The sequence below is a fragment of the Pseudopipra pipra genome, chromosome 1, assembly GCF_036250125.1.
Source record: "Pseudopipra pipra isolate bDixPip1 chromosome 1, bDixPip1.hap1, whole genome shotgun sequence".
In the NCBI taxonomy this organism is placed as follows: Eukaryota; Metazoa; Chordata; class Aves; order Passeriformes; family Pipridae; genus Pseudopipra; species Pseudopipra pipra.
The window spans coordinates 84243072-84383466 of NC_087549.1; the positions used below are offsets into that span (position 1 = coordinate 84243072).

Genomic DNA, 140395 nt, shown 5'->3' on the forward strand with positions numbered 1-140395 from the left:
GGGGAAATTAGTTTAATTTATTGCCAATCAAATCAGAGTATGATAATAAGAAATAAAATCAAATCTTAAAAACACTTTCCCCCCAATCCTTCCCTTATTCCCAGGCTCAACTTCATTCCTAATTTTCTTTACCTTCTCCTGCCTGAGCAGCACAGAGGGACAGGGAATGGAAGTTGTAGTCAGTTCATCACATGCCTCTTTCGCTCCTTGCTAGTCAGGGGGAGGATTCCTCACACTCTTTCTCTGCTCCAGCATGGGGTCTTCGTCCCACAGGAGACAGTTCTCCAATGTGGATCCTTCCTGGGAGCTGGAGTTCTTCAGTATCTCCAGTGTGGGTCCCTTACATGGGGTGAAGTCCTTCAGAGACAGGCTGCTCCAGTGTGAGTCTCCCAGGGCGTCACAAATTTTTCCAGCAAACCACGTGGGCTCCTCTCTCCATGGGTTTGCCGGTCCTGACAGGAGCCTGGCCTGCCTGGGCATGGGCCTCCTTTGTGCATCAACCTGCTCTGACATGGTGTCCTTCATGGTCTGCAGGTGGATCTCCGCTCCACCATGGATCTCCGCTCCACCATGGATCTCCATGGGCTGCAGGAGGACAGCCTGCCTCACCATGGTGTTCACTATGGACTCAAGGAGAATCTCTGCTCCAGTGCCTGGAGTGCCTCCTTCCCCTCCTCCTTCACTGACCTTGGTGTCTGCAGGGCTGTTTCTCTCACTTATTCTCACTCCTCTCTCCAGCTGCAATTGTGCAGTTTCCTCCCCACTCCTTCTTAGCTATGTTATCCCAGAGGTGCTGCCACTGTTGCTCATGGGCTCAGCCTTGGCCAACAGTGGATCCATCCTGGAGTCAGCTAGCATTGACTGTAATGGACATGGGGGAAGCTTCTGGCAACTTCTCACAGAAGCACCCCTGTAGCCCCCCTGCTACCAAAACTTCGCCATGGAAATCCAATACAAGGGGCTAAAGCCTGTTTGTGCCATTCTAACTAGATGATGCTGGATCATGTGTCATTTATCCCCCTACAGCCCCTTAGCATGGTGTGTGGCTACTTTGACAGCAATGGCATCAGGTGTCTCTCCACCTCGGTGGTCTAGCAATGCAGACAACTCCATGGTACTTATGATCACAGTAGCATAGCCTGAGATATGTACATTGGACATTATTGTTAATAATCCACTAGCAGTATCATCCACCTTACCTAAGGGTCTTCTGCGTTGCCAAAGGGTGAGAAGATTAAAATTCTGGAAGTCACAGGTAGGAAAGGAGAAAGTTTACTTACTGGATATATAAAGGATTGGCAGACTTTTTACAGCGGGAGTGTACAGGCAGGGAGAGATTTAAACTCGCACAAAACTCCAAGTGAACTCAAAACGATCATTAACTAGGGTATTGGACAGCATCTCTGACCACACAGGCAGGTAAGTGCCTGTAGCTTATCAGGTGGATTAAGAAAGGGAAGGAGGCTCTTTTTCCATCTCATCTCCCCCGATAAATAGATTGGCTACCTTTTGTCTCTGTCACTTGTGGCTTTATAAAGCTTTGCATCAGTACTGTCTGCCCCAGATGCACACTTTTAGCTGTATGCCCAGGACCTTGTTTGAGTGCAAATTTGAGAGCTTCCCATTATTGTGGTTGTGCTTGTAACAGGAGTTCTGGAGGACACATGCAGAAGATAAGCACTGACGCATTTCTCCAGGATATCCAAGAAGCAACTCAGTACATTGAAAATGAGTTGCACAGAACAGGTATCCCCACTGGAGAGGAAGGCAGTGAACTACAGTCTATGATGGGATGCTTCAAGAGCTGCTTTGTTTTTTGTCCATCTGTGCAAGTCAGGTTCTTGCAGTGCAAGACTACATAGTCTTTTGGCCTGAGTAAAATGTCCTCAGAGGCAGTTCTTGATACCAAAAAGTTAGTTACAAGCAGAAGCTCCTCAGGGTCAGGTGTTGTGTGAAACTTAAATGCTATGCAGTTGGTAACCAACCATTCATACTGGAATAAATTTCACTCTTTACCACTTGTAGACTCCCATTAAATATTTAATAAGTGAGGAGGATAAAAGCAGGAGCTATAGGTGTTTCAGGACGGAGAAGTTGCTGCCACAGAAGAATGACAGCACACTGCTAAGTTGTGCAGCTTCAGTGGAGACTTACAGTGTTTGAAACCCCTTGGGAATGTTTTGAGAAGAGAGCTTTCTGGTTTTGGCCCAGAAAAACTTCTTTTAAGGATGCTTTTACCTAATTTTCAGATAGCCAACCCCCACCTTAGTTATAAGATAATTTTGTCTTTACCCAGACCTCTTCTGTTCTACCCATCTGTTCACTGTGCTTGGTCCCAGTGGTAAGGTAAGCATTTAATCATGTCTACTAGCCTGTTAGCTTTTTAGAAAGCTTTTCTGACTGGGCAGAAAGAGGAGAATCACAGAACTAATTACCTGTTTCTGCTGAACTCCCTAAGGAAACTTAATCCCATCTTCCTTTGTTAGGTTTTAGGTAGGAAGAAAGGCAATGGTGGGGCTGCTTTCCCCCAAATCCTTGTCTTCTTTTTTCAGTCTCACAAAATAATGGGACAGGGAAATGGTGGTACTTGCAGTACTGCAAAGTGGTTTATTTTCTGCCTTGCAAAGGATTTAGTAACCTTGCTCTCTGCTGGACAGTTAAATCCCAGCGTCCAAAGGACAGAGTCTACGTGTTGTATTCTGTTGCTTCTTCTTTCTGTTTCAGGCTGACTTCCTCTACCTTCTCTGTCTTCATGGACACAGACAGAGGGTTAGATGTTTTGCACACATGCCTGAATTGTCCTTGAAGGGCATTAAGCTAGTAATTTCAGGCACTCAGAAAAGGTGCATCCATGACAGCAGAGTGCACACATTTGCCTACAAAACCCACTGAAGAAGATGCGTAAATTCTTAGGGCAGTTAAATAGTCCTTACCTGAGTGCATTTAGCTATGTTCTACCTGAATTAAAGCCACAGAAGAGGCAACTGATGTGACTTAAGGGCCAGTTACCATGAACCGTGAAGAAGCATGTGGTGGGGGGGAAACAGTTTTCCCCCTAATACCTAAACACTTCCTGAAAACCAATCATAATTGTAGGAAACCTTCAGCAATAACAAAAATACTTGTTTTCTCCTGTTTAAACTTGCTAATGCGCATTTCCAGCTCCTGTCTACCAGAATGAAAAGGAGTTTTAGCAAATGAATAGAAAAGCCTTGCTGCACTTTCCACAAGACATCAAATGTACAGGAGAGCAAAACGGGTGACACTGTGCTTGGGTCCCAAAGCGCAGGGTACACCTGTGGACTGTATTTCACAAAGCAGCAGCTAATCAAAGCTGGGTTATTGCACCTTGTTGCACAGAGCTCTTTGAAGAAAGCTGGTGAGTACTGGCCACTACTGAGCAGAATACGTGAACTGAACTATCAGGAGGGAAACATTACGTTTCATTTATAGGATTACAGTCAAATGCTTGAGTATTTTTTTAATCAACAAATCCTAAACAATGCAAATGCAAAACAAGTATCTCACAGTGTGCTTTTATTATATTTCACAATATAAACTAGACAGACATAGAAAGTTTAATGGCAGCATGTTCTGATAACATTTGAAAGACAAAGAACAACATAATCATATTGAATGATGATAAACTGACAAACTACATTACCATACATACATCTCCAAAGATACTGGATAAACAATATCTGCTTATGTACATTTATGCTGGTGATAATTAAAATTCAAATATGCAGAAAAAAAAAAGAAAAAATACGCTATTTAAATTATAAAAATATACAGTTTTTGTGTGGAACTCTTAATGCTGTACTACTTTTGGAAGATAATTTTGTTGTGTCATGAAGCTGCATTAACTTAGTATAGAAGTGTGATTTAAACCAAATACAGATTAAATTAGCTCTTTTGTCTTCCTTGTATTTAGCTTTGTTGGAAAGAGAGATAGGAATGAAAAACAAAGCTAGGCTTTTGCAATGAGAAATAATTTTTATAGTCATAAATTAAAAGATGTATAAATTTTCATATAGTACTGAGCCTTAAACTCATTATACAAATGAATCATTTTCCTAGTTTATTCAGAGATAGAGACAGGAAAAATAAGAAAGGCTTTAAACATGCTACTTTAGTATACTTTTAATCAATAGGACCTCTAGGTTTGTGGAGTGCAGGTGCACAGCCAAGCAGTGTCGTGCCTCAGGGTCAAAGCATGCAGTCCAGACTCACCGCCTCAGCTGGGGAGACTGTGTGCATGCAAGGATTGGGGGTACTGGATCTGTGTTCTTTGAACTGCATCACCTTCATGTTGCCTTTGCACATTAGGTTTCAGACATTTCTTCATAATTGTTCCTTATTAGTGCAAACCTACTCAGGCTACATAATCCCCAATCACAACAGCAGATTGATGAACTTTTATAGACTGGATAATTTTATAATAATTTACAAATAATTTTGTAACTGAAAATTTTTAGCAATTGTAGCCACGTAGTGCACACATTTGTAGCTGCTTTTAGTCAAAAGTAATTTTCAGACTGTCTTGGGTGAACTCCTGCAACACATGAAACTAAAGATTTTCTTACATAACAATGACATTCGCCATATCTTCCAGCCCCCTTCCTTATCTGTATATTCTCTGTTACCTCGACAGCCCCATTAGTCCTTTGGTGGATCCAGTGCTTGTTCCATTAAGAAATGTACTCTGTGTCAGCTCTGGTTTAAGAATGCTTTGCTACCAGAATTTTTTTTCTTGTTTTTCCATAGTTTCTTAAGTTAATGATCTACAACAGATCTTAGATGATCTCATAGATTATTCTTTTCAGAAGCAAAATATTTTTCTTCATTATTTTCTTAATAAATGGAGTGAAAAAGAATTAAGGACACATAAGCTGAATACAGCAAAATCAAGTATTTCTTCTCAATGCCTAGAGATTTGCTGTTTTGCAAAAGACTGCCTTCAGCATTAACAAAGTTCTGCAGAGAACTGTGGGGTCTCTGTAAGCTTTTTCTCTGCCCTTATATCATCCTTTTTCAGTGGAAAGGATAAAAGATAAACAAATGCCAGGTAGAATCATGTTTAACCAAGAAGGTCTTTCAGTGATCTGTTTCCCTCCACTTCTTGACCTTTTTTTTTTTTTTTTGCTTTTACAATTTGGATATGCCAGGAGTGGTCAGCTATCTGTGCATACATAGTGGCAGAGGATGGGTTTTCACTGAAGCCACTGAAGCGTAGTCTTTGAGTGTGGAGGTCTATAAGGCATTTTGTGGGGAAAAAAATCTTACATGAGAGTGTAATGAAGAGTAGGAAAGACAAGAATGATTGCAAAAGAAATGCAAGAGTGAAAGGAGAGGATTTTATTTAAGAAGTTCAAGCTTTTATATACATTCAATGTTTCTAATATGTTTCTTAATAAATGTATTATCAACTATCATTATACCTAATGCAGCCACAATACTGTACTATTCTGCAGTCAGGATGGGAAAACTCCATTGGCTCTTTAATAAAATAAAATCATCAACAGTCATCATGACTCTTCTTTTTGCCAGGTATTAACTGATACACTGGGAAGTCCAGTGAGTAGACACAACAGAACACAAAATCGTCAGTACTTATTTAAATGTGTATCATGTGTCATCTTCATATTATTTCTAAAGCAGCTTTAAAAAAACTTTAGCCATTGGAAGGTATTAAAAACTAAAACCCATTCAAATTATCCTGGCAGTATAGCAGCACTGGAATTGATACTTTTACTACTTTTGACAATGTAAACCTTTAATAAAATAAACAATATTGAAACAATTTGAGGTCTAATAGTTAATAAACTTTAATGGGCAGATGGGCACAAATTGAAACAAAGACTAGATTGTGAAATGAAACATTAGCTTGATACCAGCCAATTCCAGTTGTGCAATTGGCTGCAGACAAATTCAGCTTGGAAGCTGAAAGAAAAAACAAAGCCCACACTCAATTCACAATATTCAGTTCCTCTGATTTCAAATATTTTTCATACAAATCATATATGAGCATCCCCACTTCTGACAGAAGCACTCTGAAAGCATTGCAGGTACTTTTTGTTTGATGGTGGGATTTTTCCTTTTTCTTTAATCAAGCATAGTTCACATTTTTGCGTTCTTAAAAATATTTCCTTTCTAAGTTTCTATAAAATTAAGTAATTTCAAATTTGAAATGTAAGCTTGCTCCATCTTATCTTTGCTCATACAAAGTGTAGGTGCCATGACTAAATAGCAGTAAAAATGCTGAGATGTACAACTCTTAAAAAAAACAACCAAACATAAAAGCAGCTTTGAAGACTCAACATCAACTACAGCCTTAACATTGAACATATTACATTCCCGAGTTACAGGAGATATTTTGCATATAATGCCACAAAGTTATTCAACTGAAATCTTGAGGTTGGAGCTACAGTTTATTCACTGTATGTTTTTCACCTTTTGAGCACTTATGTACTGTATGGTACATTTTATCGAGAGCTTTGCAATCTTTCCTTTTCTATCTGGATGTTCATTTACCCAAAAATCCCAGATTTCAAAAGTTTCATAGAAAAAATAGAAGCGCAGGACTTAAAACATTTGAAGCTGGACATTTCCATGCTTCAGAACAGCCCCTGGGACACGCTTCAGAGTCTTCAGTTTCTAGGGGACTCCCGGCCCCCTTCGAGCTCACAGAAAGCCCTGCTTTAAAAGGCATTGACACATCTGGTTTCAGAACACAGGTCTGTTTATAAAACTGTATTATGTACTCTGCATTAATTTTACTTGCGTTGCATTTTGTAACATGAGCAGATGACTTCACACCTCCCACTTCCCCTTTTCCTTCACCCTATTTTCACTTGAGATGACAGTAGGCACCTGCCTGATCGAGGTGTCAGAGAGTCTCTGTCCAGAAAGAGGATTTTGAGTTTCTTCATTATCTTTTCTTCTGCAGACAGTCTTAGGAAATAATTGGCATGAAATAATTTTTAGGGTGAGGGGTGGGATGATAAATCTCACTTTCTTTTCCTGTTATGAAAACGAACTTGATTTTGGTGTCCAGTTTGATAAACAAGGATAGTCAGAGCTAATCTGTAACTTAGCTGAGGTCTGCTTCTTGCCAAATAAAATTAAGATCTTTTTCAACTTTCAGGGATTTAGAGACCATATCTAATTGGTTTCAAACCCCTGGAGGAACTCTGTAAGTAAGCAGGATTAGTTGCAGATATGAGCCCACTAAAGTGGGACACAGGTCAGGTCTTCAGACTCTAGCTCTGCTCTGTTGAAGCAGGCACTTAAGGTCTCCTGATGTTTCTGTGTCAGTAGCCACAAAAAACATTTTACTGCTGAGAAAATCATTGGAACAGCAATTTCCTGCGAGCCCCAAAGATTTAACTTCACACTTATTAAAAAAAAGGTTGACATGTATTGTGTGGGTATTGTGATTATGATGGGATGGCACAACTGGTAACTGGAAAACACCTGTTTAAAAGGCATAGACAATCATATTTCCAACTGTTGTCCTGTAGGGATAGCCGAGTGGTCCTTCAAGAAGTCTCCATCTTGACTCCACATATGTACCATGTTGAATTGTTTACTACATCAGTTCTTGCCAGCAGGACAGGGTGAGAACTTTGTTCATGCTGACCTTGTCTTTCAGATCCCTCCTGGAAAATGCAAGGAGAATCAACACAATTTCGCAGGCTTTAGCAGCTCAAGTAACTGCCCTCGTAAGTGTAAGCAGGTAGGTCTTTGTCAGTATATTTGCTCTTCAGAGATAAAATAATCCAGCCAGTGGCATTAATTAAAAAAAAAACAACCAAACCTAAAATACTCTGGGGCTCATTAAAATTAAGAATAACAATACGATGCGATGACAGATACAACTTGCTGAGGTTCTGAAAATAGCAGGTAAAAATGTAAATATCTTTTAATAAATAATTTTCCGGCAATGTAAAAATAAATGATATTTCCTTTGGCAGTAATAGCTGATTTAATCTTTCGCTGGGAAGTTGCTTTGCTCATAAAATATCATTGTGCTAGAGAAAAAAAAATATTATTTTGTTGTTTTGAAAGACTTTTGTAATCCACAATAAACTGGGTGACTCTACTTATGTCCGAGATAAGCGCCAAGAGTGATGCAAGCTCCCACCAGAACCAGACTCAGGATAGTCTTCAGAGAGATCCAGGAGAAATCGAACAAAGGCCTCATACTGTTGCCATACAGCTCCACAAAGGCATCCTAAAAACGAAAGTAATCAGAAAGTGAATATCAGAATTGCAGTAACTTTTTTGGAGGGGGTGGGGGAAGCAACTTGTTCACCCTCCATGGTCATCCAACAATCCTGCTGGCATAAGAAAACCACACAAACCTATTAAAATAGTGATTCGTGAGCTCTGTTTTTCGTGCAGTTCTCCTTTTCAGCGAAAAGTTCTCCTGCCTATTTCTTTACAAATATTGCTGTAATTACTTACAGCCATGACTTCTGCTTTAGGCATGCCCAGTCTAACAGAAAATACAGGAGCAGCATTTTAAAATACAAGTTATCATTATTTCGGGTCCTGAATGTTGTCTATACAAACATATATGAAGGAGGTAAATGGACTTTCATTCTCCAAATCTTTCATTTCCACTGGACTTGGGCACCTATACTGCTGGCCAGCTTCACTGAAAATAAGGCAGTATTTGTCTGATTCCCTTGGTATGGTTCAGAGACTATGTGTAGCAGCCACAGATGTTTCTTCCATATGAACTGAAGCTGTTAAAGTTGTGTTACACCTATGATGGTCTTTCACAACTGTCACCAAGGGTGATGCCGTAGTCCTGGGCTCCAGGAAAATCTGGTGCACGTAGGCACCAAATGGAAGGGCTGTTTAAGCAGCAAAGATAAAGTTTTTGTGACTCATAAATACAATGGGATTTGACTGGGCTAGTAATTGGACTGGTGATATTCTGCACGTAATGCCTTTCTTTCAGGCTGCAATTCCTAACAAGCATGAAGCTTCAGAGCATTCCTGAGAGACAGATAAATCATACTGTATGGCATGAAAGCAGTAAATAGCTGAGCTGAATGACTTTAAAAATGTGACAAACCTGATAGCATCATTTATGGCAACTCTTTTACTGTGCACTCAGCTAAGGTCTGCTCCGAAACTACTGAGATAAACCCATGAAACAGCTATCTAACATGGACGTTTCTGTCTCTACTTTTATTACTCTAGAGTTCCCATTTTTGGTGGAAGTTAACATTCTCTAACAATGTTACAGCGCGTTTAACTGTTTTGCCACGTTACTATGCTAGGAGATAACCTGCCTTCTAAAAATGCATATATGTTATGGTTTACAGCAGAAGTTGAGGAGAGAAAGGTCTCCTTATTAATGTAAACCTTCCATCCAAGTTAATTTTCTGCAAATTATGTAGTTAAATTAGATTCCTTCATTAGCTATCTCTAGTTATTGTCAGAGTGTTTGTGGTTCCACCACAAGAGGGCGTGTAAGGTTTTTTAATATTTTGACTTCACTAGACACTGAGCGGGATTCAAATAAATAGTAGATATTTACTTCCAAAATATGTAATTACATTAAGTAATGTTGGTGAATGTTGTACATTACAGTGGATGTAAATAGGTAAGATTTGGTAACAGAACAGCCATAGGCTTTGGCCAACATAGCGACGTGAAAACACATCTGCCTCTTGCTATTTCTCAATGCTTGTTCCTCTAGGCAATGATCTTCCAACTTGGGTTTCCAAAGGTATATTCTTAAGTGAAAGCAGCTTAACCTTTTGCAGGGAGGATGGAATGTTTTAATGCAAGCTCTTCGCTCCAGAGGGAAATTGGCAAGTTTTGCTTAACTGCCTGTTTTTTGACACAGACATTTGCAAACTCTGGCCTTAATATTCTGCTGTGCTGTTGCTGAGCTGAAAAAGCACACTCAGTTTGCTGTGCAGCTCTTTGGAAAGCTGCTTTTATTTCTCCTTAAGGCTATGAAGTAACACAATATCCTAAAATGTTACAGACTGGGCTAAATCCTGTTGTCGCCAGTAGAGACTCACTGACTTCCACAGGAGCCTTGTCTATATAGGGAGTTCAAGATCAGGCCTTATAAAAATACAAGGGTAAAGTTCAACACTTGGTGATATTATTATGGGTGAAACAGGGAGGAAATGAAAAAAAAACCGAAAAAAACCCTCATGGAAATGCAAGTCCTGTGAAAAGATTTTAACGTTAAGGTTTTTGTGGTCTCTGCCTGTGGGGAAGGTCTCACTTCTGTATATTCATGACAGTCGATGCATACACAGTATCAATATCGAAATGAGCATAATTTGTGCCTCTCTTCAATCCCAGTTTGGGAACATTCCTTCCAGTTTTAATGTGCAACCATTTCCAATGTTTCAGTGAAGCTCCTGGTATTGGGTATGAAGATAGACGGTAACAAGTAAAACTTGGATACAAGGCAAAAGTATGGCATAACCTATGGCTCAAAAATGTGCAGCATGCAGTACTTTTTTGTCCGAGATTATTATAACAATAACACAAACCCAACCTAATGGTGTCTGCACTATATATTACAAGTAGCTCTTTATGATCGTTCCCCCTCTCCTTCTCAAACATCCTGATTAGGCCTATTTCCGAAGCTTGTTTGAACAGCCTGTCACTATTTGTTTAAGTTTCAAACCTGTTTTAAATAAACACATGTCCATTTTATGTACTAAAACAAGGGAGGTGGGGGAAGGGACTTATGACCCATTGCTGAAAACTATTTTAGCACAAAGAGAACCCTAAACAGAATCTTAACTTTCTCATAAGGTTTGTCTCCTGTAAACCCGTGTATCTGTCACTGGATTTTTGTCACCTAAACTGCTCTGTTTAAAAGAAGAGAATCTCAGCTAAAATAAATAAGATTAGGAAAATTGTTTGAAACACTTAATGTCCTTGGAAAAGCACTCTTTATAATGAAAGCAAGGGTCCCCTTGGCAAAATAGACTGAGGCAAGTTCTGGCTTGGTCAACCTTTCTGGAAGTTTTACACAATTGGAAAGAAAATCCTTACAGGCCTTGCTTTTAAGACCTTCAAAATTTAATAGGAAGTTATATCCTGGATGTAAAATTATATCAAGGCAGTTAAAAATTATATGGAAAAGAACTCTTCATTCAGCTCTGTAAGTTTTGAAAAAGTCATTTCTTAAGAAGCTTTCATTAAGTCAAATCAGTCTGTTGCTGATTTACTGTGCAACTTCACATTGACTGTTTCTGTGAAGTGAGAAAGGTGGTGGTGGGGAAGGGAAAGATGTTCTGCCTAAGCTCCTCTTAGGCATGAGAGCACCTGAGATGCCTGCTTCAACCTACCAGGGCTTGATTGGCAGGCCAGGAAGATTGCCCCAAGAGCACCCCTTGCCTGCTGGACTATACACAGGGAGGACAGAGCATGTCCCTGGCTGAAGTTCCTGGCATTTGCAGGGAGTCCAGGACAGAAGTGGAGTTTGTCACCCTGGGAGGATTAGGAGGCGTAATAGTGCGCTGAGTCAGGGCAGTCTCAAAACAAAGAGATCACACTATCCCATTCTTCCGCTGGCCCAAATTCGGCAGCTCTGATCCAAGAAACAAATGTCATCTTTAATTACACGGGCATTCTTTGCTTGCGGAATGAGTAGAGTCCGTTCAGCCTTGGTCCTTTTACAGCTCAGCCTTCACTCCAGCCTGAGAGGCAAAGCACAGCTTCTCAGCTGCGGAAAACGACATACTGCCCATAGGCTGAGCGACGGCTCCTTACTGAAAATGCAGAGGGAGAAGGCAGTTTCTGCCTAGCATTTCTGACCAAGGGGGCGGTGGGGAGAGCAAACATGAGGAAGTAAAGGCTTCCTTTTTCTACCTGAATCAAACAGCTGGTGAGGAAGTGACTTTATTTCCCTCGTTATCACTGGGCTGGCAGGATATCCTCTCGAGCCACATTGTATTGAATGAAGAGCCTGTGAGACTTCCATTTTACTGAACGGGAATTGCCTTGTGGCTATTTTACGCTGCCCTCTCTGTGACTCCAAAACAAACAAACAAACACACACTAGCTCTGGCTTTTGAAGAAACCTGCACAGGTCTGAACAAGGCAGCTTTGCAACACAGCACGGGGCAGGAGAGGGAATGGCATATGCTTCGATGCCAAGGTTTAGCAGCTAGATGACTTTTCCCTCACCCCTGCCTCCAAATGAATGACATAAATTCTCATAAAAGCTTTCATTCCTGTATGGTAACTCATTTCAGAAAGAGTTTGGGGAGGGAGGGGGTGGACAGAACTGGTTAAATCGTCCCATGTTTTCTATGCAGTGAAACCTCATTAAAATGTCATCTTGAAGCTAACAAGAAAAGTTCTTGGAACACAAATAATAGACAAATGTGTAGCTGTTCTTTTCCCAAAGAGTTTATGGGTCTTTTATGCAAGCCTATGTGGTGAGTAAATGCAAATAAGGACAGCTCAGACTTTGGCTGTGTTGTGCCAAGGTGTGGCGTTTCACAAGGTCAGTATCTTTAGAGATGCCGATATCTTTTTACACCTGGGAGTGCCGACATGCTGGTAGTCCTGCCAGGTGCACATTATCAAATTATAATGGTAAGAAAAAGAAGGTGTCACCACACAAGCCCTGCTGATCATGGAAAAAGAACCTGCCAGGTGTGTGGCTTTGGCATGTGAACCCCCGAACAAATTCCCACCTGGCTTTTTTTCTTTCTCCCCTTCACCTTTGCTTGTGGTAGAAAGGGGTCTATTCTGGGGACATGGTTTAGTGATGAACATGGCGGTGCTAGGTTAGTGGTTGGACTCGATGATGTTAGAGGTCTTCTCCAATCTTCTATGATTCCATGATTCTATTTTGAATCCCCTGTTTCCACAATGCCTGACATAGTCATAGGTCTGCAGCTGATGTGTTAATTGCTGGCTGCATACCCTTTTGTTTCTCCAATGGTCCCTGAGGTTTCTGACTTTGGACAAAACCGGTTTCATCACAGTAGTTTTGCTTAACTTCTTTGTTCCTTGTCCTTGCTATCTATTTGTATAAATTCTTGCATCGATGAGCCTGTGATCTTGGGGATGCGTCTTCCATGTCCTAGTCTTGCCAGGCACTCACTGTAAGGTTGTGTGAATTGAAATCGGTGGAAATATTATTTGCATAAGACTGGTTAAATGTGGCACTCAGATGGAAACATCTAAGTAGCAAGGACTAATTGTGGTTAGGTTTTCATATGAAAAGTGATGCATATGCTTAGAAATATATAAATGTGAGTGGTTATAGTAAAGGAGATAATTAGTCCTCCTGTCAATGCTCATAGAGAGAGACCCTGCTGGAAGGCAGATTTCCTCCAGACCCCTGAGAGATGAAGAATAAACCTAGGCTTTTAGGAATGGTCAAGCTACCTCTAAACACAGGATTTGTAAGGAGCTGAACATTCAGCTTGGATAGAAACCCATCCTGTATTCAGACTAGGCCACATTCTTGTTAAACCAAGTCAGCATGAGAAATCAGTAATTTAGTCTTGGCGTCTCTACTTAATTCAGTTAGACGTGGCTCTGCAATATGCAAAAGCCCAGACCTAGTGCAGGCTGCATCATTCTCCTATTCCTGGAAAGGCCCACACTATAAAATGAGGTATTTCTGGCATCAGCATAACAACTGTAATGTCACTACAGCAGCTAGCTGGTGGTATTTAATGGGTGCCACTTCTGAGGGAGCACTATTAGCAATTATGAGTAAAAGAAGGTGAGAAGGCCTTCTGGACAAAATACTCTATGTTCAACGACATGGTCAGAGCTGCTCTACTTGATCCTTCACAATTTTCTTTTCAGATCTTTTGTAGGTTAATAATCCTATTCAAATATTCTGCTGTTTTATTTAGTTTTATTTTCTGCTTAGGTAGAGTGCTAGAAACTGCGTGCGACTCGTACCCAGAAAACAAATGTGTCCCTGCATGTGAATATCAGTTGCACTGAGACCTGTTCAGTTTTAGGCCACATTCTTCTCCAATTTATCAAACCTGTTCTAGAGAGTTTATATTCACATACAACAGTAAATTTAGCAATCCACTCATTTGTGGATTTGTGAATCACTTTGAAGGAGAGAGCAAATGTCACAGAGCTGCTGGGGAGACTCACCTCATCCCACAACATCAGTCTTACGCCTGCTTCCTCTGAAAAGAGGCCAGATGTATTAGGACCCCTGACAAATCTTCAGAATGACTTTAAAATAAAAATGACAAAATGGGCTTGAATGACAACGTAGGCCTGTTTTTCTCTAAATCTTGCTTAAATTCTCTGTCTTGCTTGTAACTAGTTTTCAATATGAGTGCTCTTACACTGCAAATAGCCTACCTAATTTAAAAGCCCAACTCTGAAGATTTGTCTGCAGCAGGTGCTGCATTGACAGCAGAGGGACACATGAACACATCCCCTGCTATATTCCCTGGCTGCTCCAGCTGCCTGTGCCGCTCCCGGGCTGCCGCAGAAGAGTTAAATCATGTAACCGCCTGGGAAATGGGAAACGAAAGTAGCTGCTTGTAGAAGTGCTCGAAGTGCTGTGGCACAGTGCTTGTCATCATCACGGCCATGGAGGTTTCATTTAACAAGCACATCCAGCGGTGCCGGGCTCAAGGCACAGGTATGAGCAGAGGCAGAGAGGGGAGAGCAAGGCAGCGAGGCTGTCAGCCTGGTGAGAGACCCGGCTCGGGGGGGCCTTGGCCAGAAAAGGCCAAGTGCACATGTGAACCAGATGGGTGACATCGAACCGGTCCGAGCAGGTTGCCCCATCAACCACACTACGAGGGACCAGTCACGCATTTCTCTGCTGCTTGTTTTAACATCCCTCAGGGACACACTCCATCCCGTGTTTGTTGTTTCAACACTCAGTTCTGATCCAAACTCCTTGGCTTGACTAACTCACACTCAGCATTGAGCAAGAGTAGCACAGAGCTGGAGTGGTGGCCTGGGCGTTCCTTGGCGCTCCATGGTGCTCCAGCGGCAACAGGCCATGTGAAACCATCAGCACCTTCTGCAGAAGTGCCACCTGTTCCTCATGTGACTTCAAGCAGGCACTTGGTTTTTTTCTAAATCTTGTGACAAGCAACTGATTTACAGGGCTAGTGAGACAACACAGCTACCACTACGATAAAGTAACCTCACAATAAATCTACAATTTAATGAATAAGTGCAAAAAAAAGCCTATGCTGTAGATTTCAATGGGCAGTTACATTTCTACCACCAGCCACCTGGAAAATATGAATATGCCCGTGTGTTTTCTTTGGCAGCCTATACTCATTAGCAGCTCAGACCATTTCTGCTCACCTGTAAAAGCCTTATTTGAGACAGAGAAGAGGCAGCATTTTTTGGTCATTGCTGTCTCTTGTCATTTCCTAAGCTAGCCCTCCCACCAGGAACTGTGGAGGAGGCAGACAGGACTTGGCAGTCATGCAGTCTGGTGGAACGAGCTGCAAGTGCTCACTTTCCAACATGGTGCATGTGAGAATGGAGGCCTTTTGGTGGCTTACTCCATGTTCCCATCATTTCACATCTAAGTGATAATGGGAAATTAAAATAAGGGGAAGTTCCAGGTTTGCATCTGCTCAGAAGAGACTAGTTTTAGTTGGGTGTCTCTCGTCCTCCTTCTTGTCCTTTCTGTCTTATTCACCATTTGTGCAAAAGCACAAGACCTGGGAGACAAATGGAGGGTGAAGGAGAAGGGAAATGAATTAATAGAGCCTGTGTAGACTGAGGCAAGTAGGAATTTAGACAAAATGAACTGTCTAAATAGGGCAGGTGAAAACCATCTGTTGTAAAAAGAGCTGGACCTTTCTTTTAAGCAAAGACAGCTTTACTCATTGCCTTGCCTTATGGGGGAGGGGACGGATCATAGCTTAGGGTTGGCTGGTAAATCTTCAATTTTTGGGTTCATCCAGAAAGTGCTTTGGCAAATGTTATCAGGCAAGACCTAACAGGGACCATATGAAAAAAACAAGGAACAGTAAGAGAGTAAGAATACAATTCACAAAGAGACTAAAATAAAGGACTTTGTTTTGTTATTCAAAACAGCTCAAATTCATTTGCATATGCAGTTGTAATCATTAGCTATGACCATTAGATTTATTCAAATGCCACCCCGCAAAAACAAAATATGAACACCTAATAAAAGGCAAACTACCTCTGCCCATTCACCTCCCAAACCAACACCAAAACAAACAACAGGCATCCTACAGGAGAACTGGGATTTTTGTCCCATCCCATCACACTGGGATGTGGGAAAGTGACACACCTCCTACCTATATATATTTTAATTCTTCTATAACAAGAAATAATGTCCTGATGATACAAGGAAGGGAACAAATTCTCTGTGTTTCCTTTTAGCAGGAAACTTTAAAACTGAAAAATGTTAGACACTAGTAGCAGGAGAAAAAGAGTTATTCTGTACTTCAGAGGCTTTGCTGGTGTCACTGTTCTGGCCATATTCCTGAATGGAAACATCGCTTATACCAGCTGTAGGAGTCTGCCAGCATGGTTGAACTACCTCCCAAACAACGTGAGTTATACTGGCAAAAGGACTCCTCTCTAGTGTAAGTCTACATAATGGGGAAGGGAATGAGGCCAAAATAGTTATCTTCGTAGCCTAGGGATGTGATTTTTTCCCCATGAGATAGTTATGCTGGCCAGACTTTGTCATGTAGACCCTAGGAGCTTTTATTTGCAAAATAAGACTGTAATTTATTTTAACCAGATGTTCAGCACTGATCTGTGTCTGTGCATTCACAGCACTCTCCAAGTAGTTTTTACTGTGAAAGACATATACCTTGGACACTGGTAAGATTTTAAAAATATAATGCTGAAACTTTAGGGCTGTGGTGGGCTTGTCTTTCCCTTTGGTGGTAATGAGTAGCTCCCATAAAGTAAGCCGGTGTTCTGGGTATTGAGTTTTGTTCCTATCAGTCAGATCCCCTACAGGTCCTGTAAGGCAAAAGTCTCAGCTCTCCTAGGAATCAGAAATTCACATCAATTGTTAGAGCAAGTCATGCAGTTCCTTACAACCTAATGGTTGCTGGGAGCATAGGGTGAGAGCTGAAATGACCTAGGATCTCTCTTTTCTCAGTAGAAAGCAGGAGGTACAAGTGCCAGTCCTCTGAATAAACAGATCTCTCTTTGTTTTCTTTCATGCCTGGTGTTCTTGAGAGGAGGCAGGGGCTGGTTCTGCTACAGGACAGTGATCATCAGAGTGGTCACGTAGCTGTCACTGGAGCCTGATGTACCTATCACTATCAACAAGTTACACATACACATCCTTGGGAACAGCTGAAATACAGCTTAGCCTGCATTCCTATGGCCAGTCATTCAAAACAGAAACTAAAGGATTTGGCTAACTGCTGCCTTTTTTTTTTTCATAAGCCTGCATGTCCTTGCAGATCATTCACAAAGGGCTGCACATTTACATTTCCTGTTGACATCCTTCAGAAGGGAGAATGCCAATGGAAATTGGATCTTTTAATCAACAATTTCTGCAGACAGCAAGTCAGATGAAAATTCATGAAGGATTTAGATCTATCATTGTGACCTTGAACTAAGAGCACAAGGAAGGAGAAGGCAGGAAAGATTGGTTATTACTTCATGTGTTGGTGTTTCCAAGTGAGTAGAAATCTCACGCAAAATTTCAAAGGAAAGTATAAAAAACAAAATCAGGCCTGTCAGCCAAGGACTAAAAAAAGAAGCATTACCTATGAAATCATTCTTGAAAGCTTCCCCACTTTCTAAAATAAATAAGACCCCACAGATCAGAAACTGCAGATCTAAATTTATATAAGGTCCTTCATAAACATCATATCTTTTTTTTTAATACTTCTAAGTGCATGTGGGTGCACACAGCAGATCACAGTTCTACAGAGAGGAAGAGAGAGCTGACCTTGCACCGATCAAGCCACCTTGGGGGCAGGTACAGGGGTGCAAGCACTACAGACATATTAGAATCATACTCCAGGCAGGCTTGCTACTCCTGCTGTGAAACTAGTATAACCACTGTTTAGAGGCAGCTCCAGAATCCCTGTGCAGCCCTGCGCTCTGCCGTGTAGATGTGCCCTGAGGCACTACCAGAGAAAAAAATGATGGATCCTGCTCCTGCTGCGCACAGAGAGCTCTATGGTACCGCCTTCCCTGTATGGCAATGTGAGCTGTGACTCCTGTGCCAGCAGCTGCTGCTGAAAGGCTAGTCTCTTTTGCCCAGTCACTTCAAAGTACCCTCAAGTATTTCATTAACACATTAACCTGCAATTAAAAAGCTGCCCTTGCTTAAGAGCCAGAGGAAGTGATTACATGAGCTGAGGAATTCACGTGTGGTAGAAGGAGAGGCACTAGATCTTGAAGTAGGTAACAGCAATCATCTAGAGGGTGATCACACGTAACTCTTATGTGCAAACACCTCCCACATCTGTGCCTCTTTGGGTGATGACCTGTGCACATCTAGATGCTCTTTTCCTTGGAGTTCTGCCATTGCTATCAAAGGGCTTCTTCTTCCCCTAGGTCTTCCATCAATGATACCTTGCTGCTCCTACCTCTAAGTGGGAAGGCACAAGGATGGTTTCCATCAGCTTTGCATCAATAAGGGCTTCCTGCCACAACTGTAACTCTCAGCTGGCAATTTATGGCTGGAACCTAATGTATATGTGACATAAACCCACCCAGGAGCTGCCTTCAGAACCTCCTATAATTAACTGTTGCTGCTATAAGTTTAGACAAACCCAGGAAATCACGTGCAAAATTCTGTCTGATTTGCTATCTAATCTTCTTCTATCTAGGTTCATATACCGCACACATTGCTGTGGTATCTGAGCATCTTGGTGCCTGGATGCAATTCAGCTAAAGCCTCTTCAAGTTAGCAGCCTAAGCTTCAGTCCTGGCACTTCTATATGCAGCCAACTCTTTTGCTATAAGCAAACTGCAAAGAAGCTTCTTCATAGATTCCCTGAATGTACCAGCTTCTCCTGTCTTCCAGATAATGTAAGATTGGGAAATTTGCCAAGCATCACACTAGACATTCAAATTGCAGTGAGTACATGAGCCAAGGGAACCCAGCCCACCAGAATGTTATTGTAGCGTTCTCAAGAAGTTCTCAGCACTAAGACTTCATTTTGTTGTGTGCCTGTCTGTCTTGTTTCGGAGATGCTCCACTGGAGACCAGAAAGTCATTACATCCTCAATATTATCAGCCAGCTACAACCCATTTGTTAGCTTCAAACTTTTGAGTAGGTTTTGTTTCTTTTTAAGATTGGAGGTGTTTGATCCTGTGGTTACTGTCACTTGAAACAGAACTTCTGCTTTCAAGAAGATTTTAGATATACCCTTTTCTGATGACCGTACAATTGAAGCAAGAACACAGACAGGGACCAGCAGTCAAAAACGAGATGAAAAGAAGCTGTATTATTTCTGGATGAGAAATACTATATATGGGTTTGATTGATTTAAGAACAAGTAAGGAAAGAAAAAACTTAAGAGCTTATCTACACTTTTAACAGTAAAGAAGCAATCCTCCCCCCAGGAGGAACCATTTATAGTGATATCAAAGTGTATTCTGACTCATTAACTGAAATACGTTGTGCTGGTGCAAGACAGTTATATCAGCAAGATTTTGTCTACAGAAGGGTTTGCACCGGTATAATTTATATCCATAAAGAAAGTCAGATGCATAAACAACATGGGCCTACAGTAGAGTGCAAACAAGGCATGAAGCATGGGGTGAACTTTGCAGGCCAATGTTTTGGGCTATTTCACAAATCTGTGTTGTAAAGTTCCTGTGTGTCTATAATGAGAGGGGTTAAAATACAAAGACCCTCAACAATCAAGAGCAATACAAGCAATCAAGAAACTAAAAGAAAACCAAAGCACCTTCCTTTCATTCCCACAGCTTTAGCCATAGAGTTGGGGGGGAGGGAAAGAAGATGAACTGAGCTGGTAATCATGGCATTAAGTTGATTTGGCTATTAGAAAACTTTAATTTCAATGTTCGCCATGAGGTTTCTGGTATTTATTTCCTTATTGACTTCTTGAACCTATTTAATACTTTGACCTGAAGAAGAATTTGCACAAACAAGAGGTTTCAAAGGTTCAAACTAGTTAAAGATGAAAGAAATCTATTGATTCGCTAAAGGCCGGTGTTCTCAGTGTCACCAGCAATACTATTGTAAACTAAACTGTTAATATGCTTGAGATAAAGAAAAAAGACATTTTCAGTACAAGTTACAGATGGCTTTTGACTGGGAAAAAATACACTGCTTCTTTACATCCTTTTTGCCTAACCTTTTCTGTCCCATCTAAATGGCCTTTCTATGTATGTAACAACCATGTGAGGATCAGTGAGTCTCTTTTCATGCTTACCTGACCCTGTATGTTGGTTTCAGCCTAATTTTGTCATCTGTATTCAATCCCAAATTGCATCTCTTAACTCACACTTCCTTCATTCATTGGGTTTTTTTTTCATGCTTCGTTCGTGTACTTACTGTCCTAGTTAGAACAGCTGGGACCAGTTCATCACTGTATGGGTGTAACCCAAAACTGTGTATTCTATAGCCTTCCATGCTATTTCCCAGAAACTGTTATCAATAGACCATTTACACCCTCTGCCCAGAGCAGGCCTGACTCCTCAGGCTATAAACTAGGTGTTAAGAGGCCTGCGAGATAGGAGGGTGCTCCTGTCCTCACATCCATTGTGGAACTCCCCGTCCTGAGGGAGGTACTGGGCATTCCTGCCTGAACTGGAGGATATATAATCTTGGGGTTTTGGGACTTTTTTAACCACTCATGGGATCCAGAGGAAGACTGCAGACTACTACTCTCAGCCAGACTGCAACCACCACTCTTGACCGGACTGCAATCACCACTCTTGACCAGACTGCACACCAGCACTCTCACCAACAGGTTTTCCCCTCTCCTTTTACTTTGGACTCAGGGAGCCCAACGAACACCACTCTGTTCATGCCCCAGGGTGCTGGGTTATACATTTGGGTTTTGTGGGTTATAACCAATGGTTTGTCTGTATAATCGTACTTATTGTATTATTTTATTAAATTGTTATTCTGACTTATAATCTCTCTTTTGAGTTGGGTTCATTTCCCCTGCTGGTTTACCTTTAAACCAGCACACTCCCTTTCCTTCTGGTGCATGTTTCTTCAGCTATTTCTTATGTGATTCCTTCTTCCTACGGCTGTGTAACCTTCCTTCCTTCATTACTTCTGTTTTCACTATTCATTTTCAGGCATTCAGAACTGACTTGCACAGTTTCAACAAAGCATTTGTCTGTACACAAGTTATGCCTTTCCTTGATGGTATATTGCTTATTCCTGTCTATGGAGCTGAAGTTAGTGGAGACAAATACATGATTGTCATCGTGCCAGCTAATCATGCTTGAGCTGTGGTCCCAGCAGGTTTTAACTGCAGCTGGCTGCCATAACGCTGAGTGGAGCCTAGGTGGATGTAACTGCCAAGTCACTGCAGGCATTGTGCCAAAGACACTCTTCAAGGTTGTGTTGTGACACAGCGGTAGCTTGCAGTGAAGACTAGCCCTGCCTAGTACTCGGTGATAGTCCAACACTCAGTTTGCATCTTGAATAAACCTAAGTTGAGGTGGTGTTCCTCTAGAAGCAAGCAGAGTTGGGTAGGAATGTTTGAAACAAGGCTTAGAACAAACACCAGTTGTGTCTGGTTTGCTGTGAAGTCAACACAAAACGATGCTCAGGAAGCAGGGATACCTGTGCACTGTACAGCTACAGACCTGTACACTGAGCCCTGCTCAGTGAAAACTAATGTGTGGAAGGGGAAGCACGCCTTGTATGTTTTATCAAGAAGCTGGTAGCCCCTGAGCCATACGAGAAGCTCTCTGAAGGCTTTCACACTCCTGGGACGGGGAGCAGCTCATAAAACTGTGTTTATTACATCACCTCTGGCTATAATTTAAGAGTAGATTTAGGAGGAGGAAAATGAAGTTGCTCTTTGTTGAACTTTTTAGATTTTAAAATACATACTTACGTCACAGTTTTTAAAGAGGACAAAAGAGCATCACCTCGAAGAGATGAAAGTTTGATCCCTGAACATAGGAGCTGCTATACCAAATTAGCCTTCTGGTCCACCTAAACCTTAGTACTTAATGAGTCACCTACAATCAGTCCGTGATTAATACCCTAGTTAAGACTAGTTTCTTCCTTCTGCCTGTCACTTTTCCAAGATACTGTTGCGTCAAGTGTTAAGAAAATCGCTTTTCTAACTTGTGTGCCTCCTGATCTATTTGGCCAAGCTTAAGGGAGTAGCCCAAGTCCCTATTACCACAATTTTGTTAACAATTCCTTTGAGTTCAACAATGCTCACTCTGTTTCCTTTTCTTAAGCTGGATATTAGCAACAAAGACCTGCTAATGTCTTTACTTTCCAAAAGTTGTTGAAATGCTTTGGAATTCCTAGTTTAGCATTTATTTATTTCTCTTCAGAGATTCAGTTGCATAGCCCTTCCCACTTAAAGTTCAGCTAAATAATGTTCATGTTATCCTTCTATACGGCAGTATTTCCTCTGCCACTGTGGCCCAGTCCTTCTTTCCTGAGCAGTTTGTAGGCAGATAATTATGTTCCACTATATTTCCCTACCACCCATTGCTATTGAAATCATCCTCCACGGCAAAATACTCTGATTGTTCTGTTGCTTTTAAGGTTGTTACATTTGTCTAAATAGTTACGCTTCTTCAACTCCTTTTTCTGATACCTTCCCAGTTTTACTGAATTCCCCGTTTATGCATTTACCAAAATTACGACTCTCCGATGGTCATAATTGGCATCGTGTTCTCTGAATTCACAAGATTTTGCCATATATACAGATGTCTTTAATAGACATATCTGACTAATATATTCCCCAGATCCTCGTAACTTCTGCCTTATTTGCAGGATCTACTTCTGTTCTGGTCCTCTCCATTTTCTAGGCTCTCCTTTCCTCAGAGGGTTACTGTACTCTCTGTCTAACAACTAAAAAGCCTTCCTGCACAGTCCGTTCTGGCCACACTGAAAACTGGCATAGATCTTGCTGCCTCATCAGACTTGCATATGAAACTGGAACAGCTGAGTCAAAGCCATTTGCCCTGTCTCAGACCCAGAGTTTTCTATCTAGCCAAACAATGTTCCTTCCCAGTCTCTCTTACTTACTGGTAAGAAAAGCTCATCCAGTGTTTCAAGATATCCACTCTTTTGGCTGAAATTAAGAAGGTCGCTGAGCTCATGTTCCTCTGACTGCATTCCTGGGACAACTGGGGGAGTTTGTCTTGCCAGTCTCATTTTGACTGCTGGCAAAAGGCATCTTTGGTTGCAAAGAATCACACTGTCTGCCAGAGAAGGGTGATCTTACCCTCCACTCTGTAGCCAAGCTTCTCTTCCATCAGGAGATTGGCTTCTTAAAATAATACACTAGCCAGCTCGTGCCTGAGAGCCACCCTTACCCTCCCAGACGACCTTTCAGCTTTTCAGCTTCCTCAATTTGTCACAATCATTTGTGGGACTTCAGAATATTTGAAAGTAAAGAAGCAGAAGCTGTGTCAGATCAAGGGTCCTTAACAAAAGGTAAGATATTTTAACTAGTTCCATAGTCAAAATAGGAGTTACTGTCTTTTTATCTACTTGCTTAAATGTTAATGAGATGTTGGACTTTCGGCAGGGCAAATAAGTGTCGGTACTGTATTGCCCAAGAGAGTCCTTTTTCATTGTCACTGTAATGTACCCCACTTCCCTAACTCTTCCAAAAATATGTTTTCAGGTTAGATTCCTAAACACATGAGTAGACACCTAAGTGAGTAGACTGAGTTTCACAGTGGGGACCTTTTGTCTTGGTTGTCTGAAGTTAGGCAGCTGCCAAGCATTGAAAGTTTTGGGTCAAGAAATACATTACAATGCTACAGTTTGAAAAGGAACAGAAGAAAGCAGTTAAATTCCTGATCCTATTTCTAAAATTTTAATATTATGCATTAATAATCATTGCATTGATAAAAATTTAATTAAAGTTTTTTAGATTTAAGGAATCTTTTCTGAAAATTGTGTTTGAATTTTCTGCACTATTTATTATACAGGGATCAGAGTAGAGAATGAGACTACAAGAACAGAAAAACCTTTCAATAGAGAGGGCACTGGAACAAGCCATATATAAGTATGTAACCAACTAATTGAACATGGAGTGAATAAGTGACAAGGAGAGAGAATGTACGGGTGGAGATTCAGTGCTCCTGGTCCTCATCATGCAAGAAGTAGAGGGATTTCAATTTCATAAGGAAAGACAGGAAATTGAAAGCTGGTAAGAGGACATACTTTTGCATGCCATCCTCAATTAGACCATTTTATTATATAAAGTATTTAAATTAGATAATTGCTACAGAATGCTGAGAAGTGGGTTTAGCAAGCTTCAAAGAATAATTAAATATCTCTACAGTAAACAAAAGCCATTAACAATTAGTCCAAAATAATAGTAATAGTAGTAGTAATAATAATGGTGGCAATAATAATAGTAATAACAATAATAACAGTAATAATAATAATAATAATAATAATAATGGAAGGCTTTTGTTTGAGGAATTAAATAAATCTGATTTTTGGGATTAGTATGAGGTCTTCAAAGGGACTATGTAGGACATGGGGAAGGATGGGAGATGAGATTATCCTAAATCCACCTCTTGTGGCATTTCTTTGCCTTCATCCAAAGCAGGTGGTGCTCAGCACAGCCACAGCCACAGTCTGTGCTGGATGCATCATGACTTTGATAAAGAAGGGCAATTTTTAGTAATTGTGTACTAGATAAGCAGGGCAGTTTTCTGTCCTTCCGCATTTATAAAGATTTCCTTCTAAACTTTTTCGTGTTCATCTAACAAAAAGACTTTGATTGAGACAAAACTATGGATTCCTAAAATAAGATTTGTATAGCAAATTTAAAAAAATGAATAACATAGTACCTTCAACTTTAAAAAAAATACAGTATGTCTTTCTATCCGGAAAATTAATGAGACTATTAAGTATTAAAAAAAAAAAAGCTGTAAATTAAATGGTAGTCATAATACAAGGTTAAGAAAAGAAGTTCAAGACAGATTTTTTTAAATGGGCAAATTCTTTAAAGGCACATTTTCATAAAATATTTAATGAAAACTAAAAAGTAAAGAGAACAAAAATTAGATTTTGTGTATGTGCTTTATCCAAATGGAAGGAATAGTAATTAAACATATAATGACAGCAGCATAAAGAGAAGAGGCTGTATTAAAAAAAAAATAGCTGTGTTCCTTACTTAACTGAAAGTAAAGCTAAACAACCTGCTAACAATACCAAATTTAACCACGTGCCAGGGTATAAAATGCTACTGTTTACATAGGGCTACCTTCACTCCTTTGTCCAGCTACAGGTGACAGCTAAGTCATGGTTTTTTGATTGAATTAATCATGGTGGGGAAGCAGGCTCTCCCAGGCTGCTCTGAGGACCATCCCTGCATTCCTGCTCTGTTTGAGGCTGGAGTGAATGAGGTCATAGAGGAATGGATGGCACTGGGGCAGATGAGGCTTCACTACGCCTCAGATGGGGAACTGGATCTTGCAGCCAGGGGCAGAGGGGCACCCTGTGTACAGGTGTTCTCATGGAAGGCCACCCGTAGGATCTGGGACCAGACTATCTCCCTGCATGTGGTGGTGCTACAGAAGACAGCAAAGCCACATCAGTCTGCAAGACTCTATCGGTCTTCGCTTCTTCTCTACTCTCCCTAGAGGAGTCCTTGGTTTATTTTTATTTTTCAGCCTTCCTTGAATCTCTTTCATTTCCTCCCCTACCTTAATTACGCAGCACTGCATTATATAATTTTAGATAGAACTACGTGAGCATTTTTAATTACATCAAGTCTTTTAAAACTGATTCACAGAAGAGAATACAGCTTATACACTTGTAGTGTGCCACGGGGTAATGTAGTAGTGTCTTTCTCACAGTCAGCCGTGCTTCCCAAATTCCCCTCCCCCCCACCCACTTTCACTCACCCCTTTTCAGACCACTAAGCAACCACTGTCAATCACCCTTCACACCTCATCCCACCACTTTCACTCTCAGTCATTTGCCCACTGCCTGTGACTCTGTCAGGATGCACCTCACCAAACCATCACAGACACCTACCCCGTCTTACTCACCTCCTGAAGCCTTTCATGCGGGCAAGGATACTCAACAGTAGCTCAGATAGAGCTCTCAGAATTGTAGTAAATACAGAAAATTCAGAGACAGAGAGGAGACAACCAAGTAATACAGGCACTAGGTGGGAAATTCCTCAGAAGTTTTAGCAGGTAGGAGTGTCTCAGAGGAGTTGGGGAGTGCAGGAAACTCATCTGCTTGAAGCACTTCTGCAATGCAACAACTACACCCAGAGGCAGGTCCCCTTAGGTTCAGTAGATGCAATGATTGAGAAAGAAACTCTTCCAGGTGATTCAGAGAAGCAGACACCTAATGTGGCTATCCCCACGATGCCCTCTGAAAAAACCTCTCTCCCCCTCTATTGAGCATATAGGGAAAGTCCTTGCCTGCCTACCTAAACCAGAATCCCTCATTTAATCTCTGTATCTGAGTGCATCATGTGTGGATGTTGGTAACTGAGTACTTGTCTGGGGCACACAGAGGAGTGTTCCTGGAAGGTGAGTGCTACAGAAGCTGCAGAGGATCACCCATGGTGGGAAATGACAAGTGGTTCTGCACGTGCACAGAGCTGGGAAGTCCCCACAAAGAGGTAGTCCATGCCTGCTGAGATCAAGCACACATACTCTTCTCTCTGTTTTTCTTGTAAAATGGGTCACGGTATTTCCCTCTGGGAATTGTGTATCATGGCAAGTCAGTTTTTAGCTGTGTTTATCTTAAGTAGTTTTATATTCCTGCATTAGTTTGCTGTGGTAAAAAAAATTGCCATTTGCATATTTCCTCAGTTTTTGAGTAGAAAATGATAACAAGAAAAAGAAATTTCTCAACAACTCTTCAACCTGAACATTGCTTATCTTTTCTTTCAGCCTACTATTGAATGAAGTATCATTTTGAGCTAAGGGAGGCACTATTTGACAGAACAATAGATACCTCTCCATGCCTGTCAAGTTAAAGAGTAGCTGAAAGGTACTATATTAAGATTTATTATCTTACAGAAGTATTACACAGAATTCAAAGATAGTTTTCTCTAAATAAATCTAAAGGCTAAATATTGGAGATAGACGTATATGCATATTACATATATGTGCATGTATACAACAACATGTGTGTACTTATAATGCTGAATGGTCTGAACAACTAAGCAAAAAATCAAGACTCATGTAAAGAAATTGAATTCTGTTTGTATTCTGTTACTGTTTTCCCAGCTAATAACCATTCTTTTAAATAGTCTGGTTCATTAGCAGAGTTCACCACTGAGTGGTTACAGATGCATCTATCTTAGACACCGGAAAAGTTGAGTATTAGAGCCTGCACTTCCCATAAGCATCAGTTTCATCCACAGCCTTGAGGTCAGCAGAAGGAGTTCTCATGTTTTTATTTGACTTCAATCAGGTCCTCGATATCCTAAACTGAACCCTCCCACAGTTCAAAGAAAGAACCTCCCAACTGCAAAAAGGACTACAGAGCTCAGCTTGTTGTTTTACCAGGGGCATGAGGGCAGTATCTGCTTAGAGACCACGCAGACCCTGGAAGAGAACGGTCTGGACCGTGCACTGAGGGTTTCAATTACAAGGTTCATTTAACCCAGAAAGCCTGCTGCAGCAGAAGGCCACAGATGTTTCGTTACTCTTCCTTGGTTCTTCCTATCTTGACAGACATCACAGAAACACCGTGCATAATAAGGGTTTATTCGAGCTTTCCGCTCAGGACTGTGACCTGACCCCAGAACCACTGAAGAGCCGATCTCCAGCTAGCAGATGCCTGTGTGAGATCTTAGAGTTTTTGTCCTTCACAAATACTTCTTAGTCCCATCTACTGCCAATTAAATCTCCCTCTTGTGATGCAAAGAATGATAGCAGCATTTTCTATGTCCACACATTGCCTAAACTGATAAAATGCTCAGTATATATTAAGAATATAAGTGTGCTCAGTCCATTCACAACACACAATAAGTGCACAATTCAATTAACTAATGCAATTCATATTTCATTAGGACAGAAGCTGTTTGTGACCTTAAACGGACAACAATTTCATGACGGCATTGCAGAATTTTAATTAGATAGGAAAATAACAAAGACAAATGAAAACAGAGGGAAAACGCGCTGCCTGGCAGAATTGTTCCAAAGAACTTAAAAACAAAAGATGCAGTTGTTCTGCTAAGTTCTTCTTGTTCCCCCTCACTAATGATGCAGAGAACAAAACATTATTGCCTGCCTTTGCCTCTGATAAACCATTTGTAGAGAAGGCTATGTCAGCATTGGTGGTATGAACCTGGTATGGTACTGAAAGGTGCAGAGAAGGAAAGTCTAAGGCCCTGGTTTAGCTTTTGTTTACGGGTACCTAAGTGAAGAGCAGCTCCTCTAAAAGGAATAATTTTTATTCCACTTTTTCAAAGGCACAAATATTGGGCCCTAAAATCATTTGTGAAGGAAAGTGGCAAACCAACCAACAACAGACGTGATTAGCAAAATTGCTACTAATATTAGGACAAAATAACACACAAAATCACAGTACATAAAGGACTGTGATTAAAGGAGAGAAGGATTCTAATGTTAAGCTGTGATTGCTGTAATATTTCTTTTTAAGATACTCTTAAGAAAATGAGAAGAGATTAGCAAGGTTAGTTATTACGGTCTGTAGCAATTTCATCCTTAATCCAAAGTATTACCATGTATGCTGACCCCATGTGAGAAAAATGGCTCCCTACAATCTGTAATTCAGTTTCATTATTTTACTACATAGTGCCAAAACTGTGTCTTGTCCTACAAAAACATAAAAGGATAAGATCCTTCCATTTTTAGATAGTACATTTAAAGAGATGGCAGAAGGATGAAACTACCAGATCAGAGTTCACGGTCTGCACAACAGGCTCCCCCCCCTGCTCCTTCCCAGACTATGACTTACGTTTTGAAGATAAAATCAGTAAATAAATTTTGTACAAAGCTGGCTAGATTTGGTATTAAAGGCAAGATGCTGTATAGGAAGCAGTTGGATGTGTAGCAAGATGTGTCTGTTTAATCAGGATATTTGTTGATCTGGGTCAGTAACAGGATGGTTATTTGTCCCTGGCCAGTGGGTGGCAATGGCAGCAAATGGCTTATAGTAGACAAGGATTGATTTTGATAAACATGTCCAGATGGGTATGATTTAAATCAGTAAATATATTGCTTTGTATAAAGAGATATTTTAAAATTAATTTTAAACCAATGTTTGCATCTATGAGTCACTAGATCCTACATATAGACTCTTAAAATAATATTTGAATGAGAGAATAATCAGTAAAGAGAGAAAATAGCTTTGCCTTCTCTGATCGTAACACCTCTGATGTTTTTCTTTTTCATGATATATTAGATCAAAGCCCTGTTGTCTGTATATTAATATTATTTAGTAGTGCTTTTCTCAAACTTGCTGTGATCTGAAGCTAATTTTACTGGAACAGATGAAGTTAATTTATTGTCAGTCTTTTCAAACAAGTTTTTAATGCAATGAAAGTATCATAACAGTACAGCTGCTAAACAAGAGAGACCATAAAAAGGGAGTTTCCAGAACTCACTGATATTAGCTACTCACCCATACATTCCCTTCCTCTCAAGTTTCAAGATGAGATTATTATAAAAAACAGGCTGATTTGTCAAAAAAAAAAAAAAAAAGAAAAAGAAACTGTATGAACAAATCTGCAAATAAACCAGCTTGGGGGAATTCCCACGTCTGTGTCTGACCTCCATGATCAAAATAAGGCATCTTCAACCCGACAGAAGATTCTGTTATTTTTTAGTACTTAACTTTTCCACTGATGGGGTATCTGACCATCGCAGCTCATCCTTCAGGAAAGTTGTGCTTTAAGTGTGGTCGACCCAGCCTGTGCCAGACGTCTGGCAGGCCAGAGGGGTGACTGGGCAGGGGTGAGCAGTGTTGTGGAAACCAGGGCGGTAGCCGTCGCTGGTCACAGGGGCTGTGTCTCGCCTGGCCCCTGAGCACTGTGCTGAGTCCCCACACCACAGAGAAGCCGGGCCCGGGCTATATCTGTAATGAGTAAAGCCAATTGTGCAGCCAAATTGCTTTGTACGGTTTCCTTTTTATTTTTTTCCTGTTAAGTTTTTGGCTTGGCTGATGGAGGATGGAGAGGAAATGCATCCCAGCAAAACTGCCTCTCTTGGACTTGCAGGGGCCTTGTTCCAGTCTGCTTGCTGGCCTTGGGCTGACTGTGTGCTGTGATTGTTTTATTTTTTTTTAGCCTTTTTTATACTTAAATTTACAAATTTGATGACAGATTTTTTTCTTTCTCTTACAGTACCGCAAAACTGGAATTACCCCACAGCCACGCTGGGATCTGCTCTGCACTGCCAGAGATGCCACCAACAGGTTTTAGATAGGAGGAAGCTGAGGCTAAAGATCAGAGACTATTTCTTGCCCTACATTGTTCTTGAGGACTATTTCTGGCACGCAGGAAGGTCTCACAAAATCACCATCAAACTTATTTTAGCTAATTCCATACGTGACTTGAAGTACTCCAGAGGTATGTGTCAAGGCTCAGAGAACTGATGGCAAATTTCACTCCCCGATTAGACATGGAAATAAATGTAGGACATTCTAGAGGCTGCCTGGAAGTGCTTTCGTATAAACAGTGCAGTAAACAGCCTTCAAACGATACATGAGAATATTAACAGGAGTGGGTCCAAATATTGTATTCTAAAATGAACACTTTGATAATCATAACAATGTGGTTTGAAAAGCATCACTTTAAAAGGTCAGCTATACCACCTTCTGACTGCACATTGAAAGCACAGCGGATATATTGAGTCATACATATTGTTCATTGTCATTTGCATTTGGTGAAATCCCTGCATTTTACCCAATTTAGTAAGCAAGCACCGCCTTGGACTCCCTTGGCAATACCTCTAAATGCAGCTACTGTTTGTTGGGCTAAAACAACATCTTGTCCCATCCCGCACCAGTAAATCACTCTTCGGTCTTTTGATCAATGTTTGCCTTTTCAAGACTGTGAGTCATTTTGAATTAATGGGAAGAGAGGGAGTGACACATGAGAGCAATGTGGGTATTTTGAGCTGCACTTCTGGGATACTTTTGTTCACGTTGTTCTGAACAAAACTACCATCTGTATCAGTTTGCTGACAGCCATTAGTGCATCATAAGATCTAACTTCATGTCCGTGTGGATAAAATCCATCTTAATTCTACGAAGACCATGTAGCATCATCAGGCGACATGTCATGAAAAGGCATCCTAGCCTCCTTTTAAAATTGTTCTCAAGATGTGACCCTATGGCCTTTTCCTTGTTTTTTTGCACATCACCTATCACTGGTAGGGACTGTTTGACTTCCCAATAGTCATGTCAGTGATGTTTCCAATCAGAATAGGGCGGAAGCTGTCCTCACCCTTCCGGGGGCTACACCTGAAGAGTAAGCAAATTTTGTGGGTGTTTAAGCCTTTTTTAATTTTCTATGAGCTATGTAAAAATGACTCATTTGTGCTTTGGCTGGAATATATAGTTGGTAAACACTGGTGGGGAGCAATGATATTTCTAAATTTGTAAACATAAACAGTCCATACGCCACCAACTCTTTGGTCCTGTTGCTGATATGAGTTTTTTGTGGGAAGGGCAGGGGCTCAGCCCCCACAGTGAGGCAGGTTTGGTAGCTACAGCTACCAGCAACTGGCAGGGGAACCAAGAAGTGTCCAGCCACAAGGAGACCAGGAGGAGGTGGAGGAGAGGAACAGAGGCACCTTCCTATTATAGCACTGATACAGGCTTTAAAACAATTTTTAATAAATAAATAGATAAATAAATAAATAAATAAATAAAATCCCCCTCACAGAGATGCATGGATACACAAAGCAGCATGGACCCTAATCCAAAGATCACTGAAGGCAAAGGAAGAACCCAGTCATGGATGTTCTGGATGGAGCTCTGCAGGGAGGAGTGTGAAAAAACATGCCTCTGCCACACAGAAACTACTTTAAAACTAGTCGGTTTGCTGACTGAAGGAGTTTTTAGACTGATTGTGTAAAAGCACATATATACTGTGCAGAAACTGCTCAGGAAAGAAGTCACCTCAAAGTGCATATATGAAACCCAACACTTTTACAGTGCTTTCAAAATCATAATGTTGTTAATAAGGATTTTTGCTAGGATTCAGTGAATACTCTCCACACAAGAAGGTATGCAAGCGTCTCCTTCTCCCTGATATGGACAAAAGACCGACACTCAGAGGGTTTCATTTGGACCCCTAACATAACCTGTAAAAGCAATTCAGAGGGAAAATCCGGAACCTACCCACTTGTTCTCTCTCCCCATCAGCAACCAGAAGGAGCACACAGGAGTCCTACTGGTGCAAAATGCTGAGTCTAATTTGTACATCTCCCCATTTCCTACTCTTGTTGGACTGGGCTGCCATGGCCAGCTCTCTGGCCCCCACAGTTATTTCCCTGCTGAAGATGCAACTCACACAGCTCCGCATTGCTTCCCTGACGCTGGGCCACGGAAAGTTTCTTTGAGATTCAGCACATCCCTCCAGTGATGCCTGTTTGGAGTTACCCGCTGATGAGTAATGGTGTGTAAAAGTCAATTACATTCATATTCATAGCGCCTGCTACTTAAAATGTTAACGATGAGGAAACTTGCCCTACAGGAATGAGGATGGGGGCAAACTTTTATTAGCCCCACATGGGCTTTTATCTGTTTTCAATGTTACATGGTCCCAGGGAAAGAAGTGCCATTGTTAACAGCATTGCAGCTGCACTCAATTTAAAATTAAAAGGGCAAGAAAAAATAAATGAAAAGGAAAAAAAAGGGGTCTGCTTGACGCACTGTAGTATGGCAGGCTATGGTAACTTGCCCCAGAAACTTTTTATTGAATCCAGCCTTTCAGTACAAAAGAATTCATTAACCACTTCATGATGTAAAGTCTGCTAAAGACATTAAACTCATTGGCCAGTGTGAGGCTGTTTCTATATGCTGTGAGCATTGCCTTTACTGATCAGTATTGAGCCCAAGGTCACATCTATGAGTCAATGTTATCCAACATGTGCACAAATAGTATATCCATATAGTATTCCAGCTTGAGATTACTCCTCATCTCTGCCCACTGTAGCACTGCTGAAGTCAGGTCTGGCAGAGCTCAGGTCGGGAAAAGGCATAGGCTTCCCAGCCTATGTGTGAAGTGTGAAGTTGGTGTTTAAATCAGCTGGTTTCTGGGCTCCCATGGGCTGAACTTCCTCCCCTCTCCACACAGGGACTACCAGTGGTGCAAAAGACCCCTTCTCCTGCCTTCCCCAGCAGATTGCCTGTGCCACACACGTGGAACATGGATGGCACAGAAACCAGTGTGCCAACCACCAGCCCAATGCCATATGGCTGGGTACACCTACCCTTGGGGCAGTGCAGGATCTACTCTAATAAAGTTATCCCAGTGTAAAAACTAGCAGAACCATAAGTCTTCTGCACAAAAAATAATGCTACATGAATGTAATCTCTGTTACTCAGGGAACTCCACCTTTGAAAATGTTCTTTTATGGGGCTTAAAAAGGCTGGGGGAAGAGAAGACTCTGGAAACTGCTAGAATCTTCACATCAATTTAAGATTTCCATTCACTATCATCCAGTTTGCACTTCACTGACTCACGTGGTGCTGAAAGAGATGCACTAGTGGATGTTTGTTATATTTATTGACCAGGTGGCCCTAACTGCCCAAATTACACTCACTGCCTTCCATTCATCACACTGCCTTAATGAACAGACAGGCTGGCGGATGTCAAACAACCAGCCAGAAGAAACAAAAGAGAAGCCAGGCCCACTGTGACCCGGATTGAACCAGCCCACTGCTACCTTTCACAAGGCTGTATCCATTCAGCTTCCATGCAATCCTTGTGTGAATGAAACACAGCACTGCAGAGCAAACAGATAAGAGTCTGGAGGAAGTGATCAATATATTTAGATAAGGTGTAACAAGAATACGTAGCAACCTGCCCCTTTTTCCATGCTTGGATAAAGAGGAGAGGAAAATAAAAATCCCTGTATTGGCTGCTTCAGGCTGAATTATTCTTTGACACTATGGTTAATCGACACCACTGTAACCATGGAGTTACTCTAAGTTCAGGATAACACAGTGGCTTTATTAAGAAACTCAAGCACAGAAAGACAGTTGGAAAGTCCTAGTTCTCCTCGGCAAATTAATCTTTTGAACTCAGCTCAGCCACCTGCACCTTCACGTTCACTGTTTTTACAGAGAAGATGTTGGAAGTGTAAAAATAATTCAATGTTAGTCATGCTTGAAATGGTCAAATGAAGATTAGAGAAAAGCTGCAAAAAACCCCCCAACAGCTTAACAGAATGTGAAGTGACATTAAAGTGTATGTAAATATTTTTCTGTAATTTTATAGCAGTATGCTATATATTGTACTTTTTTTGCTCACACACTGATTCCAGTGCTCATTAATTGGAATTTCTTCAACTCTGAAAAGAACCTTTATGGGATTGAGAAAAGAAAAACTAGGACAGCTCTGAATATGAACGAGCTTTTGAGACAAGAGCCACTTATGTGACCAAGATTGTATTAATTGCCTTTGCTGTTTTCTTGCAGAGAAGCAGTTGAGCAGTTTTAAATAATGGAAGAAAAGAGTTTGTTTATAGAAAAAACTGGAAATGAGACTCTACCTGCAGAGGCTGAGCACACAGCCAAAGTCTTCCTCTGGCTTCACTTTAGTTTGAGTTTATTACAAAGCTAAAGAAGGTATAGTTTATCTTTTTCTTCTCTATATATGTAGACACACACAGGACAGAAAGAGCAAGTCTGTCTATATGAAATTCCCTCTATCTTTAGCTGAAAATTTTTCTGCTGTGTCAAATTCAGAATACATTGCAAAACCTAAATCTAGAGAAGGGTATTTTGAGAGCTGTTTAGTTTTCAGGGGATTTTTTCCCTATAAATAAAATTAAGACTATGAGCTTACCTGCCTCTTGTGTAAGACTCTTTTACCCTTCTTTGATGATATGTTTGTAGGACAAGGTGTTTGGCATAGGAAATTCACCAATTACACAGAATGTTGCTAATAAAATTTTACATGAAAACTTAACAAATTGCTTATGGGAAATCCCCCCCCTCCATTAACATTGTGTAGCATCTGTGTTTGTCCAAATGTATTTTCTGTAAGCACACACTGTTATTATCTACCAGGAAAAAAACCCAACCAAGCTGCATCCTAACACTGAAGTGCAAGGCATATGGATAGGTCTCTCCCTTGGCTCCATTCCTTTAAAAACTATTTCTCCTCAGTTTACTCAGGTACTTTATTTATAGCCTGGCCCAAAGTTTCATCTGTGGTTTTAGCTTCAGTTTTCATCCTCCAAAAGTCCAGTAGATTTCAACTGCTGTTTTGGCCTGTGAAGTGTCTCGCGTCCATCCCTTAGGAAGGATTATCGCTTGGCAGATAGCAATGAGGAACCCTTCAGTGCCAACAGCATACAGACAGGCCTACGAAGTGATTCCTAACTTAAGCTGTCATTTTAGGCATGCCAGTCCCAAATTTAGACAAACCCTCTCAGTCGCTGTGAGCATTGATGTAATATTTTTTAGGTCTCCAGGTGTTGGCTGCCTATCTGACTTTGCTCTGGCTTGATCTGGTATGCATCCACACAGATCACCAAGATCACCGTCAAGATCAGGCCTTACAAAAAAAGGACTTGTGTAATCCTTGTGCTACTACTTCCCTTTTTGGGAGAATCAAGGTTTGTTCCCTCCCTTGCTCAATACAAGGACTATACAATGACCTACAGGACTATTCTATAAAAGAGCACCTATTTTCAAGTGTCTCTCCCCTATTGTAGGTCTTCCATTTTGTTTTAAGTATTTAAAATTAGTCTCTGGAAGATGATGAATCCCATGTCTTCTGTCTGGGCCAGCGTGAGTCTGCAGAGTCAGTCTGTCATGGTGTTATTGCAAGCAAAACAAAACAATATCAAGAGGAGGTGACACAGATAAGAGCTTACTACATAATTCAGGGCCATGGGAAGATTCCTCAGGAATGGCCACTGCAGCCCTCAACAATTTCTTTGTGAAGACCAGACCAATATATGTTGGTTATGCTTCCAGATTGCAGCATGCAAAATTCACAGTAATTATAACCCTAGCATTTGGACTTGTATGAGAAAGAAGCAGCTCATTGCCAAGTGCAATTGTAAATACCACTTACAATTCTGCAAAGCCTAAGCCAACAGATAGATCCCTACAATCCAGAAAATGCTGAGCTACAATGTTCCTGATTTGCCTGCTAGAGCCAGGGATGCTGTAATAATCACGATGTTAAATTGCAACCATGCACTTTCCCCCCCTGAACATTTACTTTAAAGAATCCTAAATTATCTGCAGACATAATGAAGAAACCAGTTGTCTTGTGATCACCTAAGACAGGCACATTATCACCTGTCTGAGCTAACAGTGTGCACAGGGTTGTTTTTTTTAGCCTGAGGTCAAAAAGAAAGTCTAGCAGAAAGTACTGTAGAATGACCAACAGCTGTGACAGGAGTCGTTGCAACACTGTCTAGTTAGCAAAGACTAACACTCAGCCTGAGAAGCACTATTTCCAGTGAGGTGGAGATCTGTGGGGCAATTCCCACAGTGACTGAGATACCAGCTCCTTAGGAAAAAGTAACATCACACTAGTGAGATGTAAGAGACGTACAAGAGCGAAGGTCTTGTAGAAAGGACAAAGTGAACCACTAGCCCCTCTGCCTCCGAGCCACTTGAAATCCTGAGAATGGATATCCCCCAACACCTGTTTCCCAGGACAAACACTTGAGGGAAAAAAAAAAAGAACAAGAGCCTGGGAACAACCTTATCTGCGTCTTCAGAGGCAGAGGGGGATAACCTATGCAGAGACCCTGAGAGCAGCATGCCTTGTGCAGGTGCAAAATGCCCCTGTCCCCTGCCCATGCTGCAGAGTCATTTTCAGCAGGGCTGCCCAGGTGGTCATGTGTTACTACTTGCAGATAAAGAATACCATGCTAAAGTGTGTCTTAACTGGATAGCCAAAATGCTCTACATCTGTTCAGCTTGGATGAGTTCAGTGGTTCAGTTAATGCAAGCTCAGGCTAGTCTGAACCTGTTAAGTGCTCCATTAAGCCTGATTCACTGCACCTCTTTATTTTCTGTGTAGCTGGATTCTGTTTTTTCCATGACACAAGCATTTCCCTAGTCTTTTGGAAAAGGCATTTAGCTGAAAAGCACGGAGTAGTAGGAAGTTGTTTGCTCTTGGTATGCTATGACGGAAATAAAGTCAACATGATAGATTAGTACTGAGCGAGTGGAAGTTATTTTTCCCAAGAATGTCACACTTGTGCTTCAGAAATGATTGATCTTGAGCGTCAAATAAAGCACCAGCAAACCCATCAAAATATACAGCATTTATAGCAAAACAAATGCCATAAAGAAATGTGCTATAATCTCTTGTTGAGCCATACAAAGCCCAATAAACATTTGCTTGTCACAGCACAGAGCAATAGTTACAGCATGCAAAGGAAATTAAGTCTACACCACATGACCGTGTGTCTGGACTTAAAACTAGTTGAATGGATCAGATCTTCATCTGGTGTAAGTCAGAAAAGCTACAGAGATTTCAGTCAGGTTTTAGATAATTATTGCTAATGAGCTCTTATTCCATGAGGTCTGCAGAGACACTTGGTTTACAAGACCTTGGCTTTGAAAATTCATAATCTTCCTTTTAGGCTTCTCCATCAGGAATTCCTTATACAGATTTGTTGTTTGATCCTCCACAGAAGGAAAAAACCTGAATAACTCCCATCTCATTTGCCTATCTCTGACAAATTGACACAGGCATTGAAATTAAAACTCTGCTCAATTCAATTTGGGAATGAAAGAAGAACCTGCTCAGGGGTTGGGGGGTCAGGTTAAAAAATAAAGTCCACACAGCAGATTGCCTCCAGCAGCTCTCACAGGTCCTATGAGCTCTTATGGCACAGACAAACTGTGCCTCCCGAAGCAGGGATGACAGGGAGTTTCCCTTGAGGGCTGTAGCTGCAGTTTATGAACATGCAACTTCATTAGCATCCGGTGACCCCATTAGACAGGGCTCTTAATTTCTTGGCTCAGACAAAACTCTCCAGGGACCATCACAGCTGTATGCCACGCATAGAGGTCTCACTGCTGGGGCAAGGAAGATGGCTTTCAAAGTCACCTTGAGGAAAGGCTCAGTAATTCAAAGATCATCCTTTGGATTTGCAGAAAATAAAGCATTTTCTTTCAAGTTCTGCTGAATCAAACTGCTGTAACTTGCAGGAAATTCACTCAAACTCTCACATGAGGAGCTGACACTGAAAATCGCATGTAGCCTAACAAGGCTCTTCATTCTATAATTAGGGGAAAATGATGAGACTATTTATTTCTAACATTACTTCATACTGTGGAGTTTTTTAAGAAAAAAAACCTGAAAAATAAAAGGAAAGCTCATAAGCAGCCAATGACCTGATCCATGTAGACAAGTTACAGAGGATCAACTGTGCTCTTCACAAAGGACTTTTGATGTAGACAACAGATAGATTTAAGATGGGCTGGGTTTGCGGCATGGTGATGGCAGGGGACATTTGCGGCAGGCCTGAACTCTTTTGCCAATTAGCTCAAACCACAACAAACCTCAGAGCTCTGCTCTCTGGGGAAGAGGGTGTTTGGGAAGCCCATGATGGTGTCTGGCTTTCTTGGGGATGCTACTGAGTCCTGAGAGTGCCTTCTCATCCCTTTACAAAACAGAGGAGAGGGAATAAATGACACTGCAACTAGTGGTCCTAGTGGGATGAATGAATGGATGGATGGATGGATGGATCAAATTAGGTGTATCAGGCACTAAGACTAGGAAGACAGTAGAGATTCAGACATCTACTGAGAAGAAAGAAGCTATGAGAACAGTGCGGAAGGAAAGGTCATTCTGAATGTCATGTTTTTCACTATTCAAATTTGTCAGGTCACAGATGTTTTCAAACAGCCTATAATGCTTAAAGTTGGATTGCTGAATTAAGCACTGCTTAAAGCTTTGACCTGAGTTTAAATTCTGACTGGAGACATAAGCAACAGCAGCAGTATTAAGCAAAAGCCTGCAGTAATAAGATGATGTGGTGAATGTTGTACTAACAGAGTTTAAACTGAGTGCTCTGGATGTTCCTGTAAGGTCGTCACATGTATTTTGGGGAAAAAGGGGATATATATGTTGTCATTAGTATATGCCATATCAACTGCTGTTCCTAATGCATTTGTCTGGCATGATTTTCTGTTCCTTTCCTTAAAATCTCCTTTTATGGCTGCCATGCAGTAGATCTGTTATTTTTAAACTACTGCATTTTTTTTCTCTTAATACTCATCTGATTGTTCAAAGCCTGACCATGGATTCTCAAAATACACATCTGCATTCTTCCACAGTTTCATGCCAAGTTCATTCTAGATTTTATCAGAAGAAGGATTTCAGCCTGGGAGGTTTCATGGCTTCGGCCGCAGTGGCTACAGGTGGGAAGTGTTGATTCATGAGCGAGCAAGTTCGAAGGCTGCAAAACAACCTCCTGCCACTGAGGCTGAGCAATGAGCTATCTGATGTACTGGAGTTTCCAATGAAAGGCATTTTTCAAGATGTATCAGCAGTTTTGAACCGCTGGTATGAGTGAAGGGTAGTTTTTCAAACTGTCCTAAACTCTCCCCTCTTCCCACTTTTGTGCTGTTGTTCTGCTCTGGAAACTTCTTTGTGTTGTTGGTTTCTTAATGCCTACGCTTTCATTTAAGAGAGCTGCTCTTCAAGGCAGCACTGTGGCTCATGTGAAGTGGCTCAGCTCCGCTGACTTTTCACTGGAGTTGTGCCAGCTTGCACCACCTGAGACAGAGCCCTCCCTGCATTTTCAGAATCAGATCTGCTGTATTTAGAAGTAAAAATCAATTTCAACAGTTTCTTAATCTTGTTAGATCTATAAAATCATGCAGCAGGGCAGGGAATGGCAGCTGGCAGGCATCTGTTACAGAACAAATTTTACCAGTGAATGGAACATCTCCTCAACCATCTGTCTCTAATATGTAGAGAGAGGAATTACCATCATTGGTGACTTCAGCCTCAGAGATATTTGCTGGAGATCTCATGTGGTCATTCAAAAAATACCTTAGACGGTCATGCACCCAGCACACTTAAGATGAGTACTGACCTCATTCAGACAGACAAAAAATAAAAAAACTTTACAGATTTAAGAATTAGCAGGTGGTTGTGCATAACGATGACCATATTAGGATCAAGTAGAATAAAACATCAGCCAAGGAAACGTATGATGGAAATTTAAATGCGCCAGTATCCCCAAACTTCATGTATTAGCAGTCCTGAGGGGCAACAAAAATTAACAACAGAAATAATCGACAAACACATGGTTTTATAAAAAGATATCCACAACTCCACAGGCAAGTTCATGACAAAAAAGCCTAAAACTATTAGTCTAGACAGGAGGACATTTCCTCTAAAAACACACAGAAGCAATGATAACACATACAAGGACAAAAGATGGGGGAAAACCAAACAGACATATACTCAGTTAGTAAGAGATTTAAAATCATCACAGGAACCTAGTATGAAAAGCCAAATGCCTTTTTCCATGTTCCCAAAGCAGTGAAAGCGTGTGAGGCTTATCCAAGGGGAAGCACCACATTTGGGAGCCACACGTGAGACTGTTGGGGGTAACACAGCATGGTGCAATATTGTGTTTGTCCTGATTTGCTCTTGTGCTTCCAGACCCATAGCTAGCTTGGAGCCTGCACATCACTGCCCCACATAGTAGTGGCAAGGCATCGTTTGAAAAGGTTCCACAGTTTGGAGACACATGGGAAAACTCAAGAGAGAATCAAAAATGATACAGGAGACAAGCCTTCCACTGTGATCTATCACCTGCTCCAATCATCTGGACTACATTTTTGGGCCCACTTGGCGACGCTTCATTTTCCCTTCCCTTCATGGCTCCAAACGCTGCAATATAAAATCATTCAAGCTTAGCAGATGAACATGTGGGCGAAACCTATGCATGACACATGGGCAAGTAGGCTAGATGAGTTCAAAGCCACTGTGTCCCTAATCTCTACAAATCCAAGGAGAATCTTAGTCTTTCCCACAGGTCAGAAACAAGTTTAACCACCCTCCAGCAAGCTCTTTCCCTGTCAGGTTGCAGGTGGCAACATAAGACCTGCTCTTCAGCTCAAGGCAGAAGGCATGCAAAGCTGAACCATGGTTGGTCCTGTGGCAAAGGAACTGCGCCAGCCCTAATAAAGGCAAGCTGGAAGGTATTTAGATACAACTGCAGGTATCATATCATAAACAGATAACTTTTACTTGGATGTTTTGCAAAAACAAAGTTCAGTATTTACAAAGCTCTTTGTGAAGGCACATGAGCACTCCAAGGCTTTGCTGACTCACTGAGCCTTTGCAGTGAAAGGAGACCACAAGTTCTTAAGGAGCAGCGTACGCATGGCAGGCGAGCTCTTGCGACAGCTGATGAGGATGTTTATAACCGTCAGAGCTTTTGTCATTAGAGCTGAGCCCCTTTCCACCCAAAGGAAAAAAATCAAGGGCAAGACAGTTCAGCCACTGACTGTCAAGAGTGACAGTTCTCCAAGGAGGAAGAGCCTGATGGGGGCTAGAGGAGGAAGGGTACTCCCACTGCGTTGCTGTAATCTTAGGGTGGGAAGAGTCATGTATTTTAGTATCTGAAGGCTGGAAGGCTTTGCAATAAACTCTAAGGTTCACCATCTGTAGACAAGGCATGCACTGGGCCTGCAGCTAGAAAAACAAAGACCTGGGGCATGGGGATCTTGAGAAACATTTCTTCCAGCTAAGGACATCTTCATATATCCAAGCAGAGGGTGCCAAAGACACAGGCACTACACATGCCCCTAGCACTACACATGCCTACCAACCTTGCCTTGGGAAAACTTTACCCATCACAGCCTCAAGTCTTGCAAACAGCTCACCTTTAAGGTTGAGTCCAGCCAAACCCACATGTGGTACTGGGGCTTCCCTGCTTGGAGCAGAGGGAGTTTTAAACATTTAAGAAAGGACTTAGTGGAAATCAGCTGGCTGAGTGATGAGCTAACTCAGAGAAAATGTGGGAGACAAACCATGCCCTCACCCCAAGGCCAAAGTGTGGGTTAACTCAGGATTGCAGAGCAATGCCTCCATCCTCAGGGAGTTCAGACACTTACATTTGGAAGCACTTACTTTCCTTCAAAGAAAAAATATAACCCAGAGGCCTGTACATTCCTCTTCCTTCCAAAATTACTTCTCTGACCTAATCTGGGGGGGGGTCTGGGCTCACCCTACTCTGCAGGGATATGGGAAGATCTGGGATGATTCCTCTCCCAGCCCAAAGGGATTGTGGCCCACTATTTCCCTTTGTTTCACACCCAACATTGTGGCTTATCCCGAGGAGAAAATGTAGCAAGCCCCTCCTGCTGTACTGTTTTCAGAGCTCACAACTAATTTATTGAGATGAGGGGAGGAACAATCCCTGTGATGGAGCAGCAGATGCCCTCACCCAGGAAAAACTGAGATCCAGCACATATGACAACAAAGAACGGCAGTATGCCCAAAAGTGCATCTGTTCCCTGCCACCATCCAGTGGAGCAGCAACGTTATAAAGATACCACTGCTGCTTGCAAACCCTGGCTCCCCGTCACCAGTCACCGGGGGAAGCAGCAAACTGCAGATCTCCACACTCCCCACGTGGTACCTTGGGCCATAGAAATGCTATCTTATCACTAGAGCAGTCCCTTTAGAGGTGTGCATACTGTGCTTTCCTTCTTTCATTCAAAAATCAGCAGGAACATTTAAAGGAAAATAATTCCTTTATCCTTTGCTTTTGGAAGTAGTATTTACCTTGTGTAGCTAAAATTTCCTGCAGAACATCAAGAAGGGAATGTAAAGGAACTATAGGGTTTGAAATCATCTTGAAAAATTTATTAATTTTTATGTGTCTTTGAGAAAGATCATTTTATATGTTTGTTTCTTTATGCAATCACAAATACCTTACAAGCCAGTAGATACAGACAACAGGATTTATGTAATTATTTTTTTTTAAACAGTTGTTCTGGATTTGTTAGGTGTCTTGCTCTATACCTCCTACCACTTCACTTGGCTTAAAATTGGTACCATTGCTCTTTGACCTAGGACTGATTAGATTTTTAGACTCTTGCCCTAGATGTTCGTAATACAACAACCCAGGTTATCCAATATCTAATTAAACACAGGTGGAGCTTGAATTTCTTACAGGAAGACAGCAGAATCCATTTTGAGCACTCTGATAGGGAAAGGAGTGCATTGGCAGGGAAGTGAAGATAAGATGGTGGGGAAAGGAGATCATCTCTGCATTAAAGTATGTCTTCCAGAGTGATCCCCAGTAGATTAACTTTGTCTGCTACTAGCAAATACATTCATAAATAATCAATCTGTATGTGAAATTTCAGGTGGGTTTTGCTAGTATCTGTTGTGTTGATTATTTCATTACGGGTGAATGTTTTATTGGTAACGTAAAAGCATCCCATAGCCCTCACTTAAAAGATATAGCTCGCTCATCCTCACCTACCCCTGTTTTTTAATGTGCTTTGATGTATTTTGTATTAGGTTACTGCTCCCTGCAAAAAACATTTTATTTCCCACCTTCTCCTGCAACTTCACAAAGAAAATTTTTAGGCTTATGCTATAGAAAATAGAAAAGCAATGAGTTCTTTGAGTTCCACTTACATATGCGGCTACTTCTAAATAAGAAGAGCTGTCTTAACAAGTCTGCCCCATATCAACCATACTCTGGTTCCAAAAGTGCCACAAACTCTGTCACTGCAACCTCATCTCAGAAAGCTGCACTCCAAAAAAGATCTCAAACTGCACTCCAGATTACTGCCTTGGGCCTCAGTTCTGCCCCCAGCTCTTGTAATTTTTGCATCTTTTACACATGGAATCACAGAATCATACCATAGTTTAGGGTTGGAAGAGACCTTAAAGACCACCTAGTTCCAACCCCACTGCCACAGGCAGGGATACCTTCCACTAGACCAGGTTGCTCAAAGCCACATCCAACCTGCCTTAGAACTCTTCCAGGGACGGAGTGTCCACAACTGCTCCGGGCAACCTGTTCCAGTGCCCCACCACCCTCACAGAATTTCTTCCTAATATTTAACATAAACCCACTCTCTTTCAGCTTAAAGCCATTCCCCCTTGTCTTATCCCTACAGGTGCATGCAAAAAGTCTCTCTCCAGCTCTTTTGCAGGCCCCCTTTAGGTACTGGAAGGCTGCTATAAGGTCTCCTTGGAGCCTTCTCTTCTCCAGGTGGAACAAGCCCAGCTCTCTCAGCCTGTCTTCATAGAAGAGCAACATATATGTAACAGCCTTAAAGACCATTGATTAAAGAGGTCATGCTTTCCCTGACGCTGGAGTATGGAGGTGGACATCAAATGGGCAATTCCAGCATTATGTTGTGAGACATCTTCCCTGCTTCCTCATCCAAACAGCACTGGGGTGTTGGATTTATAGAGAGATTACCGTCACAGGTAAGCAAGGCAAGTGAACACCCATGTCTCTTGGCTGCCAGTGGGCAGTGCGTGCCTGACACCCCTCAAGTCCCTTGACAGTGTTATCCCAATTACAGGCACACACTTGCTGGTGGTAAAAAATTGAAACCCCTTTGTGCCATCTTTGCTGGGATTGCCTCCTCAGCATTCTCCTTTAGAGCACAAGGAAACAGCAAGAGGCAGAAGGGCTATGGAGCCACATGGGTGAAGGCACTACTGGTGGCGAGTCTTTAGCCAGCTGATGACTGTGAGGGTGATGTGTGAGATGAGCTGGGGGGATGGAGCTCACAGCCTCACTGTCAAGTGTCTCCAGCACAGGTGGTTTCAGGACACCACCCAGTCAGTGCCATCAAGACAGGGAGAGACCAGAGCGATGCCGGCCTTCTTATGGTAGCGGGATGCTTGTGTGTGAGCCTCTGCAGGATCACTGTAATTTGCTATTGTGTTGGGAACATGGAAAACACTGGTGACGCCAGTCTGTATTTCTATAAGGAGGCAGCTGTTCAACACCCAGAGGCATGGGTACGAGCACCAAGTATGGACATAAAGCTTGCCCACGTTACATTGCCAGTGGCCTCAAGACATGAAGTTCCTATTAAAAAATATCACCGCAGCTCCAGTCATCAATCCTTTGGGACCTTCCCTGCTCCAGGGGCTGGCCACAACACAGGGATGCCTGCCTGGCTCTGAGGGCACCAGCAGCACCACCACTGCTTGGGGCACAGAGGCGAGGGCGCACCCCTTCTGCAGTCAGGGGCAAGGTCACCGTTGCTGCAGAGGTTCTTCCTTCCACGATCTCCTCTGTCTGCAGGAAGCCTCTCTGATGTGATGGGGTGATGCGGTGCAGCAGCAGCCCGCGCCTCCCCCACTTCTGAGAACCCCAGCTTTCACCACTACCGGCTTTCCGTGAGGCCGAGTGCCACAGCTGGCGCAGCACAGCACCGCACGACACCCGCCTGCTCTTTTCACTGGAATCCCCGGCTTTTGGCTATTTACATCCTTTTCTTAGAGAGAGACAGGAAGCCAAATGAATCAGAGCCATCTATGGTTACCTCTGCCCCAGCCGTTACCGGGCTCTCAGTGGCGCCCTGTGCCTTGACGGAGATACCTCCATTTGGGTTCGTGCTCTGCCCACCACTGAGATGGGGCAGGAGGGGACCAGAAGCACCCCAGCTTGTGTCATCCCTCCTAGGGCAATGGGAAGGGACCAGGAATCACACTGGCTCTGGTTGACAGGGAAGGAAACAGGGGCATCTCCAGCCCTGCTAACTGCAATGGCCCTGCCCGCATTTCCCACGGGAGGCAAAAATGGAGCTCTCCTCCAAAAGGCACCTGCAGAAAGCAGAGACAGGGTAGGTACCAGGGCAAAAAGCCAAAGCCCTAATCCCGGGTGTGCAGGGGTGTACCCCAGAGGAAGGGAGGAAGGATGCAGGTGAAACATTTCATGGTAAAAACTAGTTCCACATAAAACTAAAAAGCAAGTTGTTCCTCTGAATGAGCACACGGTGTACAAAAACACCCCACCAGAGGAAGTAAGGTATATCCTTTGCTCTTCTCTTGCAATACCTGGCTGACACACAGGGTTAAACACTAGCAAGCTCTGCTGTGCATCTTCTGCGGAAAGGTTTTCTTCCCTCTGAAACCTTGAAGAATAGGCGAAGTGCAAGGCAGCAGCTTAACCAGATGCTTCCCCAGCAAGGAAACAAACCCTACGAGCGAGGATGGGGCCCTTCCCTTCTGTGAGTGAATCGCAGTTACAATCTCTTTTGCCCATCAGATGTAGGAGGCTGCCTCTGAACTCAAGTGATACATCTGTGCACTCACCATTGCCTGATTTTAAAGGATACCTTTTGCTTCAGGGAATCATTTTGGCTGCCAGAAAACAACTGCAAGGAGAAAACGAACATAGTATTTGGACCATCTTTGTCCAATCCTCCCATCTTAGGCCTTATTAGCTGAGGGTCAATGCTGTGAAGCAGCTCAACCCCCATCACCCCAAGCACAACTGTGCACAGCTGCTTGGATCCCCCTGGACCTGATGGGACACCACAAAGCTACCAGAATTCCTGGCCACAAGGCAGGTTTCCCACCAACTCATAAACTCACTTGGGAACTATGCCTGGGATCCGGGACACTAAATCAGAGCCAGGCATCTTCCCGACAGCTTTAGAGCCAGAGCTTGGCAGCATCATGCTTGGTACTGCAGCACGTGAGGTGAATCAGGGAGCTTGCTGAGGGTACACAGAGTACTGCAGAAAAGTCAGATGCCTGTGAATAGCACTTACAGAGCCTCAAATATTTCCTATAGAGCTCTATCCAATACCTAACAAGCAGCAGTGTTCAGTTGAGAGGGGAAGCAATGCTGGGAAGCTCTCCTGCCACTCCAGAAAATTCTCTGTTCCGCAGGTTGCCAGCTCGTGCTCGCTCTGCCGGCCACAGCTCCCAGACTTTGTGCTGGCTCATGCTGCAGGCCTCGAAAAACTAGAAAACTAGAAGTGTTCAGGACTTCTGAGATCCAGGTCCTTTTTGCCAGTATAAAAAATTTACCAGCATGCTGAGAGGGTCAGAACAACTCACTCTTTGTGTCTCAGCTTAATCTGCAAAACAAAGCGTATGTCTTCTCTTTTCCTCTTCTTTTCATTAAGGGAAAAAAATGATCCATAAGTTATAGCAACAGGACAACCAAAAAAACCCTCTCAAACCAAACAAACCCTAAACTTGCAAAGGCAAATCCTCGAAAGGTCAGTAATGCCAGAACTGAGACCGCCTGCTCAACACCAGAAGCAGTGATTGAAATAAAGGATACACGTCCTGCCCCTTTCATGGAGGGAGGACTGCATTCTCTGGCCACATTGCACTGCCATAAAGTACCTGGAGAGAACAAATGGAAATATTTTCTTAAGCGGCAGAAGAGTGACAGAGAGGCAAAGCCAAGCAGCTTCGAGCCAGGGAGCTTCAGCCTGGCTGCCGTCCCTCCTGCACCCAAGCTCCATCCCAGTGCGGGACCCAGCAGAGACAAAACAAAGTTCCGAGTCTGATTCAATATCACCTTGTTTCAGTTTTACACCAGTTCAACACCCATTATTTGAGAACAAACAAGCCTTTAGCTAAAAAAGTCAGATTGCTTTTCTTTTTAAGGAAGAGAAAGAGGGAAAGAGAAGAGAATAAAGGACCCTCTACCGATAATCCATTATACAGAGGCATTTCATGGGAGTCGCATTGCACAAAACCCAGCAACAAAGCAGTGGTTTTGGTCTTTCCTGAACAGATAGTGCAGATGATGCTTTTTATCAGCATCATAAATATCAAGCTATACTTTTTGGAACTTCTACTCGTATATATTTCTGCACTGTGGATGTATTCATAACAGCTCAGGTTGTCAACTACTCAGGCCCTATACTAATTCTGAAACTAAACATCTGTGCTTATAAACAAGCACCACAAAATATTCAGGCAGCCCGAACTCACAGAACTATACAGAATGCACACCCTTTATTTTCTTAATCTAGCCTGCCTCCCACTACTTCACTAAAAAGGCACTTTTTTTTGGACATTCAGGCAAACTCTAGAATCCATATACATGCCACAGGAAAGGGTTTGTTTCAAAGTTTCATTTGCTCTGTAGTTCCAGTAATTTGGTTTATCAGAGGGTGTAATTTATTAGAAAAATAGAAACAGTGAACAGAAATTAAAAATCCAGTGACCTTTCACTGCAAGGAACAGTAGTTTCACAATGCATTCCTGATTAGAAAAGAACATCAAATTACCCACATGCTGGTAGCTGAGCAACTGCAAAGCTGACGCTTTGCTATCTGCAAAATCATGGGATTTTTCAAGTTTTTCTTTAAAAAACATAAACAGTCAGTGTTCATGTTCCCAAGTGGAAAAAGTGTCTGAGGACCTTATTTACAGACTTGGAAGGACAGTCTAATCCCTTGTCCTTGTAGCCAGTTTTAGGAACTTGCAGGTTTTTCTTGGCAAACACTCAAATGCAACACTGCTGTCTTTCTTAAGAGTAGCTTTAGTCAATATGATTTCTGTTAAACTCACCTGCAGCGTGAATCAGGCAATTGTTTGGCCTTATTACTACCAAACATCTATTTTAAAGAGTAATCCTTACAGTTAACGAAATGACAGCGGAGGCCTTGGCTTAGATATGCACCAGGAAGAGAGCATTTTCTTAGAAAAGCATAGTTCTCAGTAAATGATAAACCACAGAGCTACTGCTGTGCACATTAAACCACAAAGCTATATTTATGTTGAATTAAGGGGCTTAAATCCCACCTCCACCCCCACTCCTCAGCTTCTGCCATACAAAAGAAAGGATTTTCAGATGCACAACTAGCCTTTTGACTCCTAACACAACCTCCTGATCCACACTATTAGGCATCCACATTATAGCCATGGGGAACACAAAGTCCTTTTCCACATGACTGTTTGATTTAAGGCATCTGAAATGTCTCCACCATTTATTATTATTGATCTTCTGGGTTATGGTGATGCCAAGAAGCCCTATGATGCCAGCTTCTCAGCAAACTAAGAGTCCCTCCCTTGCAGAACTGCAGTCCAAAGAGACCACAGAGACACCAGAAGTCACAGGAAACAAGTGCTCTGATCCCAAACACGTACAGGAGGAAATAAATCAGTCTCCAAAACAAGCAAGCATCCCGACTCAGAAACACAGTTAAAAAATGCCCACACTTAACCCTTGGCAGGGACATGTGGGACTAGTGAACTCCATAAGATACTGCTTGCCTGGGTTTTATAATGTGTCCCAGGCTCAACCAGTGCTGCCACCAGCAGCCAGGTTGGCAAGGACACCTCAGACTCACTTGATTTTTCCAGTGGAGAAGCACAAACAGCCTTTACAGTGTGCTGGTAACCAAAGCTGGTATCCATAGCTGTGCAGCTACAAAAAGTATTTGGCAAAGCAGCTTCTGTCCTGAAGGAGAGGAGGGCATGGCTCATGGAACGGGACAACAAAACAGACCATGGAGATGTTTTCCTATTACTGAACATGGCCTGATCATGGAGCAGATTCTCCTGGAAACTATGCTAAGGCACATGGAAAACAAAGAGGTGACTGAAAACAGCCAATATGGCTTTACAAAAGCAAAATCACACCTGACAAAGTCGATGCCCTTCATGACGGGGCTACAGTATCGGTGGATGGGGCAGAGCAACTGACATGTCAAATGCAAAGCATTTGACATTGTCCTACATGACATCCTTGTCTCCAAATCGGGGTTTGATGGATGGACTACTGTGTAGATAAAGAACTGTCTGGATGGCTGCACACAAAGAGTTGTGGTGAATGGCTCATTGTCCACATGGAGACCAGGGACAAGTGGCGTCCCTCAGGCATCAGTACTGGAGCCGATACTGTTCAACACTTTTGTCAGTGACATGAACAGTGGGATTGAGTGCACCCTCAGCAAATCTGCCAACAACACCAAGCTGTGTGGCACAGTTGACAAGCTGGAGGGAAGGATGCCATCCAGAGGGACCTTGACAAGCTTGAGAGGTGTGCCAATGCAAATCTCATGAAGTTCAACAAAGCAAAGTGCAAGGTCGTACACCTGGGACGGGGCAGTCCCAGATACACCTACAGGTTGGGTGGCGAAGTGATTGAGAGCAGCCCTGCCGAGACAGACTTGAGGGTGGTGGTTGACAAAAAACTCAACCTGAGCCAGCAGTGTGTGCTCATAGCCCAGAAAGCCAAATGGGATCCTGGACTGCATCAAAAGGAGTGTGGCCAGCAGGTTGAAGGAGGTGATTCTCTCCCTCTACTCTGCTCTTGTGAGATCCCACCTGGAGTACTATGTTCAGTTCTGGTGTCCCCAACATAAGGACATGGAACTGCTGGATCAAGTCCAGGGAAGGGCCACAAAGCTGATAAGAGGACTGGCGAATCTCCCCTAAGAAGACAGCCTGAGAAAGTTGGGGCTGTTCAGCCTGGAGAACAGAAGGTTGAATAGAGACAGCAACCTTCCAGTATCTGAGGGGGGCGTACAGGGAAGCTGGAGGGGCACTCTTCGTCAGTAACTATAGTGATAGGAGTAATGGGTACAAATTGAAAGAGGGGAAATTTAGGTTAGATATTAGGAAAAAATTTTTTACTGTGAGGGTAGTTAGCCTTTGAATAGGTTGCCCAGTGAGGTTGCGGATGCCCCAACCCTGGCAGTGCTCAAAGCCAAGGCCTTAAGCAACCCGGTCTATTCGGATGTGTCCCTGCCCATGGCAGTGGGGGTTGAGACCAGATGATTTTTAAGGTCTATTCTAACCCCTTAACATTCTATGATTCTATGTGACAAACTCCCACCAACATTGCTTCTGTGGGATTTTTTTCACTGCTTCAGACAGTCAAGAAGAAATAGGAGTTGACAGTGCTACATCTGCATAGTGCAACCCAGATCTGGGCTCCAGAAACACAGACCATCCTCAGGAGAGACTTGTGGGGTACATCCTGCACTCCTCTAGGCTCACACATATCTGTTTCCTTCCAAAGAAAACCAGGAGGAGGAGGTAAAGGGCACATGGGTCACATCCCAGCACAGCCTTCCATCATCACTGAAGCATCTGCTTGAAGGTGGGAGTCAGAAGGTAGAGAGACCCACCTGAGGCTCTGTTAGCACATTACAGCATTTTAAGAGCAACAGAGAGCTTTCTAGGTGACTTGAAAGACTTCTCTTCAGCCTAGGTTTAATCCTGCTGTCATGCAATTGAAGGGACAAGAGCACTCTTCAATGAAGCACTTAAAGACAGAGCTTCTCAGGAGTCAAGGGGCTGCACGATACCACGAACGAGCCCCACTCTCAATCCAAGCTTGCAAGGACTTTGTTCTCCAGTTGACAAAGGGAAATAAAATAAGCCCTATCTGGCATAAGAGGCTCCAGATGACCAAAGTTGGACAGCTTATGGCCTTCCCTATTAGGTGAGTGTCAGGATTCACCAATAAATCCAGCAGAATTGAAAGCTGTCTCAATACTTCAACAGTAATAACTAAGATACTCTTCACAAAGTAACGTAACCACTGGTTATACCAAAGTCTCAGAGCAATTGCTGAGATTTTCCTTGAATTTATTTGCAATTTTGGGCAGTATTTGCAGTAAAATGACAACTGCCTGCATCTTAATGGTACAGAGTAACCCAGGGCATGAAAATGCCAGTGGATCAGGGCCTGTGAAAAGCAATGAGTAACAGAAAAATCAGTTTCCCAGCTCCCTGAGCCCTCATGAGAGCTAACAGAGCTGTGATCACAGGGGACAGAAATTAAAATGTGGTTATAGGCACAACAGGGGCCATGTAAAAGCAGGATGTTCAAGCTCAGCCTGGCAGTGTGTGCCCATAGCCAATGGGCAGAGCTGGCTCAAGGCACAGCCCTGAGGAGCTCTGTCGTAGCTTGTACCCATGATCTAAACAAGCTCTGGACACCACTGAACTGAGTAGTTACTAATTACTACTCTCATTGGCTTGAGTTGGGCAAAAATTTCATGCACGCCTCTCTGACCCCATAATGCTGACATCTCTGGGAAGAAAGTGGAAGGACTCCAGTAACGACTAGGAAAAAACCAAAACCATTGGGTGACTCACTCTTCCATATCAAACATGATTATTTTGTATCTATAAAGATAGTTAATCCCTCTGTGACTCCTACATCAAGTTCACTCATTTCACAAAGCAAATAATAATTTTCCTCCTCTTAAAGCCAGCTGATTTGGAGGGGCACCTGTTATCAGGGTCAAAGCACATGGGACTTGAATGAAGGTACAATTGGCTGTTTGATCAAGGCTGACCAAGCCAAAATATTACATACTGCAATCTCCAGGCTGCTGAGAAATGAGGCAAATGTGGGTTAAAACTACTCAAATGACCCAGTGTGGAAACAGAAGTATAATTCCGGTACCAATGAATTCTGCATTAACAACGTATTCACTGGCGGGAGGAGAGGAACATTTCTGTCACATCTCAAAGGCAAGTGGGAAAGCAGCCTTGTGCTGGAAATATAAATACTGTTTCAATAACCCCTACTATATCTAAAGGGGTTTCTGTTTGGGGATAATTATCTTTTTTTCCCTTCAGGCACTGCCTTATGTAAGTGCTTTGAATAACAAGGAAAACAATGACTAAAATAGTCATTGTGCTCTGTAAGTTTATGTGCCCATAACTTCCTAATGAAAGAAACTTTGGACAAGTTTTATTCTCTGATCCACACCAACTGAAGTCTGTGAGAGCCCCATTTATGCTCCTCCAAGAAGAATTTCACTCATAATATTTAACTATAATAAGCATGAAACAAATCCATCTTATTAGATATTGGTTGACTGGAAAAATGCCCTAGGTATTTTTAGACGGCAACCTGGAGGACAGTCCAGATCTCTGGGTTTACTGTGGCTCAGCTCTAATTTATGTAGCAAGAGTCTGGCAAGAAGAACAAAAGCACATGGACATAGCTATTGCACATCTCATGATAATTTCTCAAACGGAAAAATGGATGAGATACCTGAGTTTGGAATAAAGCTGTTCCAGTCAAGGGAATACACTAACTGAGTGGGTTTTGAAAAATTTCAAGGCAGTAAGAAAACATGAAGGTACCACTCTAACACTACAACACTATATATCACACAATTATCATAAGAAGGAGTTTACTGAGCAAGGGAATCCTTGTTTCATTTATTCAAAGAAAATTAGAACGGAATGGAAAGCAACCAAACAGATGAGCAAGTAAAAGATGGTAAGAGGACTAACAAAATCTCCCGCTCACGGACCCAAAATGGTGTGCTGGATAGAGCACAGCACAGGACCAGTCTCATATGAGGAACTGAACAGTTCATGCTTGCCACTCAGATTAGCCGGCACCTAACATGAAAAGTTTAAATGCTGCATAAAATTAATGGGGTGGAGGTGGTGTTGTTCTAGTTTATGTCTTGAGACTAACTGATGATATGTTCTTGGCATTTCTATAACCTCAGAAACTTGAAGATAAAAATTTAAAAGAGTGGCTTAGATCTGTAGAAACTTTAAAATGTAAGTGCCTGGGGAAGTGAAGAATCCCTTTTTAAAAGGAAGAGGATTAGACAGAAGAAATATGAAGAACTGTAAAAGGGAAAATAATAATGGAAGAGTAGCAAAAGCCATCCTGATGAGGTCAGTTTAGCTATAGAAGGAGTAAAAAAACTATCACTGGATGCATATAAAGTTTTACTAGGCTGTCGTAGATTTCTTTCATACTCGCTTGAAACCTTTTCTGGTTAGAACTTCTTTGTAACAGATGGGTAGGCATGAGGGAGCAAAGACTTCTGTGACCAAAAATGTTAAGGCATAAGGGAGCCAAAAACCTTCACTCTTGAAAGAAGCAAGCCGAACAAAATCTGCGCCACCACAAGCTGTTTCAGCAAACCATACCAGTTTTGCACAGAGAAGAGGAGGTAACTTTACCTCTTTGTTCAGGTACTAACAGACGGGAAAGCTGGGAGGAGAAAAGATAGCCAGCTGTCTCTAGAAATTTTAGTAGCATCAACAAATTCTTGGTTTGATTCTCCCTAATACCCCCAGCTCCAAATAATCCTTTCTTTACTGTGCCGCTGGAGGATTGAAGAAAATCTCACCTCTGTACAACTGTGGCAATTGAAAGGACCTTATTTGGATTCCTCCCCCCAGTTCCACTTTGTACTTAGAATACATGGCTTCAAGAGCATTCACGAAGGGATTTTTTTCCTCCTCTGGCTTAAACAGTGAATGGCAGAGCTCCGAGTCTGAATAAACAGTGTGGGTGGTGACTGCTCTGTGAGGCCCATGTAAAGGATGCAATCATTTTCTGACTCTGTTCAGCATTAAATCATGTGAAACTAGCTTGATTACCACACATAACATTGACTCTGTTACAGACTATAACGTACCGTGTATCCTTCCCTAACTTTGCAGGGGAAAAAAATAACAATTAATTCTCCTAGCTTCAAGTGTTTAATTGTGTATAAAGTTCATTGACCTCACTAGTTGCTGTCAGATGATCTTGCTAAGGCCTGTGAAAAACATCCCAGGAATGCAGTGATGTGGGCAGAAACAAAGTGAGTTCATGCCACAAAATGCTTTAAATGGAACAAAATCAGCAACCATCCGGAGAGCCTGCACTGAAAACAGGACTTCGGAATAATCGTTGATTTAACCTCACCTAAGCACAGCTAGTCCTTGAAAAGGGGCTATTATAAATCATAGCCTTTAAAAAAATAAATCCTTTAGGGATCCTGCATGTGACTACATGAAGTAACTTTGTTTACTGGGAAATCTCTGCAGCTGACTGGGAGGCAGTGTTTTGGAATGACTGGAGAAACTGGGGCAGGTAGAAGATAAGCTGGAAAGAGGGGAACCTGTTTTTGTGCCCTGTCCAGTTCCCATTAAGACCAACCATAGATAAGTCGTTTTGCCTCCCTGCAACTCAATTTCTTCCTCAATAAAAATGGAAATAGGTCTGCTTATCTACATGAAGACACACGTTTCTTTTTTCTATGAAGGGAAGCCACTGTTAATGGGAGGAATTATCATGTATTTGACACACATGTGAGTACCCATGCATCGTTTTTAACATCTCTCTGAAATGCAGCTTCTGAGCAATGTTATAAGAAATCTTTCCCTGAATGACCCCAAAGAAGTGTGTTGCATTACCCATTTCATATGCTATTACCAAATGAATAATTCAGCATGAATTCTGCTGGTAGTGCTCATTAAAATGTAAACTGCTCCTCTTACGTACTTTTCACAATTGACCTATGCAATTTCAGAGGGAAGTCACAGTCTAATTTTCTAGGGAAGCAGGCACGAATCACTGATTTAGATGGCAGATTTTGTTAAGCCTTGAATCTTAGCACCTCTGCCAAATCTCTGTCTGACTGCAAGGCCTTTGGGATGGAGACCAAGGTCGCCTATGGGCATGGATGGTATTTTGACCATCCTCACTCTATTCTCAGGGTGATGCAGCCAGATGAGCCCCATACCTCACCAGGGCTGGAAACTGCCATAGAACTCTCACTCTGCTTCTGGCGTTTTCTTGGGAGCCTCCAGCACAACCTGACCATTAAGTAAAATGTTCTTTAAGTGTGACCAGGCAAGCACCACGGCAGGGCACTTCTTCACAGGCATTTATTTCCCATCATCTCCCATACTGCTCTTGCCACTTCTTCCCTCCTCCTCTCCATAGGCTGATGTACATGAGAAGGGAACATATCGCTCACAGACAGCAGAAAGGTGACTGAAAAGCCAGTCTGAAGTGATGACCTAGGAAATGAGCTTTCATCATATCCAGTATGTTGCCTGACAACACCTCTCTTTTTGCTGCGGGGCACCATTGTCCAAATCCTTTACAATATACTTCTGCTATTTTGCATATCTTATGGTGGCTTCATCTTCAGAAGCAGATAAGCTTCTGAACAAATAATTCTGGTGAGACCATTTTGCATTTGGTTATTTGGTTCATTTTGGTGATCATAACAGGCTTGGATTATAACTTCTACCATCTGGAATTTAATCTTCTTCGCAGACAGCTAAAACCAGATAATAGCCATATTAAATTGTGGATTATGATTTCTCTTGGTATTGAGTTCTAAAGTCTTACCCTAGAAGGGTACGGGATTAAGACAACCTACACTATTAAGTGAACTGAAAAAGATGTAGTTCATAATTTCTCATATCTACTCTATCTGCTCATTATCAATGACAATAGTGGCCTTAAAAGATAAGAAAATACTCCAATCGAACTCTGTAACACAAACAAAGTGTCTGTGGGAGAAGGGGGTTTAATTAAGTTTTTCTTTCCATTGCTCTGTTGCAAGTGTTTGGGTGGGAGGAGAGGGAGATGGAGGAGGAGTTAAAAACAGAAAATGTGATGCAACTTCATGTTTATGGGAAAAATATTTGGAGGACAAGATATCTATGAAATCAATGGGTTCCAGGCCTCAGCCAGCATTTCATGCTTTTCACAGATGGTGACATATTAGAATGTTTTCCCAAACAGCAAGAAGCCAAAATGGGGTTTTTGCAGCTGCAAAAAGGTAAGAAAACTCTAACCCAGTTCCTCAAAAAGCTACAAAATATCAAGCAATTTTAAGGTGCTTTTGAAAGAAAACTGTAATCCACTGGAACATACCACTCTTCTGGATTGTATTTTTGTTAATAACAGAGCAAAATACCTAAGGAGTAATAATAAGAAATAGGTTTCTGAGCAACACCCACACATTTAAAGGTAGCTCAAAGACTTGGGTTTAGTTCAATCATTTCCAAAGTTCAAGACAAATAATCTGTAACAAAGGACTTAATGTAAGTGCAGCCCTATTTTATTACCCAGAAAACTATGCTCCACCAGAATAAACTGAGAGAGAATTCATGGGGTTTGCAACTTGTCAAAAACAGAGAAGACATTAAACCTGCCTTAGGGGAAACACACATATATATTATACACTATGCAATACTTGGGCATTAAGATTTCCTTTTACCTGAAAATGCCATTCTCTTATTAGGAACTGAAAAATACAACACTAGTAATCCAAGAACAGCTGGTGAAAACCAAATAAACCTAGGAAACTGCCTGCATATCAATTCAGAAATTCTTGCCACATCACTCCCTTTCTTCAATTTCATTTCAGGAAACTATAACACATTCTGGAAGCAGGAGTTTTATCTGAAAAAATAATGTATTTCAGTCATGTTTGATACTAAATAGCACCTTGCATGCTATCCTCCCATCTCCTGTCTGCTGTTTAAATCCCAAATGATTTTAGCAGCCCACTAGCTAAAATTTCCTCAGACTAGCCACCCCTGTTTTGCACCATATGAATGCCACGTTTCTGGACTGTATGAAGAAGGGGGTTGTCATGTCTAATAGTTCCTGACACAATGGACTGCAAAAGCATGTTGAAATTTGAATTAAGATGGCAAGGATTATCTATAAAGACTTTTATTTATATAAGGTTAGTATCCTCAGATAGTATGGAGCTAGAACATTGTTTGGATACTGGTGCAACAGTATAATCCCATGTTCCCGTGGGATACAGCATGTGTTTCTATCCCTGGTGATTTATGAGCTATTGGACCTTAAAAATCTTGCTGCTTCTTTCCTTTAGCAACATTTCACTGGCACAGGTCCAGCTCTGAATACAACCAGTCCACAGCCTTCGACTATTAAAAGTACTTGGTGCCTGTTCATTTTGAGGTGAGGGTCTGCACAACCCATTCCACAAGGTCGACTGCTGGACTCATGGAGTCTAATATAATCCCACCAGGTTCAGCAGTGACACTCTGATTTACACCCCTTCAGTATCTTATCCATGATCCCACATCAATCCATTAAAGAAACACTGAAAAAATTAAGAACAAAACAAACAAATTGACCCTGCATTCCCATTTAGATAAAAATGTGAAATGAACATAAAATGAAGGGAGATACTGCTATCACTTCAAGGAGTAAGGATTAAAGGACTCTAGTCTCATCAGATAAGACTCTGGATTTTCTTGTCTAGCACTCTTGTTTTAACCCATTTTCCAGTTCTATATGAAATGAATTATAGCTAGATCTGCACAGCGTTTAAGGACATAAATCTATCCTACAGTGTATTTGAATTTAAAATACACACAGTCTAATATCTTTCATGCCTGAAAAAAATGGAAGCAAAATCTCATGGGGAACAGAGCAATTACCTATTTCAGTCAACGTGTGAAGAATAGTCAAATGAATGGGCTAACAGGCCCACCAGCTGGAAAAATTAAACTGAAAGCCTGCTTCTGAATATATGTATTATATCACCCTTAGCCAGAACAGCTTTAATTATTCTTAAATATAGCAGTGGAATGAGAAATAGGAAAATCTTACAGCCCTTTTCTCCCACAGTGAAGAAAGAGATGAAAAATGCCATCATTATATTTTTTGTTGCCATTAGATAAATGGGTAGTCTTCCAGGTCATGGTAATCCTCTTCGGGTTTTTATACTATCTGTTTAGCCCAAGGATCTGAAGATATTTTTTAAGTACTTGTGAGTTCTGTCACTCATATGTCATCTGCTGGTTATGGAAATAGCATTGGGCCCATTTTGCAGGCAAGGATAAACAGGGTTGTGTCAGTGACAAAGCATGACCACCAGCTGAGCCCTTGCAGTCAGGTCCCTGCTTGAACTATGAAGCCACACAGAGAAGTCAAGAAAAGTAGGGTGGGATGCATTTTACCTAGCTTGAGTTGCCTTAAAAATGCAAGTCTAAACAAAGCCATCATGTAGATTTTTTCCCTGGATGAATCATCTCATTTCGCACCACCTATTTTAGGACCAGATGAATCACCTTCTGAAAGCATCCCTTTGCCGGACGCCTAATTTTTAGATATCCCAAATCCACCCTATGCAGAAAAGAACAATCATCTCTACTAAATAGTTAAACTCTATAATGCATCTATTTAAGGCTAATAATGTAAAAGTTTTATCTAGTATTCTTTAACAGTAATTACAAAAATAGTGAATGCTTAATTTTCATAATCTCAACAATTTCTCCTGACAGAAAACAAACAAAAAAGCCACCATGTTTCAACATAAAATGCTTCAAGAAACTATTACCTTGTCAGGCACACCACACAATTGAAATAAAGTCTCTCAGTTGAGATGGTGAGGAAGAGAATGCAAACACATAATCAAACTTTGCAGCCAACATGCCTTCTCCTGTAGTTCTACCTTTGGGCTTTATGTTTTAGGAGGGGTTGAAGTTACATTTGTGTTTTCTTGCCAGTCATCTGCCAGATGGGTTCCTTCTCAAATATGCGCTGTTGTGAGACCCAGTTTTACCTGAACAACAGATTGCTCCTGGGGCAAGCCCACTTTGATGTTACAGCTGGACACAAGTCTCTGCTGCTTCTGTGCCTGTTGCTCACTCTACTTTTAATGACCAGTACCAAAGAAGATGATGGATCATTTAGTTGCAGGAATTAATTGCAGAGATGACAGTGAGTTTCCCCTCTGAAGAAAACTCCCCAGTGAATTCCCATGTGACCAAACCCCTTCCAAGCCATCAGCTTAAAAATAACATGTTGGGTTTTGGAAAAAATGTAATTCTGGGGAGTTTGAGAAGCCTCTGGTTTTGACTCTTTAAGGCTGCACTGGTGCTGAGTTTCCAGAAGACTTCTCCACAACTGAGAAACTTCTTGGCAACCATCTCCAGAAGTGGAGCCCTTAAGAACAGGGTGAGACTCAGCCCTGTAAGCCTTGGCAATGCTGCCAATGTACATGGCAGCCTGAAAGGCCTCTGAAAGCCAAGAGGCCTATCTGAGCAGACCTACAGATAGATAAAAGGTATCTCTGCTCCCACAGTGGCAAGTGCCTTAGACAAGCCAACAGATAGACTGCCTCAAATTCAAACTCATGAGTCTCTATTTCATGACTGATTTCACTCTTATGGGCAATCCCCAGAGTAAAAAATTCTCCCTGTTTCATGCCAAACTGCTACCAACAGGTTTTAGGGAGGTTCTGCATAGCTTGGGGATTTTTCAAGTGTTTTAAAGTCTACATGATGAAAAACACTGACTAAAACTGAAAGCCTGGGCATTCTGCACCATATGTTACTGCTTTGCCATAGACAATTTCAGGGTTTTAGGGTTAGTGACTGGGAAATGATGACCTCCTGTCCATGAAGTTGCATGTAATTAGTGCACTCCCACAACTCATTCTTTGATTTGACAAGCAGAAGGAACAGAGTTGGTTTTCTTTCTTAAATCCATTTCTCTAAAAACACATATTTTAAAACCTCTCAGCATAAAGGAACTTAGTGGATATGCAGAGGTCACAGATGGACTTCTCCTCTTACCCCAAAGTGCAGTTTCCCTGCTTTAAGCAGTTCAGTCAGCTCTTACACTGTTCAGTCGCAAAGCAAAGCTTCTGAATGTGACCTGATGTGACACTAATAGTCTTGGGCCTACCAGCACACTGTGAGAAAAAGATCAAAGCTCTGGGAACTACTCTTGTTGAGCTATATGGACAACTTTAATGATAACACAATCAAATTATTGCATTGCTGATAATATTTATGGAACAACTCCCTCCCCAGGTGCAAGGGCAGAGCAAGCGGTTATGGGTGAGCCTAAATATAGCTGTATATCTTTCCACCAACCCCTAATCTTATAACATCTTCTCTATGTGCATAGCTGACAAAAATATGAAGGCTCTTGAATCTTCCTCTCTTAAAGTCCTGAAATCTAGGAAAGAGATTATATTACATTTTACCTTACAGTGAACTAATTCCTTCTCAGCATGTCTATTCAATGCCAGGTTTGTGAGCTATGCCACGGCACACAAAAATATCAGTAAGCATAGCGTACTGCTAAGGAAGACATTTCTCTAAAAATGCAGCAAGGAGAGTGTTATAAACTCAAAAACATTGTAATATAAGTAAAAAGTGAATAAAGGGTGGTAAAACTGAAGGCACTTTCCCTATTCTGGGTGACAAGATTATTTGGGATTAACTTCTGTATTGGATGGATGACTCTGAGTACACTGTGGGTAAGAAGGAAATAATACACATTCTTGTGGCTACAAACACTAAACCAAAAAACTAAACTGTCTGGCTTTATATTGCTAAAACACAGAGCTGTAGAAACATTGCTGAAGTTTTGTTGGTACAGACCATGGTACTAATCTTGTCTCTTTCTCAGTGCCTTTATCTCATGCTTTATCTTCCCTTCACTTTCTGCTTTCTCCCCTTTTTCCTTTTCTCCCTGTTCCTTCTCTCTCCCTTCGGCATTCAGCTTTTTTCTGTCTCAGGTGCAGCAAGGTTGGTTAGTAAGGAAATCCTGATGCTATCATGATGCTTTCCTGTCACCCTTTGTTACTCACTAAGGCTATAAAACCATAATGAATGATATCGATATTATTAAATAAATTCTGCACAGATTAGATTTCAATAGCCCAATCTTCCCCCTTTGTTTCATTAAAAAAACCAAAAACGTTTCCTTTTTTCAGTACAGCCCACAGAGGGCACAAGAATATCTACAGCTGATCTCTGGACACCCTTTTTTTTTTTTTGCACTGCTCAGGCTGCAGCGGTGACACCTCATGAGGCCACCTTGGTGGCATAGGGTGCTCATGGGGTACACCGGTGGGGCAGCCCACCCTCCCTTTGACCCACTGGCATTGTCCCCTCTGGTGGGATACTGGCCACTGAAGTGGGAGGCTGCTTCCTGAAGGCCCTTGAGATGACGGACTGACTGCATCTTCCTGCTTGCCAGTACCCATCAGGCAAGTAGGAACCACAGCTTTGCTGCCAGCCACGTGTTGCTGCGCTCAACAGGAGGGCGATGATGTCCCCACCCCAGGATGCAGATAGAGATGGGGTTAGCATGTTTCCCTGGAGTATCTGGCAAATGACTCCATCCTTAAGAGGAGCCATGGGTGGAGAGGATTTTGAAACTCATTCCTAGGGTTGAAAAAGCAGGCCCTTACATCTCCTCTCCATTTGTTTCCTGTGTAAAGTTGTAGCCACACTAAGGTTGGAGACATAAAAGCAGAGAGACTCACATATTGTGTCTACTGCTTTCCCCTTGGCACTCTCCTACCAATTCCATACTCATTTCCATCTGTGCAAAGTGCATGTAAAACAACTTCACCCCTTGCCAGCTAGACATTGAACTGTGGGATTTGAATCATTCTGGGTTCCTGGGCCTCCTTAGGTACATAAAAGCCGTGTCTGCGCTTTGGGAGGCAGTTCAATTGCAGCCTTTGTGTGCTGGGTGCAGGAGAGAAGGAGCCTGGCTGTGGGCATGTGCCAGCCCCTACTGGGTAAGAGCTGGCATTGTCTGCCTAACGAAGCGTCGACATTTCTACCAACCACACTGAGTAAATTTTTGATGGCATAATTGGGCTGTACATAGTGAAATGAACAAGTCCAAACTTCCTAAAAGTGGGAAAGTCTACGATCAAAAGACACAACAGAAAGACATGGATTTCCTAGCCTGATGCATAGAGCAGAGAGGGCAACATGTTCAGAGCATCCTTAAATGCCAAGTTTTAGACCATCATCAGCTAAAGCACCAGTGCCTAAGAAAAGGATGCTCAGCACTGCAGGGCATCTCTACAGGTGCTCCAGGGGGATGTGCTGGGCAGGACGGTTTTGAATGTAGCAGTTCTATGCAAAACAGTCTTTGCTGTGTCCTTCCACTTGTGTGTTTCCACTGGACATGTGTATCTCCCTGTCACAGAGTAGTGAGGGGCACCAAGCGTACTTGACACACCAAAACAGAAGCAGAGGAGAGTTATGACAGGGCAGCAACTCCACAACCTCCAAAGAAAGAAACAATACAAATTGCAGTCTGCTACAGGAAAGGTCTTTCAGCAAAATTTTCCCAGCTACAGTTAGATACATATAGCTACATATTTACAGTTAAGACACCAGGGAGATAATCTATGTACATATACTTCCAAAGTAGGTTTGGACAAGAACTGGAATTTTCCTCTGCAAGTAGTGTAACAACTAAATATTTAAATGGCTTGAAGGCCAAACAATTGCAAACAAGTCAGCAATGACCATATTTCTCTCAGTTCCTCGTATCACCCATTAAGAACAGCTGTAAAACAGGACCTGAGTAAGCCCAAAGTTATTCCTTTAAACTGAAGAAAATGATAATAATAATAAACGTAAACATCCAGCTCTGTGGAGTGGAAATATGTATACCACGCTCAGAAAAACCTACAAAAACACAGTGCTTCAGAGAGCTCACCATTTTTTCATGTAGCAGTCATCAAACACTCTCTGATAAATCGTTATGCAAACTGACGCTTGATGGAGTTTGGACTAACTCAGTAGTCTTATATCAGAGTCAGACTCATAGAAGAGCCTTATATGGGTACCCAGCATCTCAGCAAACGCTCTCAGTCCCGCCAGCTCAACTGATGCTGTGCCCTGCAGACAATACGTGACTGCTGGCACCCTCACAAGCCCACATGTCGCGAGTAATGACCGAGCAGGCTAATTAGAAACAGCCAGCGAAGTTTTGTGGTGTAAAGCTGCTGTCCTCCCTGGTGCCGGAGGCATACGGGTGCAGGGGACATGGGGAAGGACATCACGTGAAGGAAGAAGCAAAGCACTACAGATGTCCCGCCGGGACAACGCCACAGTGTTCCTGCTACATCCCGAGTGCAAACGTGGTTTGTGTGCATTCAATGAAATTGTTTTTGTATACAAAGAGGATTTCAGCTGCTGTGAGGCAGATGGAAGGCACTTTTGGCCACACTGAAATGTCTGGTACTGCCTGTGTTCGGAAGCATGCATGGGGCAAGAGCAAAATACACTACTGTGCAATGTAAGTTGTCTGGTAAAAAATTAATTCAGCACAGAGCTATCTGAACTACAGAAAAACAAGGAGGAGTGGATGGCTTGCCCCACCACTCTGCCCGTTCCTTTTTCTTAGAACAAAGAGAGCTGCCCACACTGCTGATCATGAACCTGGGCAACTCAAAGAAAGGTGTGGGGACAGCAAATGTCAGAGTGCAGCAACAACCATGAGAAATTTCATTTAGTTGAGTTTCAGTTTAAACTTGGAGTTTAGAGAGCAGAGGAGAGTGAGCCGGGAGCAGCTACAAACAGGGAGCCTTTACCTTCGGCAGGGCACCACTCACCTGCCTTAAGCACTGGCAGCAGTGCCAGTGGGCTGGGGGGAGGCACAGCCAGCGACCACAGCTCACCCTCCCCCTCTCCCCAGGGAGCTGAACCGCTTCTGCATGGCTTTCAGGGTAGCACAAAAACAGGTAAGACAAAAGGCAGTCCCACTTTCAGAAAGTTTGAGAAACTCTTTACTAGACCAGCTAGTTCATCCGACTAGGGTGATCGCATCACTTGAATATCTGGTTTGCTAAACTCTTTTTAATTGGGCAAGTGTTTTTCTATTAAAATTTGCAGGTCTCCATAGATCATTTACCTTCCAGTACCCCATGCCTGTTAAAAATCTTTCTCCCAGCCCGGTTTTGTACAGTGCTAATGTCAATCCACATCAAAGTCCACAGGAATTCTACACATGTGAATCCAACTTTAAGCAAGAAAAAAAAAAAAGGGGGCTCAGATTTTTATTACGTGAATTTTATTGGAACATTCCCTTCATGTCCCTACATACAGAAGAGCGTCTGGATTCAGTTACAGCTGCATTTACTCCCACACATCTGCTGCCTTATTGTTATAGTTACCTTTTCTCAGGGGATTTAAGAAACTAACCTCCCCCTCCCAAAAAAAAGCATTTCACCTTTAGGTCCATGACGACAAAGATCAAAAAGCCTTCAGCATTCCTGCACTATGACATGAATTATGCTCTGCAGCAGTTTAAAAATTGTTTTTCTAATTCGAATGCTGCTGTTTGACTGCTGGGTTTCTAACAGCAGTGTGCAGCAGGGCCAGGGCCAGGGCCCTTGCTCCCTGTGTAGGTGTTATGGCTTTGGTTTATAAGGTACAACCCATCTGTGAGTGGCGTTTCACTGGGAGGGACGTAAGGCAAGGTAGAGCAGATCTCCCTAGCAACAAACAAAGAAACAGAAAAATAAACTTTAGATGCACCACATTCAATTGATTACACAAGTTGCTGGGCTGATTGCATGATGGAAAGCAATAGGAGGACAGCTGAGCCCGCCAATGGAGTATGCCAGCCAGATTAAAGGTACCAAGCACTTAGAAACATAAGGGTCCAATTGTGTCAAAAATCTTACTTTAATAGAATAATACAGTATGAAGCAAGATACGTCCCTACTTTCCCATTACTCTGATGTGCAGACTCTCGGTAGAGCTTTGAAGACCAGATTTTACTGTGGTCTCACTGCAAAGACGAATCCCATCCCAGCTGAAAGCAGGAGCAAAGTTCTGATTTATTTCAGTACTAATGAGGGTGGGCACTAAATGCATATGTTGATGAACCTCAATGCAGGAAGGCAGACAAGGATGCCAGGGATGTCAGGAATGAAGTACTGCAGCAGCACACCTAAACATACACCCTGGCAGCAGGGCCTTGGGCAAAGGGGGAGAAAGGCGAAACCATCGAGCTCCTGCAGCAACTACAAACGACATGGCTATTACAGACATGAACAAAAAAACATGGTCCATTTTGGACTGCTCTCATTAGCTGTTTATGGCCAGCTAGTGCGTATTTGGGGTTGGAGCTTGAACTGGTTCAAAGACAGACACTGACTGCACCTTCTATGCAGGAAAACACAAGCTAGGGCCGAAAAGCTGTCATTTTCCAGGGAGATAGTTTAAAATTATTTGGTTTTAAGTATGGACGGACATGATTTAGAAGAACTCAACTGGCATATCAAGAAACTTGTGCACGTCAAGGATAAAGGCTAAGACAAAGGGAGGCACAGCTTATCTGAACTATTTCTTGATAACTTCACTGTTGAACTAACATTACTGGGACAGAAACGACATGGGCAGACAGGGGTGCAGGCTGCAAGGCTGCCTTTGTCCTGCACAATGTGATGACTGCCCTGGGAAGATGCTAGTTGGTCTCAACAGCAATGTGTGCATTATCCTCCCAACTGCGCAGTAGCAGTCCTGAGACCTGTAAGTAAGGAGAAACAGTGTATTCCTCAGCTTGTAAATTAATTTAATTCCTGGAGTGCACTTACAGAGTAATGCCTGAGGCTTATGAAGGCAAAATGGAGCTAGAGTCAGTACATTACTCTCTGAAGAGACACACCAGCTGTTTCACATCCTGATGGGGGTAGGGTGGAAAACAGTTGTATACAGTCGGCACCATCCACTTGAAATAAGAATATTTTCCCCCTACTTCCTCATACTATTAAAAATCATATACCTGAATAAATACAGAAACTTAGCAATTCACCGGGATGCATTAAGCCCAAATCCTGCGGTATACCTCTGAGGTTCAATGCTGAAATAGAAACAGCAGCCTTCTCCTACAGAGTATTACCAAGAAATAATGATTCTCTCTGATGAAGAAACAGATTAGGAGGAAAATTAAATTTCAGATTTAATTTCAATAGTAATGCACCCAGGTCAACCTGTAAATAAACCAATCTAACCACCCAAATTAGGCATCAATATAGAAATAATGCCAACCCTAGGAAAATTTGTGCCTTAAGAAAAGGAAAGGGTAGATGAGTGTTCCCTTTTCAAATATAAATCTATAACCAATCCTCTCAAAAACAAAGATGGTTAGGGGCTGGTGGCAGGCAAATTTAATTGAATAAATATCTAAAGATTTTTCATCTCACTGAAGGGGCAGGGTTGGCCCCAAAGATGGAATCCAAATGCTCCTAAACTTTGTGGAGGTCTAAATTCATATTTAGACATTGCAACTATCCCATATATTTCAATAAGCTATATCGAGAGCCTGCACTCAGATACCTTATCAAGTTGAAACACCTCAGATGCAAAGAGCAGCTAAAAAAGTCTGCTTATAAGTAGATCCCATCTTGATTTCCATAAAAAATCCCCTTCCAAAAGCTTACAGTAAGTGTTCAGAGCTTCTGTTTTGGTGTCCTCATTTCTGCCTCCCAATGAGCAGTGGTTTGCACAGTACTGAGTCAGAATATCATGTCTCCAGCTCAGTTTGAATCAGCCAGGTAAGGCACAATGCAGCTGATCGCTTAGAGCACATAATTATAGCATCCATGAGCTGTTCAGAGGATGCTGGCACTGACAGAGTAGGAAAGGCTAAAAGCATCATATTAAAATGTCATAAAACATTCATTTTACATGATTAGAGAAACCAGTAATTAGCATTTTTCTTTTAGTGCTTGACTTTTTATTCCAGCTGCTCTAATCCAGCTTCTTTCCATGGCAATTACTTCCAGGAAAGCTGAATTTGGCATTCTTTTCATGTCCACTTTAAGACCTGCTCTGTAATCTGTCAGCTAGGTAGGTCTCATACGCAGTATTTGAAGGTAAGTGAGGAGTTTTTTGCCCTGTAGCCAAATTACATTCAGAGTAAGCCTTAATTGCCAAATATTGAATTGCAGGAATATGTCCATACACTATTAAACAAATCATATAAATATGTTTCTTCTCTGTTAGTCTACATTTATCTTGCCAAGGCCAAAGCTTTGTGTAAAAGGACTGACCCAGGAGTGTATATGACAAGCTGAATTAAAGAAAAGAAAAAAAAATAGAGCTGTATTATCTAAACTTCCTAAGAATAATAGGATGTTGATTAAATTGTTAGAAAGTTAAATAAACAGGCGATTTTTTTTAACTGTCCTTTGCATGGTCAGACTTCCACTCACCCTAGCTGTCTCTGAAGGTGAGGAGAAATGGCCCATTGCTGGAGGGCATGCAGATTTCAGGAGGCAGCCCTCTGCCAAAGCTTTCTGAGTGACATTGGGTAAGTCGCTGAAGCCCGGGGCATTTTGACATCTCATTTCCATCAAACTAATTGAGCTGTTGTAGGAGTAAATAGAGAACAGAACCCGAGACTTCTGCAGCAGAAGGGCAAGTTAAGGTCTGCTTCAATGGTCAGGGCAAGCAGCCACGTTACTCTAGCAAAGGGCGTCCTCGGGCAGTGGGCCAGCCTCCTGGAAAGCAGAGACCAGCACCATCCTGTCAGGAGCAGGGATAGAAAACCTGGGTCAGGCCATCTCATGGCTCTGGCTGCGCACCATTGCTGCTAGTGGTATCAAAAGACAAAAGCCATCAGGTATCCCCACATCTTGTGTCTGCTTCTGACCATGAGAGGGTCATACGCTGCTTAGTGCAGACTGGGGTAACACTGCCATGTCCATGCAGGCACCGAACCACTGCCCTGAGGGGTGGAGAGAGTATTCTTCAAAGGCTTAAGCAATCATTCATCCTCCTCCTGCCTCAAAAGGTTTTTCACCTGGGCATCACTTTTTGGTCTGGCTTTAGGAGAGCAATCCACATTCATCTTTTGCAAGCTGTTTGCCACTTTTCACTTCCCTGAGGAGGCAACAGCAAACATTGAAAGCTCTTAACCTAACTTACGCTAAATTTTGGCTTTTTCAATGGCATCCTACCCCTGCTGCACTCTCACTGTCAGCCCTCATTATGTCAGTCCTGATTACCAAGAGGCAGTGGCTCCAGCCACCCACAGGTTGAACTGCCTCCACACCACTGGAAAGCCATGGAGCCACCTTAGTGTGGCACCATGTTCCAGCCACTATCTCTAGCTTTCCAGCAATGTGTTACCTTGGGAACAGCTCTATAATCACCCACATATATAGATTTTGGACTGGAATTGACTTAACCTTCAAACTGCCCTTGGTGGGTAAGCTTGCTGGGTAGCCCTGGGCAAGTGGAGGGATGTCTGCATTTGCGCACCATGACCCACAGCCAATTAGAAAAAAACCCACGCATCTTTCCTCAAATATGTCCTTTTAGCACTCTCCCACTAACCTGCTTTTGTTCTTTCCTGAACCCTTGCAGAGCTATCAATCTCTTTCTGACAAAAAGTGTCAATTTTTTTCAACTACAGCAAAGCTGCACAGAAACACAATAGCACTTCTTGGTTCATTAATAATTCCAGAGAGGTAATGACATTTTTCCTCTGTTGTATGATTGACGAGCTGATTTCATATTAAATACCACAGCTAGACACTAACTAGCTAAACAGAGATACACTTATTTCCCTAAAATGATGCTTTAAATATCTCAAGTTCCAATCATCTTTTTGGTGCAACATAAATTCCTAATAAAATTATTAACTAATAAATGCTCTTCTTTAATATGTTATTAAAGAAACCGATACGTCCATCAGCTGCCATAGAGCTCTTTAATACAAGAGAAACTTAGAAAGATGCCTGTATTATTTATTTATCAAAGGATCTTGCCAGTATTTGAGGAAGAAAAACATGAAAATCAATATCAAGAAACATAAACACAAACAAGGAAGATATTAAATTAAGCCACAGTTGAAAAGTTCCTACTCCAATGAGTACATGATGTGCAGCCAAAAACCTATTTTTATACTACAGAAAGTATTTAAGTGAGCACATCTGCAATAGGCTTCTGTGGGAACATATACCGGGGACCTTGTTCACACAACGCACACAGGTGGATTGATGTTTGACAGCAGACTCCATAGCATCGCGAGCCACCTGTGTCTTCTGCCCACCGTGCCCACCACACACAGCTACAGAAAAGTGGTTCAGCCTGACTTTCCAGCCTTTTCAAGAGCTCTACACATATGGCTGTTGCTCTTCCTAGTGCCTCTCTGGTTTTGCTGAAAGGGATCGTGATTTCCTACACATCAGTTTTCCCTCTAAGAAGGCACAAGTATTTCTTTTTGCCAAATAGAATCTTGAGTCTGGTAAACGTCTCTGAGGATAATGCCTGCCTTGCTCTCCTCCACCACCACCTCTCCTTTTGGGAACCCCCGGCCCTCCCACACATGACCTGGCACGGTGGATCAATATGAAGGGCCTCAGTGTTACAAAGGGTTTCCCAGCAGATGAAATTATTCCACTGGAGCCAATTGCAATGCAATGCCCAGGGGAAACAGCAATTCCTGACAGATACCATCTCCTGTGTTCAGATACAAGGCCAGCAGTGCTCTTGGCTTATCTTAGTGACTGATAAGAGGAAGTGACAAGGTAATGTTGGACCTCACAGGAAAAACCTGAAGAGCAAAACTTTCCCAGCTGAGCAAAACTAGTCCTTTTTAGTCCCTCTTCTCTGTAGCTCACAGAAATGGCGAGCTCTGTAAATGTTTTTAATAGGCTGCAATTCCTTTTTGTGCAATTATAAATATTTTAACATATGACATCAGTACAATATGTTTTCATTGTGTTTAGATCTCTTTAATTAGGATGGGGCCCGAGTTCTCCTTGCTGCCTTTGGTACTTGGACTTGGCAACCAAATTTGTTTTGTCTCAACTTACTGTTCTTTCTTTCAGTGCAGAAGGAGCAACACGCACTTTTTTATTTATTGTTCTTGATAATTGGCTTCGTTTTCAGTCAGAACTGATCTGATCATCATGGAAAAAGAAATAAAACACATAAAAAAACCATTAAGGGATATTTATCTCCAAGTTAGAAGGGTAGTGAAAATATCCAGAAGGATGAGATAAGTGGTATTTCTAATCTAACGGATAAAATCCCCACTTAAACATCCACAGACAATGATACAGCTTTCAAATGCAACTATTTATGTCCTTTTATTTCTGGACTTTGCACTTAATACAGTGGTTAATTTATAGCAAGCAAAGGCATAATTTACAGAACTGCAATAAGCCAGGAGCCCAATTCTGACCTAAAAGAAGTCAATAACACACCGGCCATTCCCCCTCCATCACACAGGCCATAGCTGCACGCTGGGTCACACCTGGACAATGTTACCAGCCACAGCACTGGGTACAGACCACAGCAGGGCCACCCCAGACACCCGCCACCCCCTTCCCCTCGGGTAAACACCAGAAGAGTGTCCTATCCCACCCAGTTGCTCCAAAAAGCCCTCAATGCCCTCCCAAGTGACAAGTCCCACCACCACTCTGTAGCCATACTGGGAAACTTTGGGATTATTCATCCTGTAGCCGGAGCCCTTGTGCACCGCTTAGTAACGCGACAAGTGCCAGCCAAGGGTACTTTCCGTGGCTTGTTTAATGTTTCCTGGTAATGGCTTAGGTGACAAGCAGGGCCAGAGGCTGGGCAGAAGGGACTGCTTCACTGGAGCTTACATGAATGTGGGCAGGAAACTTCTGTTTGGGTATGTCTGACTACCAGAATTAGTCTACAACTTTTGCTTGCTTATTTGTGGTCATCGAAATTGCACTGCTGCACCGCATTATTAGTCAAGGCTGATACTAAAACAACCGAATCTCTAGAAGATGGAAACAAGCTAGTTAAGAGTGAAAGATTACAAATTAGTAAAGTACATGGAGTAAGAACGCAACTCCCTTTGCCAGGCAATACAGAGACAACTGTTTTTTTTCCCCCTAAGCAAGCTAATAAGGAATGTTAAGCAAGGCTCTATTTGCTCTTGAGAGAAGTTTTTTAAGCAGATTTAAATGTATTAACTAACATACCAAGATGCTTTATGAGAAATCCTGGCAATAGAATTACAGAGGTTGACAGCACATTTGAAGTGAAAAATTAAGTAATAACTGGTGTGCCCTGTCTAAACCCATTCATTGCTATCAGTACGAGAGCAAAACTTGCCAGAGAAAGAACAAGAACTAAACTATCACGATGCTTGGGGACTTTCTGGTTCTTTCCTTGATGTCTCCTAGAGGCATAGAGAGGGACTTTCCTCCTGTGATTCAGCCAACTGGCCAAAGACTACACATATATGAGGCCTCATTCTCTGCTCCCTGTCTGACTCCAGGCACATCAACTCCCGGTCAGATCCAGAAATGGTAATTGCAGGCATTTAAGCAGGACACGGGCTCCGCAGGTGTCTGTAAGACCCACAGTGGGAAGCAGAGCGCTCAACTCGGCACTGCATAGCCCTGGAGCCAGGGAACTTGCTGGGTCACCACAACTTTACTTTTTGAACCTGCCCTACCCAAACAGGTAGGACCTATTACCTATGGAGCCAAACCAGTAGGGCATGCCTACCCATGCACAGGACCGGCTTCTCCCTAATAAAGTTCCTTTCCTTTCTCTAAACACAGAGCAGTAGCTGTCCCCAGGCCAGCAGCTAACACTCACCTAAGGAGTGGCTTTCTCTGGCTCCAGTCTGATGGATTTCAAAGTTTCCACTACCATGGAAAGCAGCCTAACCATCTGAACCAGGGCAGGGAAAACAGCTCGAAAAGGAGATGGCACATTACAACCAAAGATGAACCCCAACAGCTGAATTCACTACTCTGTATAAAGTGCCTGGAAAATCAAAGCTTACAGTGTGTTCTCCTGGAGAAAGAACAACAGTGCTGTGAATGTAACAAAAATACACACTGTGGGTCTCTTTGAATTAAAAAAAAAGTATTTTACTATAGAGCATTAAATGCAAGAATATGACATCTGAAAGTACTGAAGTAGTAACATGAAAGATGTGGATATTTATGTTTAAAAATCTCCAACTGTTATGCAACTTAAGTCTATTTTTTTCTTTGAGGATAAAAATTTGCATACAGAAGACAGAAAATGTTTGGGGGATAAAAATAAGGAGGAGTAACATGATCCTCAGTTCAGATCTTCCTCGAAGTATTGAAAGAAACCAGAAGGAAAGCAGAGGCAAAGCTCCCAATAATACTGTAAGTTACTCAGTAAAAATCTTCAGGAGCACGTCTTTGAAGTACCATGGGGAAGGCTCAATCCTATTACAGCCCTCCTGAGGAAGTGTTAATCTTCTAGACAAAGAAACCAAGGCTCACTTTTTATGAACTCACATGTACTTTTGATTGCCCCTGGCTTGGTTTATTTGTTTCTTTAGGGCTCATCAAACCTAATTTTTTTTCTGAACCACTAAACCTACAGTTCAAGTCAAAGGCAAATGGAAGCTGCTATGAAAGATCAGGCCACTTTCCTTAAGGAAGGGTGAATTTACAGGCCTGTATTTTATCATTATTGATGAAATGCCAGCATTTTGGAAATCAATAAAATAGCTCATTGCCAAAAATGGCACTATTACTAGGACTGTATTCTTCATTTAGGAATTGCTGGCTATGTTTAAATAAAAAAAAAAGAAAGGAAGACAAAACACATGTTCTGTGGGTTCATAAAAAAGGCAGAGTGCTAGGAGATAGCTATATTGATAAAATGTAATCCTTTTATGTTGGAATTAAAAAGGATTCAAGGTTTATATTTCTGGTGCTTTAGACTACATTTATCATAAATAAGCCGAAGTTAGTATAACATCGTGGCACTGTCTGTTGGGAAAAATTTACAAATCTCCCCATTTATTAGGATTACTGTTATTACTTTAGGGGAAGGCAATCAAATCCAAACTCTGAGCTTTTTTTATCTTCCAGAGACAGATAACCAGCTTTTGGTTGTTTTTTTTTTTTTTTAATGAAAACCAATTACTGTTCTTGACTGAAGTTGAATTCAATTCTTTTTGTGATGTTTTGCAGTGCACTTCTGATCAGCTTTTGCAAGCTATGACTAGTGTACAGCATTTGCAGTCCCTCCAACAAAACAGAAAAAGTATCTGTAAGCTCATTACTACTAGAATAACAGCACAGACACAACTTACACAGTTTGTTCTTGCAGATGTGATGAAGAAAATTCACAGTATGAGCAAGGGGAAAATCACAGTGACCAATTTTTGATTTATTTAATCAGTTTGTTGGTTTTTTTTTGGTTTAGGTGTGGATTCATTGTATCAGATGTTTTTCATCATCTCCACCTTCTTCAAGAAAGGTTGGCAAGTCCCAAAGGCAAGCTATGCCAGAGGGCAGCATGTGTCTTACACAAACCTGTACCCCTGCTCTGGAGGCCTTCAAAACGAGATTAAAGAATTTAAAGAAACGTTGTATTTCTTTTTCATTTGCAAGGATCAGTGATGCCATCTTCACTGACCAGGGGATTGGCTGCCTGCGGTTTGCTCGCTGTTTCCCCTGGGGTCCTTGCCTTTTTCCCAGGCCATGCATCATCCTGCCTCCCAACCAACAAGAAATGCTGTACACAGCCAACTCATGGAGGAGAAAGATTTGCAACCTCAACATGGGCTCCACCTGGTATGCAACACTGGGATCAAGGCTTAAAACATAGCAACTGCATTTGCTGTGGCACTAATGCTGTTCTGCTTGCACACCACAAGTCGCTTGAGTTGGAGAGTAAGGGGGGAAAAAATGCACCATGGAATTTAATTATTACATTAATTTGATTCTGTTAAACAGCAAAAGGGAATTAAAAAAGACATACAAGAGCAGCTTCAGACATAAACAAGGAGCGTATCCCATTCTGGACAGGCTCACGCGCTTGTATGGCACGACACGTAGTTTTCTTCTTTTTGTTTGTTGTTTTCAGTTTAGGTTTTATCCAATTATATATCTATTGTGTGACAGGCCTGGCACGAGAGATCCCATTTACAGGAAATATTTCTGAGATCACAGGCCCTGCAGGCTAAATGCAAACACTGGAGCAGATGGTAACTGATCCAGTAGAGCTATACCTAGGGGTGCTAGAAGGGGGAAAAGACTTGGAAAGTAAAGCCGCTAACAAAATAACCTCACATTATTAAAAACTACAACCAAATCAGCCCAGCAAGCAGCTAGGGACCTCATTAGGGATGTCTCGGACCACTGCTGTCGACCTGCTCACAGCAAGGGGCCGGGGGTGGGAGGGAGGACAGGCAAAAGAGGGTGCTGGCTTACAAAATTACTTGCTACCTGCCCAAGAGGAGAGCACAGTGGGTGTTTTGCCCATCAAGTAATCACCACTGAATAGTGGTGAAACTCTTAGAGGAGAAACAGCAGAGCTAAATGTCAACCCACTCTTTAACACAGTCGTTCCCAGGCTCTCCCTTTGGCATGCCAAAGGATGTTGGAACTAACCCTGCGAGATAAACTCCCTCCCCTTCCAAAAAATACTGCCTCGGTGCCTGGCCAGGCCCATTGATGCTCCTGCTAAAGTGGGTACCCTCTAATCTGCAACATCTCCTGTGTTTACAACAGCCCGTGCTGAGGCCAGGTCTGAACAAGGAATAGCTGACCAGGGTAACCACCAGCTTCATCATACAGGTGAGCTCAGGTGGAGTAAACACTATTTAAACACTATTTATCCTAGGGAAGGGTGCAGATTAAGGAAGGCAGCTTGCATCACTGTTCTCCCTCGCACTTTCTTGTAGTGAAACCACCCCTTTGATGATAAATTTGCATTTATACTAGGGTTATAAAAGTGCCGTGACAAGAAATCACAGCCCTAATGAACCAAAATGTAGCAGGAAAACATCCACAGACCCGCAAAAGCAGGTAACTCTGCTCCCCATGTATTTAATTAGCATCTATCACAATGCATTTCCAACCTCATACTATGACAGTATCCCAGTATAATAACGGTAACTTTGATTTGAACACATGAGGGGAAGCTGAAAAAGTCTGGATGATAAAAGTGAGATTCCAGACCAGTAAATGGGAACAGCTGACCAAAGCGCTTGAGAAACACTGACTCATTCACAATCAGTATTTTAAAGGTTGGTAAAAGTTACATCACTTCATAAGGCAGAGTGCAAAATATCAGCTTAAGTTACTTCACCTACTTTATTTGCTGGAGAGGGACTAATTATGTCCACTTAACACACATTAATTGTACTGTTTCATCTTTACTAAGTTTCATTAAGCTAGCGGTGATTCCTCAACTATGCCTATATGTTTTTTGGCACTTTTGCTCTATTCCCTTTGCTCTGTGTCTGCTTCTCACTCATTTGAGGACTTACCCTTCCATCCTTTAGCCTTCTGTGCTCTTTCACAGAGCAAACAAGCAGATTTGTTCTGATTTTCCCTGAGGGCGATGCTCCCCAAGCCACAGGGGAGTCCCTTGTACTCCCTCTCAAACCGGTCAACTGCTTTTTTGTTTGAAGTGGGGCACAGCATCCAGCTGAGGCTCCCCCAGCGTGGAGTCACTGTATAAAGGTTTCTTCACACATCTCGCATCTCACTCCCTTCATGTGACTTTTTCACCCTTTGGAATGCAAAAATAAGCCTTGATTTACATGAGCAGTCCAATTTTACCAGGATCCTCTAACACAAACCTCCCTGCTGCTGCTGAGCCCTGTTTAAATCAAGAGGCCTTCACATGGGTGAAGATGTCTTAAAGAAAGATTGGGATGTAACTCTGTCACAATTATTATGATTTGGTAACATTTAGCAGCTGTGTTTTTTTGCTGTATTCATCAGTTTTATAGCGTAAACTGTTCCTTTAATTTTTTTTGCAAGACTATTTCACTATTTTTTTTAAATTGTTGTTTCCTGGACTCCTAAATATAGCCAAGTGGAATAACTAGCACCTCTGCAAACTGTTGGTTAAATGCCACGCTGAGTTTCATTTTGCTCTCTGGAAGGCCATTTAAAATACATTAGACTTGTAGAGCTCAAAATTTAGGAAATTATTTACATTCTGGGAATAACTTCTAACCATTTCCTCAGGCTTTTCTGCCTTTAATATACATTAATGCTATTCCCACCAAATAAAAGCATGGCCTGAAAAACGCCAGGTGTCAAAATAAATGGCACTTCAAAGTTTAAAAAACGCAATTGAGAAATGAAAAACTGTAAAGGTTGTTCTGCTGTCACAAGGTGTTTTGTCACCAAGATGTTAAACAGCAAGTAGTCTGCTTCGGGCTTCACAGAAAATTTCAGGCAAAACCAGAGAGGCAAACTCACTAGTGGCAAATGAAGCCACTGATGCTCTTAACCTTACGGAGCTGAGTTCATTAATGTCATTATGTAATATAAAGATACACTACTTCAAAACTAAAAACAGCATGGAATTGAGCGCCATATTTTTGCCTGAAAGAGAAGTAATACATCCATCCATCTAGTGTCTACACACCACCAGGTATGAGATGCTGAATGACATGGCCACTGGAGGCAAGACACAGAGTCACAGAATTGCAGGTCAGAAAAGATGTCCAAGATCACCCAGCCCAACCACTATGAATCTCCCACTACATCCTGAAACATAACCACACACACATACACATAACTGAAAGCTGAGGTATGGGGATCCACATTAGTAAGTCCTCGGTGATCCAGACGCTACATCCCTTTACTCCAAAGTAATTTGAAAGAATGGAAGCTCTGAAGTCCCTTTGAAAATAAGACTTCCTGACCGACAAAGAGTAAAACTTGCTTATTTACTCAACTTTCTGTCAACATTTCAAAGGAATTATCATCTCCATTTTGCAGCACTCTTTGTCTAAGGTCAAAGAGTGAATAAATGTTAAACTAGATTACAGAGTATTGTGGTTCCCATTCCTGTGGTCAACCAGCTACCATCTGATCAGGTCACCCCAGCACATTTAATCTAAAAAGAATGTTGAATCTAACACTCTGCTGAAGAAGTGCTCGGGTCTTCAATAAAAAGTCATGTGAAAGTGAGGGAGAGGACAATAAACAAGAAAGCTTCCTTCCTCTCAGCAACTTGCAAGCTCAAAAGACAAAGAGTAATTCCAAGTAGCGTACTGAAATACTGTAATTTGCTGCAGAAAAAGTCATATAAATACTCCTGGCTTTTGGGGTAAAAATGCAGCCCACAGGGTCTGACCATTGCTGCAGCCCAGGGCCAGGGCAAGCAGCTTTGGGGAGGCTCAGCAGTTACTCCCCAGTCTCCTGTGTCACCAAAGGCATTGCAGCCTGGCCAGAGGGAAGGTAGAATGAAAATTAGGTAGAATGAATACTCCTCAAAACGACTTCTTGTATTTTTCGGCTTTAAAATAAGCAAATGGGCTGCAGGACTTGTCCAGATATCCACATGAAGAGAGCCTCTTTCAGAAACATCAACCAGCCCATGCTGGAAGGGAGACAGGAGAGGTTTTAAATTATGAACTGCATTCCTCTTCCAGGTGCTGACAAAATCCATAACAACAAAACAATGAGGATGTTTTCTAATTTTTTTTATATTTGCTGAAAGGGCTGGAGCTTCTCAGAAGAGAAACACATGTTTTTGCAAGGCCCAGATATTGCTCCTGTTACCACTGGCAAGCCAGCAAACAGCTGCCTGCCCAAACAAAATCGCAGCACCTCACATTACAGCACTTGCACCCCTGTACTTTCAATATTCTCAAACCAACCCCAACCTCTGAATTTGTACTTCGAAGCCGTAGGAAACCTACAAAGATTTTACTGAAAATATCTATTCAACCATCATTTGCTAATAACTCCAAACATTAAATAGCCTTCTGTACCTGTTTGGTTATTTAAACAAAGCTTGTTCAGTTTGCATGCCAAGCTAAATGTTTCTGAAGTCACCATTCAGACAACCACTAAGCAACATAAACTGTGAAGACAGGTCTTCAGCAGCCCCAAACCAAGCCCTGCAGCACATCCACAGAGCCCACTGAAAGAATAGAGCTTCGCTTCACGTGAGATTACTGAAGAGCAGCTATTTCTAAATTCATCCATGAGTTGCCACTCTTTGCTCTGCAGTAAGAGTGCTCTGTTCCTCTTTAGCCAAAACCAATGCTGCAATACCCTAAAAACTGCTCAGGAGCAATGTGACCTCTTTCCAAAAAAAAAAAAAACCAGACTACTGGTTCATGGACTCATTTGGAACAGCTGCTCCTCCATACGTATTTCTGAATAACATGTGAGAAGAGAACTCGTGGGAAATCTGAATCATCCAAAATGTCAAGCTATAGACTAGTGAGATATGTTAGCTACCTATGCACAGGTCACTGGGTACCAAATATGAACACTGGAGGTTAACTAACTCTCCTGGATGAGCTGTATAAAAAGCTCTTAAGAAATCAGAACAGTCACTACAAAACCTTAAAGATCAAAGAGCAAAGTCTCTGCTGGCAGAACCACCATGCATTTCCCAAAGGGTTTTTGTGGAGCTCTCCCTGTGCTATCACCTTCCATCTGTGGTGGTATATATACATGTACAGGGTTGTGTTTCAATCAAAGGAGTGATAATTATATACTTAAAGAAGCTTTTCTTAATGGGTAGGCAGCAATGAAAAAGCATGTATTCATGTATCTGTGCAACGTGGTCTCTGTCCATGAAAATCAGAGGCTTCATAGTTGCATGAGGAGGATGTGGGATGCCTTTCCTCCTGTCCACTTCCCCTTGCTCACGCACTCTAAAAGGTCCTACCTTCACTGCCCTACAGCTTTGGTGGCAATTTTGCCAACTAGTTTTATCAAGCCTCTCCTCCAAACTCCCACACAGCAGAAGTATCCAGCTTGCACCCACATCTTGTATGCTAGCATGGAAGAGAGCTTGAGAGCTACTGCTACACCCACAGCTGTTTTCCGTGAATCTGAAGAACACAATTAGCTTAAATGTTTCTTTGAAGATAGATCATCCTTTTCCCATGTCCTAATTTAGACTCAACATTAAAAGAATATAAAACTAAAACTGGAAAATCAGTCATAATTAAACTTGTAAAATATAGAATCTATTTTTCATGAAACAATCTCAAATTCTACTTTTTTTTTCCCTCATTCAGAAAGTTTCCTAATTCAAATGGAAAACATTATAGCAATGACCTACTCAGTTATGAACTCCAGCACTTTTGATCTGTAGCAAGTAGGACACAACTCGAGGTGAAAAAAGTCAGCTTCGAATCTGACTCAAATTGTACCAGGTCAAGTGAGAGCCTGCTGGGACTGGGATCACGCCCGCAAGGATTGCAAACCTCCTGAGACAAAAGCAGTACATGACAGAAGAGCGCAAAGGCAATAGCAGGAGGACAATAAACTCTGGCCTTTCAACAAAAATGAGCAGCTGTTGGGTGTTATGAAAAGTCACTAAAATAACGCTGTTTTACCACCAGTGACTAAGCAGTTTCAGAGCACACTTAGTAGAGGAAATGTTATACCAGCAACATGCACAATTTTGAATCATGTCACATCTTCGATGTAGCAGGAGAAACCAAACTTGTGATATACTCGATAGCCTGTCTGGCACAGACCTCAGTGCCCAGGTGACGCCCAGCTGACGATACCACCTCCACATGAAAACCAGTGCACAAGGAGCTATCAAAGTGCCCCCAAACAAGAAGTCTTAGAGGGTCCTCGCAAAACCTGGGAACTGTGCTATCCATTCTTCAGCACCATCTGCTGGTACCATACCTAGCATCAAAGTAGTTATTTGCCTGTGGGCCACCGCCAGCTGCCACTTGCCCATTCCTCCAAGAAAATCATGGACCCCACCCAGTCCAGGGTCCCTCTGTCATTGACAACAGCCTTTCACACATGGTGGATACATCCCAATGACACTTACCAAACTCCTTCCCATGATGAGACATCTAAAGCTTAGACTTGAACCATCTTACATGATACCAGGGGCTGGATCAAGGCTATTCCAGCTCAAGAAATGAGATGATGTATTGCCATGACCAGGGCGTTCCTGACCAGACGTGTGACATTGACCTATAAATATCCTTGGCTCTGCTGACCAGAGTGCTATCTGACAAGTGCTATCTCTCTTCCTCTTCACGCCTTTATCACCTTTTGGACTTCAGTTGCATCTAAGTGGCATCATCACACTTGAGTGACTTGGATGCCACTGCTCCACTCATTCAAGAGTGGCTTCCGGAGGACAAGTGACCAAGCGCAAGGCACGGCAGCATCTCCAAGGTTGGTAGTCATGCTAACCACATACAAACATACTAGATTTGCACAGGGGAAGTGCAGCCCACGCCAGCTGAGCCTCCCTGAAATGGAAAGGTGTTTGTGTCTCACCATGTCTCACTATTCTCTGAGTAGCACCCATGAAACCAGCCCCCAGCAAAGACTGGAAATGCGGGTTGCAGCTGGTTAGGCTGCTTCTGGAAAGTAAAGCAAATGAAGGAAATATTCTCATTAATAAAAAGAGGCTTTCTGGGGCCACGTGGACAGTTCTGGAAACCAGAGTCAGTACAATGCACAGGCTCTAATTTTGTGCTTCAGTGTCCCCATGCTCTGTTGTTTCACTGCTTTAGCTAAGGTTGGGAAAGTGCTGACAGGGATTTCAAAGGGGAAATTTCTGGTCTAAACACACTGATGAATTCAGGCCCTTGGTAGTTGTTTTGTTGCACAAGAGAAAGGAGGGAAAACATTCAATAAAAAACCCATTGCAAGCACTTTCCCAGGGCACAGGCACAATAACCCAAAGGGCTGAAGCCTGACTAGTCCTGTGCCCTGCCACCCCACCCACCAACTCCCTCACACCATCCCTCCGCTCCTATGCATGCTCTGCCAGCCCAGCACCCAACTTGGAACAAGGATCATTCCTCAGGGATGCTGCTGGGTTACAAAGTAACAAGTTACTTTGTTATTTTGCTCATCTTACTTTCCGAGCATAGTCGGAAGAGAAGATGAGAATTACCACTGGCAAAACCAATTCCAACTGGGATTTTTCAGCCTGTTTTGGGAAGACAGAGTGTATGCTAAGACCAAAAGAAAAAATCCTCTTTCTTATCTTACTGCTTAAGAAAGCACCTTTGAAGATTCAGAACAAACAAAATTTTCCCAAATGTGGAACAAAGGAGAACCCAAATAAAGATGATAACTACTGACAGTCTATGTTAAGCCATATTTTTAGATCTGAACATGGAATTTAAATATACCATATATAATCCAGGTAGAAGTGAATTTCAGCCTCTGTTACATGTGTTTTTGTCCTGTTTGGTTCAGTCATTTAAAGGAACAACTTTCCCCTTGAACTCTAATAATTTTTGAATGAATTATTAAAAAGCCTGACTTTACAAGCAGATTTCCTTTTATGTACAACAGTGCACAAATAGAAGAGGAAACCGATTAAACAGGGAACATGACAGTATTCACTTGACAGCATACTTTGTAAAAACCAAATTGGGCATGTGTGGTGCATGTGTGCAGAACTGCAGGTGAGGAGGGGTGGTTTCTTTCTCCAGTTCTCCTTCTCGTTTAGAATAACTGTGTGCTGCTCCAGCACTTTTAACATACCCAGCCAATTATGATCTTTTTTTAAAGCCGGTAGTGTGTCTTGAAAGAGATAAAATATTTTATCTTGCATTTATATTTATTTCTCTAACTTTATTTTGAAGTGATGGAGCTTAAGTTGCATTCCTGAATGGCTTGCATTTCATCTTTAAAAAAATCCTAATAACTGCGGAATACATAACTTATTCCTTCTTGTTGCAAACAGACTCTATAGTATATCCATCATAAAAGCTATGGGGTGCTGCCAGCTGTCTTTTGAAAAGTCACGGCAATAAGAAGTCTAGGTTCTACGACTTCATGTACTTACCCATGACCAATAACCAACTCCTTTTGAAGTCAATTATGTGTTCAGTACCTTGAAAGGATTAAAAAGGAGTAAAATAGCTAAATATGACTATCTTTTTTGTGACAGCAACCGCACGTATAACAGCAAGGACATAGCATGAATGAGAGCATGTGTAACTCCACATGCTAAAGCAAAGCTGCTCTCAGAGCGGGTGAGAAAATGGGACCAAACCACAGTTTCATGCAAAGCCATGCTTATGCTGAGGTTCCTATTGATGACTAAGGAGCCACAACCATCCACCTCCCCTGCACCCGTCATTTGGCATTTCTCACCTGTGTTACCTTTGCAACAAAGATGTTGCCTTCAAAGAACAATTTAACCCAAAATATAACAGGCAGAGTTCCCTTAGCTCTGTGCTTCCTCCACAACACATCTTTTTTTTTTCAGATCCTTTCTGTCCATTTCTGCAGAGGGTATGCACATTCAATAACTTACATGTTTTTCTGTACTAGATACTATTAGCTTTCCACATGACTCTCATTAAAAAAAATAAATAAATAAAAAAAAAAGATTAATGAGGAACATGAACATACCAGCCAGCTTAGTTTCAGAAAATTACAAATCTATGCAAGAACATGATGACAAGATGATTTTGAATGAAAATAACACCAGTATAATCCAAGCCTAGTAAATTATTCCTCTGAAATTACGTTCACAAAACACTAAGGCTGATTTCCTGGGTACTATTTGGACTGTGAATCTCGGTCTACATGGCTAGCCAGAATGACATTGGTTACCTCTGTAAAACTTTCCCGCATTTCAGAGGAACAGCACAAGCCTACTCATCACCTAATGCTAGCTGAGGCTCACTGGGAGAAGCACCGCAATGCTGATGCCTTGCCCTGACCCTCAGCACTAGGGTGAGTTCTGCCCACAGTGAGGAGGGGACCTGCTGCCAAGTGATACACCCGATACCAAGCAGCCAGATCACATACCCTGTTACCAGCTAACAGCACAGAGTAGACAGCATGAATCCTCTCCAGCGTGCAATCCTGCAACCTCGAGTGACACTGACGTCCAAGGATTGTTTGCCAAGATACTGACTGCTGCACTGGGCCCTGGGGTCATACATCAAATGTTCACATGCACTGACAGATGTTTATGTTGGTCATCCTGATTTAACTCCCATTACATCATTTACCAAGCTACTGATGTTATCATAAACGATTAAACAAGCCGGCAAAGGAGACTCGTATACAAATTTGATTCCCTTGTGGTATGAGGGCATTACACTTCAGACTGCGTCGTGCTCTTAAATCAAACTGAACAACCGCACAGATTCTTTAATTCACTTGAATTGCGTATGAAAAAAGTGCCCTTTTTTTTTCTCAGAAGACTGATTTCATTCATCATTTGACCATCACAGGATGAATGAAAGGTATTAAAAGGTAATGCAGGGATCAGACTTTGAATCACAAATTATTGGTATAAAACTAAACACAGTTTTTCTACTTTAATTAAGGAGCTGTTTAGGCTGGGATTCATTTCAACTACCCTAATTCTTGAATGTCTTCTGCATTATTTAGTGCTTCCAGTCACTTCTGGTTTGTATCTGGACTATTTTAACATACTGAAAATAACTTAAAGTTCTGAGAGAGCAAAATTAATAAGCAGAGGAAGTCCTCAATCTAGTGTGTATGTAACATCCTTGCTGCCTGCCACTGAAATAGTGTCTTATTATCAAATACAAAGGGTTAAATTTAAACTCCATGACCACCTCCCTGCTTGCTTGGTTGTTAGTAAGTGTGGGAAGGGAATAGGAAACACTTCACACATCTTGTTTTCCGCTTCTAATGTATTTTTGAGTTTTCTAGTGCAGGCTTTGCTTGGATGTGTAATCACTGTGGAATGGCTACTATACCCTTGCTACACTGCATAATACTTTCCCTTCCTCCTTCTGTAGGATTCCTCATGAAAATAGGCACTTTGTGCTTTTGGCCCTAAGGACAGAACATAATGTCCTGTCTCTAGGAAAAAATAAAAAAAATCAAAAAAGTCATTAAAACATTTTCCAGTACTTAAAAAAAAAAACTCAACACATGAAGTACTACTGTATTTCTTTTATACACATGATCTCACAGATAGATGTATGCATCCACACACAAAAATGCATTCAATTTTCAATTTAGCTATTTATAGAGCTCTATAATTTTTCCTGGCTCAAGTTTTAGTAAGCCTTCCCTGACGGGGTTCAGTTCACACGGTTTTGCAGCCCTTAATTTTGCCTCGAGTTCATATCCACGGAACACCCCTCCCCATTCCTGCCTCCTCATAGAATCCCATTTAATGTTTAGTTGATTAAATTGTCCTCCTGCTTTACTGAACTCATCACAAAAAACAGTGGATTCTTTCTTTCCTAAGGAGCTGTGTGTGTTTTTCTTGCAATCTCCTAGTGGCAAAACTCAGGGATGCAGTTGCTTCCATCTACAACCACCCTTTTCTTGCTGATGTAACATTCCATGCATGTCTAGGAGGTCTTGTCAAAGTGTCACTTACAAGTCTTCCAGCCATGCTGTTGTTCCCTTAAGTAGGAAAAAGGGAGGTTTGGGGAATGTTTGAGAGTCATGGAGCCTTTGTCCAAGCTGACAGCAGTTCTGGGAGATGAGCATCCATATGATGCTGTTTGCTTGCTCCAGTTCCAGTGAGAGGAGCAACAAGAATGAAGTGCTCAGAGACCTCAAGGCAGGAAAAACTTTTTCTCCCCCTGGAGTCAGTCTAGTGTTCAGTCCTCTCATATTTCAGCAATTTGGCCTGTCCCAGGGTAAGGATGTCCCCTGCTGATCTAGGATAGCTGGGTCTGGTCATACTTCTGTCTCTTCCCATCCTCTTTCCAGCTCAACAGACTGGAAGGCAAGGCTGAACTGCTTTGCAGCCCCATTGTGTGAACGCCCACTGAGAGCTAAATGCCCATTTGTGTAACTTCCAGCTTAGCTCTGCTTTCTTTAGGTAAGAAATCACTCTCCTGCTGTGTCAAGGTGCAGTGCTGGAGCACACAGGCACACAAGAGCAAGAGAGAAGAAACTAATTGCCCCGTCTCTCCACTCTCCAGAGTTCAGCTTACTTGGGCCAGGGGCATACAGCCTGCAAAAAGGACAGCGAGGTAGAGCTCAGAAAGTAAAAAGTCATTAAAGCAAAAACCCATGAGGCAGATAACAGCTTGCTGCCAGACTTCTTAAAATTTAAGTGTTGATTGTTCAGAATTTATGTCTAGATTTTTCTTAAGAATGCAATTTCCTGGCACATGGTACAAGTTGCTCTAGACCTGCATGTCAGCACAGCAGGCATCCTGTTGCAAAGGTTATTATGGAACTATTGAATGTTTTCATGCCAAATTTGTCAAAATTAAGCCAAGGGGAATGGAAATACTTTCCCTAGATAGGTGGTGGTTGCATTAGGTGGGTTTGTTTATAAGGAGAATAAAAGTTACAGCTAAATATAAAAGCAGATATATCATAATATTGTCTGAGAACTTGAATAACATGTCATTCAGCCTGTGTGCTGTGGAAAGAACACGAAGGTCAAGTCTAAAATAAGATCAGTGACTGTTTGACAATAGCAACATGTAGGAGGTAGAGCAGGAGAATTTTCCACATTTTTTCAAATGGCATTTTTCTTTCAAAAAATATTCTTGCCTACCTTGCAACGAGTCTGATGCAAAAAACCTATTGAACTTCGTGCAAAACATACTGCTGAATTTGGTATGTTTTTGATCAGCCTCCTGGCAAACCTGCATTAGTCATTTGTGCCAACTGTTTACTTTTTGCACTATGTTCACTTGGGAAAATGAAAGAAGGCTGTTCTGTTGCATTTTTGTTTTTCAAGAGTTTCACTTTCTGCTTCAGCCCTCTCATCCTGCTTCCCTGGAAGTCAAGAGACTTGAGCAAGTCCATAGCTACCTCTTAAAGGTAAGCACTTCTGAGTTTGCGGGCACTGGGGAGTGCATGGAGTCCCTGGCAAGGTCAAACGGGGCGGGGGGGAGGGGGAAACCCAGACAAACCACTCCTTGAAGTACTTTATAAAATCTAATGTGTTCCTTTCTCATTTTGTTCATCCACCAAAACCTAGGGTGAAGACATGATGTCAAGGACTTGCCATTTCCAAAAGTGTAACCGAGGCAGGGATTTCAGCAAATCTTGTAGGAGAAAGGGAACTCACAATCTCACGCTTGACTGAGACATCCAATGTACCCTACTTTTACTTTAGTCAGTGATGTCAGAAGTACATGTCTCTTTTGTCTCCTATATTCACTTTTAAATACAGTTACAACCACTTCCCTGTAAAATGTGTTACAAAAGGAGCCTTGCAGATGCCCTAATCTCCCTCCCAACAGCTCCAGTAACAAAATCCATGACTTTAAAGCAAAGGGGAGAGACAGAAACTAGCCCTAGGCCAAGGCCTGAAGGCAGCTGCCCTTCCTTTCCCTCTGAACTGTGGCACACAGTCCACATAGTTTATAAAGCTAATGTTAAAACATTCATTGCCAGCATTGTCCCTCCATGGAAGGGTCTGGGATAGAGGAGAGAGAAGTGAGGGTAGAGCATCCTCTCTCCAGCTCCCCCAACCTGTCCCTGTCCTCTGGAGACTGCACCAAAGCTAAGGATGGATGCGGGCTGCAGGCTGTCCTTTGTTGAGTCCAGCCCCACAGCCACCCTTTTGCTGCCATGCATCCCCATATTTCAAGTGGAAGCCCACATCAAAACAACCCATGTGGTGCTTTCTTATCTCTCAAGCACAAAGACGCCCCTGTGGAGCAGCAGGGAAAGGGAGGGAGGAAAGAGGTCAGCAAGGTCCCTGGGCAGGGAAAGACTTGTCTCCTCTGAAGGACCTCCGATGAGGCTGCAGGAAAGGTGGAGCAAGGAGCCTGTGCCTTGCAGCAGTCCAGCCTTGCTGTGGGGGTCAGAAGAGCCCCCTGGCACAGGTTGGCCAGAGCCTGATGCGGGGCAGGGGGCTGCAAGGACAGGTCCTGCTTGAGTCTGTGCTTTACAACCCCCTTCTGCTTGACCTCCAAACCCTGGGGCCAAAATTAGTATCACACTGAGGGCTGGCATGCGATGGCTTTGACCCTAACAGTCCCACTGGGAATGCAGTATTGTTCTGGCCCTATTAACAATAATTTGCATGTTGTCTAATGGCCCTGGGAGGAAAAAAATAAAAATAAAAAGGGTGGCAGGCCCTGAGGGAGGAGAAGAGGAAATGGGACTGCTGCCATTTTCTTCTGAGAACTGGCAAAATAAGAAGGCTGACTTTCTTAAGGAGCCAGAGGTAAAACCATTCATTGCAAAATTATTTAATATCTAACTTAATCATCTGGCTTTCATTGCTTCGAGGCAGGGTTTTGAGAACCTAAGCCATTTAGCTATTCCAAAGAGCTCTTGTCAAACGAGCCTGATAGGGACCTTGATCACAGGAAACTCATTTTAGTGGGACTCTGGGTCTCTCCCAAGACACTGGTGACAGTGACCTTTCAGGATGAGGAGTTGCTCTCAGCAGAAGGATCTGAACTAGGGAGACATGGGACGTCTGCACACAGCATTTCCCCATCATAGTCGGAGCCTTACTTATAAAGAGCAGTCAGTAACACTGAGCTGCCACAGTTCCAGTCATTATTTTTTTTGTTGAGAGGAGTTTCTTTAGGGATCAAAATGTCCTCAAAACCAAACAAGCTGCCTGTCCATCCCTTCCAAAAGAACAGGTAGTTTATTCCAGCTGTCAGCGACTGCAAACCAAACAGCTCCTCTCCCACTGTCAGTTTTAGCTCTAGGCCAGTTATTAAAATTAAACAGTTGCGTTTGCAAGAATGATGTATTTCTGTCTGCAGGGGGGAAGAGAAGGGAGCAGAGAGAAGGGGAAAAAAAAAAGGCAAGTTTTCTAAAACAAACCCTAGGCCAGTTTACAGAGCCTAACAGTGTGCCAGTGCTGCCATTAAACTCCCACAGAAGTCCCAGCCTGCAGGATGTACTACATGTCACAAGCATCCTTCTCGCTGTGTTGGGGAAAATAAAATAATTTTTTTTTTAAAAGGCAGGAAAATTCCAATTGCTTGCAAAATAAATACACTATTCCCTTGTGAAACAATCAACTACAATAGATACGAGAAAAGGTACAAAGGGATTCCTTGGCAGGTTTTCCCACGACTTGTGCCAACCAGGCTGGAGAGCAGAGTGGGAAGCTCCCCCTGTCATGGTCCTAAAGCACCAAGGAGACTCACCAGCTCACTCCTGGGGCTGAGGCACAGCTTTACTGGCTGAAGCTGGACAGGACCAATTTCTAGAAAACTGCTGGGGTCCTGGTGGGACACCATCATTTCTGGCCTACACAGACACAATCAGGACGTGTTTAGCTTCCTGGGCTCCCCTTACAGCGAGGATGATTGGGGAGGCTGAGAAGCACTCTCAAGGCGAAACCCAAGGCAACCTTGCTCCAGTTTTCCACCACTGCACAGATGTGCCCACTACAACCAAGGCATTGCTCAACAACACTTTATAGATCCCTTTCTGGGTCTGTTCACATGCTCACTGCTGTGCAAGACTAGACACCACTGGTTTTAGCATCCAAACTGAAAAAAATAGCTATTGACTCCAACCGGGCAAGGCTTTCATACATTCAGTCCAGAGCCAAATACGCGAATTTTCTACTGCAGGAATTTTTTGCAGACAGCCATGAGCTCCTGTAGAAGCCTGAGCAGCCTCCAGGCTGGCTCGTTTACTTTCAGCCTTGATTGCCACCTGACATTTCAAGAGACCCCTTTATTTTCTGCCTTGCTGGTGCACCCTGCTGCAGTGCTCTGGCCCAAAGAGGAGCAAAGCCTTTCCCCCAGCCAAGCTTCACGGAAGCGCTGCTAATTTTTGCAGATCTGGAAAACGGAAAAAGGAACAGGTCAAGCTGGAACCTGTAAATAACACAGGCATTAGGTCTCCTTCTCAGCTATATTCGGGACCTTTTGCATCCAGAAGCAGACTGGAGATTAGATATTTAGACAGCATGATTTACTGTGATGTGCAAGATGACTTCAGGAGAGGGGCTTTGGATATGTCTAGCTTGAACAAAAATTTGCAGACACTTTGAGCACAACATAGAATTTGATTCTGTTATGAACGAGGGAGTCATTACCTCAGTTTTTTTAATGCCTTTTTTTTTTTACTTAAGTTTGTACATTCTTGAGAATTTCAACAGGTTTTATTGATCTACAGCACTGACCACCTTATTCTGCTAATGGAAATGCCAACTCATGTACTATTGTATTTGTCTTTGATTTATATCTGATTCTTTTTTCTCTATAAAAAATAAGAGATGAGAAATAGGGTTCTCTACTACCTTTTATAATTCACAGTTTGAATATGTGAAGAATATTTTTAAGAAACTAGTACTTTCCTTTAGAGACAAAGCTGGCAATAGTTATTCCATCACAAAGACAAGCTACAGGACTGTCCAACAGATTTCACTGGCCTCCTGTCTGTGGTCCTACCCAACTTTCTAGTCTCTCCAGAGCACACAACAAGAATTTTGTCTCCTAAGCCTCAGTTCAGTAAGATAGTTAAAAGTAATTTCAAGCTCATGGTTAAGCCAAAAGCTTTGACTACTACTAATTTTTTTAAAATGTTTTAGAATTGCTTTCTCTGCCTGCATCTGAACACTTAATGAAGCTCGTGAATGGAAAAAAAGGAATACAATTGTATGAAGATACTTCTTACAGGTGCATGTGATACACCTATACTGCTCCTTCCCTGAAGTGCCATAGAGAGCCTTTATATATGGTGGGAATAGAAAAGACAAATTCCTTCTTGAAACACCGAATGAACTGTGCTGATATATAAAGGTAAACATTAATACTGTCAGTTGCTATTTCTCACAGTGCTCACCCTTTCCCTAAATAAAAACTAGAAATCAACACCTGACAAATCAACATCTCTTTAATCTGTTTCCATCACAAGCATTGCTAAACACATCCAAACAGTGGAGCTGAAAAGTTTAAGCCTAATTTCTATTTAAGTTTTATTTTGTCTTTCTTCTATCTCCTCTCTCCACTCAAATCTCACCCCAAGATAGTTTCACAATCTGACTCACTTTGCTCTTTCCCAGGCTAGCAAGCTCCAGCAATGACAAAATGTAATGTGACAGATTTGAACTTTATTCTAAGCCCCAAATTACTATGATGGACGTTTTGTTCAATATTGTACCTTGTATCACTCCTTTTTTTTAATTATAGAACATCAGCCCAACTCATGATAGCATGGCGGACAACAATAAATTTCCCAGACCCGGTATGCTGTGTAGCTAGCAAGAATACCTATTTCATAGCTGAGTTAACTGAAAAAGAAAGATATTAATGATTTGCCCCATATCCTATCGTGTACCCAGTACTACAGCCAAGAAGAGGAAGTTAAGTTTTGACTCTTAGTTGCTTTCTCGAACAACTGCGTGACAGTCTCTTTCAATCACTATGTGGGAAAAATGAAGCCTTTTCTTTTTGATTGTACCTGGCTCACATACATAAATTACTCACTGAAGTACCGTGAAACCCAAATCAACAAAATGGAATCATTATTTTTATGCTTCCTAAATAAAATAGCAATAAAATTATGTAGGTACTGAAGGATGCTGACTATTACTTTCAATTAACTCAAAATCATAGAATCATAAGAGTTATTTAGGTTGGAAAAGACCTTTAAGATCATCGAGTCCAACCATTAACCCAGCGCCTCTCCTTTTTACAGAACTTCGGTGACAAATACAAGGAGGATGGGCTTGCAACTTTAAGTCCGAAGTTAGGTACTCATGTGGCAATTCATAACAGATTTCCAGACAGCACAGCAGTAAATTCAGTGACGTGGGTACTCTTAGAAACACAGCAAGTGCACTTACAATTACCTTTACAAAACATATGCAGGATTAAGGAATTTTCCCCGGATGGATGAGACTGGCAGCACATGCATCCCAGTATCCCCTGACACCAACCTGCACCAGGTGCTCTGGTGGAGAAGTAGTGGAATAGATAATTTTGAAACAGCATTACCTGGAGAAAGGTCTACCCTCAGCATTTGGTGATCTAATTTCAGCAGCTGACGTTAAATTTAGCCCAAGGTGTATGACTACCCTTTCAAACAATTTGATTCAAATATAAGCATAGATGTTTTCCTTACCCTTATGAACACCTAAACCTTTCCTGAATGCAACTGAGTACTTCCACTCACAGCTCTCCCATGAAAACAACTCCCAAAGGTTAATCATGTGTTGCAGAAAAGGCTATTTTTCTCTATTAGCTGAAAATTGGTGGCTTTTTCATTTGATCTTATTTTTCTTGCTGCATATACAAAGTAAATATAACTAAAATTGTCCAATTAAGTGCCTCTTCCTGTTCCTATTGAAGTCAATGGCAACATTTTCTAATACCAGATTCGTTTTCTCACTCATTGACTGTAAAACCCAGAAACCCACAAGGAACTTAGCAAGGGAGAATTTAGTAAAGTATATCAATATACAATAACTATGACAGCAAACTAGCATTAAGATAAAATAACAGAAAATAAATTCCAGACTTTCAGATGCATTTGGAAAAGTTATCTGGTTTCATAGTCTCTTGGGAGCCAAAAAAAAAAAAGTCAAAAAAAAAAAAGCCATCAGATTGTTAATGAGACTGAAAGCCAGAGTAAAATAAAAATCCCTCAAATCTGTCATCAGCATTCATGTTTGCCAAGAAGGCCTGGATGTTATCCTGCCGGGGAAGAGAATATTTATGGCACCGCACACCTTCATCCATCCTATTATTATATATGAAATGGAAAATAAAACAGGCCGGTACTGCCCTCAGAAATAATCAGTATTTTGCTGCCACTGCCTAACAAATGTTGCTATTATTGTTACTAAATCAGCAGGAGAGCAGCCACGAGGTGCTCATAAATAAATTATTTTCAAAAAACCAACAAACCAAACAGGGTTGGGCTCCACCCTCCTAAGGGTGTGAAGGAAAATAAAACAGGGATGGAGGGGGGAAGGGCCAGACCTGGCACACACAGTGCCCCATGGTTGTGTGGCAGCACCCAGAATCCTGGCTGGCACCCAGTGCCCGGCAGCAGCAGCAGTGATGGAAAGGGGGGGTGAGAAAGCTGGGGACAACCAGCCCACCATGAAGCTGAAAGAGAAAACAGGCAAAGACCCAGAACCACTCACCATAACTCTGATTTCCAAAGGGGATGGAAATGCAATATCCGAAAAGTAAAAATTCCCTTTGCTACAGGAGAGTCATTATTCAATTAGACCTTTTGCACTGTTTTTCAGTTATGGCTCCTCAAGTGCCCAGGCTGCTGACCCAGTTTGGGGCTACAGAGACCCCACACCACTGCCTTTCCAGTAGCCCCAGAGTAGGACCACGGTGCTAAAAGGCTTTGGGCTAGGTCAGAGAGGCAGCTGCAGGGCAAGATGGGAGACAAGGACACAGCACAGTTGCTGGCAGCTGGCACTGGCATGCAGAGAGCCACCACTTCAGCCATTCTTGTCCCGAGCCCCCGGTCCAGCATCCTTTGGTGGCAATGGCAGAGCAAAGGTTGGCTTTCCATGAGCCAGGCACAAACCATCACACAAGACCCAAAACCACAGCAGAGGTTTCACAGTGACACCTGAGAGCTGCTCCTGTTTCTACATATACTTCCCACCACCATCCCAGTTCCAACCCACTGAAAGATGATCCTCTCATCAAGGATGCCTGTATCGAGCACAAGGGCTTAATGTTTGCTGGCAACGCAGTACAAAGTTCCTGTGCTGCCTTAGGAAGCCCAGGCCCTGGGATCTGGCCGCTGGGAAAATGCTTCTGCTCCACATGCAATTTCACACATCATTGCATAGGTCTTGTGATTCTCCTGCTAGAGCCATGCCTTGCCATCAGAGAAACGCTTGTGCCTCAGCAGAAAAATTCAGCTGGATTTTCTTCATGGATTACCGACTCTGAATTTCAAGCTACATACTCAAAAAACTAAGCTACTTACTGTCCAGCAGAGCTAACACAGCAGCTCAAGAGAGGCCTGTGTTAGTGCAGGCACAGAACAAACTTCTTTCTCAATACTGAAAGTAAAATAAAACTTTTTAATAGGATTGCTGTTTGAACTTTACAGTTCTTTGCAAGATCAAGGCAAATGACATCATCTGCACAAGTGAGACCCCTGGTTCTGAAATTTTAAAGGTCACAGTCAATATACTTTTTTTTATTTTTTTAGAAAAAAAGGCCAGACTTCTGAGAAAATACACAGCCTAATGTTGTTGCAAGTTACAGAGAAAGCTATTATAAATGAAAAGGACTGGAGAACCGCAATCATTTTCTCTTTCTGCCCTGGCTCTTCTCCTCTTTGCTTCTGTATAGAGCCCCCACAGATGAATTTCTTGCTCTTCAGCAACAGCAAAAAGAAAAATATTTTGATAATATTTTGAGAATTCAATTATAAACCCACAAAGCCACAAAAACTGGCAAAGGACCTAGAAGGTGCAACACTTGAAACTGCCAATTCATTTATTTAACTGAGTGGATTTCAGATAGTTTCCTTTTACCAGTCAAACAGTGACTTGGGGTTAGCCCCACTGGGGATTGAGTCGTTAACAAGGCTGAATGTTGCTAGTAAAGAAAGTCAAGTGCCTCTGCTCCAGCCCATGGCATCCCACTCCAAGCAAGGTGAAATCACATGCTGAATGAGCAAGAGGCTTTTGCTTGGGACTTGCACGAGAAGCAACGTTCTGTGCAGGCGGGTGTCTGGCAGAGCTGTTAGGAAAGCAGTTCCAGATCCTGAAAGGGATGGGATTTCAGTCAGTGCCCCACACATGAGCTCTGGAAGGGTCCTGTGCCACACCGCTATCCACTACCCCTAGCTCTGTCCCGGAGGCAGATGCACCTGCCATCCATCACCTTCATGAGAGGGCCATGGACCACTTGCAGGGTACAGAGACCCTCCAAGCTTCCTTTCCAAGCCATGCCACCACGCAAAAAGACCAATGGTTTACTAGGTACAAAAAAAAAAAAAAAAAAAGGAAGCTCAGTGATGAGGACTCAGGAGAAGGGAAAGCTAGGGTCTACTTGCTGGTCCAAGAAGCATTTATTCATCTGGCTGTAGACAGCCACCTGAGAAAACACACTGGACTGCAGGAATTAGACACCCCAGTTCTTCCTCCTTCACCAAATGAAATCTCACCTCCGAGAGGAGGAGGAGCCCTGTTGCCAAAGGGGAGGACACCTCAGCAAAATCAGCAGCCATCTGGTAGGTGAAACTTCCTGAGATGGTGGAGATGCGGGTGTAAACCCCCCTGCCAGGCTGGGGAAGGTCTTGTTGGCAAAGCTCGGGAGAGGCCTTAACTAAGGAGCCACAAGGAAAAGTGGGAGCTTCTCCTCAATGTGTTTGCACGCGAGGATGGCACCTGAGTGAGAGCAGGTGGGCCAGAAGGTGCCTGCCAGCTTCGGGACAGGGAAGTTCTAGGGAACTGTTCCCCGCAGCATGCTGAGTGGCTCCCCTTTTCTGACTAGCTTGGGCGAGGAACAGTGAGAAGCCAGGGACTTCTGTCACTATTCTGGCTAGGCAGACACCTGGAGGATGCCAGCGCTTATGTTCCACCCAATGTCCACTTCAGACATCTAAATTCTCTCCTGTATTCTGGCCTTAACCCTCAAACAAATCAAAGAACTGCAATAAATGAAGAGAATCAGATGAAAACACACAACCCTTGCATTCCTGGTTCAAATGTAAATATTGGCATTTAAAATGTGTTCTCAGCTGAATTTTCAACAAAACACTGCTTCTCTCACCTGGGCTTCTTTATTCTTTACATCAAAAACGTACTTGTCTATGTAAATATGACGGTGCCTGTGTCTCCTTCTGTAGTTCTCACAATTGGTTTTTCTTGAACAGCTTGGGGAGGAAGCCATATGCTGGACTAGAAGTGCCCAGAGCTAAGCATGGCTCCCATGTCTGTTAGGTTGTATGCCCAAAGAGGGAACCCATCACTGCAAGACAAACACAGTTACTTCACCCACACCAACTGCATCACTTCAATCTTCCCCATGTCAATGTCAAAAGTTGCCAAGTGCAATAGCCACTCCTTCTGCCGCTCCGAAAATCAAAATGAAGCCGTGAGGTTGTTAATCAGAAAGCATACATCATACCAAGTACCATGAAATTGCAGAGATGAGCTAGTTCTCCTCTTATTTCTTTTGTAATACAATTAAGATGTTATCAGGCCAAAGTACAATATTGCGGTATCCTGGCCTAAGTGAAAATCTTTGAAAGCAGCATTTATTTGCCACCAGAACCACAAGCTAATAATACAGATTCCATGCAGTCCCTGTCTGTTGCTTTTTCTAAGTTTCAAAAAAAACCATGATGCCATGTATTGTAAGGGTATTAACAATCCCCAGACACCATTATCAGCGACGCCTAGTGCCTCAAATTTATGCTCCACCAGCTCTATCCCCCTTCCAATCTGCCCTTTGATACGCTTCTTTCCTTGTTTTTCCTGCAATCTAAAGAATTCACATCCTGAAAACACACTGCCAACTCACAGAACTGATTCAAACCTAACAGATAAATAAGAAAAACATGTCAACCAAACTTCAGACCTGAGTGTAAGACACAGGCCCGTACAACAGACACAAGGCACGTGCTGTCCAACTTACTTGCTGCGTAACATATGCCCATGACTAACTGTGATGCTCTCTTCTCTGGTATATGCACCCTCTAATAAACTTACCACTCCACAACATACTGGGGAACCACAACATAAAGGAAGAGAAGGCTACAGCAGCTGGAGCTCCTGCTCGTTGTAGCAACTTGCGTGACAGGGATATCTTACAGGTAAGCTGTGCTGAAGTCCTACCAAGCATCACCACCTAAAGGCTACTTCAGAAGAGCCATCTGCGAGGCTTTAACAAGGTTCTTACACGGTATATGTTCCAACAGGCCAGTGCATATATTAAAGTATCCTTTTATGCTGACAGATTCTGAAAGCTAGAAAAAGAAAAAAAAGAAAAATCCAGTGCCCTATGCTGTCTTGATTTCTGTGTGAAGAGATGATCCCAAAAGCTGTGTTAGCAATTTCATGTTAGTCTTTTGCTCTTTGTAATCAGCTAGAAGGTTTTCCCTGTGTTTAATACAATCCCATGGCTCAAAAGTACCAGCCATGTACCAGACAAGCAAAAGCCACCTTCAAGTAGTATTTTGCAGATCATCTCCCATGTATACATTACAAATAACACACGACAGTAAACGGCATCACATGCATCCAAATTCTGGAGTTTTTGTTGATAGGAAACCTGAATAAAGAACTAAATGGCTGTCGATAAGAAGTGTCCTTTCCTTTTAAAGGCAGTCATTGTTTACAATCCCAAGTTTCTTGTATTTCTAACTGTCAAGAAACGGCTCCAGGACTCATCTCCTCTGGCCAGTCACGCCTGGTACCACCTGTACTTTCATATTCTCGGTTTTATTCATTATTTATGTTTCTCTTTACACAATACACCCACAGGACAATACATCTCCAGCATGCTTATGATTTGATCCAAAGCTCACTGGAGTCAACAGAATTACTTCACTGGCTCTGGAGCGAACTGAGGGCCCCAGCTCCGCAAACCGGCTTCCAGCCCGAGGAGCGACTTACGCACAAGTTAGGCATCCCAGCCCAGAAGTGCAATCACAAAATCCCTAACCCTTTAGCTGCTTGCCTTTTACCAGCCAAGGTCTCCAAAAGCCTGAACCATTTGCAGATTTTTTTCTTCCCACAGTTATCTGTTTTGTGAAAAAACCCATACTACACCAACAAACCCTCAGGAGCGATTCAGGAAATAGGGGATCAGGGGATAGACCTCTCTCTCCCAAGTGTGGTCCCAACCATTACGTGCTGGAGTAATTTTATGTGTATGTGTGTATATACATATGTGTGTGTCTGTACATGTGTGCATATTTGTATATACATACATATGTATATAAATGCACAGACACACACATGCACGCACACACATTTTTTGCTCCCCCTTCTGGCCCCATGAATCTTGAATTTTTTTCTTCTTGGTGGAAGCAGAGGAGAGTAGGAGAACAATCCTGCCTCCAATGTGACTTGTAGCCAGGAACCAGCAGCACTCCTCTGGAAGGTGCGCAGCGTGGATTCCTGCTGAGAAAAGGGCCCCAAAGCTTTGCTCCCTCCATTATGGCAGCAGGTAGATGTCCTCTGAATCCCTTAACACATATCACCTTTAGTCAGATGGATTCAACAGCGAGAAGGCAGCATCTTTATTTTTTAACAGAGATGGTCAATGCAGGCAACACATTTTTTGGCATAACACTAACTTAGCAAGAGACTCAGGGCTAAAATTTTCATGTGACAATGTTTCACAAACACCAGACTTGCAAAACACGTTAACTGGGAAACATATACTGTATTTTATCTTCTTTCACACACACCTTTTAAAGGTGTGCTGTGCCATTGAGTCAGCTCTCTGTATTTCACAGGGGACTGAACCTGAAATTGCTGGTGTCCTAGCTAGCTGACCTAGGTGTCTTTATACCAGCTCTCAGCCCAGATACAAGGTTTCTTCTTCAGTATAACTTTTGTCATTTCTTCCTCCAACGCATTAATATCATAAGCTTTACATATACAACAGGTTTGGTTTGTGGGAGAGCGGCTGGGACCATGTTTTCTTCCAGTATATCAATTAATACAGGAAAGAAGGAAAGAAATATCTTTTCAATTTTAATGTAGTTATTAATTTTGGAAAGAGAGGGAGAGAGAAAAAGAAAAGGCTTTTGACTGACTATCAGTGTAAAAGCTGTTCATTTTCCAGAGGTGGAAATCTTTCCTTTCTAGATGATGCTGAAGTCCACCCTGGACAGAGGTGATCTCTACCCCAGAAACACAGTCACCCATCAGATCGCAACAAATACTCATTTTCCAGAACAATCCCACAGACACGGCTCCCAGCACCTTTGTTTCATCGCAAGACAAAGATTTTTTATATTAGACATATCCTATACCAAGAAATCCCACTCCAGTCGCCACCACAGCTGTAGACACTGTCACTGATGGCCACCTGCTCACCAGTAACACCGAGATCCTGTATTTGTTGCACGCCAGTCTGGCACATCACCCCTAACATGCCTACATGCACACACACATAGGTGGTCCCTGATGCCCTGCAACTGGGACCTACCACGATGCGCCTCTCCCTGGCAGGTGGATGGGCATCTCTGCTGCCCCTTCCCACCCCGCTGCAGGACTCTGCCTTGGCCAGGAGCCTGCCTTGGTTCTGCCCACAGGCAAGGCTGGACAGGACCAGGAAAGCAGAGACTGCTATAAAGACAGTGCCTCACTCATCCTTTTCGCTCCCAAGCTGTAGCTGATCTCCCATCTCAAACCACTCCATCTCAAACCACTCCACGAGATGCAACTCGTGGAGTTGCACGAGATGCAACGAGATGAAACTCAACAACCCGCAAAACGCCCATGCACACACCAGTGCAGACACCCCCGAGGCAAACCTTTTGCTCTCCACAACGCGAGCGGAACCTCTCAGGCACTGCCCAAATGGGGTTCCCACCAGCCACAGGCCAGAGCCCAGAGGGGAAGCCAGTAATTGAGGGACGTACCCAGCCTCCGTTGTCCTGGATCCAGTTGTGCAGGTGCCGGTTCAGGTACTCAGTCATCCAGGCAGCGATGCTGTCTACAAGGGGAGACATCTCCCGGTTGACGCTCTCCACACACATCACACCGCCAAACTCGAAGAAGGCCACAATTCTGCCCCAGTTAACCCCGTCTCGGAAGAGCTCCTCCACCACCGCCGCGAAGCGGCTCCTGGCCGTGAAGGGCGTCAGGTGCAGCTGGCCAGACATTTGGGCAAAGTCCCTCTGGTAGCGGCGGGAAAACTCGTCCCCTGCCTGGCGTAGGACAAGGTGGACGACCTGGGGTGCGGGGCGCTGCCCCTCGGCTGGGGGCGCGTGGCTAGCAGCAGCCGAGCCAGGGGGCTCGGGGTGCGGAGACACCAGCCCAGTGTGATCAGAGGAAGTCCCAGCAGCAGCAGCAACCGCAGCAGCAGCAGGAGGAGAGAGACCTGGAGGCAAGGGTGCCGGGTCCTCGCCGGCAGCCCAGTCGTATCCCCTCTGAGAGAGTTTATAGTGGATGTACTTCAGCACTATCTCCCGGTTATCGTAGCCTCTTCTCCCCGGATGAGCCATAATTCCCAAGAGGAAGCAGCAAGAGGAAGGGAGAGAGGAAGAAGAGGAGCAGGATGAACCCAAAAAAGTTAAGCAGCCAATAATAATAAAATTAATAACACCAAAAATTATAATCCAGTTACTGTATTGGATACGGTTTCATTCACGCTGTTGTGGGGGAGTTCTCAGGGTCTCGGAGGTACTTTTGTCTTCTCAGAGTTTCCTCCTCGGTTTGAGATGCACGTCATAAATAGGGATTTAAATGTTGTAAAGACTTTACTTCCAGGTGCACATTTATTACTTATTATAAATTTACTTTAGGACCATTTCCTCCTCGGTGTTGAAATACATCTTAAAAGATATTATACCGACTCAAAATCAGGTGCATTTTCCCCTAGGTGCTGGACTACCATGGACATGAAGGAGCAGACGAACACACACTGTAAAAACTGCAATTCAACACAATTTGTTAAGCAGCCTTGGATGGACGTTAATCCAACACACTTTATGCTAGAAACCTCAACACTAGGTTTTGGGTTTTTTTGTTAAGTTACACAAACTAAATTTCCTCTGTAAAGTACTTACTTGGACTATAAATATGTTCCTCTGTCAAGTTTCCTCTAAAAGAAAAATAGCAACAATAAAATCCAAACATCACAAGTCTTCAGAAAGGTTAAGTTCTGGCCGCTTTGATGCTTCAAGTCACCAAAGGGATGGGAAAGGGACAAAAAAAAATATTTCTATTATTTCAAATGTTTTTTCCCAGACTTCTGTTTAACAGACATCTCCAAAAATGTGTCAAAGCTCAGAAAATAACGCCTTGCAGCCCGGGAAGGCGAACAACCCCAAAGAGACGGAAAATCCTGGAGACCAGATGAACCACATTTGAATCCAAGCTCTCGCAGAAGTGCTCTGTTTTTCCCTCCAGTGCAACGTACAGACATATGCATTTACGTAGTTTCATTCAGACACCGATCGCAGGAGCCCGATGCTTCCACACACACGCACGCACACACCCAAAAAAAAAATTAAAAAATTAAAAAAAATACTGTATGTATTTAGGAAATTAATTCTTTTGCACAAGAGAGCGCGAAAAAAAATTAATTAAAAAATGAAAATAAAAATAAAGAAGGAAAATTGCTTTTGACTGCTGCCATTTCCCGAGCAGCTTTGTATCGGCGGAGGAAGAGCCCCTGGCGCTGCCGAGGAGGGGCGCGGACGGGCGTGTGTGCGGTGTGATTGGTGCCGATGGGGACCGCGGCCGCGGCGCCGCTGCCCGCCCGCCCGCCCGCCCGCGCAGCCCCGCGCACCCCGCCGGCTCCGGGCGGCTCCTCCGGGCGCTCCGCGCTGCTGCTGCCGGCGGCGGCGGCGGCGGCGGCTCCGCGCGGTGGCGGCGGCGGCTCCGAGCGGCGGCGGGCGCGGGCGGGGAGCTCTCCCGGCGGCGGCGGCGGGGGGGAGCGGAGCGGAGCGGCGGGGGCGGGGAGAGGCGGGGAGGAGCGGAGCCCGAGGGGGAGGCTCCGGCCCCGGCCCCGGCCCCGCGCGGCGCAGCCGGGCGCGGTGGTTTCCTAGAGCTCCGCCTCACGCTTCATTCAAGAAAAGGGGGAAATGGGGAGGGGGGGGGCGCTCAAAAAGAAACAGGCGGCGGGGGAAGGCGAGCAGCCCCCCGCGGCCCGGGCCCGCCTTCCATCGCGGCGCGGGCCTGGGGCCGGCGGCGGGGCGGCGGGGGCGCGGAGCGGAGCTGTGCGGAGCGGAGCGGAGCGGAGGGGCGGCCCTGGGGCCGCGGGCGGTGCTGCCGGCCCGCCTTGCCGCCCCCGCCCGTGCGGAGGAAGCGGGCGGCGGGGGCGAGGGGGTGCGAGCTGACGGCCCTCCGCAGGGGAGCGCGCCCCGCTCCGCGCCTCTGCCGCCCCGCGCGGATTCGTTTAAATAAATAAATCATACTTAAAAAAAAAAATTAAAATGAGGGAGCGAAGGCGAGAAAAAACAAACAAAAAAGCCCGAATCACCCTTCTACAAAAGAAAAGTGGCCCGATACAGGCGGGCAGGGCTCCGACAGAGGTGGGGAGCGCTGGCCACAGCCCCTGCGCGGCCGCGGAGCCCGTGCGGGGCCGGGTCCCGGCTCGGCGGGTGCCCCCCGGCTCCCGCCCGTGCAGGATCCCGCACACCTGCTCCGCGCAGGCCGCCCGGACGGTCGGCTTTCAGGCGTGCCCGTGGGACCGGCAGGGAGTTGGGTTTTAGGACTGTTTGTAGAAACGGGGCTCAGGTTTGTCCCTGCGCCCGGCCTGAAGAATTTTTTTTTTTATATATATATTGAAGAGGGACTACTCGAGCTGTTTGGAGATAAGGTGAATCTGGAGCTTGACCAAAGAAGCAGAGCTAACCTTCAAAGTAGGTTAAACCTACAGAGCTGTGAAATAGCGATGGTTCAGCCCCCCAGCCACCCCGAGCAGCGACATCGGTGTGATGTTGGGACTGCCCCAGCTGAAAGGGGGAGCCATCCCGGGGAAATGCCAAGGCGAACGGGAGCAGGGCATTCTCGGCACCTTTCGCTGCTTAATACAAGAGCGGGAAAGAGACTGTGGATAAATTCTGCCGATTTTTGTCGATATGAGGGTGACTGGGATGACAATCTCATCTATACACTACCCCGAACCTAAAAGGAATAAAATGCATAAGTAAAGCTGTGACTGTGAATTTGTTCGGATAGGGGATACTCGGAATGACTGCACCCTCCCCTTCAAGTCTCTGTTTCCAGTGTCGCGCTTCCTTCACCCACGGACCTGTCACGCGTAGTTCCCAGGTTGGCAGCTACCCTGCTTGAGGAAATGGCACTGGTGTGGGGAGGGTCACTTTCCCCTCCCTCCAGAAGTAGGGGAGGTCCCGGCATCCAAACGGGAAGGATTCCCCATGCGCTAAACGGAACTCACCTGTGCCCTCGGTGATCCAGGGATTTGTTTCGAGGACGCACCGAGGAATTTGTTCCTAACATGTACAAACCAGCGCCTTTCCAGATACCTGAAGAGGCGTTCAGGGTGTTTAATGGCTCTGGTGTCTTTTATTTAGCGGGGCACGAGAAGGCACTCGGCACCATATCTAGTGCCAGCATCCTCTCCACTCTCTCCCCTCTCCCCGCTCTCTTCTCTCCCTCTCCTTTCCCCTTTCTCCTCTCTCTTCTCCCCTCTTGCTCCTCTCTCCACTTTTCTCTCCAGCGGGCGGCTGTTGCCACCCAGCGGCCGCTGCTCGCCCCAGGCTCAAGGCTCGGCCGCGGCAGCCGGGACCCTCCGCCCCTCCCGGCAGGCTTGCGGGAGCGAAGGGCTCATTCGCCTCATAGCTGCCCGGGAAACTGTCCTGCCTGCGCTCCCGCCTGCTGATTGTATGAAACGGGCCTGGTTGAGTTCTCGGGGTTTAAGAGGGGTAGAGGTTGCAGGACAGCAAGTGAAATGAGGTCAAAAGAGGATTGATGATGTTCTGTGCAATCACGGACTAAAATCTGTACCGCAGCAGGGCATGCGTGTAACTCACGGCAATGCTGGAACGCGAAGACGCCTCATCTCCATCCGTATGAAAGACTCCAGAAAGTAAGGTGCTTGCAATGAGCTGAGGGAGGGCTTCTGATGGCAGAAATGTAGACAAGGGATTTGTCAACCACCTGTAACATCACCACCTTTATATTCTCGCACCAAAAGAGAACGAAGAAAAAAAGGTCACCTCTGAACACAGAAAGCAACATGACATTCCCATGTAACATGCTAGGGGAAAAAAGTGATACAGAAAATCAGAACAGCCATAACCAACTAGGCTGCTGATTCAGTCTGTCACTGTGCCGGTGACTGAATCTAATGCAGTGGGTCCTGCAACTGAAAATACATCAGACGCAGACGGTAAGTAACACAGCACTGCACAACAACATCTAGCAAGATTGGTTTTAAAGTTCAGAGGATAATCAGTGTGGGACTGATGCAAAAAACAAAGATGCATATAAAATTAATGGGCTTTTGTAAGGAGGAATTGAAAATATCACTGATTTTGCTTATGATATTTAAAGGTATTTTGTATGCAGAAATGGAAGTAAGACCAACTAAATGTACCAAGGACATATAATCAGAAAAATAAAAGTTTCAGAATTCGTAACTGATTTTTGATGAAACAGCAAAAATTTATGAGATACTCTGTTTGGAAGAGACTTAGTAATGGTGCTTTTTCCCCACCAGCTCTTCATTCAGCAGTTTGCTATAGGAATGATAGCTTTTTTAAAAGTTTAATAGGAAAATAGCAGTCATGGTTCACCAGAAATCTTGCTAATACCAAATGCAGCTGAGACTGTACAAAAAAAATGAAAAACACAAGGGAAAATCCTAGGAACTGTTTGCTTTAAGCAAGGGTATTAGGGATGAGTCACAGGAAACAAAAACTGTGCCTTGAAGAATGGCAAAAAAATTAAAAAAGCAAAAGAAAATGATGTACATTCAAAGTCTTGTTCTTAACATTTAAGTGTCAAGCATCTGACCTGTATGGCTCTAATTGAAGGGAGAGGCATCTTAAAAACAATTATCATGCTACCTGAGTGGGTGATGAGCATCTATTACAGCGTCACAAGTTTGCATCACAATACTGCTTTTCACCTTGCTTGTTTGTTTGAGCTCAGCAGGATAAAACAACAGTTAAAAAGAGGCAATATGGTTTTGGGGGCAGATGGAAGAAATGGCAGAGAGGCTCAGGATTTACCAAGGAACATAAAATCAGTGCATGAAGTCAGCTAAGAAATCATTACGGTGCTTTTGGGTAGCAGAATAACATGCTGACTACTCAAAATCTGATCCTGCAAATCCTTCCGCACACCCGCATTTACCTTTATGTGAGCTGGCCCACCAAAGCTGATCAGACTAATAAGAAGAATTAACCGTATGAAGAATTTGAACCAGATTAGGAATACAAGCAGCAGCTCACCTGAAAAAAGCTCTCTTGACAATTAAAGAGGCAGGAGCATTGACAACAGGCATCAGTCAGGTCTGGCAGTGCAAAGGACAGATTATGTTCTGGGACTGCTTTTTGATCCATGCTTGGGCAACTGACCAGACAGGATCCTACAAAGCCTGCTATTTCTTCAGTGGCTTCCCAGATGCGCACTGTACTGTAGATGTATTATTAACAAACGATCTAGAAAGTTTGTAATGCCTGGCAACACTGAACTTCCCAACAATCTGAAAGCGGACACCTTTTCCCTGTACCTTTGTGTTAACATCAACAGGCTTTCGGCAGCAACTCTGGTTCCTGGTGACCTGCCCACCCTTTTATTTCCTTGGCTCACGCACAGGCAAGTTGGAGAGAAGCAAACGATTGTTTAAAGCCCTGCCTGAGCAGGCATGAAACAAGCGGGGTGTATGTTTGCACTCACACTGAACAAAGATATTGCCACATTTTTTTTTAAATCTGCAGAGATTTTTTGTTCTAGAAAAAGTCAAAACCATCACCACCAACAACCAAAAAACCAAAACCAGTAAACTAAGTTTGAGTAACTGAAAAGTAGTATCTAGAGCAATATAGGTTAAATACAATTATGACACTTAAAGAGGTCTGTTGCCTTATGATGTTCTAGTACAGCTTAAATAGGAGATTTACTGAAAGAGTACACTAAGACTGTGCCCATGGGTGAGAAATTTGCACATATGCAAATTAGCAAGCCAGTGGCTCTGTAAAGACTTTTTGATGCTGTGTCCAGTGAGGCATTTGTCTGTGCCACCCACGGCCATGCTTCCCCCTGTTCCAAGCATTCAGTACTGCTCCTTTCCATGGCACTATGCATTTGCTCTGTGTGCCTTCGTGTCTGCAAGAGCTTTATAACTCACCCTGACTAAGACTAACCACCAACCACATGGTCTTTTCACGTTTGTTTCTGTCCAGGAGACCACAATACCCACAGATCTATGGTGTCTCTGACAAGTTGGATGAAATGCCTTGAAAGCAATTCTCTCGTAGAGACTTGCATGCATGCATATAATTCTCTGCCATCAGCTGCATGCCACCTGATTCATTGTTCAGAGCGTCTCAGCGGGTTCGTTCAACGTGTGGCCCAACATTGCTGCCTAGGCAGCGGCTAGCATCTGTTGTACAGAATGCTTGAAAAAAGTCTCCTGGATGTGAAAATATAGGGAAAGGTAGTACCCATGAAGCCTGGATGTGTGTTTTCCTCATTTTTAACCAGGATGGTGGCAGGTTTACCTGAACAAACTTCACTTCTTCAGACTGCATTCCTGAAATGGGAGATTGCCTTTCATCCTGCTGGTGTTGCAAATGCTGCAGGTGTGGAGTGAATCCTTTTTGGCTGGAAGCGCTTGCAGAGCAAATAATGCTACTGTAAAACACTTAAAGCACGCCCAACCTGCAATTATGGTTTATTTCACAGGCTTTAATTGTGCTCATCAGGAAAGGCAGCTGGATGAGATACTTGGATAATATCCTTAGGGTCCAACGTAGCAAACAGCTCCTGAGTTTCAGATGCCTTTTACTGTGCTCATCCCTCAATCATCTTCACTTCTTGTCAAGATCCATTAGTCCAATGGTTTGGACTGGAAGGAGGCAAAACAGCTGCATCCAGCTCTGGATATCCTTTTCTTTGACATCTCCACTATGTGACAATAGGGTCACATAGTGACCCTATCTGTATGAGAGCTGAGCTGTCTCGCCACCTTTTGCAAGCTGCCAACCTGTGCTTCTGATTCAGGCAATGCTGCCCATGCCCTTTCTTTCTGCTATGTTGAAAAGAACTGCAGACCAACTTTCCAGCTGAAAGTGCAGAAAAGCAAAGGAGACAGCTTCCACACAGAGGCGTAGGAAACAGAAAGAGTCTGCTGGACAAAGAGGAACATCCATCTCTGATTCATAAACTTTTATCACACCTGTTAAAATTTCTCCAAGTAAAAAGCGGGAAAGCGCTTTTTTTTGAGTAAATGCTTTGAAATAAAGACCAAGATGCTTCATTTTAATCACTTTCTTTGAAGCACTTGTTAGCTTTGACAAAGGCATTCCCTTCAGTTGCAAGTTACGTAAAACATTAAAATTTGGTTTTAGACTTAGCTTTATACATATTATTTACAGCTGGTACCTTCACAGATTTAACACCATATTTTGGTCAAGGGAGTTGATTCTTGGTGGTTGGTAGCATGATTGTGTTAGTCACGTACATTTTGCTTTCACCCCTTGTATTTATTTATACTGCACTAGCAGCACTACTACAGAACCAACTTCATAGTTAGAACTGGAAAGGTTTAAAATTAACATGGTCATTCCCCTCCAAGCTGAAAACAAACTTGTTTTCAATTAAAAAAAATAAAATTTCAGACTGAGTTGGTGGTATTCTACCCCAGAGGAGACTTGGTAATATATTCAGCAAGGTTTCCCCAGACAGCAAACCTTCACAAACAACTTTATGAAATACATCCCCCCCATCAAATTAGATGCCCGCCCCCAATAATAATTAGGCATGCATCTTTTGGGGTTTTAAAAAAAAAATGTATTTGCACTTTCCACTTCCTTCAGTGTGAGTTTCATCCAAAAGCTTACCAGTATTATTTCCCCCCCACCGCAGACCATCACCAACGGAACATTAACACTGTCATCTTTCTCACCAATTTAGAGCACCTAGGGTGAAAGGAGGAAGAGAAGGAGGTTGGGTGGTGTGGCAAGACAGACACCTCATTTAAAGTCTCCCCCCAGTGACAGAAGAAAGGAAATGACTTCATGAGGTTTTTTACTACAACCTTTGACAGACAATCATACATACACCTACCCTTCAATGTGCCTGGTACTGGCTGGGCAGGGAAAAAACCCAATTAAATGGAACTATCAGATAATTTAGCCTTGTAGCTGAAATGCAGTTATGAAGAAGATTGAGGAGCAATCTACTTTGGCCTGCTACTTTTACTGAAATGGAGAAATCAGGAACTCCAGTTGCAACATTGATGTAGAATGTTGGAGAATTAAAAGATTAACATCAGCCCCATAGCTTTAAAACACAATTTTAGATAGCCTATGCTTTCCTCAATCCATCTTTGATTTTTGTCTCTCTGATAATTTAATATAAATGTCTTTTTAAAAGATTGAACATTTGAGATTTTGAATTTAATTTGGGAATAAGTATCTTGGTGCTACTCCTCCCCTACTATTATACTGGAGCAAGCTATACACTGAAGCCCTCCTACTATAGAGCTCAAACATAATACAGTGTTTCTTTATACAGCTGCATGCTCAGTGCTAGTACAGAAAGACATCTATCCTAACTATTACTTCTATTGTTTTCCACTAGGAAGAATGAGCATTGCTTGGCTCCTCAGGATTCATAAGCAATTCCAGAGAGCACAAGCACTAGTTATATACTGGCAGCACCTCCAGCAAGAAAGGCTTTGTCAATTTAATCTCACTTTCATTATGGTTTGGAGATGCTAGGTCTGCTGACAATTCCCAGTTGAATTCTTTACATCCCTTTTTACCTCTGCCCTAAGCTGCTAAAATGGAGGGATATACTGCCCCCTCTGCTGTGCTACACAATAAACAGAATCCTGTTGATCTCTAATTTAAAAAAACCCCAACAAAATAACCCCCCCCCACATCCTGCAAATGAATTTAGCCACTACTCTTCATCCTCTAAAAAGAACTTAAAAGTTACAGGCTTTGTTGATTCTCCATTTATTTTGAGAAATATAAAATATGAAAACTAGTTTACAGTTCTGGCACAAAAAATGATGACGCAATAAGCACGAAGTTTCTTTTTACAAATAACGCTATATATCTTTACCATTTAAAAGTGCCTAGAGTTTTTCACAGCAAATAAAGTTTATTTACCTATGTCTTTTTTCCTTAGTAAAATATTAAATCTATTTAAATTGCACATGAACACCTTGTTGAAGTAAACTATAAGTAAAGTTATAATAAATCTGTATGTAAAGCAGACAGTCATTAGAAACTACATGGAATGGAAAAGACTATCCAAGCCTAAATCGAATCCTAAAGATTGACCAAGAAAACGAGACAAGACACCGACTGATATGGCACAAGTGATTAAATTATTGACAATTTGACAAAAAGTAATAAAGCCTATTTGAAGATCTTCACAGATTTAATACACGGCTAAAACATTTCAATGCAGAGGTTTTGTAACATTTAAACTGGCAAAATAGCTTTTCAACTGCTAAACATTTTTCCACAAGATTACAAGGCATCTCCTTCACTTTATATTGGACCTTAAAATGAGTACATTGGTAAATAGAGAATGTGCATAACAAAACAAAATTTACACCAAAGGTTGCTGTAGTTGACAATTTACCTTGTTTTGACAGTAAAACAGTTGAGAAGTTTATCAGTTAAAATTAACATCAATAACTTGCAACAGCAGAAAATAGAACATTGAAAAAAAGATTATTATTCTTGATTCAAAAAACTTGCCTTGTTCCAATTTCCACAATTGCTGAGGGGTTCAACGTAAAGTTTCACTGTCAACACAACAACTTACACTATGCAAAATTAGGTGTGAACTGAAGTCTCTGTAGATCAGGGCCAAAACTTTCACCCAGTAGTCTTACTTCTCCTTCACAGACACTTGCACTGAATTACATCAGCCATTATTGGGAGGACTCTTCAGTCAAGAAGTAGTGAGTGGTGATCAAAGATGCCCAACCTGACACCTTTAGAGGCCCAGCTGCCACAGTGTCATGTGTGCTCTGACCTTCTGGATTATGTTTCTTAAATGCAAACCCTTTAGCATTCCAAGCTGACGATCCAAAAATTCAAGTATCCAAAGGCTTACTGGTTTTAAGTCCTGACTTCCAAGCTCGTGCTGATATCAAGTAATTTACAGAAGCATTTTTTTCAAACTAGAGCACAACTGACTCACCCATTTTGGTATTTTTTTGCAGGTGGTCGAAAGAGTATTTGATTTTCATCAAAACAAGAGTTAACATCGATCATAGGGTCTGAATAGCATTAGGTTGCTTTAGGAAACACAGCGATGTTGACAATGGATGTATGATAAATGCTCCCTTATGTCAGTCACATTAAGCAGCACAGGAAATACATATGCACACTAGATTTCTTTGCACTGAAGCTGAGCTGTTTAAAAATGCAGGAATACACTCTGTTCTCAAAATTAGCATTATATTATAGGCATGCACAACTTCATATATCTAAACAAAATCAGGAGGCAGGACCTAAAACATAGGCTTCATGAAGAATTCAATAGTGCCTCAACATTTGCAATCTAATGGAAGTCAAACCACTTAAAATGAGAGTGCCAATGTGACTCACTTTGAAAAATATGTTTGTAAACCAGGTATTAAAGCAAGTTTAGTATATGTGAAGAAAATTTAAAAGTGGTTAGCCTAATTCAGAGAGGGAAAATAAATCACCTCAATAAACTACATTCTAAGGTTTTCCAGTTAACCACCTACTACTTTTCATCTCAGTTTAATTGAATACCTCTTCTTAAATAGATATAGAGAATATCTTAACAAAAGCAATCAAATTTTGCTTATTTTGGTTGTTAAATACTACTTTCAAGGAAGTGAAAGTGCCCAGTTTTACACATAATTTTAGATTCAGAGTACTGAATGAAAATGGAAAATATGACATCGAAAACACAGCAGTGCTAACAAATACAAAATATGCAGCTTTTGAAAAAAAAGCAGCTCACAAGGCACTTACTATAGTGGTCCATTTAATAAACAGTATATATAGTGCACCCTTAAAACATCATTGCTATGCATCAAGCTTTTCAGTGTTGAATGAGATTTATTAGGAACAACCACTGGGTTCTGTGTATTCTGAAGCAGCTATTGAGCAGCCTTGTTTCATGTTATGTAAATGAAACAAATTAGAAGTGGGTCATACAAGGAGAATATTTTAAATAATTTCTCATGTGAAAGCTTTTCCATGTAGTGATAAAATGAAGTGTGGAAGGCCATTCTGACACACACCTCTCTCTTCCCTCCTGACACTTCTGCCCTAAAAAGCTACATTCCTGCTACTGGAAGAGCCTGGCATTTTAATTACAATTGATTCTACCATCAACTACTTATTTGGCTCATGATTTGCAGCTTTGAAATAATGTGCATTACAGTAGCATTAAGCTACTTTCCTTTCCAGAGCAAAAACTGGCAGATTAAGTATCTGTAAAAATTGTACATTGTTTCAATGGCTTAAAATGCTGAGTCATAATCAACACATTTGATACTGGTAAGATTTTTTTTTGTTGTTCACAACATACTTCAAAGGCCAGAAGAGCTACAGACCTGATCACATCTCCTAGCATTTCTCTGTGGGAACGGGTTCTTCATCTCCCTTTAGAAAGTATGCATATATTAAACCATACTTTTTAATTGCTCCCAGACTGAGAAAGCTTGGATCATACAAATGTATTTGCCATCTCAGGGTTTCCACAGTCACATGTTGGATAGAATAAGGAAAGCTGTCATTGACAGAAGGATCTGTAGATTGGCCAAAGAAAAATCTAACATTCTAAACTAAAAGCAGTCCCAAAACATTATCAAAAGGTATCAACTTGTTCAGGGGACTTCAATCTATTTCAGCCTGGTCTGTCACGGTACTTATTTTGTCCATAAGCACCAAAGTGAGAAAACTTAAGTATTTGTCCAGAATTACCGCATATAGTCCACTCTCAAATTCTACTCTGCAGATCACTTACAAGCTCTCCAAATTCTCTCCAACTCAAATCATCAAAAAAAAAAAAAAAACAACTATCTAATCCTCATTCACATTTTTGCATAGTTTGGCATTTTCTGGAGTTGTACTTTTGCTTTCTTTCATAGCTTTTGAGGGGACTCCTCTGTCACACAGGCAAGTACTTCCAGTCTAAATCCTTCAGGAGCAAAACTGAGTCCCATTTAAGCAGCTAGCTGTCCAGGACTGGTTGACATTCTTCTTTCCACTCAAAATAAAGATTACTCAGTTTTATCTGCACTTTCAGATTTTTCCCTTTGCATCATGCAGCGACGAACTATGCTGTCAAAACTTCCTAGGTAAAATAGGCCAATGATTCGAAAAATGCCCATGCAAACAACCTGGAAACAGAGAGAAACATCCTTCAATTAATTTAGGATCTTGGATTGCAGCATATTATTTAGTCATGAAATGAAAAAAAAAAGTTCTAAGCAGGTGTGTTGTATAACCTCCAAAAAACAAACTCATGAAAACCAACCTAACTATGTAACAGTTCAGGCCTGAGTAGCAGGGGGTGGTCTTAGTTCACCCGCCAACTTCAGTTTGAAAATACTACTGCAGTTTTCAAAACCTGTCAGCATTAACAGCCATTTGATGAAAAAACATTCAATATTCACATAATGTTCTACATTTTAAAGTATTTTGAACTATTAAAAATTGTGACAACAGGGCCTTCCCAAATCTTACCTGTTGGAGACCTTCAGTAATAGAAGTAACTGGTGACATTCCACTTGTCAATATTGACAGCATGTAACCATCTGATCCAACTGAGCTGTTAAAATTCCCTTGCTGGATGGAAGGATTAAGAAAACAAAAAGGAATTTACCCAATTATGGCAAATCATGATGTGTCTTATTTCAACAGTTACTCCTGATGGACACAGATGACTGATATAACTAACAAGAAATATTTTTATGTAAAAAAATATTACCTCAATTAAGAATCAAAATATTAAAAAATATTTTGGGCTATACAGCAACATTCCAAAAAGCATTCACTTAAAAATGGACAAGAAAGCTAACCTGCCTTTAGAGAGAGGTGTGCTAAATTGCTGCAGATTTTTACAAGATATAGAGGCTCTAAATTTCTTCTTGAGGCATGCTTAAAACAGATGGTGGATAAAATGCATGATGGTCTTCACTGTAAGCACATTTCAGAGACAGAATTACACCCTAACTCTGTCAGGCCACCAATCACTACCCGAATTGTGTAATAAAATACAGCTTGCATTTTGTTAAAATTAGTTTGCTTATCACATGAGATTTGGTAAGGGAGTGTATTTCAGATGTTAGGTAACAGGTCCCTCTTCATCTACATCAAGGATTTTTAACGTGCTCTCCTCAAAATTGCGAGACACAGCCTGCTAAACACTTCAGCTGGCAGAAAAGGGGGGATTGACATGAGGAAAAAGTTTGGTTGTTTGGTTTTTAACTACTCATCAGTAAAATTGCAGTTCTATAGCTCTGACTCCCAGGCTTCTCCCATTTGTTTCCATTACACTTTATGCTGGAAAACAGGCTGTCTGAAACAGTGCAGGACTAGATCTATGGAATGCGGAAGTGAAAGGAAAAGGTGGTGTTCCCGAATCAGGGTTAGGGGTGAATCTATGCAAAGCAGTAGAGGTTATTAGATTTGATTATTTCCCAGCACACACCTGAGAGGTCTGCGAGCACACAGATACATTCTCATTTCTATTTTAGTCTCTCAGCTGATGGCTAGAGTGCATAAAGACCACATCTGAACTAATATATCATACAAAGTGCTGGAAAGTATGGTATAGAAATACCAGATTCTTAAGGTCAGAGAGGAGATTAGTTTTCTTTAAACATCAAAGGAGAATACTCTGTTGAGATAGTACTTGCTTTTAAAACTCACCACACCAAAATCAGATATGATTTTGTGTTTATATGCTGTATTTGTGAAAATACTGTAAAAACTTCAAAACTGAACACCTGCTGTAGATGTCTCATTGAAGGTCAAGAGTATTTGGAACTGCAAAATAATTGCAGATTTTAGGATTCAATCAGTGTGCTTTATGATCACGAAATTTCATGTTTGTTTCTTTTCCGAGGTACTCTGTTAAGCATGCAAATGTTCCCTAGCACAAAACACTGGAAAAAAAATCCTCAGAAAAGCAGTACACCTTTAATCACTAGGAACGGCATTTTATGTATTGTAATCACTCATAAATCGCATACTTTAGACAGTAAAAGCCAAAAGAGGTCAACTGCCTTCCTTTATGTATAATTATTTTTATATGAACTCATCTTCAAGAAAAATAAGACAGTACAACAAGCTTTTGAGGTTAGACAAATGGTATTTGATACATAAAAAGTCAATAGAGTTTAGTGCTTTCAAGACAGTCATAATCTACCTTTGAGACATTGCATCATACGGATGCATCAGTTTATTCTGTCTATGTACAACTTCAGATACCTTTTACTTTCAAGAAGTTGTATAACATCATTTGTGGGCACAGTGGCAAAAGAAGAATAAAGCAAATAAATAAATCCTGTTCAAACTAACCAAAGAGTACTGTTTTGTGTAAATTGGTTTTGCATTTAGCTTAGCCATTATCTTATGGTCTTAAGCAAGCATGACGTGATCCTAGCCTCTTCAACACAGGACATACTTTAGAAACATAATTTACTTACTATGGCATCTTTGACTATAACTCTGGCAACTTGTTCTGCTTGGCAAACAGATGAAGTTTCAGAAATCAGCTTCGTCTCTAAGGGCTTTAGTAAAAAAAACACCAATATAAGTTTATCTAAAAATACCAATATAAGTTTATCTAAAAACACCAATATAAGTATATCTAAAAACACCAATATAAGTTTAGCTAACACCACACAGGAGAGAAAAATATGCATGTCAAATTTTAGTTTTGGGTCTTTTTTCATAGATGACATCACTGTTAGCAAGTGGTATCATACTGTCACCTAAAACATACACTTAAAGATCATAAATAATAGTCTAATTTTACAAAATTTTACAAATTTTTCCTTGAGTAGTACTTTTTTGTATATAGTTTACTATGAAATGGCTTTTTCCTCCCAAGTATTTTATTCTCAGTAGGAGTTACCAAAATACTTAAACTACTTCTCCTCAACACCTGTGTTAGTCCATTTATGGTTTTTTTGCCAGAAATGTAAGTAAAAGATAGGCCTTAAATATTTTAAGATCCTACAAATCAGCTTGCTTTTTTTTTTTTAATTTCTCCATCTCCACACACTGGTATCTACCAAAATCCATCACTGCATTTTATCCCTTTGTGTTTTAGACCATTTATACCTTTTTACCTCACTAGAAGAAAGCAATTATGACAGTTATTTTAGCAGTCACAATTTTTTTCACCAAAGAAACCCCAAACAAGTTTAGTCTGTTACAAAAACAAATGGCAAAAATATGATTTAAGGTATTTAGAAGCATGTTTGTCATTAATGTCCTTTTAACAAATAAAATTATTTGTTATAGAGATAACTGCCCAGGAAATATTTAAATGCTCAATATCTTAGAGACAGATGGTTCCACTGATGAAGCAAAAACAACGCTAAATTAGGGAGAAAGGAGTATTGGTTGCAAGTTCTCTTGTAATGGCTAATTCAGTTACATTTAATAACAAAATTTAATTGAAGCATTTAAGACTACTCAAATACTGGGACTAGTTTAATTCTCAGATTAATACTTTAAAAAAAGCACTTCCAGGGAAGAGTTGAGCAACTACAGGTTTCTCACTATCAATTTGAAGTACTACAGTAATTAAATTTCACAGAAACAGGCCTATTTCCAAATATCTGTAGAATTATGAGTTCTGATTTCATCGACCAGGCTCACTGAAACTTTTATTTTTTAGTATGTGTATTTTAAGGGGGGTCATCAGTATCTTTGCCAGCAGAAATCACATACAAACAACTTTTACATGCTTCCCTATAGTGATAGCATTTGTGTCATCAGATCTCCATTTCATAGCCCTTATTTATTTTTAAGCTTATTGGCCAGTATCAAACAGATCTGAAAGAGATAAAGGGATATCAACAGTAACTAAAATACTGCAAGTTTGGGAAAAAAATAGCAGCTGTTCTGAAGCAACAGCTAAACTTAATGACTGTAGAGAATAAGGCAGGCAGAAATCAGCCATTTAATACTTGATCTGGCTAGTCAGCACGGCTGTCATTTGTAAAGCAGTTACCTCAAAACAAAAAAAAGCTAATTTTTAAAAACATAGAAAAGCTGTATCCTAGTTCCTGATGTTTTATTTTACCACATTCAACGATTACAGAGAAAAATGGCCCAGTCCTAAGGAAATGCAAACTACAGAGGCAGATGTTCTAAGCTAAGTACTATTAAATAAATGCCACAACAAATGACTATCTGAAATGTCAGAGTAATGCAATGTTTCAGAGACTTAAGGTACACCATCATATTAGGAGCAAGTCACCCGGAGAGTTCATGTGGGCTAAAACAAAGCATAATTCTCTCCTTAAAAGACAAGACTTTTTTTGACAAATAAGATAAATCTCCCTGAATCTCTTTTAAAGAGAAATCTCAGATGAACAATGCATTCTGCTGGTGACTGTATTTCCCTGAAATAGGCTATTATGAAGAATAAAATCCCAGAGAATATGCAAGCTACACAAGTATCTGCAGATGTCTAATTCTGGCACTTTATGCGGATGTGTGGGAGTATACATTTAATACAGAATATCTGTATCAAGAAATGATGAAGTAAGAATTGTGTTATACAATCCCTACTGATTCCTATTCAAAGAGTGAAAGACAAAATGGAATGCAAACCCAATTTCCAATTATACGTGATGGTGCATGTTGAAAAGATGCTTGAAAAGATTATATCCTTAGATATCAGATTTCTAGTTCACAGTATGCAAACAAAAAATAAGATAGATTTTTCTCTGGTTATCTAATGCTTTGGTCTAAATGGGGCCTAAATGTGGTTTTTGGAATTAATACTTCATATGTATGGATATGGTAGATGACAAGAGGTGACTAGAGGTCAAAACTTTCACTTTTAAGGTAATTCAAATGAAAAAGGCCTACTGCTGACACATCCTTCTGAAAAGTGAGACAGTCATTTCCACTGCAAACACAGTGCAAGAGAGTTTCCTTTAATACTAAAGAACAGCCATTATGGAACTGGGTCATTATATACATTCATACAGTATGGTTAGGCTGGCAACTGCACTGAAAGAACTGAGGTTTATTTTGATCTGTCACATCTGTCACAACAACTGCATATTATCAAAGATGCAAAATATGAATATTATATTTGTTTTATTAAGCTTTAATATCAAAACAGTGATTTTACAGTTTATTATTCCACAACAATATTCTGATTGTATGCAGGAAGACTCTGCAGTGCTTCAGATGTTAAAGGCAGGTAGTTCTTCCATTTAAAGCTAGAACAATAAACTACATGAAATTATCCTACAAGCTATATAACTCTGAGCAGTTAAAAACTGATAAAACTGAAGTGTTTATAAGTACTTCTTAAAATCTTAGTATGCCCTGATTTCAAAAATACTACAGAAATAAATGAAATATAAAATGCATTGCTTATAACGAAATGAAGTTTAAAAAATTCAGTATTACTGAAGGACAATTTACCTTTGTTTTACTTTCTTCTGCAAATCCAGGTGTATCGGTATCTGGAGGATAGGCCACCGTTACGTAGACATTATAAGGTTTTACCTGTGTTTTACAAAAGCATTAAGTATTATCTTAATACTGACAGCCTTTACATGTCCCTCATGATTTCACTGATTTCTCTTGTACCGATGAAATTCAGGAAGCATGAATTCAAATTCATGTTAATTCAAATTCAAATTCTAGTGTTAAGTATTCAGCACTTACAAGACTTGCAGCTTTGTCAAGTGAAAAAACACAACAGCAAAGATTTTAAAAAGGGGGTTGTGGTGCTTTTTTAATAAAAGTCTGTAAAGACTTTGCAAATTATTTGATGAATCTAAGACATTTAGGAGGAATATGAAAGTAGTTTAGGTTTATAATTTTACCAATTTCAGTTTTTAAAAAAAGACTAAACTATTGCCAAACACCAGTACCCAACATTTATAAACACAAGGCCAAAAAGGCTTTCATTGGGGCACATTAACAGGCTTTTCCCTTGTTGTTTCCATCAACCTATTTTCATTGCTGGACAAATAACAGAAAATAAACAACAAAAACATAAAATTCAAATTTGTTATCTTTAAGAGGCATACTCAAGTCACAAGGCTTTTCAACCCATGGTAAAAACTTGCAAGAGGTCAAAGTCTAAGGAGACAAAAAATAAGTAGAAAATGTGAGGAAAAATGAAAGGTCTTACGTCAAGGATTGCATTTAGTTATGTATTTGTATGTAAGTGTCATGGAATTAATATCCCTTAGTGCACTACTATTCTAAAACTAATACAATGCAAATCTGTACTCCAATGCAAATAAAAGAGCTTTTAATGAAAATATTAGAGAGGGCTATGATAAAGCAAAGTGTCGTAAAGTATTAAGCATTTTTATTTGTTATGAAACATTCTATATTGAAAACACTGAAATACCACATCACAGGCCCATAAACACCCTATTTTTAGTCTTGAGTAATTCAGTCTTCACAAAAATATTTGTCACCAGCCTGAAGAAAGACCCTACATTTGTGTTGTTCTATTTGGCAGACCAGAAGTGACTAGAGTCAGTTTTACCACACATTCTTATCCTGAATAAAGGCATACAACAGGGACTATGCAAGGGTCTAGAACTAAACACAGGCACTTTTTATATAAACACTTGGCAACTCAAATATACATTCTTAACAGAAGAATAAGAAAAGTAATTTTCAAATCAGTTTTATCTGTCTTACTACAATGTACTTACCAACCTTGCTCCACTGAATAATGAAAAGGGTGTTTGGTTTTAGTCAGAACTTAAGAATAAGCTTAGATCATAGCAGTATAAAAAGCTTATATGTATCAAAATTTAGAAGGGTCAACACAAACACAACACAAACACTGTCAACACAATTTTTTTTTGTGGCCAGTCATCAAATTCTAGCTTGCAAGTATTACTGTTTCATATGGTTCACATACCACTTACCATGGACTGACAAGCAAGATGGGAATCACCAGCCTCCCCCTCATGCATCCATGTGATCTTCAGTATCATTCTGCACTTAGGACTTTGAAGAAGACTTTTACTCAAGTCTTAAAAATCAAGTCCTTTTAGTGAAAAGATTAAAAAAATGTCTGCACATGTGGGAGTCAGTTCTAGGAACAGATTCAATCTATTCCCTCTAATGCAATTGAAATCATCTTAGTTTCTGCATCCCCAGGCGAAGCAATAGGAATGTACTGCTGCCAAAAAAGGGCCAATAGCACATGGATATTAGCGGTGCTGCACAATGCAAGAAACAACTATTTAAATGAAAATGTCCTTCACTGACAGTTTATAAAAAAATGTTTATAATCAAAATTACTTAAAATTATTGCACACATACCTCCATTTGCAGGGCTTCAGCCAACCCTCGAAGAGCAAATTTTGTTGGAGAATAAGCTGTATAACCAAATAGGCCTAATTGCCCAGCCTGAGATGATACAAATACAATCCTTCCCATTCTTCGTTCCTTCATGGTAGCGATTACTGCTCGACTCGGGTAAACACTACCCAGATAATTGACTGCCATTAATCTCTGTACAAACAATATTAATATGGTATTTGAGCCACAGATCCAGCTGTTTGGTCTTACTTATCAAAACCCCCCTATTTCAGTCTGCTTTAACAATCAAGTTCACTAGATCTGTAGTTCCATCAGCTGGTAAAAGAAACAACAGTTTTTTATTCTACAGCTTCATAAACTTTTATAGCTAAAAAACTCACTTCAAGCCAAAAGAAATCCTGTCTATCTGTAAGTCTTAATAGCATCCAGGATACTGATAATACTGTGAACCATATGTCCATAAAGGAAAAAAGAATATTTGAGGGAAAAGCTAACCTGAACAATGTCCAGGAAGCAATACATTTATGCATTATGTATGAAAACATACTGAAAGTTTAAAGAGTCTTCTAAAACAGGAAACAGGAAAAATGCAACGTATTTATGCATTTCAGAGATTTTAATCTTTGCCAGGATAAGGAGAATTTCACTCTCTAGAAGACCTAAAAAACAACTGATAGTCTATACAAGCAACAGAATGGATGATTCAGACTTATTATAAAACTATACCTATTTAATATTTTCAGATTATTCAACATTATCTGTAGATGAATGGAGGTTTGAGGGCTGAAGGCATAAAGTAACCAAAATACAGATGGTTTGGGGTTGCTTTTTGTCTTTTCACCAGAGCAGCAGCTTCTCAAGCTGAAACAACTTCTGCACCTCACTTGAACATTGATAACAGCTGAATTTTTCTTAAACAGGTTAGAAATATTTTTTAAAAATCTTCACCACAAAAAAAATTAAACTATGTGAAATTCAGTGCCTTTCACAGTGCCTTAACCTACAAAAATAAATGCCAGGCTTTTCTGCCATCTTGAGGACACTCTGTCCCAGAAGGATAATTCACTCTTCTGACCCATCAGTGGACTGATAGATAGATGAGAAATTAGAGGCAATCCTTGCAAATCTAAAGATACTCTGACAGCAAGCACAAATCAAGTGTACTCCTACAAACTCTGCAAAGACTGCAAGCAATGCAATCTAATTGTTAGAATGCTTAAATAAGAAATTATCATATGATGAAATTAAAAAAGTATGCTCACTCACTTCAAAAGAATTCACTTCAATATCCTCAAATTTTCCTGTAACTGATGTTCCCGCACAGTTTACAAGCATGTCAACTGGCCCCAGTTTCTCCTGAGCCTGGAAAAGGGGATAGAGGTTAAGACACTTTTTAGCAGGGAAAAAACCTTCCTATATCACAGTATAAATTATAAGAAACTATTTCCAATAGAAATACCACACATGGATAAGGCTTAAGATACATAGGTGAATCAGTTTTTTCCTCACCTGTTTTAGAACATTCTCCACCTGTTCATAGTCTTTAGACACATCAACAGAAATACAAAGTACGACCTAGAAAAGGAAAGTGAAAGAACATTGTCACAACACACTAAGTCCAGTAACTGTTGAGTCTCAGCCTTTCAAAATGAAGCAAGCCCGATGTCATATCTTTTCCAGAAAAAAAGTCTTTTTGACAGGACAGTTTGCACCTCTGCCACACTGGAGAAAGCAATCCTTGCTCCCTCCGAGCTCCTCCCCCTCACACACACATTTTAGTATAATAAAGATTACATTAAAAACAAATAAACACTTCATGATCCTCAAAGCAGCAAGTCGTAGAAAATAGCATCTCTAATTTACTGTACACACTATTGCCTGAGCTATTTACATGAAGTTTAGTAAAATCTATTTTAACTAAGACAATCAAAATTCTACAGTGATACATTTAACTTTCATCAGTGCTAAACAAGTCAAACCATTTGTGTGGCTTAGGCTCCTCTTTAAGAAAAAAACTATTTTTTCCCCACATCGTAGAAAGGCATGGTTGCAGAGTGTTGCCCTGAAAGTGCAGCACCAGAAGTTCTGTTCCAAAATTTAGAAAGCAAGTGTTAAAAACCTGCTAACTTTAGTACTTGCAATGCACGCTACCTCCTTATTTCATAAAATATTTTTTTTAAGAATAGTAGTAAACCTAGTTGTGTACTGCTTCATGGGGACATGTCAAGGACGAAACTAAAATAAAAATTCTGTGAGAAACTGACTCATTGCACAGAGTTGTAAATAACTAAGAAGTGAAGTAATATTTACTCCTTGTCTGGAAAGCAGACATTAAGGGGTTTAATTTGAAAGATACAGAAAAATTAAAATAATCATTGGCTAAGGATGAATTGGGGGGAAGGGGCAGGCAGGACAACAGAAAATAGATGATACTGATATCTAAGTTTTCTTGTCAGCTAAAAGTTAGGCCATTCCCTTGAAAGTTACTGATTACTTTCAGCAAGATAGTCTCATCATCTATCTTTTGAAGCACCTTCAAAATCAACTTCTGGCCAAAGCAAGCACTGCTTCTTTTGGGCTACCACTTACAAACTCTAAGACTGCTGCAAATGCCAGGTATTGACAAATAAGTTACCCTCTCTGCTAAGCCATCAACAGAGCTTCAGGCCAATTCCTCATCTTGAAAAGAAATCTTCTATTGCAATAAAAGGCGAGATTCCTGGATTCTTGTTCCAACTTCTATATTCTCTGTTACTTTGGTCAACTATTTAAACTCAGAGGTGAAATAAAACAAAGTTATCAGTAGTTTGTAACAAGTATCCTCATGACCACCTGTCATGGAGCAGATGGGCACAACACACACACACACACACACACACACACACACACACACACACACACACACACACACACACAAAAAAAGCTTACCACAGCATAACTAACTGCTTTGGCAGCTAGTCATTTGTCAGTCCTGCCCCTGGTCAGACTGCGACACTTCTTAGCTGCATAAACAGAATCTGCCTGCCATTCCTGTACAGCAGGTTGGCTATTCCTGCCTCCCAGCATTGTGTGTAGTTGGACATCAGAGTAAACTTGTGGCACAAGTTATTGGTGGGACTGTATGCATCTCCCCTTAAGGCATGTACTACATTTTGGAAACATTTATCTTTTCCGTATGTTTAAAAACAAAAGAGCAGTTGAATGAAAACAACATCGATTTATTATCTGGATGTCTTTGCAAGATCAGTGAAGAGTTTAAATAAATCACAGTTCTTAATCAAAACTGGAGCAATTTGTTAATATATCAGATTGCATAGATTATTTATATCGTGAACAACACGCTCAGGAACTATCGCAACTTTTATTGACTACTATCACATTATACAATTCACCTCTCTGCTTCTATTATCGTATATTCTTTCTGCTACAATATATTAATTAACTTCATTACAAAGCACAGACTATAGATCCACATCTAGGACACAGAATATGCTACAAGAAATAGTCTAATATCCCCGGTTCTGTTTCTTACCGTTTGTTTTAAATACTGCATGCTGTTGGATCACTAATAAAGCTTTCCCAATAAAGGATCAATTCAAGTCCCAGTGAAATAACTGGGAATATTCTATATTAGGAAAAGGATTTAAAAAATATTGAAAAAAAAACTCTAATGGCAAGGATTTTTGTTCCACTGCACACCTATATCCATAAAAGCCCCACCATCAGCACTCTACATCACATGCAAACACTAAAATGTATGTATATGTCAGACACTGGTTGTCAATGCAACTTGGTTTCATGAATGTATCCAAGAGCTGAACAGTGACAGCAACATGCCCAAGAAAAAAGTAATCTTTGCGGAGGATCTTTACGTCTTAGCTTGATATGGGACCATTTCATGTCTTCATCAATGACACAGGCAAAGGGATCTGCAGCAAGTTTGCAGATGACACCAAGCTGAGTGGAACAACTGACAGACCTGAAAGATGAGATGCCATCCAGAGGGACCTGGACAAGCTCAAGGAGAGGCCCATGGGAATCTCACGCAGTTTAACAAGACCTAGTGCAAGGTGCTGCACCTGGGTTGGGGCAACCTTTGTTATCAATACAATGCTGGGGGATAAACAGATGGAGAGCAGCCTTGTTGAGAAGGACTTGGGGGTGCTGGTGGATGAGAGGCTGGACACGACCCAGCAATGTGTGCTTGCAAGCCAGAAAGCCAATCCTATCCTGTACTGCATCAAAAGCAGCGTGGCCAGCAGGTCAAGGAAGGTGACTTTGTCCCTCTACTCCGTTCTGATGAGGCCCCACTTGGAGTGCTGCATCCAGCTCTGGGGCCTCCAGCACAGGAAGGACATCGACCTGTTGGAGTGAGTCCAGAGGATGAATATCAAGATGACCAGAGGGATGGAGCACCTTTCCTATGGAGACCTCTCCTATGGGAGAGTTGGGGTTGTACAGCATGGAAAAGAGAAGGCTCCAGGCAAACCTTACAGCAGCCTCTCAGTACCTAAAGGGGGCCTACAAGAAAGCTGAAGAGGGGCATGTAATAATAAGGCAAGGGGGAGTGGCTTTAATGAAAGCAAGTAGATAGCAATAGGAAGAAATTATTTACTGTGAGGCACTGGAACAGGTTGCTCAGAGAAGCTGTGGATGCCCAATGCCTGGAAGTGTTCAGGGCCAGGCAGAGTTCCAGGATGGAACTCTGAGCAACCTAGTCTAGTTGAAGGTGTCCCTGCCCATGGCAGGGGGTTTGGAAGTAGATGATCTTTAAGGTGTCTTCCAACCCAAATCCTTCTATGATTCTATGATCAAATGTAACAATCTGTCCCTGTTATCCACTACCAGACATCATCCTTCTCTACACTCTTTCAGTAATCCTTTTGTACAGCTTCTCTTGGTTCAGCTACTGTCACTTCCCAGATTTTGATCTGCTGTTCCAGTGCAAGCTCTGCCCCAGACTCCCTGCTTTCTCCGGTTCTGTTCTTTGCATTTAGATCAGGCAGGCTTCCCTGAGACCATGTCCACCACTCAACAATAGCTACAGAAGAGCTGGCCTACCTATCACCTCCACTGCCTACTGCTTAACCTGGTTGCAAGTACAAAGCTGCTTCTGCCAAAGCAGTCCTGTTCAGCCCACACTTGCTCAGCCTTGAAGGTACTTTTGGAGATTTTCACTGAAACTCTTATGAACATGCACTGAATAATACTCTTTTCAAAAGTCTGCATCTATCAAGCTTGGACAGATTTTAACAAGAACATCCTGACACAGTGTTTGACAAGGGATTAACTGTAATGCTAAGCTTGGGAAACTGCTAGAGCAGCTAAAAGAAAATGGTTACCAGGATTTTTTTTTTTTAATAGGCAAAATACAGTTTCTCCTCACCTCAAATGGCTTAGATTTTCAACCAAAGTTGATCTGAGTAAGGCAGCATGTACAGAAAAAAAATCATCTTGAGCCATTTGACAAAAATATAAGGAAGTGAAGACAAAATCTTACAAATGGAGGCATTAGGAAAATTCTATATAAACTAGAACTAACGTTATTGCCTGCAAATATTCAACTTCTTTCATTGCTTCTTTTCAACAGAATATCTAATTTATTAATTCAAATCCCTTTTCATGGACAAATAAATTGCTTCTATTTGTAATCATGAAACTAACTTAGTTACTAAGTGACTTTCATGATCAACAAAGTTCTGGAACATAAGAAAGGAGAAGTCAAAGATATCAACAGTTTCAATATTATTTCCCCTCTCCCTTCATTATTAGTACTGAGAAAAAATTGTTTTAGCATTTCGCCTCGAAGTTGCATGTTTTGAACACAGCAAGCTTACCTATTCTAAGTTAGTACTTCTGCAAGGTCTAAATCATTGCCTCTATGCACAAATGCATTATCTATTCAGCAAAGCAGCTTCTATGTTTATTAAGTCTCAGAACTTCACAAATTTAACTTGTGTATCTGTTACAGTACTTTGCCAGGAAAAGGAACACAAGCGTGATGTAGTGAAATAAACCTGGGAACAAATATCTACACTTCTTTCCCAAAACAAACGCAAAAAGCAAGATATTTGTAGAAAAAAAAAATTGGTTCTTCCACTTCATCTTAAAGAATAAAATGCTTATCAAGTGACAGTGAATTGCACTGATCCAAAAAAGCATGCTACACCTACAGCTGAAGAAATCTTTTACTAAGAAAAGCAGCCTAACGCACTAGCTAAGCAACATCAAACATAGCAAGAGCTCAGAACATGTCATGTAAACAGTCTGAATCTTGAATTCAAATACTGAGTCCTCATTTATTTTTGTCAAACAGTTTTGTTTTAAAGACAGGACTACAGAACTACTTTGTATTGATTACCTTAAACAAAACATACAAGCCCCTCTTACCAGTGATCTTACCTGCTTGTCATTAACAGAATACTTTTCTATTTCCTTCTTTGTCTGCAACAGCTTGTTCTGAAATGGATAAAAAGACAGCTAAATCATTGTCATTCTGAGCGCAATTTTAGTCTTCAGTACTTCAATAAGGCTTAAAAACATCCCCTAAAGCCCAAAGTTACCCTTGACTAGTTAAAGCATTTTAGTGTTGTAATTTTAAAGACTTATGGACATATGATCAAAACATGAAATTTATCAAGCTATCAGAGCTCACTTATCTGTTTTTCACTTAGTCCTCCAAAGCCAGTAATGACTTCTATAGATTTAATGCTTTTGTTCCATACTACAGAGAGCATCTAATGCTGTAGAAAATAATTTTTCTCCTTTATTTTGGCTCTATTTTATATGTATGTGACATCACATAAACTTTTCTGAAGAACAATCACTGTCATGAAATCACAGTGACAAACCTAAAATCTGGTAAATTCAAATTGCCATAATCTTTTCAAGAAAAATTCTGTTAATTCTGATTACATTCAAGGTTATGCAAAGTTGTCTAGTGTAAGTCAATTACCAAAGACACCTGGGACGGAGAGCCAAAAAATAGTTATATGCTTTTATTTCCCAAATATTTTTTTTTCTCTACAAGTAAAATAACAGCCCATTCCGAAAACAGTCATTCCAACTACATCTGAATACCCTTAGTTAAAAAGACCCCAAACCAAAAAGAAAAACAAACCCAACAAAGCAATTGTTTTTCTTCCAAATCTTTCAATCCTTTTTCCTGATGATGAAGAGTTTTTCACTAGTAAAAAATATAATGCTGACTAGACACCAATATATTCTGTGAATTTTAGGAACTGTTTTTAATCCCCCACTGTAGGGAAATTCTACAGTTTTAAAGAATATGGGGTTTTCCTGCTTTCGTCCTCTGGCACAGATCTAAGTGAAATAATGAATGCTATTAACAGAAGCAATAGCTCTGGCAAAATTTTAAGGCATGCTAATCACAAATTCCGTGTTGGGCTATGCTTCTTAAAAAGGCGGCCACCTCTGCTATTCAAAGGCATTAATTTGGAATGCCTGGGGTCCCCTTACAATATACACCAAAGAAGTATGAATAATTATCAATTCCAAAATTATCCCCCACCTATACTTTGTGAACAGAGTTTAGCCAGTAGAAAATACACAAACACTTACCTCATCTCTTGCAATCAGTGTTATGAAAGCACCTTGCTTATAACATTCAATAGCAATACATTTTCCAATTCCACTGGAGCCTCCAGTTACCTAAAAGTTATTTGAAAAAAGCAGCGTTAGTCCAATATTCTCATTCCTTCTCCCATATGTACAAATCAAGTGAAATGAAACTTCTGAAAACATATTGAGGTTAAAATATGACACGATGACATACAAATACAGAAGATACTGTTAGTTTACTTATTCAGTATGAATGAAAAATATGATCTGAGTAGACTGATGAATCTTTGTTTCTACCCCAAACCGAGTTTTACCTCAGTGGCAATTTTTGCTCATTTTTTATGTCAGGCACACTTAGACCCACTCCCACGTCAGCGCTCTCACATGCTTTTGACTAAGTCTGTATGCTATTTCTAAAAGCATGTTGCTAGAAGCTTGAAATCACTATTAATGCCATAATAACACAATTACATACCACCCCTTCATACCTGTCACAGTAGAAGTTATTTGTAAAATTGGCAATTGTATAGTGCCTTCTGAAGATATCATCACTTAAACATAAATAGAAAATACCTTCTTTCTTATTAAAGAAAAATTCCATTAACTCAACAGTTGTCTCTCTGTGGTATATTTGTCATTCCCCCAGTCTGGACCCTGATCTGCCCCTGTGCCATCCCTCAATTTCAATGTAGTGCCGTTTCCAGCACCTAAACTTCTGCAACCTTTTCTTCTTCCTCCAAACTGTAACACTGAAGTAGTCTTATATGTAAACAGGAAGTTAATATTTTGTCTATAGACAAATGCAGGGATGACTACAGTTGTCCATCACATGGAGGACACGTGCCAAATTATACCAATATACAGGTTAAGGTCACCTTACCACCTCTCTTACTAACCTCAATAAACCTAGCTATGAACTACATGTGGAACAAGATGCAGATAACAACCCTGCCCTCTCTTTTTGACTAAAATAAAAATGTCTGCCTGACATGCCTTTCGATGACTTGGATCATTCTCAGTCTGCATGTGCCTTTGGTTTTCAAATAGACACTGGTATCTTCCTTACATACCCAATTTATTTGAATTTTTCTTTAACAACATATTAAGAGTCATACTGAGAAAATACTGGAACAAAATACCTAGAAGCGGTTATTGTAAAAAAACCCATGTTGATGAAATGAGTTAAGAAATACAAATTCCCTACTAACTGGAAAAAGATGAAATTCAGATTTCTCTGAAAATCGTCATCTTTTGCTTTTTATCAAAACCTTGCCAAAGACTCCAGAGAAACACATCACCTCCATTTTAAGAAAATGGAGGCATTGAGCTAATTAATGTAAGAGCAAAGATCCCATTCTCTAACTACACACCCTGTCAAAAGCCTTGTGTCATCTCCTCATTTGCCAGTGCCTCAGTTTTCTATTCAGAGATGCACTATCCACAAAATTCTTTCCACTCCTGGAGGCAGTAATGTCAGAGGAGTCAGAAGTACATTCCCATGAGTCACTAAACTCTTCTTTCATTTGAGTATTTTACCACTTACTTTCAAATACAGCTTAGTGCATATCAAATAATCCCAGCAAAGACTTACAACACTATCCATGGTTTCTGGTTGGTTCATCTTCAGCCACAAATGGGCCAAGAATGGGTGTAACATCCACAAAGACTAATTTCAGCTCTTTAGGCTTCCTCTGTTATTAGAGAGAACTGCTTCAGATTAACTTCTAACTGACTCTGCAAGATTAGCTTCACACCACACTAACCTCTGAGGATGACTCCAAGATGCGTGTCCTGTTCTAGAAATGTGAAACCTGGTCTGTAGATTATCAACCAAGGATGACTGCTTTCAGAGTAAATGAAGATGGCAAGAGTTGCACGTGTTAATGAATGATTTGGGACTTCAGCGGAACCACAGAATTAATTTAATGCTTTGTAATGGAAAGAAGTCACAAATACACTAAAGATTTTAAAATACATTGCAAAATTTCAATACGTATCTGAAAAAACAATGCGATACATTTGATCAGACCTCAGTTCCACAGCACTTGTGAGATGCTTCTACAGATTTTCAACAGCAGCAAGTACACAAGAACATGAACTAATCAAGGTGCATGGAAGATTGCTCCAATTCCAATTTTTGGCGTAGCACTGCAAGACAGCTGATTACTACCTGCACAAACTGGTGAGTATCATGAACGGGTCAACTACACCAAGTGCTTGAGGAATTTTCTGCAGGTGAAGGTACTGGCACCAAGTCTCCAGCTTGTCAAACAAGGCTAATATTCATTTCAGAAAGACAAGGTCTGAAGCCATGCAAGAAATGGAAAAAGGAAGTTTTTATTTACAGTCATACCCAAGAACACTGGATAGGGCTCATGTCAGATTGGTCGATGACAAAATGAAATATCAATTAGCTGGGAACTTTAGCATTTAGGTGGGAGGCTGTTACGAGCATGTGGGAGGTTGTTAGTAATATACACATTCTTCAGGAATGTTAACCATGAATGCTAATGTAAAAAAAATCCCTAACACTAGTGAAAAATTGAAGTTGGCCTAAGCACATGTATGAAGTCTGTTAGGTAGCTAAGTTACTAACACAGATGCTCAGAACTAACAGAAGAGCACATATCGAGCCCATTAAAGACAACATTATTATGGTAACTTACCATTGTGGCCAATGGTTCTACACTGTATCTCATTTGTATCCAACATTTGAATTGCCACTGATCCCATTTTTAAATTTCACTGTAACCCAGCATCAAAGGAGTTAGCAAAAATAAAAAATCTGGTCACTGCAACTCAAATCAGACTAGTTTTTTGACAAGAAGGAACAATTAAATCCTAGTATTAACTCAGATGTTCAGAATGCAGCACTACCAGGTCTTGAGCAGTGTTATTGAGCTGTTTCTATGTTTAAGGATACGTCAAACTAGCTGTTCATAAAAGCACCTGGCTCCAACTTCTGAAACTACAATTCTTGATAACAGAGTTCAAATTTAGGGTTTATTTTCCCCTTATAAATGGAAATACAGGGATGAGGTACAGCAAATTGCTCTGAGTTTCAAATTTGAGATACTGGAAATTCACTTCAATTGATGAGACAGTTCAACTCCAAATTAACAGAACTGTCATTAGGAGTAATCAAAATCAAAACCTGGTATGGTATCTCCAACAGAACTTATTAACTTTCACTTAGAACTGGATGCAGGCTGGCTTCATGCTTTCAGACAGTGCTCCAGTAGAAGGTATTTAGTTCTACTGAAACAGAACATCCCTTTAATCTAGCGTAAGTGGTTAGGATGCCTGACTAGACTCAAAATGACCTCCTGTCAAACCACGTGGATGTATCCAAACCACAGATCATATCAGCCCCAACACAGGAGCTACAATGTCGGGACACCAAGATTGGCCAGCCTTAAAGTTGGCTGCAGTTACCTATCAAGTCAGGTTTTATGCAGAAGTGGGGAAATTACTTCTGGACTAAAGACGACCCATCTGCAGGAGGATTTGGCATGACCATCCTGAACTACATTCACATGAAAGGGTTCTTGTCAATCTGCACTGGAGACAGTGCCAAGCAGATAATATCTTTACATTTCCTGCCATTGCTAATCCACAACCTTTGATAAAGTGCATTCATAACACTGAGATCTCAGCGTTTCAGTGTTTGTGTTGGGTTTTTTTTGGTGTTTTTCTTTGTTTTTTTGGGGGGGGTTCTTTGTTTGTTTGTTTGTTTATTTTCTTTTTTTTTTTTGTCACAAATTTCAACTTGGTTTTAGAAAGATTAAGGCTGAAACAAGGGGAGGGGACTACCAATAAAATTTCACCAAAGATAGCTTTCAAATGTCACTCAGGAAATTTACAGAATGCTGCTTTTGCACTAACATCTTAAGTTTTTGTTACATTCTTTTCCATCAAGCAAAGTACCTCTGTAGAAAAAGGAAAAGGCACAGAGAACATGTATAGAACAGGCATAACATCCCTGACAAAGGGCAGTTAAATGTGATACAAGTGAGTACAGTGCACATGAAGCAGTGGTGACTGTCTTATCCTATTTTCATGTTCCTATCTACCATTATAACCAGCTACCAAAATAGCTTACTCTTACAGAATCAACGACACGTACTAGTATGTAGCCTGAGACCCAAGGAGAGAGTTAAAGCCAATGGCAAAATAAAAGATATATAAAACAGTCTTCTGAATTTCAAAGCATAGAGAAGTTCAGCACAAGGAGCAGCAGCTCTACAGCACAAAAGTAACTTTTATATCCTTTATTTGAGAACATTTTCCTAGACATGCTAGAAATAAAAAAAAAAAAAGAAAAAAAAGTAGTATTAAACATCTAAAAAGCTTCTGTTTAAAATAAGCTATACCTGATGCCTTAGCCAAATTGAGAGAAGTCCTTTTAATTTAATGATGCTAAGTGAGGTCACAAAAATACATTGCAGATATGGGCAGAGGGGGAACCCACAAGATTAGACGATGAGTAATTCAGAGTTCTGCAGACTCTCACTCTGAATAGCAGTCCTATTCTTTTCTAAGAATAAGAGACTCTCATAATTCTATGATTTCTCCAGAAACCATGTCTCGCCTTACACAGCAAGTGTAAGAGTCATGCTTCCATCATGCAAATGACTCTGGGAGAGGACAGAGGGGAAAAACACACAAGTTTTCTGCTTCCAATTCCTATCCTAAAAGGCAGGCAGTCAGTTACTTAGCCATAATTCAAACATCTAATAACCATAACTGTTAGGAGTGAAGAAAAAATATTTTTTCTGAAGGATTAGAAGTGAAAAGAATGCTGACTTCAGTTGAAAATTCTACAATTGGTATGTAACAGCCTCTTAAGTTGCCCAATGATCTTCCTTCAGGAAAGCAACAGATATATTTTCATCATACTTTGAACAGGCCCCCAGAAAGAAGAGTTTGTAGATAAGATTGATTTTTTTCTGCTTCAGAAAAGCAATTTATTCAGGTATATCCTGAAAAATTATATTTACTGTGCAATGACAATCAGTCTCCCTCTGAAAGGGCTTAACCAGCTAAACATACAATTTGTGGGTCTTTATTCTTTTATTTATTTCAAGACTGGGTTTAACCGAGGCCTGATACTTAAACAGATTTTGCTGGTTTTCTGTGAGAAGACTTCAAAGAAGTCCTTAGATAATGCTATGGTCCTTAAATATTTTTATGAAGTCTCTCAGTCATTTCAATAGCAGAGAACATTTACTACCAGCATATGATGAAAGAATTCACTTCATACACACAGAGTGGAAAGCCTCATTGAACAATATTTCTGATTTACATTACCATCATCCAATATTTTTCTTTATGCATGACATTAGAAAATTTGAAATCCAAATGTACAAGTGTCCAGCATTATTAACAGCATCTACAAATCTAAGAAGTAGTGAACTCTGGAACAACTGTTCCATATTTCATTAGTTTTCATGAACACTTTAAAAGCATAACTGAAGTCAAAAATCAAACAAGTAATTCTGCAAATGGTGACACCAATAAAACTGTCTGCCTGCAGATTTCTATTTGTGTAATCAAGTTAGATATATCTACAGCCTTTTCCTCCATTAATATATTCTTGTAGTTACTTCTCTAGCTAAACTCCTAATTTTATAAGACATGCAGGAATACTGTTCTTTAGACTTCCTCTTGTACCAAATTGAACTTAACTGCTAATATAATTAGCAGCAACAGCTACAGGGAGGCTTCTCCAACAAGAACATTCTCATAATTTTCAATGTGAAATTTTTTAAATGAAGCATTCTGATTCTGATTAGAAGAACCAGCAAAATTAACTTTTAAAGTGTTTAATCACTATACAGAATGAACAAAGCTTTGGATAATCATTGTATATATAAATAAAACCAAACAAAAAACCTGAAATAAAATCTATTTAACTTTTTATGTTTGCTATTCTGTTTCTTCATAAAAGTCACAGAAGACCCTTAAGTCTCCTTCACCTTTGCTTCTGCACAGTACTGAAAGGTTCCTCCTTAATAATCATTAACTCTTGTGGGGAAAGAGCCATAACCTGAGAACCTTAAAGCAACCCTGAACACACCTCACACAGAGTATGATGCTGTAAAGCCAGTAACAGCATGCAAGTAACACCTACTGCATAAAGTAACCTGGAAATACTATTGCAACTTGGACAGATCTAAATTACTCTGAGGACAGCTCCATCCTCCAAAGAGGAACTCCAAAAATAATAATAATAAAACCCCAAACAACAGGCATCATACAGAGCTCAAGAAAGAAAATAAAACACCAAAAAACCTAACCCCCCCACCAAAGAAAAACCCCCAAAACAACCCCCAAAACCAAAAACTAGTAACCAAAACCTCAGAGTATCTGTAAACTCACACCTAAAAGATCTCACTTCAGGATTATCCCAAACTCCCACTCTGATAAAAGGCATCTCCAAGCACTACTCACCCTTTAAAGTAAATTGAACCAAACAGTATACTACATTTTCTCTGCACAGAACATACATACCCTGGGGAGTTAGAGCTGAGTTTAAAAAGCTGATGCTAGGACTATGAATCTTTGAACTGCTTAACTGATTTGCTCTTATGCGTCCAAATTCATTACTTTGCGACCCACCTGAAAGCACCTGGGTAGTGCTTCCTTTTCCTCCATCCCCCTTCCCCAAGCCACAAACTCGCACAACTTCTAGTGCCATACCACTCAAGGACTGTTTTAACAGCACGTTCTTCTGAAGGCTTCTTTCTAAAGGCTTACTTTCTACTACCTTGTCAAAATACTGCTCAAAGGCATCGATATGTACGTGCTTAAAGATGAAAAGATGCCCCAGTGCCATCTGACCACTTCCTTTGTATTATTTTTTTTCCGTTTCCTCATACCTGGCTTGGTTTCTTAGACCACGGAAACAATACGTTTTTCCTTTTGTTTATGAGCGCACCCACCAACCCTACACCCCCACCACTTAAATATCTTGGGAGATGCTAACAGTAAACAAAATTCGAGGTAACCGGTGACTTGGAGAGCGCAAAAGGAATGCCTCAAAAAGCCAGCGTTGAGACTGGAAGATGGTGACTCAGACCATCGCCTTAAGCCAATTGGGACACACAGCGGTTGTCAGAGTCATCGGGACAGGTCATTTCCTTATCACCCGGGACTTGTGGCTCCCACGTTTTGGTAGCTCGGGGTGTCACCGCCAGCTCGCCAGGATTCCTCGCGATCCCGCGGGCACCCCTGGCGCTGAGGCTCCCCGGCCGCCAGCCCCTCCTCGGGCACGCTGCACCCCCAAACCTTCCTTCCCCGCCGAGATGCTCCCCCCGCTCCTGCAGCGGGATTCCCGCAGCCACCCCTCTGGCTCCTCCCGCAGCCTGCGCCCCCATCTCGGAGGGAGCGGCTTCTCTCCCTCCGCCCGTCCCTTCCCCAGCGGACACCATGGCCGGGGGAGGGTGGCTCGGAAGCCCCCCCGCCTCCCCCAGCGCCGAGGCCGAGGGGCTGCGGCCGCCCGCTCCCTCCTCCCCCCGAACCGTCCCCCTCCCGGGGGGCGCCTCCCTCACCACGACGTGCGCGCCGGGCAGCTTGAGAGACTTGGGGCTGATGAGCGGCGACACCATGTAGAGGAGGAGGACGAAGGCCACGATGAAGGCGGCGGCCAGGAGCAGCATGGCTCGTGCTGCGCCGGCGGAGACGCGGCGGCGGTCCGAGCCCCTGGGGCGGGCGCTGCGGGGCGGGGGTCGCGGGGCCGCCCGTCCGCCTGCCCGAGCCGCGGCGGGAGCCGGCGGGAGCGGGGACGGCGCTGCCGCGGCGGGAGCGAGCGCGGCGGAGGCGGCGGGAGCGGGGAGGAGCGGAGCGCGGCCGCCGCGCCGGCACCTGATTGGCTGCGGGGGCGGGGCGCGGGCCCGCGCGCGCGGATTGGCGGGAGCGGGCGGGGCGGGAGCGCGCGGATTGGCGGAGGGGCAGGGCCGGGCCCGCAGATTGGAGCCCCGGGCTGTTTGCGGGGTCACGGTCGGAGGCAAAGGGCGGCGGGAGCGGGAGCGGTGCCCTTCCCGTAGGGCCGGGCGGGCGCCCCCTGCGGGCGGAGCGGCGGCGCTGCCCTGCCACCCCCCAGCCCCTCCCCGCGGGGTCGCTGCCCGAGCGGCACCTCGGGAGGGGACCGGGGAACAGCCCGGCCTTTGTGGCGGTACCGACGGCTCTTAGCGGCAGGGCTGCTTGAGGGCGGTCCCCTGCCCGTGGGCTCGCCGCTGCCGCCCGCCCAGGGATGGGCGGTGCCCGCCGCCTCGCCACGGAGGCGTGTGGGCTCGGGGTTATCCCTGAGCGCCCCGGCCCTGGGGAGGGAACAGTCGGGTTCGGCAGGGGAAGGGGGAAGAGAAGGTGATGTTTGGTCGATCATACAGAATGTTTTGGGTTGGAAGGGGCCTTAAAGAGCATCTAGTTCCAAAGAGTGTGCCGACGCAAGGGACACCTTCCACTGGACCAGGTTGCTCAAAGCTGCGTCCAACCTGGCCTTGAACGCTTCCAGGAATGAGGCATCCACAGCTCCTCTGAGCAACCTGTGACCAGTGCCTCAGCACCCTCAGAGTAAAGAATTTGTTCTGTATATGTAACCTAAATTTCCCCTATTTCAATTTGTGCTTGTTACTCCCTGTTCTGTCTCTACAGTTCCTGGCAAAGAATCCCTCTCCATCTTCCCTGTAGGCCCCCTTCAGATTCTGGAAGTCTGCTAGGAGGTCTCCATGCAGCCTTCTCTTTTCCAGGCTGAACAGCCACAGCTTTCTCAGTTTCACTTTCTCAGGGTCCAGCAGAGTGCCACAAAGATGATTGAGGGACTGGAGAATCTCTCTTGTGAGGAGAGACTGTGGGAGCTGGGCCTGTTCAGTCTGGAGAAGAGAAGGCTGAGAGGGCACCTCATCAATACCTATAAATATCTCAAAGGCAGGTGCCAAGAGGATGGTGCCAGACTCTTTTTGGTGGTGCCCAGTGACAGGACAGGGAGCAATGACCATAAACTAAAATACAAGAAGTTCCACCTTAGTATGAGGAAGAACTTCTTTACATTAAGAGTGGCAGAGCACTAGAACAGGCTGCCCAGGAAGGTTGTGGAGTCTCCCTCTCTGGAGACATTCAAACTACACCGGGACACGTTCCTGTGTCACCTGCTCTAGAGGACCCTGCCCTGGCAGGGGTGTTGAACTGGATGATCTCCAGGGGTCCCTTCCAACCCTAACAACCTCTGTGATTCTCAGCCTGTCAAAGTATGCCAAAATATGGCAATATCTAGCTCTTATCTTGCCTTTCTCATGCGCTTACAAAAACATATTAAATATTAAGCACCCATTTGTACACAAACTTTTTAATACATTACCCGAGGTTACCAATTGACGTGACAAAAAAGGTGGAGATGTGTCAGAACCTTCCTGCAATGTGCTATTGTAAAGGGATGAGAGCACAGAGCTCTCCCTTGTATGGGAAAACATCGTGTGTCAGTGAGGTAGAAAGCATAAAAGTTTTATGAAATATAATTAACAGACTTTATCATGGCATGTTTTAAAGCCTATTTTACATCACTGCCTCCAGTAAAAACAGATGCAGATTCTGTGAGACTTGGTTTGCAGCGCAGTCAAGCTCCACCAGGTTCTGCTGGCTGCAGTTGAAGGTCATGCTGCTCTCTTCTTCTAAATTCGAATTTTTTTTTCAGCGTGGTGTTCCGTGCTGGGTGAAACTACAGGTTTTTCATGTTATGCACATTAAAAGAAGATAAAAATATGGGTTTCATCTTAAAGGTGCAATGTTAGGACAAATACTAAAACAAACTAAAAACCCTTCCTGAGCAGTCTGAATAAAATCCATATATTTGACTTAGATATTTGGATATTTATTTAGTACAAATGCCTGCATTTGGTATTTTTTTTAATTTAAGAGATAATTATTTGTAACTGAAAAACTCATTCAAATTACTTTTTCTCACTAGTTAATATGCAGTCATTGACTTGTATAAAACAGTTTACCAAAAAAAAAAAAAAAAAAGGAAAGAAAAACCAAAATCCCCCAGGCAAGAGGGTGTGCAGAAGGGTGTGAAAATAATATTGGAGAGGAGATTAGAAGTAGTGAGTAGGTGGAAATGGAAACAGAATTGTGGGCAGGGATTATGCAGTTTTCAGGGTGAGAACAAAGAACTTGAATTTGATGCAGTAAAAGGATGAGAAAACCAAGGATTAGTCTTGAAATTGAATTGAACTGAACTATGTCTTTGGTGGCATTTTGAGTCCAGTGCTACAGAGGTGGAGGTACAAGGAAGTAAGAGGAAGAAATTGTACATAATAAAATGCTAGCTGCTACGGTGATAACAATGGAAGTTGATTAGCGATTCATCTAAGAAAAGTATGTTAATTATGTTATTAGCAGAAGTTAAAATAAGATGTGGACAGGAAAAAGCAGCAACCAAACGTGTTTATTTCCTCTTTTATGTACAGGACAGTCTATATGTGTTGTCTTTCCAACAATATCAAATGACACGAAAGAGGAGATTTATCAGATAATAACTGTAGACTATTTATAGACTTCCACCACAGAAGATGTTGAGACTTTCAAAGCAGTATAGAGATAAAGCAAAGCAGACAGAGATAAATGTCTTTCACAATATAACTCTCAAGATTGAGGTGAAGTGAGGACATGAGTGCAAAAAATCATCTACACTTAACTCCTCGTAAGATGAAAGTTAAACATATTGGTAGGGGACCTTGAGAATCCTTGAATTCATGATATGGTCCTGTTCAGTCACAGTTATGTTCACTATGTGAACACTAAAAGCCCTTCTAGACTAAGGTGGAGTTCCCTTATAGTAGATTTCATGGAGAAATCCATACTCCTTTTTTCTTTTGGCTAAGAAGTCACCTTAACAACCTTGGGATTGACAGTGCAACTCTGATAATGCTTGCATTTCTTTTGTTCCCTGCATTTTAAAGTGTCTTATATTTCTGTGTGAGAAGTATATTCCAACCTGAATACCTTACAAACTGCATACAATTTAGCAAAGAATTCCCCAGCAGACTTTTTTGATTCTTTTAAAGAATCCCAAAGGAGACTAATGTTTGCCCTCCCGACTTACCTAATTTATATTCATCACTCATGACCTCATTCACCTGGCACATGCGTTCTTGGCACAAGGGGATTGTTTACAACAGAACTGTTTTCTCAGTGACTGTGGAACTGGAAATCGAACGCTAACGTAAACATCATTAACACCACTCCAAACTGCAGTTATACATAAAGCAATACTTAATTAATCTGACCTTCATAAATAACATCACAAAGTGTATAATTTTCAAGAGCAAGCTGACCAATGTCTGTATATACCCCAAGGATAGGGAGGGAAAAAGAATGGATAAAGCATGCTCATTTCTTTGCTAATTAATCTGCAGGAGAAGCTTCAATACAACAGTGATGTGCTTAGAGAAGAACAGGGAATACGATACAAGTAGATGAAAGCAGACAAATTGTAAGAACTGTTGCAGCTGTGGTTTTTTGCTTCCTCAGTTTTGTTCATTTAAATCTTTCAACAGACTTTTACAGTAACAATATTGTAGGTTGAGATATTCAGTATGATCCAAAGTGTAGCAACTGTAGAAGCAAAGCTGTCATTTAAACATGGAAACAAATTTGTGAACTGCTAATACCACAGGACAAATGGCTGATATTAGAAATGCCCTTTTGATCTTCTTGAAAGATAAATGTTCCCAAAACGTGTCAGGTACATGTAAAAGAAATATGCCTTGCTTTAAGAGGCCTTCAAAAGGAACAAAGTTTTGGAAGAGCAGGTAGCATGGTTGCAGCCTCCATCTGGAGTCACTTGTATTGTGTCCAACTATTCACCTACTGAATTTTCTTGTTATATTTTCTGCATATCGGGAAGGGGGGAGGGAGATCAGGATCCGTAGGCTACACAGTGATATAGCTGGAGAATTCTTTATGTGATTTCCATCCAGCCTGTCCTATTGCATTTAGAAAAAGAAAAAAACAGTGAAAAAGTAACTTCCATGGCCAAAGAAAATAACTTTTTTCTATCTGTGACTTGCTTTCTCTTCTAGCCTTCTCCGCCCCCCTGCTATTTTTTTTTGGTAGCAAGCATAAGTGTGGCATCCAACATTCCTCTTAAAAAATTAGCATTAATAGTTACAAGAGATTAGAGCCATGTTAATAATTCTGGGATTCCTGGGAAGCTCCAGGTTTTAGAATAATGGCAGCCTAAATAGGTGATTCCTGTCAATCAACTTTCTTGATCCCTCATCTCTTGAGGAAGAATACTTAATAGGAACTACTCTAGGAGCCCTTGTGACGATGAATTTGGGCAGAGCTGATGGGCCAGGGGCTTCTGCAGAATCACTCCCCAGGGTTGTGTGCACAAAGGGCAAGGGATGCTTACAGGCAGCAGTGGCTCAGCTGTGACCAAGGCTGCCTGCTGGGAGCAGAGGAGGTGTTGGTGGCTGATAGTGAGGTACAAAAGCAGGTGACAGGTACTTATATAGCCCAGCCACCAGCCCAGTTCCCCCTGGCTTCTGCAGCTGTTTTGTGATTTACAGGATAGAAACAAAAATGCTGTAAGCACTATTTAAATCAGAATTTTTTTTCTTCACACTGTTCTTCAAACTTATTTAACTGCTTAACATGTTTGACAGAGTTGTTAAAAAAAAAAAGAAAACCAATATCCAAAATTAACTACTTGTAAATTCTAAACTATCATATATTATAATGTATTTATTTTTTATTTTATGCTGAAGAAGTAACTGTACTGATATTTTGCATATTGAGCAATAGATCTATTGAAATAAAATTAATGACAACCCAGTAGTAAGAGCAAATCCGTACTGTCCAATTTAAAAAGGCATAAATTAAACTTGAGACCAAGATGATCTTGAACTTCATTTAGAATCTGTGTTTCTTTTCATTTGGTACACCTACTTATACCAGACTTCACACTGGAACAATTTGCTGTTCACACTTGGACATGAGACTCCTTTAGCTTGCTAAATATTCCTCGGGATGATGTGGATTGTAGGTTGGGGAAGGCTGAGCAGCCTACCTCCACTCAGGTGGCATGGAAAAGTACTGCTCAAAGCGAGCAGAAACAGGCACAGGAGGGGACAGGCTATGGCTGGTCTTTGCATTGAAAGGCTCAGCACTAAAACATTTAAGTGTCCGCAAGAAGTGAATGCAGGCTTTTCATGCAGGGACATCCACTTTGCCTCTTGACATGAGAGCACTCATTCTGAATTGGTCTTTTCACCTCAAAAATTATATTTAAGCAGATGATAACAATAGAGGTTCAGATAGCAGAGGTGATATTATAGATAACGGCAGCTGTCTGACTGGATGAAGCTGTAGAGACAGGAAGCGTGTGTTCACCTGACCCTATAACAATACCCCCAGTGCCTCACTGCCCGTTCCACCTTATTGCACCCAGCCCCTGGGAACCCACTACTGGGCCACAATCACTGAATACATATAGGAAAATGCACTATACGACTAGAAGTGATACACTGGTGAGTTTGAAAATACAGTTCCACCAAAATTGCCTTCCTCTCAGGTGTAGTGAGTATGATTTTCTTCACTACTTATTCTACCTTGAGGGCTGGGTAAGAGGATTCTTTTATTCCTAATGAAAAGTGATAATTCTTCTAATAAGCAGACATAGTCTTTATTGGAGAAAGCTTAGTCCTTGTATTTTGAAGATCTTCATCCTAAAATTGGTGTGTAGAGCCATTATTACCATTAACTGTATTTCAAGATGTGACACATGTCAGCCTTTTCTGGAGTTGCTCTGTCTTTCC

General features: G+C 41.8%; 2 protein-coding genes across 2 annotated transcripts; both read right to left on the reverse strand.

Annotated features, from left to right (window-relative positions):
- Positions 1–3520: 3520 nt before the first annotated feature.
- On the reverse strand, positions 3521–101062 carry BCL2 (BCL2 apoptosis regulator). The gene is made up of 2 exons (XM_064662676.1): positions 99207–101062; positions 3521–8236 (listed from the first exon to the last, which is right to left on the reverse strand). Exons 1-2 carry the CDS (start codon positions 99789–99791, stop codon positions 8102–8104), a joined length of 720 nt encoding a protein of 239 aa, XP_064518746.1. The 5' UTR covers positions 99792–101062; the 3' UTR covers positions 3521–8101.
- A 10251-nt stretch (positions 101063–111313) lies between these two features.
- On the reverse strand, positions 111314–134406 carry KDSR (3-ketodihydrosphingosine reductase). The gene is made up of 10 exons (XM_064662688.1): positions 134129–134406; positions 126576–126665; positions 125397–125453; positions 120504–120569; positions 120261–120356; positions 118995–119186; positions 117120–117203; positions 114149–114232; positions 112182–112283; positions 111314–111835 (listed from the first exon to the last, which is right to left on the reverse strand). Exons 1-10 carry the CDS (start codon positions 134234–134236, stop codon positions 111716–111718), a joined length of 999 nt encoding a protein of 332 aa, XP_064518758.1. The 5' UTR covers positions 134237–134406; the 3' UTR covers positions 111314–111715.
- Positions 134407–140395: the final 5989 nt, after the last annotated feature.

Excerpts from the sequence above, each read along its gene's own strand:
- BCL2 (XM_064662676.1), bottom strand. The coding sequence starts at position 99,791 with ATGGCTCATCCGGGGAGAAGAGGCTACGATAACCGGGAGATAGTGCTG. Across the intron at positions 8,237-99,206 it reads TCCAGGACAACGGAGGCTGG|GATGCCTTTGTGGAGCTGTA; the intron begins GTACGTCCCTCA and ends TTTCGTTTTTAG.
- KDSR (XM_064662688.1), bottom strand. The coding sequence starts at position 134,236 with ATGCTGCTCCTGGCCGCCGCCTTCATCGTGGCCTTCGTCCTCCTCCTC. Across the intron at positions 120,570-125,396 it reads ATTCTGTTAATGACAAGCAG|GTCGTACTTTGTATTTCTGT; the intron begins GTAAGATCACTG and ends TTCCTTTTCTAG. Across the intron at positions 111,836-112,181 it reads TTACTGAAGGTCTCCAACAG|GTTGTTTGCATGGGCATTTT; the intron begins GTAAGATTTGGG and ends CTCTGTTTCCAG.